The 144,179-nt window shown below is 39.7% G+C and overlaps 1 protein-coding gene and 1 long non-coding RNA gene across 2 annotated transcripts in view; both read left to right on the top strand.

Moving 5' to 3' along the window:
* LOC120536220 overlaps positions 1-12,663 on the top strand; it is a 13,898-nt gene extending 1,235 nt beyond the window's left edge. Inside the window, exons 2-3 of the long non-coding RNA XR_005635067.1 lie at positions 12,309-12,436; positions 12,604-12,663. This is a non-coding gene — a long non-coding RNA (uncharacterized LOC120536220). The remainder of the gene's footprint in view (positions 1-12,308; positions 12,437-12,603) is intronic.
* Positions 12,664-69,927: 57,264 nt separating this feature from the next.
* Positions 69,928-137,362, top strand: LOC120537075 (CD9 antigen-like). The gene is made up of 8 exons (XM_039765712.1): positions 69,928-70,193; positions 78,321-78,423; positions 79,912-80,009; positions 91,334-91,408; positions 121,842-121,943; positions 128,487-128,579; positions 133,386-133,469; positions 136,667-137,362. Exons 1-8 carry the CDS (start codon positions 70,128-70,130, stop codon positions 136,772-136,774), a joined length of 729 nt encoding a protein of 242 aa, XP_039621646.1. The 5' UTR covers positions 69,928-70,127; the 3' UTR covers positions 136,775-137,362.
* Positions 137,363-144,179: the final 6,817 nt, after the last annotated feature.

Raw genomic sequence — 144,179 nt, 5'->3', positions numbered from 1 at the left:
GGTTGTAAATCCAAGAACCACCTGGTGACACGAGGATTAGACTCCCGATCCAGGGCCATCCACTGTAAAGTGTCATGATCTGTCACGAGAGTGAATTCCCATACCAACAGGTAGTATCGGAGATGTGTCACAGCCCACAGCCAAGGTCTCCCGTTCCACCGCTGCATATTTGGTCTCCCTATCCATCAGTTTCCGGCTGAGGTATAAAACAGGGTGTTCAGCACCATCGATGCATTGGCTCAACACAGCACCGAGTCTTGTGTCCGATGCATCGGTCTGGAGGATAAAAGGACAACAAAAGTTAGGAGATTTCAAAACAAGTGCTGAACAAAGGGCCAACTTTATGTCACGAAATGCAGCCTCAGTACAATCATCCCATACCACTTTAATAGGAGCCTTTTTCTTTGTTAGGTAAATAAGAGGGGCAGCTCCCTCGGAAAAACAAGGAACAAAACAATGATAATAATTCTCCAAACCTAAGAAAGCTTGTACCTGGCTCTTAGGAATCGGACGGGGCCATTTAATGGTGGCATCAATTTTAGAACACTGTGGCTGAACCGATCCACCACCCACCAGATAGCCTAAATATTTGGCCTCATTTAAGCCAAAGAAACATTTCTTCGGGTTAGTATGAAGCCCTGCTTTAGCCAGTGTGAGAAGAACGGCCTGCACGTGCAGTACGTGTTCCTCTCATGTGCCAGAATAAACGACAATGTCATCCAGGTAGGCGGCACTATAGGAATTGTGGGGCCGTAGCAGTGTGTCCACCAGACGTTGAAAAGTTACTGGAACCCTGTGCAGTCCAAATGGAAGGACCCTGTACTGCCAGTGTCCACTAGGGGTACTAAAAGTGGTCTTTCCTTTAGCAGAATCCATTAAGAGAATTTACCAGTACCTTTTGTCATGTCAATAGTAGTTAGAAATTTAGCATTACCCAATCGCTTGAGGAGGTCATCCACTCAAGGCATGGGATACGCGTCAAATTTAGAAACCTGATTGAGTCAACGGAAGTCATTACAGAACCTCCATGACCCATCTGAGTAGCAGGCAGTGTAGGCACTGTCAGTTTTGTTGCAGTTATCACTAGCAGCATAAATGTCTAAGTACTTCTCTAGGAGATAGTAAAACTGTAGTTATTTTACAAAATAATCTGTACTGCATTGACTTAAAATTGTAACCGCCATACTTGTAATCACAAATTGAGGCAGTGTAGTCGTGCTTTCAAGTGTTAGTGCTGTCCTTTAACTTTGCGGTGCTGGATGACAATTGCACTGAGTGGAGACATTGATGTGGGCCAGGTAGAAACCTGGATATTGATGGCATGATGACCGTGGGCATGGCTTGATCCCAGCAACAGGCACTTGTCCCCGGTGCATGCACAGTGTTTCCTCCTCAAAATCCAGGATCCCTCTTTATACTGCTAAAAAAATCAGCCCCTAAGATACACCGGCTCAACACACAGGCCAATTTGAACTTGTGGTATAAGTAGATCTGCCTGATAATAATCCAGAGGCCACCTGAAAACCAGTCCTCAGAAAAACAGAGGTAGTGATAGTTGGGGACTCAGTCATTAGGGGGATTGAAGCAAAGGTTTGCTCCAGCTATAGTCTCTCATGGTGTGTTGCCTTCTGGGTGCACAGGTGGGTGACCTCCTTGGAAGGGTGGATAGGCACTTGGCCAAAGCTGGGGTAGATCCAGTTGTCATTGTCCATGTTGAAAAAAAATAACATAAATAAGGGGTAGTCTGTCAGTTCTGCAATCCAAATTAAAAAAAGGGTAGAATTAGTTGCCAGGAGAATTAGGTACCAGGCTGAGGAGCAGAACTGACAAGGTAGTTTTCTCTGAAGTTCTGCCTAGGCCACGTGCTAGTCAAAGTAACCTGAGACCAGATGGCTTAACGTGTGGCTAAAATCTCTGTGCAGGATAGAAGGGTATAGGTTTGTGGGGCACAGGGACTCCGTTTGGAACAGATGGGACCTGTTCTACCGTGATGGGTTACATCTGAACTGGAGGGGCACCCATGTGTTGGAGACATGTATGAGTTGGCTAATTGAGGATTGTTTAAACTAGGAAATAGGGGCCAGGGAGTTTAAGACAGGTTAAGTTTAGAATTGTACATGGTGGAACAAACCCTAGTGTGACAATAAAAATGCATAGTAAAGTAAATTCTAACCCAATGTTTAAATCTAAATGTAAAAGGAGTCATACATTAAAAATAGCTTGTCTTAATGCTAGAAGTATCAAAAATAAAACAAGTGAGTTGTATGTAAAGGAGCATAATTATATTTTAGCAATAACAGAAACCTGGCTAAATAGCAATGATGAAGATGAGTAAAACATGGAGGGATACACACTTTTTAGGAAGGATAGCCTTAACAGAAAAGGAGGTGAGGTTGCTGTTTAAGTCAGACAGAATTTAAATGCAAGTCCTCTTCAGTTGTGGCTTCACCTGTAAAGCATTAGGGAAAGAGGCCTTACATTAGGAGTTTGTTATAGTCCGTCCAATGCAGACACAGTAATTTCAACACAAATAATTTTAGTAATACTGTATTAAATTTATTACATTTAAATTAAAATATTAAATTTATTAAATTATTGTGAATTTCCCCGTGGGATTAATAAAGTATCTATCTATCTATCTATCTATCTATCTATCTATCTATCTATCTATCTATCTATCTATCTATCTAAAAAGGCAAGTTTACTCGGGGATATTATAACTCTCCAAATATTAACTGGGATAATCTTGCAAAAAGCAGAGCACAATAACAGGAGTTTTAAGAAGTAATCAGTGGCTGTTCTTTAACACAGTATGTTAAAACATGAATGTGGGGTGAAGTTTGTGTAGATTTAGTACTTTGAAAAAATCAGGATAGAATTGAGGGTGTAGAGGTGATTGAACCACTAGGTTCAAGTGACCGTAATATAACACAGTTCTCAGTGTTTTATAAGAGTGTGGATGCAAAAACTAAAACTAATTTAACTTTGGTAGGACAAATTTTGAGCAAATGCTTCAATGTCTAAGGAGGATAAACTGGGATAAGCTTTTAAGTATGAAGAAAAAGGAGGAACAGTGCAACAACTTTTACATGTAATGCAGGACAGGTACATACCTAAATTGGGAATTTACAGACAATTAAAAAAAAAAACTCCCCATTGGGTTAATAAAGAGTTAAAAAAGAAGCTGAAAAGGAAAAAATGATGTGCAAGGTGTATAAAACTAATAACTCCAATGTGAATTGTAGGGCATAAAAGAACATGGAGGCAAACATTAAGAAGGATATTAGGGAGGCTAATAGACAGTTGGAGAGGAATACAGCAGAAAAGGTGAAAAACGACACAAAGAGAATCTTTCAGTATTTTACTAGTAAAAGATCAGTCAAGGAGGAGGTGAACTACATTCAGGAATTGTAATGGGGAATTAAAAATTTCAAACAATGAAATAGTGGATGCTCTAAATAAGTATTTTTCTGAACTCTTCAGAAGTGGAAAGTTGATAACCTCCCAACCGTAAATGGGATTACTAAGGAGGTACTGAGTGGTTTGGAAATTGTACAGGAATAAATACTGCTCATCTTAAATAGACTGAAATCAAACAAATCACCAGGATAAGTTGATATTTACCCCTGAGTTCTTAAGAAGGCTTGTGAATATATATATAAACCCATGACACATATTTTTAGGAAGTCACTGCACGCTAGGGAAATTCTGAAGGTGTGGAAAAGGGCAAATATCATCCCTTTATATAAAAAGGGTGACCAGGCAGATCCAAGCAACTATAGGCCAGTAAGCTTAATGTGCATCACAGATAAAATTAATGGAACAAATTATTAAGGATAACATTGAGGCAAATGGCAAGTACTGGAGGTTTTCTGAACAGGTTTCAGAAGGGACTTGGATAGCACAAAGGCTTGAGCAGATTTGTGGCAGATGAAGTTTAATGTCAGTAAATGTACGAGGGGGTACCCAAAAATAACCAGAATTTTGTTGTTGTTAGGTTGGTACTTGTAGTACATGATTGGGCCGCTAGGGTGATCTAGTTACACTCCTCACAAGTCAGTCTGCCAAGTGCCATCAGTCTGGAAGGTTGTGCTTGTGTTCAGTGAATTTTGTAAAAGTAGTTTTGTGCAAGCGTCGTTTTTTTATGATGGCTGATTATCGTGAGCAACACACGGCAGTGAAATTTTGTTTTCTTCTTGATAAACGTTTTGCAGAAACTATTGTTATTGAAACGGTATGACAACCCTGAACCACACACCCTACTCACCAGATTTAGCTACGTGTGATTTCTTTTTGTTCCCTCAGATGAAAAAAGACTTGAAAGGAAGGCGTTTTGCTGACGTCGAAGGGGTAAAACAAGAAACGACCAGAGCATTAATGGGCATTATTTCAGACAAATTTAGAAAATGTTTCGAACAATGAAACATTCGGTTAGATAAGTGTATTTCCGCCAATGGAGAGTACTTTGAATGAGACTAATTGTAGTTTGTACAGAAAATTAAATTGAACACGTTTTAAAAATATTTCCGGTTATTTTTGGGTCCCCCCTCATAAAGTATTAGACAAAAGAAGTAAAAATGTTAGGTTTGAATACACAATGGGAGGTCTGACAATTGACAGTACACCTTATGAGAAGGGCTTCGGAGTTTTAGTGGACTCTACGTTATCAACATCTAAACAGGGTTCAGAAGCCATTAAGAAAGCTAACAGAATGTTAAGTTATATTGCACAATGTATAGAGTGCAAGTCCAAGGAGGTTATGCTCAAGCTTTATAACACACTGGTGAGGCCTCATCTTGAGTACTGTGTGCAGTTTTGGTTTCCAGGCTACAAAAAGGAAAAAGCAGTGCTAGAAAAAGTCCAGAGAAGAGCAAGAAGACTCATTCCAGAGCTACAGGGGATGGATTATGAAGAAAGATTAAAACAAATCTGAGCCTTCTCAGTTTAAGCAAAAGATGATTAAGGGGTGACATGATTGAAGTGTTTAAAGTTATGAAGGGAATCATAACTGCTATTTTAAAATTAGTTTATCAAGAACAAGCGGTAACATTTGGAAGCTTGTTAAGGGTAAATTTGCACAAACATTAGAAAGTTTCTCTTTACACAGTGACCATAGTCACTTGGAATAAACTACCAACTAGCCTGGTAGACAGTAAGATTTTAGGGATTTTCAAAACTAGACTTGATGTTTTAATAGAAGAATTAAGTGGATAGGACTAGTGAGCTTTGTTGGGTTGAATGGCCTATGCTCATCTAGATTGTTCTAATGTAAAAACACAAACACACACACACACACACACACTGAAACTAATGTCAGGAAATGCATCAGGAAACAAAATCTCCCCCAAGATGCCTCATTTTGAAACAGCGGGCTTTAATATAAATGGCAGAAAGGGATAATTTCAGATCAGTGATTATTTAATTCAGTATTAGCATATTAGTTGGGATATAGCGGGTTGGATACTGGATGGATGGATATTAGCATGACTGACACTTATATAAATGGACTTCTGTTCATACAGCATTAACCTTATGTCATTAACACATTAGCCTTATAAAATGATGTAGACAGAAACATTTCACATGACCTAATTCAGGTTTAAAACTACATGGAAAATGAATGCAACTTACTGCATGCAACAGAAATAATTTTGAGATACTAAATATGATAAAATGTATGACAAGATGAAATTCCAATGCATATAGAACCAGTATTTAGAAAATGTATTGTTGAATAATGAGATTTTTTTTATTAATATCAAACATGTAAATTAGGTTCCAAATATTAATATTAATAACATTTTTTCTAACCACAGTGTGGTCAAGCTGAAACAGGAGAAAAGCATTTTAAGATTAGGGGAACTCAAATGTAAATCTTTGCACAAGATAGGTGAAGGAATTCATAAATAACATTGTCTTATGAATCTTTAATAGATAATAAAAAATTATAATAATAATAATTGATTTAATAGTTTAAATACTTGAAATCAACAGTACAGAGTAATGGGGATTGTGGAAGAGAGGTGAAAAAGAGAGTGCAGGCAGGGTGGAGTGGGTAGAGAAGAGTGTCAGGAGTGATTTGTGACAGACAGGTATCAGCAAGAGTGAAAGGGAAGGTCTACAGGATGGTAGTGAGACCAGTTATGTTATATGGGCTAGAGACGGTGGCACTGACCAGAAAGCAGGAGACAGAGCTGGAAGTGTTACAGTTAAAGATGCTAAGATTGAGTTGGGTGTGATGAGGATGGATAGGATTAGAAATGAGGACATTAGAGGGTCGGCTCAAGGGTGACGGTTGGGAGACAAAGTCAGAGAGAGGAGATTGCGTTAGTTTGGACATATGCAGAAAGAGATGCTAAGAATAGAGCTGCCAGGCCTATTCAGGCCTAAGTGGACGTTTATGGATGTGGTGAAAGAGGACATGCAGGTGATGGGTGTGACAGAGGAAGATGTAGAGGACAGGAAGATATGGAATAAGATGATCCACTGTGGCAACCCCTAACTGGAGCAGCCGAAAGAAGAAGATGAATAGATACTGTCGACACACTACAGGAAAATATGGAATTGTTAAAATATGTGGAAGTACTATTTCATTAATTGCAAAGAACCACAACAACTATTGCACCCAGGAATACACAAGGGTTATTAAAGTTTTGGAGTTCCTTCAGAAAACAAGTTTCGGTTTAAATCATAGAGTAAAAGATTTTATGTGATACAAAAAGGGAGACTGTGCTCAGCTGTTCATCAGTCTAATATATAAAACTGAATGTGTGTTTGTGTTTATCCTGTACCAGCAAACCAATCTCAGCCAAATTTTGTAGCCCTTATTTGTTCATGGAAATTCCACCGGTAATGTGTCCTTCCAAAATATTTCCCCTTGGGGAACTTAATTCAGTGAGCATATCTGAGAGTTATTCATGAAGTGCAGCAGGAGACATTTTGAGAACTTAACACAGATATGCAAACTTGATCCATACCCTTGGTTAGTCAGTAAAAATTTGATTTGGTGTCAAAATGTTTCCCAATGGGGAATGCATTTAATGACTGCACCTGCACATTATTTCACCCGAGGAAGCACCCGACACCCTTATTACACATAAACTAAACCTGTCAAGAACACACAAGAAGTTTTATGCTTCTGTCTTATATGAAAGAATGGGAAATTGCCATCTAACCTTATAATGGCCCATTTAATATAAATGAATTAATGCTGATCGTCAGATGAAGTGAAACCACTAAAGTTCTCAGGTTTTCAGACTCTCCTTTTAGTTCATCCGATACAGGCCAGGGTAGTCAGTCTCATGCCCAGAAAGCTACAGAATCCCCATTTAACACTATATGCACTTTCTATTATACACCCAATTTAAATATGCAATTATTTTCCATTTTTAAGGATTCTACATTCAGTAGAATCATTTTGGTCATTTTAAAAGCTAAATCTTTTAATTTTTGAGGTAAACAACATTACAAATGCCGATGACTTTTCATTAATAGTAACAAATAACACTCACTATCTGAATATTAATATTATGTTAGTATGACATTTCCCTAAAGCTCCAGCTAAAATGATTGCATGTTCTCATTTTTCTAATATTTTTACAAATCACTAGCCCTGGATATCCTGTGATCCACACGCACGCACACTATGCTAATTTGAAATTGCCAATTAACCAATCAAATAAATCTTTAGTGATGTGGGAGAATAACCTTGGGAACCAAAGAAAAATCTACACAAGCACAAGGAGAACAAGTAAATTCCACATGGACAATGGCCGAGTGCAGGATTTGAATTGAGCACGCTGCATCAATGAGGCACAAACCACTGTGGTATCATACTGCAAATAAATTAAACCAGACAGTATTTATTAGTAATAAAAAAAACCTAATTGGAACATATTTCCATTGCTTTGAAAGTGAGAAAGGATAATGAATAGTAAAATGCCATGATGTTGTAGCCTTTCTGAAAGTCAAAAACATTACATGTCCTCATATCACAGACTGAACGAATTTCACAATTTATAAATTATTTCATTAAAACATATTGTTGCTTTAACATTTTCATCTTTACTTCTTTCAGCAAAACAATTACCACGTTGTTTTTCCTAATATTTTACTACCAAGTTACAGCGATGAAGTAATGTTATCAATTTCTTATTGTATAAAACTTGTTAGATTTTGTTAATTTTTTTCTTTCTAAACTTTCTTTGCCTATTTAATGAAATTCCATCAAACATCCATGATAACTTGAACAACAATATTGCCAAGTCAAATATCAGAAAGGTGACGGAACAAATCATTTACAACACAAGTCAGATATTAAAGGTAAGCTTTACTTGGCAGCGTCACTAACTTAAAGGTAGGATTTTCCATTCATTTATGAATTTTTAAACCTTAATTTCGCCTATTTCCCAGTCTCTCTCTCAACCCTTTACTACTCGAGCTGGTCTATTTTGTACACCAATCTCGCTTATTTTACCATCGTCCTTTGATTTGAACCGACTGGCAGAATCCGCCATCTGTTCTCAGCTTGATTCAGTTTTTTCCCTCCAGTGTTTTCCCAGTCGGTTAAATGAGTGGATGCACAGTCGCAAGTCCCATATAGTGCATTTGGTTCACCGCACGGGTACTTACGTATGTATGACAACGATGAGATGTTTTTCGTGCAATGACTTTTTCTGCAAAGCACATTTAACAAATGAGGTGAAATGAGTTACGTGTGCAAATCCTGCAGTGAATGAAAGTGAGACCGGTGACGAATGAGCACTCGAGAACTGGATCAGGGTTTTTTTTCCCCAGATAGTCCTAGACTATGTCATCCTATTCATTAAATTACATTAAAAATATGTACAATTTAATATTATTACAATAATTTATAAATAGCCATTTTAACACTGGTGTATAAAGTACACTGCGCAGGTTCTTATGACAGGAGAAATGGTGCGACCAGTTAAAGGTTAACACATCAATTAAACCAGACAGTATTTATTAATAATAATAATAAAAAAATTTTATTGCAACATAATACCATACTTTGAAAGTGAGAAGGAATAATGAATAATAAAATGCCATCATGCACTATCCTTTCTGTAAGTCAAAAACATTGCATGTCCTCGTATCACTGACAGAATTAAAGTCACAATTTATAATTCTTTAATTAAAAATATCGTTGCCTTAACATTTTCAGTTTTACTTCTTTTGGAAAAACGATTACCACATTGTTGTTATTTATATTTTAGCACCAAACAATAGCAAAGATAATCGTATATGATTTCACAATAAGTTAGATACTGTTAACATTTTACTTCCTAAAATTTCTTTGCCTAATTAATAAAATTCTATCAAGCATCCATGATAACTTGCACAGCAACTTTGCCAAGTCAATTACCAGAAAGGTGAAGGAATAAATCCTTTACAACAAATTAGATTTTCAAGCTAAGCTTTACCTGGCAGAGAGTCATTGACTAAAAACAAGTATTTTCCATCCATTTGTTAATTTTTAAACCTTAATTCCGACTCTCTCTCTCTCTTTATTCATATAACGATCACACACTGACACAACCTATTAAGGAGCATCGGGCACAAAAGAGCAACTCCTGAAAACCGAAGAGATAACTTCGAAACCGCATGGCTTTCGTGTACCAACCTTTCAAACATAAAATTAAACGCTATGTTTTAAATGAAAACCAAGATCGTTCCAAATTAACGCTTTTCGATGTTAAATTGATTTTAATTAAGTGCAACTAAATTTATTCATTTAGTTAAAATATAGCAATTGCAAAGACTGCTCCGCTAAGCTAATAAACGCAAACACGTGCAGATTAAACACTTTCAAACACTTGTTAAACTGGGACGAGCTAATCCGCCATCCGCCTCCACCCAAGCCGGGCCACCCCACGGGCCCCGGCCATCCGCCACCACCCAGGCCGGGCCACATCTCGGGCCCCGGCTATCCGCGACCAACACCCAGGCCGGGCCACCCCTCGGGCCCCCATCATCCGCGACCGACACCCAGGCCGGGCCACCCCTCGGGCCCCCATCATCCGCGACCGACACCCAGGCCGGGCCACGGCCCCCGTCCGCCAAGGCCACCATCAAAGCCAGAGACTGAAGATTCTTGTGAGAGTAGTGAACCACATTTCTTCTTGGAAACGCAGTCTCCCTATGGAATCGGTGGTGACTTTGTTAGTGCTGGAGAGATGAATGCACTTTCACGTCCACGACCTTCAGGTAGCTTATTTTAACTACAACTCTAATGTATAAGTTTTAGTCCAATTACACTAAACACAATACTCTTAATGTTTGAGAAAAATCAAAATGTAACAAATTTGTAGGTTAATATTTCTGTTCATTTTTTAAGTGCAGTTCATAAATATAGCAGCTTGTCAGTTGTGCAAGTTTGTGGTGACACACATTTGCCAATAACACATTGTGAAGTTCTATGTTTAACCAATTAAGTGTGAAATGCTTGTTTTTATTGCTGCTTCTGTGTTAGTGCTTAGTTGGACTGAATATTTGACAGGAAAAGTAACCAGTAAGCATTGCAAACAAAGCTAACAATCCAGACTGTCCGTAGGATGCCGGGTTCCTGATGAGATGCACATTCCTTGTGGTCCTGCTCATGTGACTCCTGAAGCTTGCCTCTCACTAGGCTGCTGTGCTGATATCCAGAAGTCGGTTTGCTTTTATCCCTTGGAAGGTATGACAATCAATTTTTTGAATATTTGTCGTAGAGTAACTTTTCTAGAAGACTTATTTGCATAATCTCCAGTTATCGTGTGTTTGGTTTAGATCCCTCAGACAAGCATTGAGCTTTTCCCTCCCATCTTGACCTGGTACTCTTATCTCTGGAATTTAGATTAACAGCCTATCTACATCTGGTGGCTTGTTTTACTTGTATGAATTATTTTTCATTCAACAGCTTGCACAAAAGACAGCAACTTTGTGTTTGTGGTTTATCGCAATTCAACTTGGCCAGAGATCAATCTTCACACCTTGAGAGTTGGTCAGGAGGCATGTCCTCCCTTGGTGCTGACTGAAGACTTTGCCTTCTTCAAGTTTGGGTTGGGAGAATGTGGAACAAGTATGTTTGTAAGTAATGGTGCATTTGCTGGAAGTTACAGTAATGAAAATTCACCTCATTATTGAGAAGTGCAAAGGAATTTTAACTATGTACAGAAACCTGCATAATGAGTTAAGTGGCCCAAAGCCCTCATTATTCTCTTTGCATATTGAGGGCTTTATAACAGTCCTTCCTTGGCAGTGTAGAGCTTTCATACCTGTCTGTTTTGGTTCCCCGGTTTTCTTGGCTCATTCCTCTTTGAGTTAAAGTGAACTGCTAGCAAGCTACAGGTTTCTGTTTGGAACATGGAATATACAATATATTGCTTACACAGTAACCCACTTTGATCCAAGTCTAAAGTCTAGATCCTTTACTGCTGACAAGGTTAGCCATAGCAACTTCTACATTCATGTATATCTAAAACAGATTTATTCATACATCATGCCTACATTTCTTCAGTCTTCATCCTTTATCAACTGCTTGTCTGTGTACCCTGCCTTTTTAGATTTCCCCCCTTGCCACCAAGGTTGTCGTGTGTGTGTATATATAATATAATATATAAAATATGAGGAAGAGTAACCTAAAACTACAGGCTTCATTCTTAATGCCAAAGACTGTATGAACACTGAAGGCATTGGAATTTCATAATTCATGAATATGACCTTTACTTGCTGTGGTATAAAGCTGGTGTTTGAGAACTTTGTTTGTTGTTTTGATGTCCTATATACTAGGTTGTTGTACCGTGTTAGCCATTATGAATGTAGAGAAAAGCCAAGCAAAATGACACCTTTTATTGGCTAAGGTCCTGTCCTATATATAAATTTATGAATTTTTTGCTGTTGTAATACAGGAAATAGGATCTACGAGCCTCTTTATTGCAGAAGTGCTGGGCACTGTTGTAAGGAAACTGCAGACTTATTTCACCAAATGCCTGACTGTAAGTGACAAGTAAGTCTTTGGTTTTCCCACATGCTGATGCTTTGTCCTGCCTATTGCCATCTTGGTCTGTATTTTAATAGAAACCAAATGAATGAGGTACACAATGTAATTCTACTTTTGAAGGGGTTTAATGTATTGGTTCCTTCCTTGGAAGTTAGAATATTGTGAGATCAATTATGTACTGACATTTTGCCTTGGTTAGTAGTGACCTATGAAAGTTTAACTGTGTACTAGTTTTAATAAAGCCTATTCCATCCTGCTATCACTGAAAGTTCATAAACTGAACTCCTTTTGAAATGTCTTTCTAAAGTTTCAAGATGCAATGCAGCTATTCAGAGGGCAGCCTGGTCAGTTTAGGCTACATAGTGAAGACTTTGCCACCACAGTCTGTGGTGTCCCATCCCATAGACCCAGGGGTTCAGCTGAGAGTGGCTAAAGGTAAGACTTGCATCTGGAGGAAGAATGGGGAAGTAGCTTAATCCCCCAACCCTCCTCACTCCCCTGCCCAAGGTATTCTGGAGTTAATGGGTTGAAAAATGAAGTGTTTGAATCCTGTGATATTCCTGCTGGTGCTTGAATTACTAATACTCTCTGGTTCATTTCAGATAAATGTTACACCCAGTACTATCCAGAAACTGGTCTCCCCTTAAGATTATTTCTAGGATGGACTTTTCCTCCTGCCACTAGAGCTAGGCAGAAGATATTTTAATGTTTCCTATTTGTGTAAATAGTAATTTCATAATTTTGCGTCAGTCTTACCGTATTCTCTTGTCTCAACTACTTAAGCGATGCAAAGTTACCGAAGGAGGCCCTTAATGTCCCGTTTTCAGTTTTTTTTCTTTTACTTAAAATTTAGTAGTTAGAAGTCATGAATAAAATCAAACCTGTTGCATTTAGCAGGTTAAACCATTAATATTTAATAACATTTGCTGCATTTGGCACGCAATACTAGGCTTTCTTGGGACACTACATATTTGTAGTGTTTAGATATAAATGCATAAGGATGTGTTTTGCTATGAGCCTCATTACAAATGGATATAGGGCTTAACCATTTAGTCAAATTACTTTCAGGTTGGGTCTAAGATGTGAATACTAATGTATACTTAGTTGATGCTAAGGAAATAGCATTTGTGCATTGTGAATGGTCATATTTGGAATCTGCATGTATGCTTGCATTTCAGTCACTACTTTGATTGTGACTCAGTTGGTAAAATTTGTTTGGATGTCTAGTAGTCCAGGTTACAACTCTCTTGGGTATTTGACTGCTATAGGGCTATTGGAACTCAGTGAGCAAACAAAGATCTAGACCTGAAGCAGATACAGTAGTTCAGGCAATTTGTATGACTGTGTGACCTGCTCCCATTTGATACCTGTGGTTTTTAAAATCCCTTTTCAGTTGTCCCAACACCTTGGACCCTTCACCTTCACATCTACAGAAGTCTCCACACAATCATTGCCGGAGATTTGAGGTGAAAACCTTTCAATTTGTGGACCGTAGAACAAAAGCATATTTGGATGAAGAGGCGAGTCTTTAGGGATTGGAGCTATGCATCTGCTTACTCCTTGTTACAGATTTAACTCAAGTGGTGCATATTTTAAACATGGCTTCATTTCCCTTTTCAGATTTACATCCTCTGTTCTACAGAGATCTGCTCCCCTATTGAGACTAGATGTGATGGTGCTTGCTTTGATCATGCAGGTAGATTCCCACTGAAAAGTAATTTGCAACTTTTAAAATTTCAGCCAGATTTTTGGAATGTGATACAAAGTATGGTGGAAAGTTCATTTGAACATTAAGGATTACAATTGAAAGGTCAGTCAAAATACTAAGCTGTTTAAATGTTGGGGCTGGTGAACATGCAAAGACCACCTAACCAGAAGCAGGATTTGATGCTGGGATACTGGATCTGACCAGATTCAGTACTGCAACAGCTTCTCATACGCAGTCGTACACGTGTTTCACTTCATTCTTGGCATTTAGTTCCGCTACTACCAAGCCTAATCCAGTTACCTTTTGTTGATTTCTACAATTTAGAGTTAAGACTACTGCATAATTGAGGTTCTTTTTCTCAGGGTTACATATGTTCAGACTAGAGGAGGAGCAACACCATTCTACTGTGCATATAAAAGGGGTGAGTACTATAGTTGCATTAACAGATTAGACTAACAGTTTACAAAAATAGACTAGCGGGGAAAAATTTTAGTCATGTACATTGATGAAAAAATGGCTTTATGATTGAACTGTGCACTTGGCAGGTGTCAAGGTTCCTGCTTATGAAGTCTGTTTTGCTGTACTATTGACAAATTATTATAGAAGCTACTTGCTTGTTATGTTCCCAGTTCTTTGTAGGATCATGGACTATGCTTGAACTGTTCTCAAGCACATCTAAAGCATGCAAGTCTGGTAAAGTGTTGAATTTGACAAATGCGTTTTCTTTTTCCTCCAGATTTGATCATCTGTGGTGATGCAAGTTACTGGTTCATGTTCGAGATCTTGATGTATTGATTTGAAACTCTATCTCAATAAACATTTTTTGGTCTTGAACAGCATGGCTTATTGGGTAGAATTACTGGCTAAGTTCCAGTATCAATAGTCAATTTTTTTTTTCCATGAACCTGATCTATCCTCCCAAATCTGTTATATATATATATTATATATATATATATATATATATATATATATATATATATATATATATATATATATATATATATATATATATTATTCCTTGTGAGACTGAGCCCCTTCCAGGTTTTTTACTTGATTTTAATGTTTACTTGAGTTTGACAAATTGTTTAAGCGGGGTGCAGGCAGTCCTGCTTTGAAGCTACAGTGGAGGCAAGCTTAGGTTTACTATCATGCAGTACTAGGTACATAGTTGCCTTTCAAGTGTCCTTAAATCAAGCCCCCTCTCCCTTATCAGACCTCCATCCCCCCCATAAGACCTCCATCCAGATGTTTTGGTGACCTGAGAAGACCAGCATGAGACAGACCTTCACCTTTATTTTCAGGTTAGCTTGCCATGTGATGGTTGGTTTTGTTTGGCTGGTCTTTAAGGAAAAGAACCAAGGGGTCTGAGTCATGTCAGTTAAAACTAAGGCAAAACAAATTTTAATCCGCAGCAAAAATGGCTCACTAACAGTAATAGACAGGGTACAAAAGTAGATACTAAAGCTGACGGGGGGTTTACTTTTTTAAAAAGATTAGGTTTAAGTTCATTGTTCTCAAATATCAAACTATAATTGAAAAATTTGAAAAGGCAAATTGTGTGGAAATGTGGGTTTACAGTCAGTTAAGTAATTTATTAAAACTTTTAGGAATTGGTTTTTTAAAACATTTGTATTTCACATTGATTTTTAGCATGTTTTCCACATTTGGGTTTTCATCTCTCTCCACTAATTAAGAGATGGTTAGAATGTCTGTAGTGCAGGGCTGGAGTTGGACACCCCTGCTCTAGGGGATTTTTAATGCTCTCCAGCAGGCATAAATTGCTTATTTTAGATATTTCCATGCAACCCCCTAACCTGGTGACTATCAATTAAATTGATTTCAGCCTTGTTGCCATGGATAGCCAAGTACCCTGGAAAGAAGAGGGATTGTTTCAATGCAGCGTAATGAGCCTTAAGGGCAATATGTGTGAATGCAGGTGCTTCAATCTTAACTTGACCAGATTATTCTGTGGAGCAGCAATGCACAACTAAAAAGTGAGCACTATAACATAGCCCACTCATTTTTATTTCCAATTCTGCTTATGTGTGTATCTTCTTAAATACATAACAATGACACAGTGAAAATCTTTGGTCAGGGCTGCCACATGAAGCAAAGACCATTGACTTAAAATCTACCCCAGTCGCAATGTAGGTGCATGACCTATAATCTGCTGCAGCAGCATTGGGCAGCCTCCTGGTGGTGGACTTAATCTGTCAGTTTGCCTTGAAGATAAAGGTGTAGGTTGTAGACATTACATTTCAATGGAAAGATTTGTTCTCTGTGATTTAGTGTGATCCAAGAGTAAACTTGATTACAATATACTATGTCCTAATTCCTATTGTGGTTAGGCAGCTCTTATCTGGAGAGCAATTTCATTTAACTTTAATAGAGCTACTGTGATGGTGGTATTCCTGTCAAAGCTCTGCCAGTGGCACTCCCCTTGAGTTAAGAAAACAGGAAGACCAATTCTGGCAGTATGCAGAGTAAGGAACAGGACAAGAAGCTGTTTTCTACAAAGCAAGTCCCCCAGCAATCTGAGTCATGCTTCCAACTTTTTGGTTCCACCAAAGGCAATTGGGGTAAGTCATGTTGGGTAAGTGAAGTAACCAAGCATCTCTTAGCTTGTTCTGTGCTAGGCTAAAGATGAAACTTGGTATAGTGTTGTGGTTTGAAAGATGATGAACTTCCTGTTCAATGAGAAGCAAACTTGGAGAAAACTTTCAGCATATCTACTGTTGCTGTACTCTTTAGCATGGTATTTTTATTACTATTAAGTTACAAAATGGCAAAATAAGATATGCTGTCCACTGACAATGTCAGTATAGTTGACCAATTGCTGGGTTCAAGCAGATCAGGTAGTAAACACTGAATAAGGGATCCATCCAAGTTTAATGTTTAACGAGATCATCAAACCAGCACTTGGTCTCCTTTGAACATCTCTATTAACAAGGTGTTTAACAGTCCAAAAGGCATGACCATGAAATACCACCAAGCTGCAGTCAGTGGCAGATGTAAAAATATGGTGGTCTTCCATGCCTTTGTAGCTAAAGCAACTTGCAGGTAAGCCAGTGAACCAGCTGAAAATGCTAATGCCATTCAAGGGTTTGGATTTGTACCAATGGTCAGCTGCATGTCGTTGATAAACAAAGCTCTCAGCATTGTGTAAATTGGCAAGCATTTTTATTAACTAGGATTGCTCCATGGAATCAATAAGGCTTCAATCATATTTACTACCATTTTCCTGCTGTGGACACTGCCAGTTTTGATAATGTCCAAGTGCTACTCTGGGAGATGGCAAAACTACAGTGGTGTGAAAAACTATTTGCCCCCTTCCTGATTTCTTATTCTTTCGCATGTTTGTCACACAAAATGTTTCTGATCATCAAACACATTTAACCATTAGTCAAATATAACACAAGTAAACACAAAATGCAGTTTTTAAATGATGGTTTTATTATTTAGGGAGAAAAAATCCAAACCTACATGGCCCTGTGTGAAAAAGTAATTGCCCCCTGAACCTAATAACTGGTTGGGCCACCCTTAGCAGCAATAACTGCAATCAAGCGTTTGCGATAACTTGCAATGAGTCTTTTACAGCGCTCTGGAGGAATTTTGGCCCACTCATCTTTGCAGAATTGTTGTAATTCAGCTTTATTTGAGGGTTTTCTAGCATGAACCGCCTTTTTAAGGTCATGTCATAGCACCTCAATTGGATTCAGGTCAGGGCTTTGACTAGGCCACTCCAAAGTCTTCATTTTGTTTTTCTTCAGCCATTCAGAGGTGGATTTGCTGGTGTGTTTTGGGTCATTGTCCTGTTGCAGCACCCAAGATCACTTCAGCTTGAGTTGACGAACAGATGGCCGGACATTCTCCTTCAGGATTTTTGGTAGACAGTAGAATTCATGGTTCCATCTATCACAGCAAGCCTTCCAGGTCCTGAAGCAGCAAAACAACCCCAGACCATCACACTACCACCACCATATTTTACTGTTGGTATGATGTTCTTTTCTGAACTGCTGTGTTCCTTTTACGCCAGATGTAACGGGACATTTGCCTTCCAAAAAGTTCAACTTTTGTCTCATCAGTCCACAAGGTATTTTCCCAAAAGTCTTGGCAATCATTGAGATGTTTCTTAGCAAAACTGAAACGAGCCCTAATGTTCTTTTTGCTTAACAGTGGTTTGCGTCTTGGAAATCTGCCATGCAGGCCGTTTTTGCCCAGTCTCTTTCTTATGGTGGAGTCGTAAACACTGACCTTAATTGAGGCAAGTGAGGCCTGCAGTTCTTTAGACGTTGTCCTGGGGTCTTTTGTGACCTCTCAGATGAGTCGTCTCTGCGCTCTTGGGGTAATTTTGGTTGGCCGGCCACTCCTGGGAAGGTTCACCACTGTTCCATGTTTCTGCCATTTGTGGATAATGGCACTCACTGTGGTTCGCTGGAGTCCCAAAGCTTTAGAAATGGCTTTATAACCTTTACCAGACTGATAGAGCTCAATTACTTCTGTTCTCATTTGTTCCTGAATTTCTTTGGATCTTGGCATGATGTCTAGCTTTTGAGGTGCTTTTGGTCTACTTCTCTGTGTCAGGCAGCTCCTGTTTAAGTGATTTCTTGATTGAAACAGGTGTGGCAGTAATCAGGCCTGGGGTGGCTACGGAAATTGAACTCAGGTGTGATACACCACAATTAGGTTATTTTTTAACAAGGGGGAAATTACTTTTTCACACAGGGCCATGTAGGTTTGGATTTTTTTTCTCCCTAAATAATAAAAACCATCTTTTAAAAACTGCATTTTGTGTTTACTTGTGTTATATTTGACTAATGGTTAAATGTGTTTGATGATCAGAAACATTTTGTGTGACAAACATGCAAAAGAATAAGAAATCAGGAAGGGGGCAAACAGTTTTTCACACCACTGTATAGTTATTTTACAAAATCTGTACTGCATTGCCTCAAAGTCATAACAGACATACTTGTAATCACAAATAGAGGCAGTGTAGTCAGGCATTTGGGTGTTAGTGCTGTCCTTTAACTTTGCTGTGCTGGATGACAACTGCACTGAGTGGAGCCTTTGATGTGGGCCAGGTGGGAACCTGGACAGTGATGGCATGAATGCTGTTGGCATGGCATAATCCCAGCAACAGGCACTTGTCCCCCGTGCATGCATAGTGTTCCTTCAAAAAACAGTACCATTCTTTGTACTGCTAAGAAATCTGCCCCTACGATAGATGGGTTCAACACACAGGCCAGTTAGAACTTGTGGTATAAATAGATGTGCCTGGTAGTAACCCAGAAGCCACCTCAAAAATAGTTCCCAGAAAAGCACAGGTAGTGATAGTTAGGGGGATTGAAGTACAGGTTTGCTCCAGAGAAAGAGAGTCTTGTTGTGTTGCCTTCTGGGTGCACAGGTGTGAGACCTGAAAGGGTGGATTTGCTCTTGGGCAGAGTAGGGCTAGATACAGTTGTCATTGTCCGTGTTGGAAGAAATGAAAATAAGGACAGTCTGTCAGTTCTGCAATCCAAATTAAAAAGAGAGTTAGGTGCCAGGCTGAGAAGTAGAAGTGACTAGGTAGTCTTCTCTGAAGTTTTGCCTGTGACATACGCCAGTCTAGGTAAGACTGAAGAGATCAGAAGGCTTAATGCTTGGCTGAAATCTTGGTGCAGGGAAGAAGGATATAGGTTTGTGGGGCAATGGTACTCCTTGTAGAACATATGGGACCTGTTCTGCCGTGATGGATTACATCTGAACCAGAGGGGCAACAGTGTGTTGGGGTCACAAAACAGTAGGTTAGTCGAGGATTGCTTAAACTAGGAAATGTGCAGGCAGGGAGTTTGTTCCTCCATGTACAGTTCTAAACCTGGCCTATCAAACAATAGTGTAAAAATAAAAATGCATCTTCTGGCTGCTCCCATTAGGGGTTGCCACAGCAGATCATCTTTTTCCATGTCTTCCTGTCTTCTGCATCTTGCTCTGTCACACCCATCACCCAAATGTCCTCTCTCACCACATCCATAAATCTTCTCTTAAGCATTCCTGTTTTCCTTTTGCCAGGCAGCTTCATCTCTAACATCATTTTCACAATATACCCAGCATCTCTCCTCTGCACATGTCCAAACCAACGCAATCTTGCCTCTCCGACTTTGTCTCCCAACCTTCCAACCTGAGCTCACCCTCTAATGTACTCATTTCTAATCTTCTCCATCCTCGTCACACCCAATGCAAATATTAGCATCTTTAACTCTGCCACCTCCAGCTCTGTCTCCTGCTTTCTGGTCAGTGCCACCGTCTCCAGCCCAAATAAAAAAGCTGGTCTCCCTACCATCCTGCATGATCTTCCCTTTCACTCTTGCTGATAACCGTCTGTCACAAATTACTCCTGACACTCTTCTCCTCCCATTCAGCCCTGCCCGCACTCTTTTTCACCTCTTCTCCACAATCCCCATTACTCTGTACTGTTGATCCCAAGTATTTAAACTCCTCCACCTTCGCCAAATATACTCCTTGCATCCTCACCATTCCACTGACCTCCCTCTCATTCACACACATGTATTCTGTCTTGTTCCTACTGACTTCATTCTTCTCCTCTCTAGAGCATATCTCCACCTCACCAGGGTCTCTTCAACCTGCTCCCTATTCTCGATACAGATCACAATGTCATCCGCAAACGTCATAGTCCAAGGGACTCCTGTCTAATCTCATCTTTCAATCTGTCCATCACTATGGCAAATAAAGCTCAGAGCCGATCCCTGATTTAATCCCACCTCCACCTTGAATGCATCCATCACTCCTACTGAAGACCTCACCACTGTCACACTTCCCTCGTGCTTATCCTGTGCAACTCTTACGTACTTCTCTGCCACTCCCGAATTCTTTATACAATACCACGGCTCCTCTCAATGCACCCTGTCATACAGTATGCTTTCTCCAGGTCCACAAAGACACAATGCAACTCTTCGTGGCCTTCTCTGTACTTCTCCATCAACATCCTCAGAGCAAACATTGCATCTGTTGTGCTCTTTATTGGCATGAAACCATACTGCTGCTCTGTAAAATGTATTTAAGATTTCAGTCCTTGGAGCTCATCTCCTAATTAATATGTACACGTAGAGTATGGCAAAACAACACTGCTTCATTGCTAAATACAACTCTGAAGACACTAAATTTGTGTTTTAGTTTTCAAGGGTAAACTATTGTTTATGTGCATAACCTCTAAAATGTGAAGAATGTAGTAAAAATACTTATGTCATATATTAGAATGGTACGTTAGTGTATGTAATGCAGTGTCTAAGTTATGATTAATTCACTACAGGTAACTTTTGTAATTGTGGATTTGTACTCAGGCTTAGCAATAACAAAGTCTGATCACTCATGTCAGATACTTTGGAAACCGCACAGCAAAGCCTCTTTTACAACAGTTCTGAAATATTGGCATAAATATCATATGGCCTGCAGAGGGTACTCCTGCCGCCCAAACCCGACACAGACAGACGCAGGACACAAGCGCCGCACACAAAATGCTCTTACTTTTTTCTATTTTGTTCTTGTGAGAAACGCCTTCTCCCATTTCCCACCTTTACAGCACAGTAAAGCACAATTTTCCTTCTTTCTCTCACTTCATTTCCACTGCTCCTAGTAAGCTTCATCCTTTTCCATATGACTAAGGTGCCTGGAGCAATGGCTGCTGGCTCCTTTTAAATGGCACCCAGGAGTGCTCCAGGCGCTTGATGACCACCGTCCAGCAGCACTTCCAGGTGTGGTGGAAGGGCTGCAACCAAGGGCATAGCAATTGTCTAGGTGCCCACTGGTGGTAGCCTTGGGCCCCAGCAAGGGTGTGCTTCCATGCTCCAAAACCGTGACCCCACTGTAAGTTATGGATCTGCCCTCTAGTGTTCCTGTTGAGATAATGTCCTCGATAAGCTCTCTCCCCTGGTCCTTCCAGTACAGATGCAGCCTGGCCAGACAAGGGCCCCAGCTGTATGCCACAATCGTAAAAAATTACTCACCCGTTAAATGTTATTGTTCAGTCAGTTTTTTTAAGAAATACTGTAATTGTGTAAATATAAATCTTATAATAGAAAATGTAAATCTAACTGAGTGATTATCTGACAAACTTTTTTTAAAAGGCATTTCTTACAAAAACAGCTTTTAAGGGTATGTTTAAATGTAAGTATCCTAAATTATTTTGGAATTCACTAATTCAACAGTAGATATAATGATGTCTGAATTATTATTTTTAGTATTAAGCAGTATTTTTCATTTGCTGGAGAAAAAAATCAGAATATATTTAAAATGTGCACATGGTCAGATAAATCAGATAGTCCATGATGATCTCATTCATAATAAACCTGATGCTGAAATGTGTTTTGCTTGGTCCAACCTTTTTTGGTAAAAGCAGCATAACTAAGGCATGCTGAAGTTCAGAAAACTGTGATGGCAGGCCAGAGCTGCTGTTACCTGACCAGAGCTGTGGGAGTAAATCTTTTCTACACATACTTTCCATTTTTAATGTCCCTTTTAATTCCACACTTTCTTCACTCAGTTCCCATATTCCATTATCCAGCTTATGCCCTGAAGTGAACAATGGCCACTCACCAGCTTCTTTGCCTTCTATCTGATTGTTTTTTTTTCTAAAATAAAATTTCAGTCCAGCACTGGTTACCTTTCCTAATAGTGGTGAAATAGCTATTGGTGTAGCGTGTTTTTTAAATACTGGATGAACCTTAGAATTACATGGAGAACTTGGTGCACTGAAGAATGATGGGAAGAAACGCCCTTGTTGTTTACCCTTCCTTTCATTCCTCTCCTTTTTCTCACATTCTGACAATGCCCGTCCTCTCCACGCTCCCTCTTCACATTCGGGAGCCTCTCAAACCCAACACCATCAATAGTTATGACCGAATGAGCTGACAGATGGGGACAAATCACACATGAAGCAATGGGATGGTGCAAAAAGTGTTCTGTGCTTTTCTTAAAAAAAAAAAAAAAAAAACAGTGTCCACAATGCAGTGTTTTATAAATGTTGATTAATAAATAAACCTTAAAAATAAGTGAATAGTGAGGGATAGAAACACAATAAATAAATCCATTTAAAAGCAGAGGTTAAAAATGCAGTCACTGGTTCCTTCATATCTCAGCCCACCTCCTTCTTCGTCTCTCCAGCTCACCCATCACTCACAGCGCAACCAGACCATCCAAGACTGGGATTCCACCCATCATGATTCACGCACCCGCAATCGTACATTGGATCCCTGGGGAGGTCATCTGCCATGCTAGCCCCACTACACACAATTATTAAGTGGGCGACCCACCCCCTAGAGTGCCACCACCAACGCTCCTTCGCTGGGCCCCTGTTTGTCCTGCCTTTCCCCCCTAGGTGGCCAGATTGTCCTAGACGGCTCTTGAGCCATTCTTTCTCTCTCTTTTTTTTTCTTCTCCTCCTCACATTCATGCTTTTCATTTTATGCATGGGGACATGGCACAGGTGTGGCGATTAGCAGTTATTAGAATCAATTACGGACACAGACAATTCCTCACCTGTGCACTTAAGTGAAGGAGATTGATCACATCCTCATGAGCAGATATTGGAGGCTCTTGCAAAACTGCAGGCTCTACAGAAGTGCCCAGTTTGTGAATTCTGACCACAGACTTGATGTTACTACTCTTAGGAAACAGCTTAGGTCCAGTAGGTTACCAACTACTAGGAAAATGAGTCTGGACTTGGCCAGACTTCAAGACCAAGCTGTTTCTTATGAGTTTGCATGCAGTTTGTGTGAGGAACTTGCAGATTTGGGTACGACTGCTGATCCTAATGTGATGTGGGAGACCTTCTGTGACAAGACCCTGAAGGTTGCTGAGGGTTGAGTTGGTGTTACCAGTGTTCCCAGAAGAAGGTGTTTCATCTCGCAGGGTACCCTGGATATCATCGAGAGGAGTCGCAGCACACGGCTCAATGGCAACTTTGGTCTGTACCGGGAACTGAGAAGGACGTCTGCGGGGGTTCTGAGGGCAGATAAAGAGGCGTTTGTTAGAGGAATCTGTGAGCAAGTGACACACCATCTGTGGTCTAGCGACCCACGTCCTGCTTACAGAGGAATTGAAGCATTACGCACATCCAAATCTGTTCCTCAGAGAGTCGCAGTCAGGGTGGCTGATGGAATGGTCCTTACGGATGACACTAGAGTTGTGACCCACTGGGCTGGCTACTTTGAGCAGTTGTTCAAAGCTGATCCTCCAGCTAGGACGTTGGATATCTCTGGGTCCACGGTTCTTGAGGCTGATACTCCAATTACCTGTGAACCACCCAATCTCACTGAGATTGCACAGGTGGTGAACCAGCTATTGGGGGGGTTTAAGGCTTCAAGGATCTGTGGTATCTTCTCCAGGCTGGTGCTAAAACTGCCTCCTGGAATGGCAAGCAATCTTTGCCTCCATTTGGGAGACTGGCAATATTCCAACTGACTGGAAAACGGGACTCGCCGTTCCTATCTGGAAAGGGGAGGATGATTGCACCAACTACAGAGGGATAACACTGCTCTCAGTGCCGGGTCAGGTCCTTGCTAAGGTCATCCAAAATAGGATTCGTGATCACTTGCTCACCTACCAGCGACCAGAACAGTTTGGTTTTACGCCTAAGAAGTCTACCATCAACCACATCCTGGCACTGAGGGTTCTCATTGAGCGCAAACGCAAATATCGGCATAGTTTATTTGCAGCTTTTGTCAATTTTCATAAAGCATTCGACTCAGTTGATCGAGTTTCCCTGTGGGACATCCTGAGGGCTTGCGGGATCCCCTCGAGGTTGCTGGATATCATGGCCGGCCTTTACACTGGTACTATGAGTGCTGTGCAAAGTGGAGGCAGAACCTCTGCATTTTTCCCAGTTGATTCTAGGGTTCATCAGGGGTGTGTTCTTGCTCCTACTCTGTTCAATGCTTGTATGACTGAATGTTGGGCAAGGTCGTGGGGTCCAGCGGCTGTGGTGAAGAAAGACTCATGGATCTTGACTTTGTTGACAATGCTGTGATCTTTGCGGAATCATTGGAGGCTCTGATCGTGGCACTCGAGAGACTGAGCAAGAATTCTGAGTGTCTGGGCTTGCGAGTGTCCTGGATAAAAACCAAGATCCAGGCCTTTAATGACCTCTTGGACACAGCGACCAGCAGCGTGTCAATTTCCGGAGAGAGTGTTGACCTTGTCGAGAAGTTTATTTACCTAGGCAGTGACATTCATGTCTCTGGTGACTCTTCCTATGAAGTCACAAATGAAGCCTAGAAAGAATGAGGAATGATTTAAGCACACTTATGTTGGGTAGAATATGGATGTTAAGCATTGGACCCCTGCAGATGTTGTTTTTTTTTTTCTCCAGCTTAACTAGAGTTTTGTTGTTGTTGCTGTTGTTATTTTTTCTGTCCCCTGGCCATCTGACTTTATCAATGGACTCATGATCAACGACTTACATTATTATATTATATACAAGGATGCTTCTCTTTTATTAATTATATATTTATGCTGGATAGAAAAAGGGCCATGTAGAATCTTTAGAAAATAAAATATTTATTATCACAGTACACATGGCAAAAAACAGTTACCAGCAAGGGTAATTCAAAATGAATAAGTCCCAATTTATAAATCAATGGTAAAGTAAAAAAAACAGAGGAAAATGGTCAAAAATCCAATTGACTGAAATATCACAAGTACAACGAAAACGCAAGTAACATTTACTAACTCCCTAGCACATATGAAGTTAACCACCAGGAACGGTGGAAGACATTCTGAATATACTGTATAGAGCAGAAGGCAGATCCTGATTGTGATTGACAGGTATCCCTGCCTCTTGGGGGACCACCCACAAAACACAGGCTGAGATATGACATTGACTGGCCAAACGAACAGCACCATTAACCACTAGGATAGATGGCCAACTGAAGAATGGGTTGTGTCCTGGACAGGAAAAAAGAGACATGATCAGATGTTGAAATTGAAATAGAAAGTCAGACAAACTTCAAAGAAGAAGCAAAGCTCAATTATTAGAAAAAGCTGTACTTTGATGTTGACTACTGGCACACTTAAATGCATACCTACTCTCATCATGGTTGTCTGTTCCACTCTGTCAATCTCCTAGTGTGAAGTATTAATACCACAAAGCACTCTTTCATTAAAGACCAAATGACGAGTCGCGTGGCTTTTGGGGGATTGGGAGGGATTTGCAGATAGATGGATGGAAGTATTGATCGCCATGAAATACTGTACTTTCATATGAATGACAAGAGAAGAGGGGTTGACCCATGGAGCTTCAAGAGCCATGGGTGCATTATCAAATAGTGAAAGGCATTATTACAGCTGCACAGCCGGTTCAAACTGCTGCGCGTAACATGAAGTGAGTGGTGCCACAACAGCTGTACGGCAGTTGAAAATGGAATATAACACTGCTTAATAATAATAATTCTTTGCATTTATATAGTACTGTTCTCACTACTCAAAGCTCTCAGCAATTTCAGGTTAAGGGCCTTGCTCAAGGGCCCAACAGAGCAGAGTCTCTGTTGGCATTTACGGGTTTCGAACTGGCAACCTTCCGATTGCCAGTTCAGATCCCAGCCTCAGAACTACCACGTGGAAACATGGATGATTAAAAGTTTCAGTTTTAAAAAATACACTTTATTGAAAGTTGTGTTTTGAAATGACCATCAACAAAAGCCAAGTAACTAGGGAAAGTAGGAACTGATGTAAGGCAGTAATGTGCTTCTCATGGACCATTGTGTCTAGCATGTCCAAGAGTATAGGAGCCTCAGTGACCTAATAATATTTTTATATTATTATTTGATGTCTTTATCTAAGTCATCTTACAAAATATGAGATGCAATTTGTTACATTTCCTTAGTTTTTCCAAATGGAGCACAAGCACTTGGACTCATGGTCACTAGCAGGATTTCAACCCATAACCTTTGAAGTCCTAGCACCAAAGCCTTAACAACTACATCATGCTGCCTGGCAATAATATTAGCCCTTGATTAAAAAAAAAAAAAACTACAGAAAAGCACCTAGGTAATTACACTTAATTAGCCAACAGCACTATAATGCGTAGAATTGTCTTTCGAAATTTCCCTTGCAAAGATGGTAACACAGCTGTGTATATACAGTACAGGTCAAAAGTTTGGACACACCTCCTCATTGCATGTGTTTTCTTTATTTTCATGACCATTTACAGCACTCCATCACTCTCCTTCTTGGTCAAATAGCCCTTACACAGTCTGGATGTGTGTTTGGGTTCATTGTCCTGTTTAAAAATAAATGATCGTCCAATTAACCTGACTTCTGCACAACACAACTGCTGGTCCCAACCCCATTGATAAAGCAAGAAATTCCACTAAATAACCCTGATAAGGCACACCTGTGAAGTGAAAACCATTTCAGGTGACTACCTGTTGAAGCTCATTGAGAGAATGCCAAGAGTGTGCAAAGCAGTAATCAGAGCAAAGGGTGGCTATTTTGAAGAAACTAGAATATGAAACATGTTTTCAGTTATTTCACCTTTTTTTGTTAAGAACATAACTCCACATGTATCATTCATAGTTTTGATGCCTTCAGTGAGAATCTACCAATGTAAATGGTCATGAAAATAAAGAAAAAACATTGAATGAGGAGGTGTGTCCAAACATTTGGCCTGTACTGTATATCGCCACATATGTGCACATGGGAGGCAGCTAATTCCATACCTGACCAGGGAATAGCAGAGCACACTAATCTTTCCTCTCCACACCAAACACAGGAAATTCCACCTGGGCTCAATGACATCATTTCCCAGACCCCATCTTTTCCCATCTTTCACATCATATAGAGTGGTTAACTGCATTTCTTATCAAGGGACTAAACATAAGGAAATGCTTTTCTAAGCTGCAGAGGCTTCAGTTGAATGCCAAGTTCAATTGTCGCTCTCCAATGGATCAACTGAATATTTAAATATACAGTATCTTTATAAAGACTAGGGGGCTCTGCCTCCTGCCCGCTTCACTCGACAACCCCTATGCGCTAGCCACTTCGCAGATCTGCCACTTGCGTATGGGGAAGCGGATGTACAATTTAAACAGATTGTTATTTTCATGAGAATTGTTACATATGCATAATAGAACTGTTTTATATTACAGTATGTAATTAACCATAGTAAAAAATAGTTAAACGTAATAAATTGACAGAAAATTAGTTATGTTATATGTTTTCATTCTGTTTGGCTTTGAAATTACCACACAAATACTTTTGAAACTTACACTTTTACTGCAAAACTTCAGTAAGAACAATTTTTTTAATTAACTTTTCGTCAGTATTGCTTAGAATTTTGATTCCGTGTTTGGACTTACATTATGACAACGCAATGTATAACTGCCGTGAGTAAATATCATTTATTTGTCTCTAATAAATAAACCAACTTTTTCTAATATTTGTCCCTGTGATTTGTTAATTGTCATAGCAAAAGCTATTGTAATGGGAAAATGTAAAAGTTTTAATATGATTGTCATATCAAGATCTCCTTTGGTGTCTAATGTTATCACCTGAAGATGTACTACATTACCTTTCTTTAAACATGTTAAAATTTTACATGTCATTGCTGTGTAACTGATCGACAATTTTTGCATTAATTCATTTAAATTTCATCGTTTCTCGGTGCTAAGATTGCCTGTGTACGCATTTCTTCTGTTGATAATCCTTCTGGATGAAATTCTTCAATAAGATTTGGACAAAATATGCCTTCTTTTATTGGGAACTTAAAGTGAGGAAAACGTAAAAAAAATTATAAGAGCTGAGAGCGCAGGAACTGTGTCTGACAAAAGCATTCACACGAATGAGAGGTGAGTGGACTGTGAGCATGGACGAAAATGGTTGAAAGGAGGACGAGACTTGAAATAATCTCTAGGCAATAGTCTCATCTCAAGATTTTCTTTTATAATAGAGAAATATAGATACTGATCCTTTTCCATAGTGATTTGAGATAAATAATGTATAAGAAATCCATGAAGACCATGATCCTCAGATTTGTAGGTATTTTTTGGTGTAGTTCTTAAATTTTTGCAAGATTCTTGGGCATATTTTTTTACAGAGGTTTGGTACCTATGTGGGGCTTTCATTAATGAAAAATTCATATTTAAAGTCATTTTTGAAATTCTGTACTGTTTAAAGTTATGGAAATTATATTGTGCAATTCCAATGTCTTCTTGTTTTGATATAGGATGTTGCCATTTTTCGAGTCCAGTTGTTAGGACGCTGCCTTCTCGTTGCTGATGACATTATTGTCACAGTATGTTAAAAGAATGTTGGTGATAAACTCTCCCTGTCCACGATTGCAGATAAAAGGACTCTGGTCTAAAATTCTTTTTGAAAGTCTTTTTCATTTTTTCATTCCACATTCTGACCTAAACGTTTGTTTAATGTTTTGCCATTGATGCTAATTATTTTGACTATTTTTCACTTTAGCTCTGTCGCTGTACATATCTTCTTTTGGTACTTCTCCTTTAATTCTGCTCACAATCCATCTCTTAAATAACAGGTATTAATTGTTATACCTTCTGTATCACATACTGCTGCAAACACTCCAGTGCATGCCAGAGATTACTGTCTGATGCGAACAAGAGTACATCATACACAAACAGCAAGGATGGAACTCTTAAATTCACTAAACTAGATGCCTGCCAAGCCTCTTTTTCTGCTAGATATCCTGTTCATGAACATTGTGAAAAAAAAAATGATATGCAATGGCACACAGATACTCTTACAGAATCTTCCACAAAGTACAATATAAGTCATAAGCTTTTCTGAGCCAATAAAGCACATGTCTACAAAATTACCAAACTCCCTCAAATAACTGAAAATGTAAAGATTCACTGTTCTGTAGACAGGACATAATCTGCATTTTTGCCACTGGGATCTGAGATTCAGTTGTTGGGTCTAGTCTCAGTTCTAGAAGTCAGGTATAGACTTTCCTGCTATGATTTATGCACCAAAGAATGCATGCAGTATGAATGCTGTGTACTATTGTAATACATACTGTAACTACGCTGAAATACTTCACACTGTATGAAAAGTCATCCCTGTACATATTCCATGCATTGGTTTTTACTGTAACTCCATCGGAATTTCTTGCGAAAGAAACACCTGATAGGCCTGTTTCATCGTCAACCTGTTCTTTCAAAGAATATAGTCAATTGTGGAAATGCTAACAGCATCAATCCTGTGTATGATTTTTTGATCCTCGATAACCCTCTGTTGTATCTTCCACAAGTGAATCATGTTTTTGGCTATAATCATATTGATCATTACCCTCTCTTGATCTTCAGAAAAGAGGTTCACCAGGTGGTTGTTGCTCAGTTCTGGAAAACAAAATACTGTAAATACTAACTGTAAAGCTATACATTTTACAATAGGGACAGTAACTATGTGAAATGCTGCAGTAATTCAATGCATTTAAGACAGCCTACAGTCCAACAGTGCAAACAACTATAATACATAAAGAGGTTGTATGTAACAGTTGTCACATGCGTGCGAATAGGGGGGCGTTGTGTGGACCAAGTAAAGGTAATTCCACTCCAGGCCAGGGGAGGGCGGGGTGCAATAAACCTTCTCCTGCTATCTCTACAGACCAGCCGCAGGAAAACCTATCTGAATCAAGATCGTCATTTCCGGTTCCGGCGCCCAGAAGAATGTCACTTCCGGTTCTGGCACCCAGAAGAACGTCACTTCTGGTCCCGGTGCCCAGAAGAATGTCACTTCCAGTTCCGGCACCCAGGCTGATGCCAGAGAAACATCACTTCCGGTCACCCTACATCACTTCCGGTTAACATACATCATTTCCTGTGTGACCACTTAAAACCGCCATCTTTTCCAACCTTAATCAGTTCTGTCTTGGACTCTGTACGATCAACAACTCTGTTGAATGAAAAAGAAAACCTTTGCAGCTAGGAATATTATATGGGTGGCTGCCCCAAACCTTTTTACATGTGTCGAGTCTGTTCCTTTTTACACAGTGTACCATACTAGAAAGATACAGTAGAGAGCAGTTTGTAAATGACCTACCGATTTTCCTGTCTCTGTTCATATTAATAACTAAACTAAAACTAATATTATTCATATTAGTAACTTCGTCTGTCTCCAATCTTGGAATCAAAATGGATACGTTCCTGAAAATGGATGCTCAAGTCAACAGCACAGTAAAATCCTGCTTTTTCCATCTAAGGCGAATCGCCAAACTCAAGCCTATTCTTTCTAACCACCTCCTGGAATCAGTAATTCATGCATTCATTACGTCCCGGCTTGACTACTCTAATTCCTGCCTTTTTGGTATCAGTAAAGCCACGCTTTCTAGACTCCAACTGGCTCAAAATGCGGCTGCAAGGCTTCTAACTGGAAGTAGCAGAATCCAACACATTTCACCGATTTTGAAAACCCTACACTGGCTGCCGGTTAGATTCAGAATCGATTTTAAGATTCTCCTCCTAACCTATAAGGCATTAAACGGTCTAGCCCCCGCCTATTCGAGTGTCTTGCTCCATTGTCACAATCCCCCTCGTGTTCTTAGATCCGCAGATCAGCTGCTCCTAACCGTTCCCAAGGCACGTTTTAAAGCTCGTGGTGAAAGGGCTTTCTCCGTCTGTGCACCCAGGCTCTGGAACTCCCTGCCCTTAGTGGTTAGGCAAGCCGCTTCAGTCGCCACATTCAAATCTCGCCTAAAAACGCACTTCTTCACATTGGCTTTTAATTCTTAACCTGTTTCATTTTCCACTTGCCTTTTGCTATTTTCTCTATTTTATTTGGTCCCTTGACCTGTTTTTAGTATCTCTGTTTTAATTCTCTCTTAATGTTTATTTTTAATATTTTGCTTTTAGTCCTGCTTGTTGTAACTGTACAGCGCTTTGGTCAGTTGTAATGCTGTGTTTTTAAGCGCTCAACAAATAAATATGGTATGGTATGGTATGGTATATTATAGAAGCTACTGTGAAAAGGCTCAGGTTTGGTTGCACTCTTTGGCCAGCTTCTGCTATTGTTATCCCATGCACAAGGACATGGTCAACAAGAGTCTATCTATCTATCTATCTATCTATCTATCTATCTATCTATCTATCTATCTATCTATCTATCTATCTATCTATCTATCTATCCTAAAGCTGTGACTGGTATGTGAACAATTTTGACTCGTAGTGTTTGAACCTGGGGGATTGTGTGCTAAATGTGTTCCAGTTGTGCTTCTTGAGTTAATGATATTGAGGCCAGTGCTTTCTAAATGAACACACAGTGAAGCCAACGATACATGAAGGGATTTCTGTGTAGAGTTTTGCACAAAAATTGAAAATAATATGAATCATGTGTCAAAATTGGGGAATAGTGTTTATAGGTTCGAGAAATGAGTTTGTATTTTGGTAGATGGTGGTATGGTTTGGGATTTTTAGTTTAATACGTTTATAATAGCATGTAAGTAGTCAAGAAAAACTGTATCGAATCATTGCGAAGTTGCAAATTAAATGGTGCAGCAGAAGTTCAGGGGGTGTGTATCAACAAAGCACAGAGTCGGTCATTAAAAAAAACTGGTCTGAACTTGGAGTAATTTCTTTCACATGGACAACTTTAGGTTGGATGATTATATGTTGGAAATGAAAAACATATTAATATCTTTGTACCTGAAGGGAAAAAACAAGAATATATAAAGAAATGTTTGAGTACTAACAATAGTTATATACTAAATGTAACAAGTTAAAGGGAAATACTTAATTTGTATTTTGTTTTTATCTTTCCATCTTTCCTCTTTCTGACCTAGGTAATGACAATGCTAAAAGTAATTTTTACAGTATCAATCCTGATGTTTTGTGGATTTCTTTTTGTCTTTGCTTAGGGTTCAAAGTGAAGTAAAGTACATTTTTTGTCATTCTTTGTCCATGTCCATGATGTAGCATCATGTTCCTCAGCTCACTTTGCATGACAGGCTTGTTGCTCATAATCTGTGTAGTACTTTTTGTAGACCCTGAGATTCTAAATTGCCAAATTAAATTTGGTCATTAGTACAGAGTCAAAACTTGGAGGAGCTGATTGTAGAGATTGTGATCTTCCCAAGATGTTCAGTGGTATTCCATCCCTAACAAATTATAGAAGAGTAGGTTTTGGCCCCAAAGATACAAGGTACTTTCAGTTTTCAGAGTGAATTGGTATGCTTCCTGGTTTCCAAAAAGATTGAAGAGATACATGCACTTAGCTTTTAAGGACAGGCACATATCTTCTGCTGGTTGGATGAGAGTTGGTTCCAGGTATATTTCAGTGTCAACTTAAATAAGTGTCATTCAGCAATGCATGTAGGGAAGGGCAGATGACTTTTGCATCTCTGGCAAGTCTTAATAAAGAAAGTATTGTGTGCCAAAATGGGAAAATACTAACCTGTCCCGTAGTAGCGTTGCCACTTGAATGCTTTTTCATTGATGCAGCAACTTCTGTCACACAAGCAGTATAGCTTCTGGACATGTCTACTTCAACTAGCTTGCATTCACAGTTCAGGTGAAGTCAACATTTCTGTTGTACTGTCTACTGTTTCTGTGTCACCGAATAATTCCCAGATGGTTTTTGAGGCTTTCCAAATGTCATTATCTGTGGCCTCACCTATTCCGTTACTGTTTTTTTTTTTGTCAGCTGCAGCTATACTTTCTTCATTCAAGCTATATTACCTTCTGCTATCAATGCATTTCTTTTAAATGTCACAACTTCCTTTACTGTTGGTGTCCACCAACACTTCCTAGGGTAGCCACCATGTCAAGCATTGCTTGCCAATATTTACCGAAATATAGTAGAGAGCATCCTAACCAGTTGTATAGCTGTGTGTTTTTGCAACTGCACAGTTGCTGATGAGAAAGTCCAGCTGTATAAGATATCAATGGCATCACACTTCCGGCTGCGATGGACAACACAAAATGTTGCTTGCAGAGTTGGGTCCTTATCACCTGTGATCCTACACACCCCTGCTACAAACTGTGTTCACTTCTCTTACAGAAGCACTACAAGTGTCTTTAGGTACAATCCTCTACACTAAGAAATAGCTTAATTCCCAGGACTGTGACATTATTAAATACTCAACAATGGCCCCATGCGCTGAACCTTTGAACTGTCTATTTACTGACCCCTAGTGATTACACATTTTATGCTTTAGCTGTTTTTATATTTTTATGTTACTTTTTTTATTGGTACCTTCTTTTAGCACAAATTACTTTTCCTTGTACACATGCTCACAGTGCATGTACAATAACGTTGAAGCGAATAGAAATTCATTGAAGCATTAATAATCTTCTGGTCATAACACAGTCATCTAGCATAGTTACTTACTTGAGAAGAGCTTTCTACATGCAGGTAGGCTGCAGTATTGGCAGATGCTGCTTAAAACAACAAGCTAGATCTTAAATATAGTAATTTTCACTGAAAAAGTGAAAAAGCACACATTCGTAAATACTCAAATTAGTTTCATCCAGTATCTTTTGTCTCAAATACTATCCCCCCCTTCCCCCATTCTTTAGCTTCTAAAATAGCATTCAGCACGGCAAAGATTAAAGTCAATTTGTACAGGTTCATAGGAATGTGTTAGTGTTACCAATTCTTTATTCTATTTGGAATCACTGCCATACCACTAGGGAAAGATATATTATCTTTATATATATTGGGCTAGTAATGGCTGCAGTCTCTAATGAACCTCTCCCCAGGGTGCATGTACCCCTTGCTGGATACAACTGGGACACCTATTTTGATAGCAAAACAGAAACATACATAGGCAACAGAAGTATCATAGGCTCCTATGCTCCGGCCTAAAGCCATTCTGTGTTGCGAAGGTCTAGATCAGCACTTCCCAATTCATTTTACCCTCGCACCCCCTGTGACGAACGAGGCCGATTTCGCACCCCCTTGGTTTGAGAAGAAATATGAAAAAATATGAGGTTAACGCAGAAAAACAGATCACAAATTGAAGCTTTATGAATAATGGATACTTTATTCTCCATCAATAATTGTTTTGGTAAAGCCATACTCAGTTTAATCCTCCTTCCATTTTCTAATTTTTTCGCGACTAGCCATGATTAAATGAACTGTAAAAAAGTAAGAGTGAAGTGACAGTGACTTATTGAGGCAGGCAGGTGAGAGCACAATAGCACGCGGGCTTGATGTAGTGCGCGTCAAGTTGATCTAAAATGCGCGATCAGATTCAAAAAAATATATCTTTTCAAGTTGTATTTGGATATAAGTAGGTTCTATTTAGTCAACAGAAACATCTTTGGTAGGAATGTAAGTTAAATTTAGTCATCATTGCATACAGTGGTGTGAAAAACTACTTGCCCCCTTCCTGATTTCTTATTCTTTTGCATGTTTGTCACACAAAATGTTTCTGATCATCAAACACATTTAACCATTAGTCAAATATAACACAAGTAAACACAAAATGCAGTGTTTAAATGATGGTTTTTATTATTTAGGAAGAAAAAAAAATCCAAACCTACATGGCCCTGTGTGAAAAAGTAATTGCCCCTGAACCTAATAACTGGTTGGGCCACCCTTAGCAGCAATAACTGCAATCAAGCGTTTGCGATAACTTGCAATGAGTCTTTTACAGCGCTCTGGAGGAATTTTGGCCCACTCATCTTTGCAGAATTGTTGTAATTCAGCTTTATTTGAGGGTTTTCTAGCATGAACCGCCTTTTTAAGGTCATGCCATAGCATCTCAATTGGATTCAGGTCAGGACTTTGACTAGGCCACTCCAAAGTCTTCATTTTGTTTTTCTTCAGCCATTCAGAGGTGGATTTGCTGGTGTGTTTTGGGTCATTGTTCTGTTGCAGCACCCAAGGTCGCTTCAGCTTGAGTTGACGAACAGATGGCCGGACATTCTCCTTCAGGATTTTTTGGTAGACAGTAGAATTCATGGTTCCATCTATCACAGCAAGCCTTCCAGGTCCTGAAGCAGCAAAACAACCCCAGACTATCACACTACCACCACCATATTTTACTGTTGGTATGATGTTCTTTTTCTGAAATACGGTGTTCCTTTTACGCCAGATGTAATGGGACATTTGCCTTCCAAAAAGTTCAACTTTTGTCTCATCAGTCCACAAGGTATCTTCCCAAAAGTCTTGGCAATCATTGAGATGTTTCTTAGCAAAATTGAGAGGAGCCCTAATGTTCTTTTTGCTTAACAGTGGTTTGCGTCTTGGAAATCTGCCATGCAGGCTGTTTTTGCCCAGTCTCTTTCTTATGGTGGAGTCGTGAACACTGACCTTAATTGAGGCAAGTGAGGCCTGCAGTTCTTTAGACGTTGTCCTGGGTTCTTTTGTGACCTCTCGGATGAGTCGTCTCTGCGCTCTTGGGGTAATTTTGGTCGGCCGGCCACTCCTGGGAAGGTTCACCACTGTTCCATGTTTTTGCCATTTGTGAATAATGGCTCTCACTGTGGTTCACTGGAGTCCCAAAGCTTTAGAAATTGCTTTATAACCTTTACCAGACTGATAGATCTCAATTACTTCTGTTCTCATTTGTTCCTGAATTTCTTTGGATCTTGGCATGATGTCTAGCTTTTGATGTGCTTTTGGTCTACTTCTCTGTGTCAGGCAGCTCCTATTTAAGTGATTTCTTGATTGAAACAGGTGTGGCAGTAATCAGGCCTAGGAGTGGCTACGGAAATTGAACTCAGGTGTAATACTTTTTCACACAGGGCCATGTAGGTTTGGATTTTTTTTCTCCCTAAATAATAAAAACCATCATTTAAAAACTGCATTTTGTGTTTACTTGTGTTATATTTGACTAATGGTTAAATGTGTTTGATGATCAGAAACATTTTGTGTAACAAACATGCAAAAGAATAAGAAATCAGGAAGGGGGCAAATAGTTTTTCACACCACTGTAAATGTTTCTTCACCATAGAAATTTAAAGACTAAATTCGATTTACATTCCTACCAAAGATATTTCTGTAGACTAAATAAAACTTACTTATATTTAAAATTTAAATAGAACTTGAACAGATACGATTGTTCATAATACCCACGCAGCACTAAGTGCGCGTAAGGGTCGGTTTATACTTCACGCTGAGAATGCGTACATGGCCGCATCATGGCTGCCATGCGTTCCCAGTGTTCATTTCACGCGTCCTCTGAGCAGCTCCTCAGAAATTAATGCGACGCGTGCTCGAGTTGCAGTACCAGCAAAAAGTCGGGGGGGCACAGTGTGCTAAAAGTCGGAACGTGACGTCAGAGTCTCTGTTTACTATCTACATGTGACAGAAAGCCTCTATGCAGATCCTACCGGATCGATGTGCGTGCTTCGCTGTTTGATGAATGGCAAAATGCCGACATACAGATGCATTCGTGGTGCTTTTACATTCAAGTGTCGCATATTCCCGATCGTAATGACACGATGCATTTTAAAAGTCTCACATACCGTATTCTGTGCCGTCTTTTTTTTTTTTTTGCAACTTCACAACAGCAACATAATGTATAGCGCTGTATTTGAGCCACTGAGAAAAAATGAAAGGACACGGTGAAAAAGTCGGGGGGCACAGTGTGCTAAAAGTCAGAACGTGACGTCAGAGTCTCTGTTTACTATCTACATGTGACAGAAAGCCTCTATACAGATCTTACGGGATCGATGTGCATGCTTCGCTGTTTGCAACTTCACAACAGCAACATAATGTATAGCGCTGTATTTGAGCCACTGAGAAAAAAAATTATGGACACGGTGAAAATGTGTATTTTGTGATTAAAGTGGAAATTTCGGCTTTAATCTTGAAATGTCCACTTTAACCTCGTAGTTTACTTTATCATTAAAGCAGACCATCTGTAAACATCATCCCAGTTTTTAATCTCTACGAGCTTCTTGGACCTGACAGCAGCGACAAGCAGCAATAGATCACCACACAGAACAAATTAAATGTATGATATTCCAACTCTCTGCAAATTTAGAATTTTTAGATTTATACTGGATATCACTTTCATGATTAAATGCATTAAAGTGTGTATGTTACATTTTACATATAATTTCATTTAAATAATGAATACTGTTAATAATTACACACATGAGGGTGACACGGTGGCGGAACGGTAGCACTGCTGTCTCGCAGGGAGTTATGTTGCTGGTATTTCCTGCTTGTATTCCACACTGTGCTCCAGTTTCCTTCCAAAGATATGTAGTTTTGGGGATTTGGTGCCGCTAAAATAACGCTAGTGTATGTGTGTGCTTGTATTCACCTTGCGATGAGCTGAGGCCTCGTCCAGGGATTGTTTCTCACTCGTGCCCAATGCTTGCTGGAATGGACACATCCCTGGATTGATGGATTTAATCAATAAATATCCTTTGTCAGAAATATTGCTGTAAGGTGTCATCGGAATTTAATAGGTGTTCTAGGCAATTCACAACACAGAGAAGCCGAACATGTTCTCACCGTGATAATATCTGGCACTGCCACCTGGTGGATTCCTCCAGATTTATGTAAAGTACGCGCGCAAGTATAAACACTACAACGCTTGCGTAGCAGGAGTGTCTGCTGCAGCTTGTGTCACGTCGCGTGAAGTATAACTCCGGCCTAAGAGCGGAAGTCATCCGTTTTAACAAGCAGCGTAATGCACTGATACGAAATAGCCTGCCCTTTTAATTATATAGGAATGGATAGATAAATTAAGATTTTGTACAAATAATGTTTTTCATTTTTCTTCCTTGGTGGATTCTCGCACCCCCAGCAACAGCACCCCCAATTGGGAAGCGCTGGTCTAGATCATCTTGATTAACCCTTAAGATCACGTTTTTTGCACAGCATTTGAGATTTATGGAAAACCAGAGAAAGGATAATGTTTTGTATAAGCATTTTGACCGGAATAATCATTTTCCTGTTATGTCTGGTTTGGAACATGACATGGAATAAAACACTCAAAAAAAGTGAAATGTTGGACGGACAAATTAGGTACATGCCTGTATTTTCAGGAGGGTTTAAATGAAAGATAAAAGTTGGTTGTCCTATTATTTTTCCAGGGTTACCAAAAATGAATGAAATGTAGGTTCTGTATAGGGGGTCTGTGTGCCAGTGCTAGCCATAAGGCTATTGTCCACTGCCCTAAACCTGGTCTATATTTTTATTTACATTGCATTGCAAATGACCTTCACCATTCAGCTTACAAGGGGGTGACCTTACAAGGATGATCTACATAGCCACTTCAGACTGAACCTCCTCGTTTGTTAGAGATGTCCTGATCTCACTGGTCTGGCCAAGATTGCTTCATTTTTGTTAAAAAACATGAACACTGCTCTTTGCTTGGCCCCTCATTTCTTAAAAATGACAGTTTAAATTATATTATTCTTTCCATACATTTTCCAGTTCACATAATTCAGAGTTGCAGGATGCCAGAATTGTGGGTAATCCACAATCATCCACATTCACTGATACAGTTATAATCTAAATACCCGGAGCAAAATCCAGGCACAAGGAGACTGAAAACCCCAGGATTCAAAGTCAGGACTCTTGAGCAGTTTGGCAGATTCTTTAACATCATGTTTCCTTATTACATCATTTAGAGAGGAAACAACTGGTAAGAAAATAATTGTTAGTTACTTTTCCTATACTGCCATCTAGTGGATCACATCTATTAACTCTCTAGGCCACAGGTGTCGAACTCCTGGCCTAGAGTGCCGCAGTGGCTGTAGGATTTCATTCTAACCATCTTCTTAATTAGTGACCAGATTTTTCTGCTAATTTACTTCTTTTGCTTTAGTCTTAATTAACTTGATTCAGACCCCTTAGTTTTCTATTTTTTCTTAATTAGCAGCCAAACAATAATGAAACACGAAACAAGCTGCCACATGAGCAGCTCACCTGTGCCCATCACACAATATCTGGAAATAAAGAAAGGTGAAGGTCTCGGTAAGGTTGAACTCTCAGATCATCAAAGGATTTTGACGGTGTTCTTACAAAAAACAGAAAATCAACAGTTTGGGAAATGTCTGCTGTTGCAGAATGAGAGCAACAACTAGCCGTGGAATTAAGTAATGGGTTTAATTAACAGCAAGAATCGGCTTCTCATTAAGAGACTGGTTGGAGTGAAATTGGTTGCAGTTTGAAGCCCCAATTTAGCTGGTCATCTATTGGCTCATTTCACATCTCTTTTCTTTTTGGCTGCCATTTAATGAAGAAAGGAATCAATTCAGAGGACTGAATCCTTAAAAACAGGGCTATTAAAATGAAGGGAAAAGAAATTAATTATCAAGTAAAACTGGTCACTGATTAGGAAAAGGGTGAGAATGAAAACCAGCAGACACTGTGACCCACCAGGCCTGGAGTTCGACACCCCTGCTCTAGGCATACAATTCAGTGCTCACCAAAATCTGATGACTTTCCTTTATAGGATAAGGGATGTAAGTTCATCAAGGTGCACATTTCAGTATACATAATTTACCTGTCTGCTCTATGGTTTAAAATTACAAATCAAACAATTCAGATGTGATTAAAGTGCACATGGCAGACTTTAGTGTAAGGGTATTTGCATACATTTTATTCTCAGAATGTAGCAATTACAACACTTTTTATACATGGGCACCATAACATTTGGGACAATTGGCATCAAAGGTGTTTGAGATCACTCAATGTATGCAAATAACCTTAAATTAAAGTCTGTAATGTATACTTCAATCACTTCTGAATTATTTGATTATATGTCATTGTTCCAGACATTATGCAGGGCACTTTATAATTTCAAAATTTAGAGTTTCCAATAAATAATAAAGGGTCCATGAAACCCTTGTGAACGAAAAGAGAGAGAGTACATGCAAACTCTACATGGAAGTGACAGCATCCTTATATCAGACTGTTGTCTATGTATTAGGATGCACCGTACTAGAAATAAAGGTACCAAGCTGTCTTAAAAAAGTTATGTACCTTATTATGACCGACTCTAAATTTACTACTTTGAAAACCATGCTTGTTTTCATTAATTTGGTGCAGATGATTTACATTATTGACCTATTGAGGTGCCTACTGTGATTACCTTTCCAGAGTTTGTGGATGGGGTGTGACTAATAAAAGAAGCTTGTTTGGGTTTCAGGGTAGACAGCGAGAGAAGGGTTTGGGTTTAACAGAGCAGTGTATCTAGAATTAGGGTTGGATGGTCTGGCTTTCGGGTTTGTGCTTGTTAAAAGAAATGCCATTGTATTAAGCTTACCATCATCCAGTTGGTAATTGTGGAGTGCGTCTAGCTGTGTGGATTCTGTTTAGTTAAGAGGCTTAATTAGTGTTGTCCTCCAACCTTACTTTTGTTTTGTGTGTAACTGACTCCAAATTTTGCGAAGTTTTTCTGTTTGAAAATAAATGGAGTCTGTTCTTTTTTAGATGGTTTAGTTTTTTTCCTTGTCTCCTTCTCTCTAATTTGTGTGTAGCTTACTTCCATTTCCTCTAGGCCTTGAGTAGTTTTTAAAAAATACAAAAAATGTATGCAGCTAATTTTGTCTTAAAACTGTATTAAACAAATGAGGCTTTCCCTTCTAGCATTTAGCTGTATGAGTTATTGTACCACAATTAACTATTAGTCAGTTATTGGCTTCTGTCTGTAGAGCCTTCCATTACTACAGAGGGAACAAATATTAAATTAGCTCAGTATTCTTTTTTTTAATATTTGTTGTGTGTTATTTTGGTTACCTTTTATTGCACATACTAACTTAATAGAAATACTCCAACTGCATGTTACTACAATTTCATTTCAAACATGCATGCTTCAAAACTTGGTGATTATGTTCTGACATGCCAGATTTTAATTGAACAAACATTCTGTACTGGAGAAGGATTTCCAGCCAAGCATAAAATGTTTTCTTTCCCGAACCTCATATGATTGAAACTTTAACTATTGCTTCCTGCCAAAAAGAAAAAAAAAGCTCAAGACTGCAACAAAGTCATACTCAGTGATTGTGTTACTGTAAAATGCTTTGATTATACTGGCTTCTAGTCTGATTGAGAACCATAGTCCAGTGATTGTGATTCAACTGCTAGACACATGAATACCTGTAATTGATTTTGGGAATGAAACAAGTAGTAGGAGGACCATAAAATGAGAGCAACTTCAGGAAAAAAAAAAACAAAACAGTAAGAATCATTTGCAACAGGCAAAGGTTGTATACCTAAAGCAATCAAAAGCAATCATCAGTTATCAATGCTATGCAAAATTTGATCACTGAAAAGTAAGAACAAAGCCCTAAGTGGTTCTAACAAAACAAATCTGGACTGTAGTTTTTATTTTTAAATGAATCCAAAAGCTTGAATTTGAAATACTGCACACAACAGTATAAAGAGATGATGTGATAAAATCACACATACTTAGTAATGTAACAGCAATAGACACCATTACCAAAAAAACAAGGAAAGATAATGGTGATGACCATTAAGAAAAGATGTTGTCCTATGATTAAGCAAAATAATAAAAATTTAATTTAGTTATGATAAAATGCACAGTGTATAATCACAAAATCACATTAACAAAAAATCAGCTCAGAAAAACAGAATTTATAATACTCATGACTGGTCTTACCAGGAGGTATCATTACTCACACTGCAACACATTGCAGCATTGCATTGATTACATCTTATTACTTTGCATCTGTCTCGTTCTTGTAGATTCATTCTGCATAACATCCAGAGGGTGAGACCATATCTGACGAATTATGGAGCACAGCTTCTGACCCAGGCATTGGTCTTGTCTCGCCTTGACTACTACAACTCTCTACTGGCAGGAGTATCAACATGTGCTACCAAACTGCTGCAGAAGATTCAGAATGCAGCAGCACATGTTGTATTCAATCAGCTGAGACAGGCACATGGTACTCTTTTTATTGGGTTGCTACACTGGCTCCCTATAGTAGCACACATCAAGGTCATATCCTTGGTGTCTGCCTACAGAGAAGTCAGTTTAAAGGCAGTCATGAGGTTTTATGCTCCTAGCCAGCTTGATTGATTCTGCCAGGAAATGGCATCTGGTGACAAAGCTAGGTGGCAATACAGCTGTAGAGTGATTGCAGTAAACTACAGTGTACTATTATTTTCTTGTACAGTTTCTTACTATAATATTTACAATTTTATGTATTTATTTATTTTAGATTGAATAGTTCTTAGCGTTCTGGAGGTAGAACAGTTAACTGGGAAACAATGTAAGGGTTCATTAATACGGGGGAATACAAACAGTGCTAGTGGAGAGCTTTTACAGAAGGAATAAGAGGAGCACAAAGTTAGAAGAACAGAGAGAGTAAAGTAAAGTTAACCTCATAGAAGGACAAACAGCAGGCAGTTGACAGGGAAAATAGTACAGGAGCTTAAGGGGGAAGAAGGTGTAAAATACCTGTACCATTTTCTTTGGTTACATTTTTTAGTTCTACCATTTCAGTTAAATCAATTAATTTTAATTAAAAAAAAAGAAAAAGTTAAGGCAGTTTTAGTAATCCTGAAACAAATTTTAACAATGAGTCCAGTGCAATGCAAGTCCTCATGGATGTTAAACTTTATAGATGATGGCTTGGAGGAGCCAGTCATCTATGAGGGCAACATCTGCAGGAGATGCCAGCTGATCCAGCACCTTGAGCTCAGTCACTGAACTGGAGGAGTGGTTGGATGACCTGTGTTGTAGAGGAGAATTGGCGGACGTGGCCTTGGTGTCCTTTAAAGCAGGGGTCTGACAGCCGGGCTCAGTGAAGGGCTACAGCAAAAAGGCTGCCCCCTTCACTGAGGACACTCTTCAGAACGCTAGGCGGGCAGGGCTTTGCAGCGGCGCAGAGAGAGGAGAGAGACCGAGGTGAGAGAGTATTACAACAAAGTATTTTTATGTTTCTGACAGTTTCCCCATATGACACGAGTCTATACAAACCTTGTTACTACAAAGTACATTCACCAGCAGATACTTTCATTACAACGAAGTTGCGTTGAAATACTTGAATGAATCATCCACAGAGCAGTTAGTTATGTGGTCGCAGCTCAGTTGTGCACATTTGCACAACAATCCCAAAACAGAAACATTGTAAATTTGTTTTTCTTTCTTGAAACTTTCCTCGTACTTTTTTTTTCTTCTTTTTTTGTTTTCTGTGGTTTTCACTGATGCCTTTTGCTTATTGCTTGTCAACATTTGAAAAACATCCATTGGAATTTAACTCATTGTCGCACTCCTATAGAAATGGCAGACACGAAAAAACGATAAAAGTGTTAATGTGTGTAATGTGCAATCTGTTGAAATGACAAATGCAATGCATATGTCTTTGTTATATGCAAAAAAGAAGAAAAATCTTAGGTTGCCAACGTATGCGAACTGTAGCATTTGAAGATACCGAAAAAGCCTTTTTTATGTGGTTCAGTGATGCTCGTTCAAGAAACATTCCTATTAAAACAGCACTCATTCAAGATTATTTGAGGTTTTTGAACTCTTTTGGGATTTCTGTCAACGGGACAACACACTGTGAGCCTGCTGTTGCCTTGCCCCGGTAACGGACAAACAATCTTACACAGATGCGGCAATTGCGCTTCGGGACGCGCTGCAGCATGTCGTTCCCGTTGGGTGGGGGGATCCCAAAAGAGTTCAGAAACCTCACAATATGAAGAAGAAGAAAAGGATGATTTGACTTCTGATTGAAAACTGTGCTGCCCACAGCATGCTTCCGTATTTAGATAATGTTCGTGTTGAATTCCTCCCACCCAATTGCACAGCAGTGCTTCAGCCATTGGATTTGGGTATCATTCTCACCCTGAAAGTGTATTATCACAAGGAAATGCTGAGAAAAATTCTCGTCAGCATAACATGTAGACAGGAGAAGATTAAAATAACGCAAAAGAAGCTATTGAAGCTGCTTCCATTTCCAACATCCTGTCTTTGTGAGGCAGTTTTTTCTGCAGTGACAGGAACCAAAACAGACTGAACATAAGCAACACACTTTGCGTGTCACTGACTTCCATCGTCCCCAGACAGGATCGTCTGGTTGCAGGAAAACAAGCTCAGGGCTCTCACTGATTCTGCATTATGATAAGCTGTATAATTTCTATTACTAAATTATAACTTAATAATAATAGAAATGTAATGAAAATTATGTATAAAATTGCCCTACAAACCCGCCCATAATCATCCCACAACCCCCAGCCCTGCAACCCCCTCCCACCAGTCCATGAAAAAATTTGCTTCTAGTAAACCGGTCCTTGGTGTCAAAAAGGTTGGGGACCACTGCTTTAGAGATATAGTGTTCACCCTTAAGGTGGTGTGGGAGGAGATTCCGGACCAGACAGGTAGAGATAGGTGGGTCATGGTCACAAAGCATAAGGTAAAGGGTGCACCCTCTCCGAGGGCATCTCTGAAGATTCTGAGGTGGTAGGCAGGAATGAGGAGCCCCAATGGGCCACCTCAAAACCAGAACCCAGAAAGAGAGAGTTAGTGATATTTGGGGACACAATCATTAGAGGGATTGAAGCACATATTTGCTCCAGAGACAAAGAGTCTCATATGGGGTGCACAGGTGGGGGGCTTCCATGGAAGGGTGAATAGGCTCTTGGCCAGAGTGGGGTTGGAACCATTTGTCATTATATATGTTGGAACTAATGACATACATCCATACTGACCCCTACTTCCGTACTGACCCCTACACTCTCTTCTGTTTCTTTTTCCGGTTTCTCTGTGGTGGCGGCCTGTGCCACCACCAACCTACTCAAAGCACCATGATGCCCCAGCATTGATGGACTAAAAGCCAGAAGTCCATGTGATCATCATCAAGTCCTTCCGTGAAAACCATAAATACAAAGAGGACTGTTTCATTTATGTTAGGTAGATTGCCCAGAGGGGACTGGGTGGTCTCATGGTCTGGAATCCCTGCAGATTTTATTTTTTTTCTCTGGCCGTCTGGAGTTTATTTTTTGTTTTTTCTGTCCCCTCTGGCCATTGGACCTTACTCTTATTCTATATTAATTAATGTTGACTTATTTTATTTTCTTACTGTGTCTCTTATTTTTCTATTCTTCATTATGTAAAGCACTTTGAGCTACATTTTTTTGTATGAAAATGTGCTATATAAATAAATGTTGTTGTTGTTGTTGGCAGTCTGTCAGTTCTGTGATACAAATTCAAAGAGTTAGCTGCCAGGCTGAGGAGCAGAACTGATAAGGTAGTCTGACGTTCTGAGGAGATTAGAAAACTTAACATATGGCATAAATCTTGGAGTAGGGTAGAAGAGTATTGGTTTATGCCTCACTGGGACTCCTTTTGGAAAAAATGAGACCTGTTCCGCTGTGATGGGTTATTTCTGAACCGGAAGGGCAACAATGTATTAGGGAGGCGAATGAGTAGGCAAGTCGAGGATTGTTTAAACTAAGGGAGTTTAGGTTAGGACAGGTTTAGAATTATACACGGAGGAACAAACAAAGTTGTAGAAATAAAAATGCATTGTAATGTAAATTCTACCCCACCTTTTAAATACAGAAGAAGTAACACAGTACAATAGCTTGCCTTAATACTAGAAGTAAAATATGGCAAGTGAGTTGGAGCTGTATGTAGCAGAGCATAATTATGATGTTATAGCAATAATGGAAACCTGGCTAAAAAACAAAGATGGAGATGAGTGTAACATAGAGGGAAACACATTTTTAGGAAGGATAAGCAGTACAGAAAGAAAGGTATAGTTGATGTTTACGTCAAACAGAATTTAAATGCAAGTCCTCTTCAGTTGGATGATGAGCCCTATCTTAGTGAAGACCTGTGACTTCGCTGGGAAAGAGGCCTTATTTTAGGAGTGTGTTATAGACCACTCAATGCAGACAGTAATTTTAACACACATCTTTTTAGTAATATTAAAAAGGCAAGTTTATAGGGGAATATCATAGTAATGGGGGACTGTAATTATCCGAATATTAACTGGGATTACCTCCCAAATGAAGGAGCACAAGAAGTAATCAGTGACTGTTTTTTAACACAGTATGTTAAAGCACCAACGTGGGGTGAAGCTTGTCTGGATTTAGTATTTTGTAATAATCAGGATAGAATTGAGCATGTAGAGGTGAATGAACCAGTAGGGTCAAGTTACCATAATATAATACAGTTTTCAGTGTTTTGCAAGAGTGTGGATGCAAAGAATAAAACTTTTAACTTTGTTTGGGCAAATTTTGAACAGACAAGTCTAAAGAGGATAAACTGGGATAGGCGTTTAAGTGTGGAGACAGTCAAGGAGCAGTGGAACAGGTTTAAAAATGTTTTACATGTAATGCAGGACAGGTACATACCTAAATTTGGAATTAATAAGAAATTAAAAAAAGCTCGACAGTGAGTTAATAAAGAGTTAAAAAAGAAGCTTCAAAGGAAAGAACAGCTGTGTAAGGCGTCTAAGACTAATAACTCCAATGTGAATCATAGGGCGTATGAGAACATGTGCACAGTCATTAAGAAGGATATTAGGGAGGCTAAAAGACTAAAGGCTAAAAAAGGAATATAGCAGAACTTGGCAAGTACAGGAGTTTATCTGAACAGTCAGCATGGGTTCAGAAGAGGGAGGTCATATTTTACTAACATGCTAGAATTCCATGAGGAAGCAACAAAAGGATATGATTAAAGTGGAGCTTATTATATTATTTACAGTATCTTGAGTTTCAGAAATCATTTGATAAGGTGCCACATGAGAGGTTGGGAATCAAACCAAAAGAAGTTGGAATTCAGGGGTCAGTGCTTGGGCAGCTGCTATTTTTAATATATATAACTGAATTAGATAGAAATATAAGTAACAACCCCTCCTCGAGCCGCCACCTTATCGTGGTGGAGGGGTTTGCATGTCCCAATGATCCTAGGAGCTCTGTTGTCGGGGACTTTATGCCACTGGTAGGGTCACCCAAGGCAAACTGGTCCTAGGTGAGGGACGTGACAAAGAGTGGTTCAGAATACCTCCTATGATGCTTACAAACATTGGATGGCATTTTCCCTCGCCTGGACAGGGGTCACCGGGGCCCCCATCTGGAGCCAGGCCTGGAGGTCGGGCTCGATGGCTAGCGCCTGGTGGCCGGGCCTGCACCCATGGGGCTCGGCTGGGCACAGTCCAAAGAGGCAACATGGGTCCCCCTTCCCATGGGCTCACCACCTGTAGGAGGGGCCAAGGAGGTTGGGTGGAGTGTGAGTCGAGTGGTGGCTAAAGGCGGGGACCTTGGCGGTCCAATCCTTGGCTACAGAAGCTGGCTCTTGGGGCTTGGAATGTCACCTCTCTGAAGGGGAAGGAGCCTGAGCTAGTGCACAAGGTTGAGAGGTTCCGGTTAGATATAGTCGGGCTCACCTTGACGCACAGCGTGGACCCCTCCTTGATAGGGGCTGGACTCTCTACCACTCTGGAGTTGCTCCCAGTGAGAGGTGCCAAGCGGGTGTGGGTATACTTATTGTTCCCTGGCTTAGAGCCTGTTTATTGGGGTTCACCCCGGTAGACGAGAGGGTAGCCTCCCTCCCCCTTTGGCTGGGGGGATGGGTCCTAACTGTTGTCCGCGTGTATGTGCCGAACAGCAGTCTGGAGTATGCACTCTTTTTGGAGTCCCTGGAGGGGGAAACGTATTGTGAGGGTCTGCTGGGAACATCTGACAGAGTCCCCTGTCAGAAGCAGCTTCAACTTTCGCCTCTGGCAGAACTTCAACCACGTCCTGAGGGAGGTGAGGCACATTGAGTCTGAATTGGCCATGTTCCGTGGCTCTATTGTTGAGGCAGCTGACCGGAGCTGTGGCCATAAGGTGGTCGGTGCCTGTCGTGGTGGCAATCCCCGAACCCATTGGTGGACACCGGCGGTGAGATATGCCATCAAACTGAAGAAAGAGTCCTATGGGACCCTTTTGTCCTGTGGGACTCCAGAGGCAGCTACTGTATCAGGTACTGGCAGGCCAAGTGGAATGCAGCTTTGGTGGTTGCTGAGGCAAAACTCGGGCGTGGGAGGAGAATGACTTCCAGATGACTTCGAGGAGATTCTGATCCAGCATCTGAGGAGGGGGAAGCAGTGCAGTGTCAACACTGTATATGGTGGGGATGGTGTGCTGTTGACCTTAACTCGGGACATTGTGGGTCGGTGGGGGGAGTACTTCGAAGACCTCCTCAATCCCACTTGTCAGGGTCCTGGAGGGTGCATGGGAGTTTGCCCAACCAGTCTACATGTGTTTTGTGGACTTGGAAAAGGCGTTCAACCATGTCCCTTGGGGAATCCTGTGGGGGGTGCTCCGGGATTATGGGGTACCAGACCCCCTGATAAGGGCTGTTTGGTCCCTGTACAACCGGTGTCAGAGCTTGGTCCGCATTGCTGGCAGTAAGTCGAACCCGTTTATGGTGAGAGTTGGACTTCGCCAGGGCTGCCTTTTGTCACCGATTCTGTTCATAACTTTTATGGACAGAATTTCTAGGTGCAGCCAGAGCATTGAGGGGGTCTGGTTTGGTGGGCTCAGAATTGGGTCACTGCTTTTTGCAGATGATGTTGTCCTGTTTGCTTCATCAGGCCATGATCTTCAGCTCTCTCGATTGGTTCACAGCCGAGTGTGAAGTGGCAGGGATGGGAAAAGGTAAAAGGGTGGAGTGCCCTCTCAGGATTGGGAGCGAGATCCTGCCCCAAGTGGAGGAGTTCAAGTATCTCTGGGTCTTGTTCACGGGTGAGGGAAGAACAGAACGGGAGATCGACAGGCAGATTTGTGCGGCGGCCGCAATGATACAGGCTCTGTATCGGTCTGTCGCGGTGAAAAAGGAGCTGAGCCGAAAGGCAAAGCTCTCAATTTACTAGTTGATCAACGTTCCTACCCACACCCAAGGTCATGAGCTATGGGTAGGGACCGAAAGAACGAGATCACGAATACAAGCGGCTGAAATGAGTTTTCCCTTAAAGACAGGGTGAGAAGCTCGGTCATCCGGGAGGAGCTCAGAGTAGAGCCACTGCTCCTCCACATTGAGAGGAGTCAGATGAGGTGGCATGGGCATCTGATCAGGATGCATCCTGGATGCCTCCCTTGTGAGCTGTTCCGGGCACATCTAACCGGGAGGAGGCCCCGGGGAAAACCCAGGACACGCTGAAGAGACTATGTCTCTCAGCTGGCCTGGGAACACCTCGGGATTTCCCCCGGAAGAGCGAGAAGAAGTGGACGGGGAGAGGGAAGTCTGGGCATCTCTGCTCAAGCTGCTGCCCCCGCAACCCGATCTTGGATAAGCGGAAGAGAATGGATGGACGGATGGAATATACAGTGGTGTGAAAAACTATTTGCCCCCTTCCTGATTTCTTATTCTTTTGCATGTTTGTCACACAAAATGTTTCTGATCATCAAACTCATTTAACCATTAGTCAAATATAACACAAGTAAACACAAAATCCATCCATCCATTTTCTAACCCGCTGAATCCGAATACAGGGTCATGGGGGCTGCTGGAGCCAATCCCAGCAAACACAGGGCACAAGGCAGGAACCAATCCTGGGCAGGGTGCCAACCCACCGCAGGTAAACACAAAATGCAGTTTTTAAATGATGGTTTTTATTATTTAGGGAGAAAAAAAAAATCCAAACCTACATGGCCCTGTGTGAAAAAGTAATTGCCCCCTAAACCTAATAACTGGTTGGGCCACCCTTAGCAGCAATAACTGCAATCAAGCGTTTGCGATAACTTGCAATGAGTCTTTTACAGCGCTCTGGAGGAATTTTGGCCCACTCATCTTTGCGGAATTGTTGTAATTCAGCTTTATTTGAGGGTTTTCTAGCATGAACCGCCTTTTTAAGGTCATGCCATAGCATCTCAATTGGATTCAGGTCAGGACTTTGACTAGGCCACTCCAAAGTCTTCATTTTGTTTTTCTTTAGCCATTCAGAGGTGGTTTTGCTGGTGTGTTTTGGGTCATTGTCCTGTTGCAGCACCCAAGATCGCTTCAGCTTGAGTTGACGAACAGATGGCCGGACATTCTCCTTCAGGATTTTTTGGTAGACAGTAGAATTCATGGTTCCATCTATCACAGCAAGCCTTCCAGGTTCTGAAGCAGCAAAACAACCCCAGACCATCACACTACCACCACCATATTTTTCTGTTGGTATGATGTACTTTTTCTGAAATGCTGTGGTCCTTTTACGCCAGATGTAACGGGACATTTGCCTTCCAAAAAGTTCAACTTTTGTCTCATCAGTCCACAAGGTATTTTCCCAAAAGTCTTGGCAATCATTGAGATGTTTCTTAGCAAAATTGAGACGAGCCCTAATGTGTTTTTGCTTAACAGTGGTTTGCATCTTGGAAATCTGCCATGCAGGCCGTTTTTGCCCAGTCTCTTTCTTATGGTGGAGTCGTGAACACTGACCTTAATTGAGGCAAGTGAGGCCTGCAGTTCTTTAGACATTGTCCTGGGGTCTTTTGTGACCTCTCGGATGAGTCGTCTCTGCGCTCCTGGGGTAATTTTGGTCGGCCGGCCACTCCTGGGAAGGTTCACCACTGTTCCATGTTTTTGCCATTTGTGGATAATGGCTCTCACTGTGGTTCGCTGGAGTCCTAAAGCTTTAGAAATGGCTTTATAATCTTTACCAGACTGATAGATCTCAATTACTTCTGTTCTCATTTGTTCCTGAATTTCTTTGGATCTTGGCATGATGTCTAGCTTTTGAGGTACTTTTGGTCTACTTCTCTGTGTCAGGCAGCTCCTATTTAAGTGATTTCTTGATTGAAACAGGTGTGGCAGTAATCAGGCCTGGGGGTGGCTACGGAAATTGAACTCAGGTGTGATACACCACAGTTAGGTTATTTTTAACAAGAGGGCAATTACTTGTTCACACAGGGCCATGTAGGTTTGGATTTTTTCTCCCTAAATAATAAAAAACATCATTTAAAAACTGCATTTTGTGTTTACTTGTGTTATATTTGACTAATGGTTAAATGTGTTTGATGATCAGAAACATTTTGTGTGACAAACATGCAAAAGAATAAGAAACCAGGAAGGGGGAAAATAGTTTTTCACACCACTGTAAGTAACAAGCTGGTTAAGTTCGCAGATGATACCAAGATAGATGGATTGGCAAATAATCTGTAATCTGTTAAATCATTACAGAGAGACTTGAACAGCATACAGGCTTGAGCAGATTTGTGGCAGATGAAGTTTAACATCAGTAAATGCAAGGTATTATACATAGGAATTAAAAAAGTTTATGTTTGAATACACAATGGGAGGTCTGAAAATTGAGATTACACTTTATGAGAAGATTTAGGAGTCATAATGGACTACGCTATCAATTTCTTGACAGTGTTCAGAAGCCATTCAAAAAAGGCAAACAGAATGTTAAGTTATATAGCACAATGTGTGGAGTACAAGTTCAAGGAGGTTCTGCTCAATCTTTATAACACACTAGTGAGGCCTCATCTGGAGTACTGTATGCAGTTTTTGTCTCCAGGCTACAAAAAGGACATAGCAGCGCAAGAAAAGGTCCAGAGAAGAGCGACCTGGCTGATTCCAGGGCTACAGTGAATGAGTTATGAGGAAAGATTAAAAGAGCTGAGCCTTTTCAGTTTAAGCAAAAAAAGATAAAGAGGTAACATGATTGAATTTGTAAAATTATTAAAGGAATTAGTAGAGTGGATTCAGACTGTTACTTTAAAAAGTGTTTAACAAGAACACATGGACACAGTTGGGTACTTTTTAAGGGGAAATTGTGCACAAACAATAGGATGTTTTCATCACACAGAGAGCCATAGGCTCATGGAATAAGTTACCAAGTAGTGTGGTGAACTGCAGGATTTCAGGAACCTTCAAAACACGACTTGATGTTATTTTGGAGGAGTTAAGTGGCTAGGACTGGCGACCGTTGTTGGGCTGAATGGCCTGTTCTCTTCTACATCTTTCTAATGTTCTACAAACGCAATCTCAAATGCCGTCATGCAGCAACTCACAATTTTTAAAAAACCTGCAGGGCTTAATAAAACAAGAATTGGATAAACACACAGTTTTAGTTGCTAAATTCATATAAAAGAAACACTAGAGTTTGGACTAGTAAGAACCACAAAGTCAAATGTATAAAATAGGTTTCTCTTTTAAGAACACTACTTCATGTGGCAAATTAATATATACCATGATTGTGAAAAAATAACTTCAATTCCAAAGAGAAAATGGCAAGGATTCTAACCCAGTCTACTGTAACTGTAAAGCAGCAAGTGCCAACCACTGCATGTCTGTGCCAATGTCAATAGTGAGGCAGTGTAATACAAATTAGGGTAAGTTAAACTAAAACTAAATTGTCAATACAGAATAGGGAAACAAAGCAGCTGTTTACACAGATTCTTAAGAACACACATTTCTGAGGGCCACAAAGGTAAGATTAAAATTTTGTTAAACTAAGCCAATCACACATGGACATTTTACACTTTATTACAGTGCAATATATTATACGGCATGTAATCTGAGCAAAAATATAAGATAAAGTTTTTTCTGTCTTTAGCAGTATTGATAAATTTGGTTTGGTTTCACTACACCTGCATTAGCACTAACTTTGTGTTTGATTCTACCTACACTAGGGAGATACAGTATGGCTTAGCATGGGGACTAGCCCATGTAAATACTAGCAAAGGCATGGTGTTTTGGCTTAAACAATAGCAACAATTAAATGACGAGAACAATATAAAAAACTAGAAAAACATGAAAGGATCTCCACAAATATGAAATCTATGACACATTAAAGCACAAGTACACCTATATATGGTAATATATTTCTATTGTGGAAATAAATAACGAGAGACAGAACTTCTCAGTCTTCTCTTGGTCAGAATGCACATCCATCCCGTGTGTCACTTACACCTTATTGTCTTCAATGAGACATTCTTGTAAATAAACACCATTTATCCCATTTAAATCTGCCATCCAGTGGCCACTGTATACCTTGTTCGTCTCCCTTTTCCATGACTTTATTCCATTTTTTTCATATACTTATTAACATGAATACCACAACGTATTGATATAAAACATCTGAACTACCTAAACTGGGATATGGTGATGCTGAGCATCCAGCCACTTTGCCCATTTGACTAAGCTTGGATTTTTTTAGCAATAACCATTGCCCAGGCAATCATTCACTTTTAAATATATATTTACTTACTTACTACTGGATTCGAGGACTGGCAGTCAACAGCTCCACGCAAGGCTTTTAGCAGCAATACGAAGGGAAAAAGGGATATATTAGCAAAAATGCTTTCGTAGATCTTACCTTTATACATTTGTGTTCTTAACTTCTTTTCCACTTTCAGCCCAAGACTAGGGACCTCATTTACAATCGCATGTGTAGAATTCACATTAAAACAAAATAGGGACAAAAACAGAAATGTGCATTCACATAAAAAAAACAGATCCATAAATCTGTGCATAAGCAAAGTTCCACGCACTTCCCCTTTATAATCCCATTTAATGTGAATTTTAATGCACATGCACACTCCTACAGCTCTACTCTGACTTCTACCAGAATTTCATATATTTGAATATGCAAATCAATATAAATATCCCACATTGTCCACAGTGTTTTGTTAAAAGACAATGATAAAGGCATATATAAAAAAGAAGAATTTTACAGAATGCGAAGTGGAGGTCCTACTCAGTAAAGTGGAGGCAAGGAAAAACATACAATTTGGTGGCAAGTTTATTTTGTCATTAAAGTAAACTTCATCTTAAAATCTATGCTTAATTCACTAGTTTCTCAAATCTATCATAATTAAAGTATCATGTTAAATGCTGTGTATTCTATGTATTCCCCAACCCATTAGTTAATCGCTATATGTTTCTTAAAAGGCCTTTTTCTTACACCGACAGCAGCGCACAGGCAGTGATTGCCACACAGGATATATTAGATTCATGATATTACGGCTCTCTGAACCTTATAGAACATTAAGATGTATACTTGATATCCTTTTCATGATGAAATGCATTTAAGCATATATTAAAACATATGGGGGCAAGGTGGTGTAATGATAGCGATGAGCTAGCGCCCCATCCAGGGATTGTTACCACCGCCTTCAAGATGCTGGATGGAATGCGAGCAACCCTGGTAGGAATAATTTATTGCAGCAGCACTGTCTTTGTCAAATATACAAACCCCCAATTCCTGTCCTTCCATTTTCTTTCTCCATGTAACCAATCACCACACAATAAGCTTTTGTAATTAATGTAAAACTAGGTCTAAGTTTAGAACACTGATTCTTCAAAACTTTTAAGAAACATTGAGAAATCTTCGTTATTCGTGTTTAATTATTCCATCTATCAATCAATCCAGATTTGCTCCAGTCCCAGCAAATGTAGAGTGCAAAGCAGGAACAATTCCTGGATAGGGCACCAGCTCATTGCTATCGCTGTGCCACCATGCCCCGATATTATTAACAGTATAAATTATTATTATTTTTTTTTTGTTTGTTCTTTATTTTACCTTATACAATTTCTTGTATTAGGAATTTGTTAGTTTTCACATACCCCTTGGGGTCAGAGCACAGGGTCAGCCATTTTACTGCGCCCCTGGGGCAATTGCAGGTTAAGGGCCTTGCTCAAGGGCCCAGCAGAGTAGGACCTCTTTTGGCAGTGACAGGAATTCGAACTGGCAACCTTCAGGATAACAGCGCAGATCCTTAGCCTCGGAGACACCACTCCGGCCCATAACATGAATTTAACAATTTATCTGTGAAATGTAATATACATACTTTGATGCATTTAATTATAAATATGGTATCAAGTACACGTCTTAGTATTCTAACAGCACACAGCTCCAAGAGGATAACTCTTAGAAATCTATATTGGCTTTGAAGCCAGTAATAATATCTGTAAATATGCGCTCACTTCAATTGAATTGAATTCCTTTATTGTCTTTGTATAGTACAATATGATTCAGCATATGTGGCTCAGGTTGTGCAAGTTTACAGTGAGGTGATTGTAATTATAAGTACAAACAGCTCTACTGGGAGCATTTGATAGATTGATTAAGTGCATTTATAGCTCTTGGGGTAAAACTGTTTCTGAGCCTTGAGGTCAATGCAGGAAAGACTCTGAAGTGTTTGCTAGATGGGAGAAGTTCAAATAGACTGTAACATGGATGACTGGAATCTGAGCAGTTGCAGGTGGCTCTCCTGAGGCAGCATGTGCTATAAATGTCCTCCAGGGATGGGAGCTGTATCCCAATAATTCTCTGTGCTCTTGACACAATCGCCGTTGAGGTTTACGATCAGCTGCTGTGCAGCTGTGATACTACATACAGATACAATCGGTTAAAATACTCTCAGTGGTGCACTGACAAAAACAATACTAAAGAAGATATGGTATTTAGAATAGTCTGGCCATTCCATGGTCCATTATATTGTTACAGAATGATTACAATCAAGTGCCTTAAATTTGTAAATGATATGCAATTAATTTTGTTGTATTTGGTAAAGCGTGTGTCATGGATGTGAATCTGAAAAAGAAAGGGAAACCAAAAAGAAACAGTAGCACTGCTTTGCTGCTAGGTACCTCCTGTTTGCAAAACCGAGCAGGTAAAGTGTGTATGCATGGTGTGAGGCTGCCGTGAAAATGTGTGCGGCTTTACACAAAGTTTAGTTTTTTTTTTATATAGTTTTATTGATTTTATTGAAATCACACAACATTCCATACAAATAGATCAATTTTACAAGAACAGAATTGAAAACAAATTAACCCCACCCCAGAGAAAAATAGCATGGACAGCAGAATAAAACTTAAACCTAGTAAAAATAAGTAAATAAATTAATTAATTAATAAGTGAATATAGATAAATGGAGAAGAAAAAGAAACGGGGAGAGAATCTGCTTCCTCGGTGCTTTAAAAGCTTATTCTAGATCCTGCCAGGTTTTGAAAAATTTCTGTACAGATCCTCTAAGTGAGTATTTGATTTTTCCAATTTCAAATAACATATAACATCAGTTACCCACTGACTTAAAAGGGGAGAATTAGGATTCTTCCATTTTAGCAAGATAAGTCTGCGTGCCAATAGTGTAGTAAAGGCAATCACAATTTGTTTGTCCTTTTCCAATTTAAGCCCATCTGGGAGTACACCAAACACAGCTGTTAATGGGTTAGGAAGGATTGTGACACCAATACTGTCTGAAAGGCATTTAAAAACTTTGGTCCAGAATGATGTTAATTTGGTGCAGGCCCAAAACACGTGACCCAATGAGGCTGGAACTTGATTGCAGTGTTCGCAGGTTGGATCTTGCCCTGGAAACATTTTGGACAATTTTAAATGAGACAGTTGTGTTCGATATATAATTTTGAGTTAAATAATTGTATGCTTTGCGCATATGGAGCTCGAGTGAATTCTCTGCATTGCTACCTTCCATTCCTTTTCTGAGATGTTGAGTGAGCAATCCTTTTCCCATTGTCCTCTAGGATCTTTGAAAGGGAGGGACTGTAAAATAGGTTTATAAATTAAAGAAATGCTGTCTGAGTCCTTGAAAAAGAGCAATATTTTTTCCAGTATAGAGGGAGGTGGGAGGTGAGGAAAAGTGGGCAGGTTCTGTTTAACAAAGTTTCTTATTTGAAGATAGTGAAAGAAATGTGTTGCTGGAAAGTTACATTTAGAATGTAATTGTTCGTAGGATGCAAAGACGTTGTCTATGTATAGATCTCTAAGTGATTTAATCCCAAATGTTTTCCAGACATTAAAAACTGCATATGTTTGTGAGGGTTGAAAAAGGTGGTTCTCATGCAGAGGTGCCACCGATTAAAGATTCTCTATCTTAAAATGCTTCCTACATTGGTTCCATATTCTGAGTGAGCGAAACACAATTGGGTTGTTAGTATATTGTTGATAACTTGCATTTATTGGGGCACAAAGCAAGGAATATAAAGAAGTACTGTAGGATTTTATTTCTATTGCAGAATTCGAGGGTTGGACTCCTTATGCAGGGCCATCCACTGTAAAGGTGCATGGTCTATGACAAGTGTAAACTCCCAATCCAAGAGGTGGTACCTCAATTGTGTAATCGCCCACTTAATCGCAAAAACCTCTCTTTCCACTGCCGCATACCTGGGGCCTCTTGTATAAACAGTGCGTACGCACAGAAATGTTGCGTAAGAACGTTTCCACGTTCAAATTGCGATGTATAAAACCTAAATTTGGCGTAAAGCCACGCACATTTCCACAGTACCTCATACCCTGTCATACGCCAGTTCTTCGCTTAGTTTTGCAGACTGGCGGCACCCAGCATCAAAGCAGTGCTACTGTTCCTGTGTGGTTACCCTTTCTTTCTTAAATGCACATTCCTGACACGGCTTTATAAATACACTGAAACTAACTGCATATTGTTTATTAGTGTAATGCATCTGATTGTGTGACTTGCCTCCTGTAACAATATAATGGTCCAGGGAGTAGTCATAGTATTCCAAATACCATAACTGCTTTAGCGTTGTTACTCTCACTGCACCTTCTTTTTCTGCTTTCAGCTGCTCCTGTTAGGGGTTGCCACAGTAGATCATCTTTTTCCATATTACTCTCACTGCACCACTTGGAGTATTTATATCACTGTATCTGAGTGGTGAATCAAAGCAGCAGCTGATTGGGAAGAGAATTATCGGGATACAGCATCAAGCACACGCTGCCTCAGCCACGGCAAAACGCTTCAGAGTCTTTCCTGTACGGACCTCGCGGTTCAGAAATAGTTTCATCCCAAGAACTTTAAACACAGTCAATCAGTCCATCAAGTGCTCCTTGTAGAACTGTTTGTACTTATAAGTACAATCACCTCACTGTAAACTTGCACTTCAGTTATAATATTGCACAACCTGCGCCACTTTATAAATCGTGTATTTACATATGATGACGATATAATTTTTAAGATGAAATGCAACAAAATATGTTGATTATATTATACAGATAAAACTAACTTCATTTAAATAATCTGTATTGTTAATAAACATGTGTGGACATGGTGCCGCAGCGTTAGCTAGTTCAGAGATTGATTGCTGTATGCTGGAAGAATAGATGGATAGAATAATTAAACATGTACTACAAAGATATTTCAATGTTCCTTAAAAGTTTTGAAGAATCTTCGTTGCAAGCTTACAGATGGCTTAACGTCTATTACAGAGCTGATTGTGTGGCGATTGGGTATTTGGTGAAAGAAAAGTAAGGACAGGAAGTGGGGGTTAGTACGTTTGAAAAAGACAGTACCGCCACCGTGTTCCCATGTTTAATAACATGCTTTCATTCCTATCATCATGAAAAAGATATCACGTATATATCTCAGTATTTTAATTACTCAGACAGCTGTAATATCAAGAATGTAATGGATTCTGTGTCCTGTCGGAGGAAGAGAACGCCGGATTCACACACAGAGCACAAAGAAGATCAAATACAAAACAAAGCATTTAACGTGTTACTTTAGTTACGATGGGATTTGAGAAACTAGTAAATTAATCGATTTTAAGATGAAGTTTATGATGTTCTACTTTAATGACAAAATAAACTATGTGATTAAAGTTGACATTTAATGCTTTTTTCCCCACTGTGTGCCTATTTTTTTTTCTCTGTACCCTAATAAGCTTTCATACGACACTCAGACGTTGGGCTATGACTCGCCTTTTCACGGCGACTTGGATATGTGACAACTTCTTTTTAATTTCGGGTACTGTGCGACTTTGTGGACTTGAGCTTTCGAGTTTCTCTGACATTCTGTCACTCGATCAACTTCCTTTTGTTGATTATACCACTGTTTATGCCAACAAATAGTAAGTTTTTCCTTGCCTCCACTTGGTATTCGCTGAAATTCTTATATTTTCCCCCGTGCTTTTCCCATTGTCTTTTCACAGAAGGCTGAGCTTAAGGGCTATTTATATTGATTTGCATATTCATAGAGGCATAATTCTGGGAGGAGTTGGGGCGGGACAGAAGGCGCGTGCACGAGCGTTACTTTTCAAGCTGACCGGGATTTATGTAGCGGAGGAACGTGGAAGTTGGAGTACGCACAGATTCCTGCATCTAGATTTTTCTGTGTGTAAGCACATTTCGGCTTTTGTGCTTATGTCATGTTATAGTGTGTGATTTCTACAAGTACGCACGATGTTATGCATGATGCCTCTAGTCTCCCGATTAAGCAGTTTCCAGCTCAGGAACATGACGGGGTGTTCAGCACCATTGACTCTTTGGCTCAGCATTGCTCCTAGGCCTGTGTCCAAAGCGTCCATCTGGAGGATAAAAGGAAGCGAAAAGTCAGGTGCTTTCAAAACAGGTGCCAACATCAGGGCTCTTTTTAAGTCACTGAATACAGCTTCCATCGTATCGGTCCATAACACAATGTTGGGAGCCCTCTTTTTTGTTAAATCAGTCAAGGGCACAGCTCTCTCCGAAAAGCGTGGTACAAACTTGCTACTGATGTTGTCAGTGTCCACGAAGGGTGCTAAACGCAGTTTTAACCTTTGCGGAGTCTGTTAAAGGAACCTGCCAGGACCCCTTGGTCATGTCAAGTCTGGTCAGATATTCAGTCTGTCCAAGACTCTCAAGGAGGTCATCCACTTGTGAGGCCTGACTAAGCCGACGGAAGTCATTGCAAATCCTCCAACTCCTGTCGGGCTTAGAAACCAAGACTATTGGACTGGACCAGGGCCTATAACTTTCCTCCATGACTCCTAGTTTCAGCATGCACTTGATTTCCAGTTCCACTTCAGCCTTCTTTGCCTCGTGAAGACGATAGGGGTCGCTCTCGGACTATAACCCCGGGTTCAGTCACAATATCGTGGGCAATCAGGGAGGTCCTTCTGGGGTTTGTGTCTACCACATCTGTTACTGACAAGATAACTGCTTCAAGCTCTCGCCTCTGTCAGGTATTCAAATTAGATATTGGTACATTAAGGAGGGGCTGTCAGCACAATCAGTGCTGCAGCACTCCTCTCTTTGACTGGCTCTCTTCCAAGAGCAATCTTAGCCACAGTAAGAAGAGATATTCCAGGAATTCCATGCCTACGCATACAAGGCTTGCCATCGTCACAGTAACCTTAATAGAAGTAGGTCTTACAACTGACCAATTCATCCCTCCATAACCCCAGAACGGAGCGGTATCCATCAGATTACTGAAAAACTCGAGCCTGCAGTACCTTCTGTGCATACAAAATTCATACAATCACACTCACATTAGCTGTGCAGCTTTTACACTTTTTATTTGTCTGTGTGCCTATCCCTTCATCCTACCTTGTTCTTTTTAGAGAGGCTTTCTCCGTTGGTGGGACAGATGCTCTTTGAATCTTTCACTAACAATTTTAGTGAAATATTGCTTACCTTTCTAGGTGGCCACCATCTGTGTTCGTTTCGCAGAGCACCATCCCACTTTCGGATTCTGCAGCTGCCTTTTCCCTCCTCATGTCTGGGATCACCAAATAATGTTGGAGTGTAAAATACCCCGAAGATTATTACCTTGAAAGAAGGCTCTAGGATTCAAAGGATAGGCAAATAGAGTAATTAGGTTAATTGCAATAAACAATCACGCAGACTCAACTTAATTAGGCCAAACTGAACTGAGCCCCAAACAAGCCAAAAATCACAGTTTATATAATAATTTCTTATCATCTTGACCTCATTTGAAACAGTTCATTTGCTGTTTATCTTGACTCCCTACTCCAGCTGGCTTCTCACGGGCCCTTTCTTGGCTACCAATATTGTTCTCAGCTTATCTCTTATTTTCATTCTTTGTCAGTCAGTCAGTTATTTTCCAACCCACTATATCCTAACACAGGGTCACAGGGGTCTGCTGGAGCCAATCCCAGCCAACACAGGGTGCAAGGCAGGAACAAACCGTAAGCAGGGTGCCAGTCAACCGCAAGGCACACACACCAAGCACACACTAGGGACAATTTAGAATCACCAATGCACCAAACCTGCATGTCTTTGGACTGTGGGAGGAAACCGGAGCACCTGGAGGAAATCCACGCAAAATAGGGAGAACATGCAAACTCCACGCAGGGAGGACCCAGGAAGCAAACCCAGGTCTCCTAACTGCAAGGCAGCAGCACTACCACTCCACCACCGTGCCATTCTTTGCTTCCCTTTATTTCCTAACTGGCCTTGAAACAACAGGTGTTCCCCCTTCTCTGACTTCGGACATTTTCTGTTAGTCATTCTTCCTTTTCTCAGTCTTTCTGAATATCAGTGGCTTCTCTCTGAGCTTAACTAAAAAAGAAATATGGCAAATGCCTTTATTTAACTATTTAATTTGACATACCTAATTCACACTAAGTTTAGACATTTGTACTAAGTTTACATTTATCCATTAATTTTCTATTCTATACAGCCAAAACTTGGTTTATCTTGCCTTCTTTCCTTTTTAGCATGGAAATAACGTGTTAAAGATGCTAAGATTTGCATTGGGTGTGATGAGGATGGATAGGATTAGAAATGAGTACATTAGAGGGTCAGCTCAAGTTGGACAGTTGGGAGACAAAGTCAGAGAGGTGAGATTGCATTGGTTTGGACATGTGCAGAGGAGAGATGCTGGGTATATTGGGAGAAGGATGCTAAGGATAGAGCTGCCAGGCAAGAGGAAAAGAGGAAGGCCTAAGCAAAGGTTTATGGATGTGGTGAGAGAGGACATGAAAGGCGATGGGTGTAACAGAATAATTTTTCTGTGCAGAGGACAGAAAGATATGGAAAAAGATGATCCGCCGTGGCGATCCCTAACGGGAGCAGCTGAAAGAAGAAGAAGAATAACTTGTTCTCTTTTGGAGATATGTGTGAACACAACTTTATAGTGTCAATTATTTCAATCAATCAATCAACCATCTGGAAAGAAAATATAATATGTGTCATAATTTTTGGACCATTAATCGTAATTATTTAAAGAAATCAATTTAAAGACTTGTTCTAGGAGTTGTACCCTCAGACTACAGTCATGCAGGAAAAAATACTCTCAAAATTTAACTCTCCATCCAACCCACTAGTGCAAATTAAAGACCAATTGGCCAATCACTGGAGTGACTTTCAGGCATATTTGTAGTTTGAGTAGCAATTTGCTTGCTTGAAATGGACTAATTCAGGGGTTCCCAAGTTCAGTCCTCGATTGCCACTGTGCCAGCTATAGAATTTCATGCCAACCAGTTTCACGGAAGAGCTTCGACCGGACGTGAAGTGCGTAACTACAGCCATGAGAAAGAAAGAACAAAAAAAGAGACAGTCAACTGTAACTTCAAAAATAAAATGCAAGTCTGAAACAAAACTTTAGAGCTGTTGAACCTGTATCAGTTGTAAGTGTATGCGTTTTGAAAGCTGCGTGCAACGTGTCAATCCAAAGTTTATACTTGTCTATTTTTCAAACTCATTTGATCGCATCATATAAGTAGGCATTCTTTACATTTGATATCCACCTTCGCTGTAAAACGGCACTTGCTATCTGAACAGGTGCCCCCGAATTCCTCACTTGCACACCCAAACTGCACAACTTTTGTGTACCGCTTGATGTATTTTGTTAACTCCCTCAATGTTAATTGTCTCCTTGCCCAAAAACAATTTCTCAATCCGCAGAGTCAGAAAAGCGTGCACCGTCATGACCACCCTGGCTGTGTATTCCTGAGATATCCAGCCCCTAACTTCCTCGTGTAAAAATGATAAAACGAAACCTAAAAATGTGCGTCAGAGTCAGATTGAGAAAATCTCGGCGAAAAGAGGCAGACGGAGCATTTGAAGGCGAGTTCGTCCGGGACAGCATTCCGTAACTTCTTACTGTTGCTTTGTACGGGATTCACATTATCACTGTGAGTGTGAAGTTTCAGGACAGTCTGCAAGGAGCATGGCGCTGGATTCCTGTGGGCAGTTTTGCAAATGCGTCTGTATTATTCTAAGTCTCATTTATGGGGTGAGCACCAGAATGATCGACCATTCCGCATTTTATTTTTACGTGTTTCTATGGAAAGCGCCCGGAAAATAAACTTGTATGCTCTAGTGACAGAAAAAAAATACAGCACGATTTAAAACCTTATGTTTTATTTATTTTATCACTGTAAAGTAAAAGTGTTTGTTTGCTTCATTCGTTTAATCCTTGTAACAGAAGTACTGAAAAAAGTGCTCGAAAAAGTCAGTTACGAGAGCAGGAGATGGCCAGTTCGATGTCGCAATTTTACAGGCTGCAAGTGAACCGATGAAGGGTTTCGACTTTCTAAGAAATTAACGAAGGTGGACGAAGAATGGAATAGTTTTATAACTGTAATTCCAGAAAAATAATTAGTTACATAAATATGTGGGCAGGGAAGGATGAGGATGTGTATATCAAATAGATTAAACATGTAATTTGTTTTTAGTCCGAACGAGCACCTGGATTGCGCTAAAGTAGTTGTCTGTCCTGCAGCTTCTTAGATGGTGCTGTTTTAAATCTATAGAAATACTTACATATTCTCGAATAATTAAACTCAATGCCGCCCAACTAACAACGCAATGGTGCCACACAGACACCAGCAGCTGTTAAGAGTAATGCCTCTGTGTTGCGGCACTTGGATATACAAGCACCTCTCCCACGTTTTGTATCTGAAGCTTGAGTAGACCCCTCCCCATGAAATATCCGACATAACCAGCCTGCTTTTCTAAGGGTTAGCCGTCAATCCCGCCAGCCGCAAACTGTAAAGCACCGCACGCATGTGGGCGAGGTGAGCTCTCTAGTTATTACAGAAAATACAATATGGTTATTTTTGAAATACAACATCTTAACCTGTTGCACTGACTGATTGTATTCAGGAAATCAGTCATTGGATGACGGATAATTTTTTACAACTCAATCCTGATAAAACAGAAATCTTATTAGTTGGCACCAAATCTGTCCTCTCTACCCTTTGTGGGCTTAAAATTGACATTGATAGGATCCTGGTTAAACCCTCAGCATCAGTTCCATAATTTGGGTGTCATCTTTGATTCTTACTTTTCAATCACACATCAGCTCAATAGTACAGACAGCCTTTTTTCATCTTCGCAACATTGTTCATCTGCATTCTTTCCTTAGTGTGAAAGATACTGAGTCACTCATTCATGCTTTCTTCGCTACCCGTCTGGACTATTGCAATGCTTTGTTTTATGACCTCCCGACTAAATATATCAACAGATTACAATATGTTCAGAATTCTGCTGCTCGTTTACTTACACACACTAAAAAATCTGCTCACATCACTCCTGTCCTCTATGAGTTACATTGGTTACTGGCTTCTTCGAGAATCAAATATAAAATTATCCTTCTCACTTTTAAGGCCCTTCTTGGTTTAGCCCCTCATTATCTGTCTGAGCTGCTGCTTCCTTACACTCCTGCCCGTGCATTATGTTCATTGGACGCCAAGTTACTCACTTTACCTACTGTAAATACAGGTTAATAACTATGGGTGGCAGAGCTTTCAGAGTGATAGCCCCTAAAACTTGGAATTCTCTCCCTCAGCCTTCACATTGAAAAGTCTATTATTAATTTCAAACATCTGTTAAAAACCCATCTCCTCAATGAGTATTATTCTTCATGTATGTAATTTCTACTGTCTTCTATTGAATTGTAAAGTGTCCTTGAGTGTATGAAAGGCACTACATAAATAAAACTTATTATTATTATTATTATTATTATTATAGCCCAAAATCACACAAGAAGTGCTGCAATGGGCTTTAACAGGCCCTGCCTCAAGGAAAAACTCCCCCCCCACCACGAAAAAAAATCCCTAGTAGAGAAAAAATTTAAGAAACTTTGGGAAAGGCAGTTCAAAGAGAGACCCCTTTCCAGGTAGGTTGGGGTGTGCAGTGGGTGTCAAAGAGAAGGGAGTCAATACAATACAATACACAGAACAAGTAATCCTCAATACAATATAACAGTAAAATAAAAATATTACAAGTACATATCGGAATTTAACAGTAGATGATATCACATAATATGATATGACCACATTGTCGAGATATGGTTCCGCGTTTGCGGAATGGGAATGCAGAGTATGGTCTATCATCAGTTAAAAGGGGCCTCTCTTGAAGTGATGTTATCAGTACAGCACAGCGTAGAAAATCGCACTGGCCATCACATAATTATAGAATATATAAAGGATGTCATCACCCACATTAAAGGAACACAGTTTCCAAGGAAAAAGATTTTGATCTGCCCTTTCTAATATAGTCCCTTTGTTATATGAGACCATTCCAACCTGTCACTGATGCAGACACCTAAGTACTTGTTGGGAGTGGACCACCTGTACATCCACTCCCTGAATAGTGAGACAGATGCTGTTTGGTGCAGTGAAAGTCAGTAACCAGTTCCTTGGCTTTACTGATTTTTACATGCAAACAATTCTATTTGCACCAAGAAACAAAGTTCTGTACCTGACTCCTGTACTCTGTCTCATCCGCTTTATCAATATACCCGATAAGTGCAGATTCATCAGAGCATTGCTGCAAATGACATGACTTTGGGCCTCATGTATAAACAGTGTGCAGGCACAAAAATGTTGCATACGCCTGTTTCCACATTCACTTCGATATGTATAAAAACTAAACTTGGCGTAAAGCCACGCACAGTGTTACCCTATACGTATGCAAGTTTCCACTCAGTTTTGCAAAATGGCGGCACCCAGCGTCAAAGCAGTGCTACTGTTCTGTGTAGCTTCTCATTCTTTTTTAGTTTCACATCTCTGATGCGGCATTATCAAATACACTGAAATTAACCGATTATCGTTTATAAATATAAGGCATCTGATTGTAATCAACCTGTGACAATATAATGGTCCATGGGATGGACAAGCTATTCCAAATACCGTAGCTGCTTTATTATTTTTTCTCTAAGTGCACCACTCAGAGTATTTTAACCCACTGTATCTGAGTGTGGAATTGCAGTTGTACAACAGCTGATCGGAAGGCTCTACTGCAGGCTGTTTCCAAAGTTTAGAAGATTATTAGGATACAGCATTTACCCCAGAGAACATTTATAACACACATTGCCTCAGCCATGTGCAGAGTCTATTTGAACTTCTCTCATTCGGCAAATGCTTCAGAGCCTTTCCTGCACAAAGCTCAAGGTTCAGAAACAGTTTCATCCCAAGAGCTGTAAATGCACTCAGTCAGGCCATCAAGTGCTCCCGGTAGAACTGTTTGTATTTAGAATTATAATTACCTCGACGAGGTTTGGTCTCGTCCGTTGTGAGAGATGGACGTCTGAAGTGGAACACCGCTAGCAGCGGTGTTATTTTTCATATGATCTGCTTATTATCCTGAGATATCCTGTATTTATTCAACCTGAGGAGCCCTGCTACAGTATATGTAAGCATATATAAACATGGCCAACAAAAAGGGGGATCCGAAAGAACCGACAACTAAAGCTGCAACCAAGCAAAGATCAGCAAGCCCTAGTTCAAGATACAGCCTTTCAAAGACGGACCTGGATCAGATGGGCAAAAGTACAGACTCCTCGGGACCATGGTCTACTACAACATCGCCGGCTGATAGCGAAAAGGGGAGTGAATGTACGATCGTGAGTGCAAGTCTTGATAGCTCGCTGATTGGAGAAGATCACCTGAAACTGGAAAAGGCCATGCAGTTCGCGGTTTCAATTACTCCACGCGAGCCAGGAACACCGGGGACACCGGCTACAATAGAGCCTGCTGCTTCACCTACGGTGCAAGAAAGCACAATTGAACTGTCTGAACTGAAGGTGATGTTCAAAGATCTCATTCAAGATATAAAGAAAAGCGAGAAGGCAAATGAGAAGGCAATGGTAAAGGCAAGTGAGAAACTGCGACAGGAGCTGCAACAGGCAAATGAAAGGCTGCAACAGGGGCTGCAACAGGAGCTGCGACAGATGCTGGGTAAAATTGAAGAGCACATTCAGGAAAACTCGATTAAACTGAGCACGCTTGCTGATCAACTGGAGGATGTCAAGGAGACATTCACGACTTGGATTGAATTAGCCGAAAATTTAGCTGCCACTGCCGAAGAAAAGGCAGTAAATGTCAGCTACGAATGCAAAAAACTCGGAGACAGACTGGCTGCTTTGGAAGATGGAAGCAGAAAGAATAATGTCAGAATTGAAAGTCTGCCTGAGAATCAAGAAAGTCCAAACCCTGTGAAATTTGCAGCTGAACTTTTTTCTAAAATAATTGGGGAGGACATTAAAGCAGATTCTGAGATAACAGTGGCTTATTGCATACGCGGATCAAATACCGTTAGACCTAGATCTTTTATTATTCACTTTGAAAGATTATCATTTAAGCTAAAGGTGATGGCACTCCTCAGACACAAGCAAGAGATTATATATGAAAATAACCACATTCGTATCTTCCCTGACTTCTCTCCAGCAACAGCTACTAAACGTGCAGCCTTCTACAACATTAAACAGCGGTTACGGCAAGCCAACGTCAAATACAGCCTCTTGTATCCGGCCAAACTAAAAGTGGAATTGCATGGTCAATTCTATGTCTTCGCTAGCAAGGAAGAAGCAGAAAAGGAATTAAGAAAGCTGATCTGGACTATTCTGATACATAATAATGAGTCATAGCCGTTAATGATATGGCAAGGATTAATAATCTACTGTCTGATCTATTTGTTTAAAATACGGGTTTTTATCATCATAAATTCTCATTCTCACTCATTATTAATTGGGTGCTATCTGTTTATGTTTTATTGTGCTTAATTACTTTTTCTTTTTTTTTTTTATTATCTAATTATTTTCTCTCTACCCTAAACGAGACTGTTCAACATCATACCCTTGGTTTATTGTTATTGCTGTTATTGCATTAAGACTTATTATGCTTATTCTGGACCACTTTCTAACACCATTCCCTGGGTTTATTATCCGGGTGTATTATCTTAATACACTAAGATTGCTGAAGATTATATATATTCTAAGTGCACAGTTATTTAGACTATATTGGTAATAGATATGTCTATTTTTTAAACCTAAAACTCCGCTGCGTGGGGGCTTGTTTTGCTTTGGACGTGCTCTGTCTCTGGGTATGTCAGAGGACTGGGACTGTATGAAGTGGGTTCTAGCCTCACGTGGGGAGGCAAAAAGGGAGGGTGGGGGGTTAAGGGGGGAGAGAAAGAGAGCAGGCTTGATCTATACCTAATCTATCCTTTTAATCTTTATATTTATAACTACCAACGTAATAATAGGCTGCATGGCAATAACTCTTGGGGAAATAGGAAATTAAGGCCGAAGCTGTCTCACTTCCAGTTAAGACTATAAAATGACATCAAAAACTCAGAATCAATGTCTCCATTATGGGACCCTGAGGCCCACCTTAACTTCAGCAGTTCATCTCAACCACTTCCTGCCTTTCTTATAGAAACTATCATTTCCAAGTCTCTGCCTTTTTTTTTTTTTTTTAGCAAAATAAGTTTGCTAACTTTAATTAAAATGTAGCACGTGTGTGTGAAATTAATTATTTTTCTTGTTCTTGCTTTTCAAGATTTTGCTATTTTATTGTTTTGGTGATTAAAGTATTTTCTTAGTATTTAGCTTAAACGTGAATTTATACTGAAGTAGCTGCTTTACTTTTGTACTCTGTGTCATTTGCACTGTGACTGTACTGTGTCTCTATACATATGGGTTCAAGGATTGGTGCTGTGCACCCATTAAACTAACCGCTCTACTAGTGTAAGACTTGTAATTGTTGCTACAGTGACTGTGAATGATCACGCATACACTACTGAATTAAAAAAAGAGTCCAGAAGTGGGTGCACATTTCATTTTCTCTCACTGTTTCAGAAGAGTTGTGAATAAAAGCGCTATAGTGTTGTTGTATATTGGGCTCTGTGTAATTTTTGCTGTTCTCAAGTCCGGTTGCCTCGGGCCACTCAGGCACACTCACACTGTTCTAACGGAAGAGCTTCGACCGGACGTGAAGTGCGTCACTACAGCCAAGAGAAAGAAAAAAAAAAAAGAGACAGTCAGCCGTAACTTCAAAAATAAAATGCAAGTCTGAAACAAAACTTTAGAGCTGTTGAACCTGTATCAGTTGTAAGTGTATGCGTTTTGAAAGCTGCGTGCAACGTGTCAATCCAATATTTGTACTTGTCTATACTCATTTGATCGCATTATATAACTAGGCATTCTTTACATTTAACATTGCTGTAAAACGGCACTTGCTATCTGAACAGGTGCCCCCGAATTCCTCAATTGCACACCTTATTTAAACTACACAACTTTTGTGTACCGCTTGATGTATTTTGTCAACCCCCTCAAGGTTAATTGTCTCTTTGCCCAAAAACAATTTCTCAATCCGCAGCGTCAGAAAAGCGTGCACTGTCATGACCACCCTGGCAGCCCTCAACGTCCTCGTGTAAAAATGATAAAACGAAACCTAAAAATGTGCGTCAGAGTCAGATTGAGAAAATCTCGGCGAAAAGGGGCAGACGGAGCATTTGAAGGCGAGTTCGTCCGGGACAGCATTCCGTAACTTCTTACTGTTGTTTTGTACGGGATTCACATTATCACTGTGAGTGTGAAGTTTCAGGACAGTCTGCAAAGAGCATGGCGCTGGATTCCTGTGGGCAGTTTTGCAAATGCGTCTGTATTATTCTAAGTCTCATTTATGGGGTGAGTACCAGAATGATCGACCATTCCACATTTTATTTTTACGTGTTTCTATGGAAAGCGCCCGGAAAATAAACTTGTATGCTCTAGTGACAGAAAAAAAATACAGCACGATTTAAAACCATATGTTTTATTTATTTTATCACTTTAAAGTAAAAGTGTTTGTTTGTTTCATTCGTTTAATCCTTGCAACAGAAGTACTGAAAAAAGTGCTCGAAAAACTCAGTTACGAGAGCAGGAGATGGCCAGTTCGATGTCGCAATTTTACAGGCTGCAAGTGAACTGATGAAGGGTTTCGACTTTCTAAGAAATTAACGAAGGTGGACGAAGAAAGGAATAGTTTTATAACTGTAATTTCAGAAAAATAATTAGTTACATAAATATGTGGGCCGGGAAGGATGAGGATGTGTATATCAAATAGATTAAACATGTATTTTGTTTTAGTCCGAACGAGGACCTGGATTGCGCTAAAGTAGTTGTCTGTCCTGCAACTTCTTAGATGGTGCTGTTTTAAATCTATAGAAATGCTTACATATTCTCGAATAATTAAACTCAATGCCGCCCAACTAATAACGCAATGGTGCCACACAGACACCAGCAGCTGTTAAGAGTAATGCCTCTGTGTTGCGGCACTTGGATATACAAGCACCTCTCCCACGTTTTGTATCTGAAGCTGGAGTAGACCCCTCCCCATGAAATATCCGACATAACCAGCCTGCTTTTCTAAGGGTTAGCCGTCAATCCCGCCAGCCGCAAACTGTAAAGCACCGCACGCATGTGGGCGAGGTGAGCTCTCTAGTTATTACAGAAAAGACAATATGGTTATTTTTGAAATACAACATCTTCACCTGTTGCACTGACTATTTGTATTCAGGAAATCAGTCATTGGGTGACGGATACTTTTTTACAACTCAATCCTGATAAAACAGAAATCTTATTAGTTGGCACCAAATCTGTCCTCTCTACCCTTCGTGCGCTAAAAATTGACATTGATAGGATTCTGGTTAAACCCTCAACATCAGTTCCATAATTTGGGTGTCATCTTTGATTCTTACTTTTCAATCACACATCAGCTCAATAGTACAGATAGCCTTTTTTCATCTTCGCAACATTGTTCATCTGCATTCTTTCCGCAGTATGAAAGATACTGAGTCACTCATTCATGCTTTCATCACTACCCGTCTGGACTATTGCAATGCTTTGTTTTATGACCTCCCGACTAAATATATCAACAGATTACAATATGTTCAGAATTCTGCTGCTCGTTTACTTACACACACTAAAAAATCTGCTCACATCACTCCTGTCCTCTATGAGTTACATTGGTTACTGGTTTCTTCAAGAATCAAATATAAAATTATCCTTCTCACTTTTAAAGCCCTTCTTGGTTTAGCCCTTTATTATCTGTCTGAGCTGCTGCTTCCTTACATTCCTGCCCGTGCATTATGCTCATTGGACGCCAAGTTACTCACTTTACCTACTGTAAATACAGGTTAATAACTATGGGTGGCAGAGCTTTCAGAGTGATAGCCCCTAAAACTTGGAATTCTCTCCCTCTCAGCCTTCACATTGAAAAGTCTATTATTAATTTCAAACATCAGTTAAAAACACATCTCCTCAATAAGTATTATTCTTCATGTATGTAATTTCTACTGTCTTCTATTGAATTGTAAAGTGTCCTTGAGTGTATGAAAGGCACTACATAAATAAAACTTATTATTATTATTATTATAGCCCAAAATCACACAAGAAGTACTGCAATGGGCTTTAACAGGCCCTGCCTCTTGACAGTCCCCCCAGCCTTGACTCAAGAAGACAAGGAAACCCCCAAAAAAAAAAATCCCTAGTAGGGAAAAATTTAAGAACCCTTGGGAAAGGCAGTTCAAAGAGAGACCCCTTTCCAGGTAGGTTGGGGTGTGCAGTGGGTGTCAAAGAGACGGGAGTCAATACAATACAATGCAATACACAGAACAAGTAATCCTCAATACAATATAACAGTAAAATAAAAATATTTCAAGTACAGAGCGGAACAGTAACAGTAGATGATATCACATAATATAATATGACCACATTGTCGAGATATGGTTCCGCATTTGCAGAATGGGAATGCAGAGTATGATGGTCTATCATCAGTTAAAAGGGGCCTCTCTTGAAGTGATGTTATCAGAACAGCACAGCACAGCGTAGAAAATCGCACTGGCCATCACATAATTATAGAATATATAAAGGATGTCATCACCCACATTAAAGGAACACAGTTTCCTAAGGAAAAGATTTTGATCTGCCCTTTCTTATATAGTTCCTTTGTCTTATGAGACCATTCCAACCTGTCACTGATGTAGACTCCTAAGTACTTGTTGGGAGTGGACCACCTGTACATCCACTCCCTGAATAGTGAGACAGATGCTATTTAGTGCAGTGAAAGTCAGTAACCAGTTCCTTGGGTTTACTGATTTTTAGATGCAAACAATTCTATTTGTACCAAGAAACAAAGTTCTGTACCTGACTCCTGTACTCTGTCTCATCCGCTTTATCAATATACCCCATAAGTGCAGATTCATCAGAGCATTGCTGCAAATGACATGACTTGGGGCCTCATGTATAAACAGTGTGCAAGCACAAAAATGTTGCATACGCCTGTTTCCACATTCACTTTGATATGTATAAAAACTACACTTGTCATAAAGCCACGCACAGCAGTGTTACCCTGTGCGTATGCAAGTTTCCACTTAGTTTTGCAAAATGGCGGCACCCAGCGTCAAAGCAGTGCTACTGTTCCTGTGTAGCTTCTCATTCTTTTTTAGTTTCACATCTCTGATGCGGCTTTATCAATCACACTGAAATTAACCGAATATCGTTTATAAATATAAGGCATCTGATTGCAATCAGCCTGTGACAATATAATAGTCCATTGGATGGACAAGCTACTCCAGATACCGTAGCTGCTTTATTGTTGTTACACTCAGTGCACCACTTAGAGTATTTTAACCCACTGTATCTGAGTGTGGAATCGCAGCTGTACAACAGCTGATCGGAAAGCTCTACTGCAGGCTGTTTCCAAAGTTTAGAGGATTATTAGGATACAGCATTTAACCCAGAGAACATTTATAGCACACATTGCCTAAGCCCATGCGTACAGTCTATTTGAACTTCTCTCATTCGGGAAATGCTTCAGAGCTTTTCCTGTACAAAGCTCGAGGTTCAGAGACAGTTTCATCTCAAGAGCTGTAAATGCACTCCATCAGTCCATCAAGTGTTCCCGGTAGAACTGTTTGTACTTAGAATTATAATTACCTCAATGTAAACCTGCACTACATTTGTAATATTGCACAGCCTGAGCCACTTTATGACCCATTTGCACTATGTACACTATATGTACATGTATATTATACTTATGCTTTCATATTGTATATTTTTCATTGTATTATTATTATTATTGTAGTTGTTATTTTAAGTTAATGGAGGATTAGCATATTGAATCTAAATGTACCATACAATAACAATAAAGTAATTCAATTCAATTCATTAGAAGAGAGTGCATGTTTACAGATGATGACAACTGGCTTCTAAGTCGATTTAGATTTCCAAGAGCTATCATCTTGGAGCTCTTGATATCTTTTTTAAGATGAGATGCATTAAAGTATGTATATTACATTATACAGATACATTTTTAACCTCATTTAAATAATGTATACTGTTAATAATTACTTGTGTGGACATGGTGATACAGTGGTAGTGATGAGCTGGTGCCCCGTTCAGGGGTTTGTCCTGCCTTGCGCTGTATGCTTGCTGGGACTGTCGCGATCCTGGATGGAGAGATGGATGGAATAATTAATGTATTTCAAAAAGGTGTCGGGATCAGTTTTTTTAGGTCTTTTTCTGCTTTCTCCGTAGAAGTAAGAATGTAGAGCTTGCCTTGAATGTCCATTTTAAGTTTGGAAGGATACAACAGGCTGTATCTGATCTCTGCTTTCCGTAAGAACTGTTTAATGTTGTAAAATGTGGCATATTTAGAAGCTGTTGAGGATGAGAAATTAGGGAAAAAAACGAATGTGGCTATTTTCAAATATAATCTCTTCTTTCTGTAATTTTGTAAAATGCACGATAATCATCCTTGGTTTACAGATATTTGATCCCTGTATGTGGTAAGCTGCTGCTATCTCGGTGTCTAATTTGAAGTCCTCTCCAATTATTTTAGAGAGCAGTTCAGCTACAAATTTTACTGGGTTTGGACTTTCACGATTCTCAGGGAGACCTTCGATTCTAATATTATTCTTTCTCCATCCATCTTCCAGTTCAGCATGTGTGTCTCCGAGTACTTTGCGTTTGGAATCTGTAGCTGTTGCTTTTCTGTTAGCGGTAGTTGCCAGTTGTTCAGCTTTTTCAATTTGAGCCTTGAGCGTTTGCTTAACATCTTCCAACTGAGCGCCAAGTGCTCTCGGTTTATTCTCAAACTTAGACGCATTTTCCTGTGTTTTTTCCTCAATTTCTTTCTAGCATACCTTTAAAGGTTGCCTCAAAGTGATTATTTAAACCAGGGGTCTTAAACTCAAATTGGCTTAGAGCCACTACTGGTATTGTCATGCCATACAGGGGCTACATGAAATTAACAAAACTTTGCATTAGCTGCACACATGCAATACCTGAATACATTTGAACTTATATTCTATTTCTGCCCAAAAACCTGGAAGCATTTTAGCTCACACAGCCTTGCCACATTTGCCCTAATGGAGTTTATGGTGGAATCTCTGAGTAAAGCTTCAAGATTAGCATCAGTAAACCTACACCTGTACTTGCATTTATTAAAGTTCATAGATGAGAAATGTTTCTCACATAGATATGTGCTTAAAAAAAGACATATTACCTGACTGAACACTTTGGACAGCTCTGGAAAGGATGGAGGTAATTCTCTCAGAAACTGTTCAGTCAAGTCTGCTTTTCCCTGTACTTCTCTGAACTTAGATTTTAGCTCACTATTGCACTGCAAGTCAATAAGTTCCAGCTTTTTCCTCTTCTAATTTTTTTTGAAGCAATTCTACCAGTCCATTATGTTTGCCTATCATGGACAGGGCTCCATCTTTAGTGATGCCTACCAGTTTGTTCCATGGCAAACCAGAATGCTCAATCGTGTCACACAGAAGCTGGTATATATCATTGGCTGTGGTGCAGCCATATATTGGACATGAACTTAACAACTCTTTAGTCACATCAAAATGGGAATTAGCACCCCTTAATGAAACTCACTAGTTGAGCACTATCGGTTTTGTCTGTGTTTTCGTCATGTGCCATGGAGTATGCAGGAAAAACTTTATCTTTCTCACTTAACTGATCATTGATGTCATTTGATAACTCGCCTATTCGTTCTGCCACGGTGTTTGCTGAGAAGGAGATATTTTTGAACAAGCCCGTCTTTTCTGGACACAATATTTCAGCGACTTTTAACATACAGTCCTTAAGAAGCTGCCCTTCAGTGAATAGCTTTCCTGCCTTAGCAATTAACTCACTTACCACATAACTTGCTTCCATCGCACCATCAGCATCCTTCTTTGCTTTGCAAAAAAGACTTTGCTGTATTTTCAGGCCTTTGTGTAGCTGCATAGCTAGATTTTCTCTCTCTTGTCCCTGATACTTATCATACTGTTCTCCGTATTTAGTCCAGTAATGACGTTTGAGATTATATTCCTTCAAAACAGCGACTTTTTCTTTGCATATACAGGTGGCATTTCTACTAAATTCCAAAACAAATACTGTAATGTCCATCTTTCTTGAAATTGTCTGTGTTCAGCATCCACCTTCCTTTTTGGTTTGGAAAGAAACATCTTTTTTATTTACAACCAAGCAGATGAATTAAAAAAAACTTGCTTTCCTTTTATTAAAAACTGCACATTTGCACCAAATGACAGAAATGAAAGATTTACATTAATTTGAAATAATTTTTTAATTTAAAATTATTATTTTTAAAACTTGTTCGGACTTAAACAAGTAAAAGAAGAAAGTAACTGCTGAAGGTTGTTGCACAATGAATTCTGAGGTGTATAGAAACATCTGATCTGCTCAAGTTTTAGTAAGTACTTCCAAACTCATTGGATGATGCTTCATCTTACAACAAGGTAATGATCCCAAACATACTGCTAAGGCAAAAGAGGAGTTTTTCAAAGCTAAGAGATGGAAAATTCTTGAATAGCCAAACCAGTCACCTGACTTAAATCCAACTGAGCATGCCTTCCATGTGCTGAATAGAAAAATTAAGGGGACAAGCCCGCAAAACAAGCAGGAGTTGAAGATGACTGCATTAGATGATTGGCAGAGCATCACCAGAGAAGATGATCAGCACATGGTGATGTCTATGAATAATAGACTTCATGCAGTCTTTGCATGCAATTGATGTGCAACAAAGTGCTAAATATGACTGCTTTAATATACCTGATATTGCTGTGTCCAAAACATTATGGAGCCATGAAATGGGGGGATCATGTACAAAAAAGTGTTGACTCTTTCACATGTTGTGACCAAAATGTATGCAACTACACTTACATTAAAGTCTGCAATGTGCACTTTAATCATGTCTGAATTGCTTGATTTGTAATTTTCAACCCTGGAGCAGAAGGATGAGTCAAGGAAAACTGTGTATTTATCTCAAACATTATGGAGGACACTATATGTTGATCTCTGTACACAGGAGAAATTCCTAAGGACTGGAAGCTACCGAATATTATATAAAAAGGGTGGTTAGGTTGATTGAAACAACTATAGGGCAGTACCCTTAACATATGTTACAGGTAAATTAACAGAGGCAATTATTAAGAAAAGGATCACATGCCAACAAAAGGGATATTAGCAAATGATCAGCATGGTTTCAGATGGGGAAGATTGTGTTTCACTAATATGCTGGAAACATCAAGGAACAGAGGGTTATGGTGTGTGGAACGTTTTCAGAATTAGAATTAGAATCACAATTAGAATCAGTGTCAAAAGTGATGTCTTTCAGAGATCTCCCCTGGTTCTGCTGCTCTTTTTAAGGCATATAAATGGTTAGGGTAGGAATCTGAACAAGTTGGTCAAGTTTGCAGGTGATGCTAGACTTGGACGAAGTATTGATAAGGAGAATCTGCAGAATCGTTACAGAGGAACCAGGATAATATACAGACTTGTTCTTATTTGTGGCAGATGAAATGTAATGTATGTAAAAGTAAGGTAGTACATGTGAAACTAGGAACTAGAAGTTATCTTTTAAAAGAAGGACTTGGGAATCACAGTGGACTTGTCTCTTTCTACACACAGTTAGTGTACAGAAGTAATCACAAATGCTAATAGGATGTTAGGTTAATTATCACAACATGTGAAGTATACTGTAAGTCTAGGGAGTTTATGCTTAAGTAATATAATGCATTAGTGAGGCCTCACTGGGTGTGTACCATGTTCAGTTATGGTCTCCATATTACAGAAAAGACACAATAGCACTAGATAGAGTCAAGAGAAAAGTGACTAGAATGATTCTAGGAGTGACAGGTATTAGTTATGAGGAGAGACTGGAGAAGTTGAACCTTTTCATTATAAACTAACAGAAATTTAAATGCAGTTACTTTAAAATAAATATTTCAACAAGAACATAGGGGCATATTTGGAATTTTATTAAAAGTAACTGTTCCATAAATGTTAGATTTTCTTCACACAAATAACAATAAGCACATGAAATAAGTTAACAAACAGTGTGGTACAAAGTACCTTCAAATCTCAATGTGATAATTGTTTATTTTTATTTATTTATTTATTTTAAATTGTTAGACATATAGAAACTGAGAAGCTAAGTTAGGTGAGTGGATTACTAAGTAGTATGGTAGAGAGTGGGACCTTCAGGTCTCGACTCAATACTTTTTTGGAGAATCTGAGGGAATATGATTGGCAAACTTGGGCTGAATGTCCCATTCTCATCAAAATTGCTCTGACTCTTAATGTGCTAATACCTTGCTAATTGCTCAATAACTATAATACACTACAGTGCCTTGTGTAAACTTTATACTTCTAAGTATAAGAAGTAGATTAGTATTTTGTAATGTAAATCCAAATAACAAATTTGTAAATATTTTAAAAATTGACATCTGTAATGAGTCATCTTTCATTGTTTTGTAGGTAGCTGGCCTTGTCCTGAGCGGCCTGGGTATATGGCTGAGGCTGAGTTCAATGACACGTGGACTGTTTGATGTCAATCTAGACACTAAGCAATTTGTAATTGGTAAGTCCTGTAGGCTCAAAGGTTAGCCTGTGGCACAAAGAGGAACCTTAAGTCTTGCTCGCTTTCTCTCATATCCTTTTTCTAGGAATAGGGTATTCTTATGTATGTGTGGTTTTATATTAGAACATGTGGGTGTTTGAAAGAAAATTACAGTTAAATTTGCAGCACTTGCTTAGCTATATTCTCATTTCCAAAAACTTGTCTTAGTAGATAAAGTCCATTAATTAGATCTGTTTGACTAACATTGCCAAAGTTATGGGTCTGCTAATAGAGTAGAGTGTCAACCAAAACAAAAGCATCTTAATGGAATACTCCACACACAAAAAAAAAATTTTTTTGAACTGTTACCCAAGAGAAAAGGCAAAAGAAAAAAAATAGCCTCATGTTTTTCTGGAGAATGGAGATAGCAAAGTTCCTGACATAGAGGGATTTATTGGGGACCAATGCTGAACAAACAGCAAAAAAATATCCAAACTTTCATGAAAAAAAATTCAATTTACATGTGTTACATAACCCATATATCTGATATCCATAGGCTCAACACATTCCAAACACAGGTATTTTTGCTGAAATATTGTTAATTAAATCACTTCAGGAAAATCCTCTCACGAATGGCTGGGAAGCATGTAGAAACAACATTTAGCTTTTGAATTGAAGACCCACCTCTCATTGATCCATTGATTGGTCCGTAAACCACAATGCCATATTTCTGGGTGTTTTGATGTGGAGTCTCAATCATGACGAAAAGGATATGAGGCCTCAAAAGTCTCAAAAAGTAAGCTAGGACCCTCCCAGCCTGACCAAATATGGTTTTACCCTGGGCATCCAGCCCCCAATCACCACCTGCAGGCTTCTGCTTATACTGGGCAAAATTGGGAACTGGTTTTGAAACTTCAAAATGCAATGAAAGTCCAAAAATGCGTTAAAAGGGATAGAAAACCACAACACTGTAGCTCACAGTACCAATCCAGACAGAATTCTTTATAAGCTGAGGAATTATTAACAAAAAATATGACTAAAGGGCAAAAAAGATGTTCCTAAAAGGTAAAACAAAGGCAAACAAGTTAAAAAATGCAGTCCAGTAAGTCAAAACCAACAACAGAACAAAGATTCCAGTAAGGCAAAAATAACAAATGAAAAGCAATGTTGACAAAACTTATTAATAACCAATGAACTACTGCTAGTTCCTTCTCTCCAACCTCAAAATATAGGGACAGTGTGGACCCAGCAGCAGTGACGTCATGGTGGCTTGCCAATTCACAAGCAATAGCTCTATCTACATTTAAGGATATACAGTAGAACACAATTAATTAATGATTAACAAATACAGCATAAGTGACAATAACATAAATAACTATTCAAAAATACCAAAAGCATTGATACAACAGAAAGTTAATGCAGTACATTACAGTATTTGGTCATGTTGTTGGTGTTATAATTAAAAAATGGCCAATGCTTCTATTAAACTTGTTTTTCTTCATTTACCAGTTGTCATCCTGCTGATTGCATTTGGACTGATGCTGTTGTGCTTCGCAATTTCCTCATTATGTGGTGCATGCACTGAATCTGTTGAAAGCATCAATGTTGTAAGTTTTTCTTTTTGCTTTAATTTCTTTGTGGTCACTTTTTAAAGTGCTGCACACCTTATTTCCTTTTCATTAACACATTTATGAACAGAAACATTTCAGTTATGTTGGGATGGTTTTATGCATTTATTAAAGGAAATAATAATTTTTATTTTTGGCATTTACTACAGTATATGAAAGAAATCTTGTTGCGCTGTCCCAGTTAATCAGCATAGAAACAATGGAGATTCTTCAGAAAATTTGTCAGAAATAAACCACTTCTTTAAGGTTCTGTATATAGTCCTCTTCGTCAATGTTATTTCATTATGGCAATTTTTATTCTAGCTCTGCAAATATATATTGTTTCTTAGTGGGCCCAAATGAAAATTCTCACTTCTGTATTGTAGTATTGTTTCTTCGATGTGGACATGAAATTTAATTATGCCGATGTGCTGTGCTCTTTTAAACAAAAATCGTTTTGTTTTAGCTATGATTTGAATAGCAGTTTATTAAAACCCGTCCTTCCAGTGTGCATGGTTAATGTTTAGAATCTACTAATGTAGAAAATGCCTTATGGAATGTGATTCATTTAGTGGCATCATTAATTTCTCATCTAATGTTGTGACCAATTACCAAGTTATAAAAATCCATCACCAGAGAATGTTGGTAAGAGAGTATCACTTGGGTTTGGTTACCATGATACTTGTGGCTGAACCCAAGGACGTTCTAACTATGCTAGAGAGAAGGCAGATTGGTTTTTATTTTTAGATAAACCGGAATATGAAACATAATCAAGAGCTGAGCCTCATTTAAATACCAAAATATACACTGTCGAAATACTGATCAGATAAAGGGGATTAGCAGAGAAGGACTGGAACAGAAAATCTCATTATATGCAGATGATATGGTACTGTATATTTTGGACCCAGAAAATTCTGTGCCTGCAGTCTTAGCAGCACTCACAGAATTTCAAAAGATCTCTGGTTTCAGAATTAATCTGAATAAAAGTGTACTCTTTCCAGTGAACTCTCAAGCATATAATACTAGATTAGATACCCTACCTTTTATCATTGCAGAACAGTTTAAATACCTCGGGGTAAACATCACAAGTAAACATAAAGCTCTATATCAACAAAATTTCGCCGTCTGCATGGAAAAAATTAAACAAGACTTGCATAGATGGTCAACCCTTCATCTCACACTAGCTGGAAGAATTAACACTGTTAAGATGAATATTCTTCCTAAGCTCCTTTTTTTATTTCAAAACATACCAATATACATTAATAAATCATTCTTTAAGCAATTAGATTCAACAATAACCTCATTTATTTGGAATTCTAAACATCCACGCATCAAAAGAGCGACCCTACAAAGACAAAAGGCAGAAGGCGGCATGGCTCTACCTAACTTCCAGTTTTATTACTGGGCAGCAAACATACAGGCAATAAGAACCTGGACACAAATAGAAGAACATACACAGGCTTGGACCACAATAGAAGTAAAATCCTGCAGTACTTCTTTGTATTCCTTGCTCTGTGCTTCAATAAACACACGTTATCAGCAATATACAAATAACCCAATTGTGCTCCACTCACTTAAAATCTGGAACCAATGTAGAAAGCATTTTAAGACAGAGAAGCTTCTATCTGTGGCACCTCTGCAAGAGAACCACCTCTTTCAGCCTTCACAAACATATGCAGTTTTTAATATCTGGAAAAAATTTGGAATTAACTTACTTAGAGATCTTTATATAGACAACGTCTTTGCTTCCTATGAACAATTACATTCCAAATTTAACATTCCAGCTACAAATTTCTTTCACTATCTTCAAATCAGGAACTTTGTTAAACAGAACCTTCCAGATTTTCCTCATCTTCCACCCTCATCAATGCTGGAAAAATATTGCTCATTCTCAAGGACTTAGACTCCATCTCTACAATATATAAAATCATTTTACAATCCCTCCCTTTCAAAGATCCAAGAGGACACTGGGAAAAAGATCTCTCAATTAATATATCAGAAAAGTAGTGGAAAGTAGCAATGCAGAGAATTCACTCGAGCTCCATATGCGCAAAGCATACAATTATACAACTCAAAATTATATATCGAGCACATCTGTCTCGACTAAAACTCTCCAAAATGTTTCCAGGGCATGATCCAACCTGTGAACATTGCAGCCAAGTCCCAGCCTCACTGGGTCACATGTTCTGGGCCTGCACCAAATTAACATTATTCTGGACAAAAATTTTTAATTACCTCTCAGACAGCCTTGGACTCACAATCCCTCCTAACCCATTAACAGCTGTGTTTGGGGTTCTTCCAGAGGGCTTAAAGTGGAGAAGGACAAACAAATTGTGATTGCATTCACTACACTCTTGGCACGCAGACTTATTCTGATAAACTGGAAGAACCCAAACTCTCCTCTTTTAAGTCAGTGGGAAACCGATGTGTTATATTATTTGAAATTGGAAAAAATCAAATACTCAGTTAGAGGATCTGTACAGACTTTTTTCAAAACATGGCAGGATCTAATCAGTAATATTTTAAAATAAGTTCATGAAGCATAGAGAATTTACTAGCAAAATACCCGCGCTTCGCAGCGGTGAAATACTGTCTGAATATTTTTATTAATAAAAAAGTAAACATTTTAGACTGAACGAAAATATGTCAAAAATTAATTGTTAAGGATCTCTCTGTATACCACGTTGTCAGTTCGGCCCTCTGGTTGTAATATGACTAAGCTGTGTGCTGAGCTCACTCTTGAGCATGCAACATACAGTTGGCCATGTGAAAAGCAATCCCGCCTCAAATAAATGCCAACCTTTTGTAGTGTTTGTCCCTGAGACTTATTAATTGTCATTGTGAAGCAGAGCCTTACTGGAAATTGAACGCGTTTGAATTAAAATGGGAGATTAGATGGTATAACGGGGATGCGAGAAATAAAAACTGTGTCACTGAGGCACTGCCAGTAAATATAGTTGCTTCAATTAGGTTGTTTTATAGAGATGTGACCTGAAGTCTTGTGCGTTACAAAGTTTCGGTGGTTGTAAGTTTCTGCTTCCTTGGCGAAAGAAGACACCGCAGTGACACACAGAAGAGAACCCGTGGATTAAATAAAACCTACACAATAACTGTAACAATCGTAACAAATGAACAATAAAATAGAAGAGAACCCATGAATTAAATAAAAAGGTTGCTTCGTTGGTGAAGCAAGGAAAAAGCACTTTCTTATATGTCGTTCGTTTTTAAAACAGTGCAGAAGCTGTGAGAAGCTGCTTCCTTGGCAAGCTCGTAAAGAAGACACCGCAGTGAACACAGAAGAGAACCCGTGGATTAAATAAAACCTACACAATAACTATAAAAATCGTAATAAATGAACAATGAAACAGCGGAGAACCCGTGGATTAAATAAAAGGCTGCCGTTGGCAAGCAAGGAAAAAGGACTTTCTTATATATCGTTCGTTTATAAAACAGTGCAGAAGCTCTGAAAAAGCTGCTTCCTTCGCAAAGTAAGGAAACGACTGAAGAGACGGCGGTGACGCGTAAGTGTTCGCAAGGCAGCTGAAGCGCTGCATTATGGGATCTGTAGTTTATTGTGTTACCAGTGCTTCATATCCCGGGCCATTAATAACAATAATACAGTATATAAAATGATCTCGGGCGGATATAATTACGCCGGGCCAGATGTTGCTCTGGGCCTTGAGTTTGACACATATGGAGTAAATAGAACTTGAAAAGATGTATTTTTTCATACATCGAGCCTGCGTGCTATTGTGGTTTTGCTTGCATGCCTCAATAAGTCATCCTCCCCTCGCTCTTACTTTTTTACCGTTCATCTAATGAATACACTGAGTATGGCTTTACCAAAACAATCATTGATGGTGAATAAAGTATCCATTATTCGAGTATGTAGATTGGGATATATATATATATATACATATATATATATATACCCGCGTATCGCAGCGGAGAAGTAGTGTGTTTAAAAAGCTAGAAAAGAAAAGGGAACATTTTAAAAATAACGTAACATGACTGTCAATATACAGTATTTGTTTTGTGAGTGTTACTGAGTGTTGCTGTCATCAAGGATTTGATTATCATTATTTCTTTCAATCAGGTTCGTATTTGTAGGATGTGTTGTGTTCAAGTTACATTCCGTGTTTGTCAATCGTTGTAAAGATGACAGGTTTCTTTCATTGATTCGTTTCTTACTGCATCAATAAACAGCTCGTCTTCTTCTTTATCTGAGACCTGACACACTGCATGCACGGGTTTTTTTTACACTGTCTTCCTTTAGCGGGACATTGACTTTTTCCACCGTGTGCTTTGTTTCCGCAGTAGCTGGATTTATGAATATGCTTATCAGACGCTTCATATTTTTGCTGCCTTTTCAATTGTGTAATTCGGTTTTGTTCAGCTCTTTGGAACTGTTGCTTTTATCTGTGCACTGCGTCAGTTCACGTGAGCCACTCGGTGTACATGCATCGAAGGTTCCCAGCTGTGCTGGTGCCATCTCGTGCTATGTCCATGGCTGTATTTAATGTTACCTTAGTCCTGGCACTTAAAACTTTCTCTCGCAGTTTCGCTGAGTTTGTACCAAACACCACCCTGACCATCTCATCTTCCTCTCCATAAGCACAGTCCTTCACCCGTGAATATTTACCCGTGGCAGTTTGCTATTGGATTGCCGCTGATGGACGGCCTTATATGGGCAGGCACTAAATTACAAACGCCAGCGGCAGCCTGTCTATGAACTTAATTTAAAGTGTAGGTTTACATCGTGCTTTGGTTCCGAAGTAGCAGAACTCATGAATATGGTTGTATATGTCACTTGCTCGCTTCTTATTGTTTCGCTGCCTTCTCAATTATATAATGCATGTTTTCTTCAGCGCTTTTTGGGCCTCTTCCTGGTTTTCTACGTACTGCGTGATTACGTGGAAGGCATGATGATGTCACACGAAACTCCGCCCCCATGGGTTTCAAGCTCATCTCCATTACAGTAAATGGAGAAAAACAGCTTCCAGTTATGACCATTACGCGTAGAATTTCGATATAAAACCTGCCCAACTTTTGTAAGGAAGCTGTAAGGAATGAACCTGCCAAATTTCAGCCTTCCACCCACACGGGAAGTTGGAGAATTAGTGATGAGTCAGTGAGTGAGTGAGTGAGTCAGTGAGTGAGTGAGTGAGTGAGTGAGGGCTTTGCCTTTTATTAGTATAGATTAATTTAGGTATGTTTAAAAGCTGTAAAATTTTTATGCCATTTGGCTTGCTCTCTCTCTCAAGGGTTGGGGATCGATCTGTTCTTAACTCTATTTTTCTTTTTGTAAAAACTTGATTGCTTTGTATGGAGTGCAATAAAATAAATAAATAAATACCAAAATATCTGTCCTATCTTTTGTTATAATTTTTGTCGTAGTACCTATTGCAAAAGTTCAGGATAACTTGAATTCACCATGAAGCACATACCAAACAAACCGTAGACAGTTTTCAGTCCAATCATGGATAACCCTGAAATCCTTGAGACTGACCATCTATAACACAGGTGTGCAATCATGGACGTCTTAAGTTTTTTGGTCAGGACAGTTTATTTGACACATGAGCCTTAAAATGAAGGATGGGATTGATAAGGGATGTAATTTCAGCTGAGTAAAGCAGGTGCTTGTAAAACTGTGTGGTGGTTTCATGCATTTCTTGATAACCATTGACTTTAGCCACATGCCACTATTTGATTTCACTAATCTTACTCTTGTTGAATTTCTCAGTTCAATAGTCACAATCTATCAGCTACCAGGCTGTAAAGATGTTGGTCCTGTAAGTGCTTCTGAATTGTGCTGTAACCTACTATGAGTGGTGGCGGCATGGTGGCACAGTGGGTAGTGCTACTGCCTCCAGGAGACCTGGGTTCACTTTCCGGGTTCTCCCTGCATGGAGTTTGCATGTTCTCCCCATGTCTGCGTGGGTTTCCTCCGGGTACTCCGGTTTCCTCCCACAGTCCAAAGACATGCAGATTAGGTGCATTGGCGATTCTAAATTGTCCCTAGTGGGTGTGCGTGCCCTGTGGTGGGCTGGCACCCTGCCCGGGGTTTGTTTCCTGCCTTGCTCCCTGTGTTAGCTGGGATTGGCTCCAGCAGACCCCCGTGACCCTGTAGTTAGGATATAGCGGGTTGGATAATGGATGGATGGATGGATCTACTATGAGTTATGTTAGGAAACCTCAGTACAAGCAAGGTCCCAATATTGCTGGGCAATACAGCAAGTTGAGTGGGAGGTGGTGAAGAAGTGAAATAGGGGCTTAACTATTCAAGAAAATTCAAAACCTGCAGCAGGAGGAAGACATGAAGTACGTGAGATAATGGTTATGCTCTGCCTGATTGACGTCCTTCAATTTTTGGATATTTGCTATAAAAATACCTCTGCCTTGTAGCTTATAAAGGCCAATTATAAAAATGCCACAAGTTACTTTATAGTTGCTAACCAATCATAATGTTTAATCATTATATTATATTCTTTAAGACTATGTCATATCTTTTTCATCCTTTGTAAGTTTCTAAGTGCTTTTGTTCTGCTGAACTGAGAGCTTCCATTCTGGAGAAGTAAAGAACTGATTGATCTGAGTTAATCTCCTGTGTCATTCTTCACTTGCACAATTTCAATGGGATCCTAAAGTATTCTACTGCCAAGTTCGAAAATTGTGGATGATATTTATGGATGCTGTTTTGTCAAATCTTAACATTAGTATCATAATATGAAAAATATTATTTCCTACAAGATGTGTTACTAAGAAAATGGGACTTCTTTGCAAAACCATCTGTTAATTGGATGCATCAGAAGTACAATATAACTAAGTGCTAGAACTGTCAGAAAGAATATCCCTATTCAAATATAATTTGAGTCTATTTGAAACATTTGTTATTTTTAAGGCAAACTCTGACATTCAATTGCAGTAATTTTAGCATTGTGTTACTCCAGACATGCTACGCTGCAATACTTTAGTATTTTGTAAGTGTCTTGCGCATCACTTCCATTATGAACATTTTTTATAATTTTTAATTGTTAGTTTGTATCATTATTGTGTTTATCATTCATTGCAGCAAACAAAAGCTGATTTCCATGTGTTATATTTTTGCTGCATCTGTAAAGTCTCGATCTGCAACACTCGATTGATATTCCACTCTAAACATTTATCACACTTCTTCCCTAACATTGCCTTGTTGGCTCGGAGCAAACAAGATTGAAAGGGTGAGCCTAGACTGAAGGACAAGATACAGAATGAGGGGGACTCTTTAGAATTTCCCTTTTGCTTCAAGAAAAATAATCGGAAATTCATTGGACGTCAAAGGCGTTCTTTTGAGTGCCAGGGGACAAGACATCATTGGAGGCACCGTCCTTTTCAGCTGTCCGACAGCTCCTGCTTCGTGATATTTAAGCCACAGCTACTACGATCCCGGAGCTGTGAGAAGTATCTAGAGTTCACTGCAACCACTCATTATGATTTTCTTTCTTCCAACAGGGAAGTCATCTGGACTTTATATCTTTTGGCCTCCTCTGGATCAGACTTATACACTTGTGGGTCTGGCTGCTGCACCCTATATGGCTTAGCTGAAGGAGGGGCTGTGTAAATTCTTTACCAGTTGGACTGAAATTCCAACTGGGACAGAGAGTGAAATATTACCCAGCCAGGATGCCATAGTGGATGGAGTGCATAAGTGGAGGTGCAACCCGGACGGATTAACTTGAGGTTCCTGTCCCAGTTGGGACAATCATATAATGGATAGACAGGGGAAGACTGGCTATCAGGGACAGTTTATCCCCCAGGACAAAAGGTGGCAGTGTTATGCTGGCATAGCCCTGGTTCGGACTCCCGCAGGGTTTCATGGGACATATAGTTTAGAAAGGCAACCCTGTCGAGATTACTCGGTACTGCCAGAGGGCACTGCTGAAAGAAGGTTGCCCTACTTTGGGGAGCTCCCGCATGACCCAGAAGTGCTTCTGTCAGGCTATTTCATGACTTCAGAAGTACTCCCAGGTCCAATGTGAAAGGAGCCATCTTCTGGCATTAAAAACAACTGTTCACAGAGTGTTTCCCAGTTTATGTGCTACTGATGTGGATAGGATGCATGCTGTGATTTTTGATACATCTCTGTGATAAGCAAGACTGTACTAGATAGAATGGTAGTGCCAGAGAACTGGCTGAATCGTGACTATCAAGTGAAAATTCTATTAACAGACACTCAAAATGAACCCAGCAGGTGCAGGCTTAAAAAGAAAAACATCCAAATAATAAAAAGACTTTAAGGCCAACACCCTGAAAACCCCACCTTACTAATCCACACCTTTTACACCCATCCCCCCGACACACCATTTGCTATATATTCCCTTTGATTCCTGTATGTCTAATTATTTTCCTCTGATGATGAAACCTGATTTTAAGATACATCATTAATTATCCCCCTCTGTGGATTTCTAGCTATATATGTATATACTGAGTATATGTAGATAGTATAAGGAGAATGGGAGGCCTCAGCAACTATGAAAGCATATTGGCTGGTGGACCAGAGAAATAACTTTGCTTCCAGCCAGCAGGAAATAATGGACAGACTAGCGATAGCCGGGAATTGGGTGTTATTCCATCCCCCGAATGTTAGGTGGCAGTGGTCCTCATGTAGGAACCCATTCGGAACACCCACAAAGATGCCTGGGAATTGGAGTGTGGAAGTGCAGCTCTAAAGATAGAGGACACTGTTGGGGAAGGATTTCCCTACTTTTCTTATGGCCCAGAAGTGTTTTGGATATGATATGGTACTGGAAACACTCCTGGGTCTGGCATAAAAGGAACACAAATGGATGAGTCAGAAATGGGAGGCAACTGGCAACACTCAGCATTGCTTCAGGTTTCTTCCTGCCCGTCCCAAGCCCAGATAAATGGGAAGGGTTATGTCAGGAAGGGCATTGGGTGTAAAATTTTGCCTAATCAATATGCTGACAATAATACAGATTTCCATACCAGATCGGTTGAGGCCCGGGTTAACAACGGCCACCACCAGTACTGTTAGCCAACAGGGTGCTGGCGAAAATTGTGCTGCTTTTGGCCAAAGCAGGAGAAGAAGAGGGGGGAGACATGTCCAAAGGCAGGAAGAAGGTAAAGAGAGTGGAACTGATGGTAGGAACTTTGAATTTAGGCAATATGGCTGGTAAGAAGAGAGAGTTAGCTGATGTGATAGAGAGAAGGAAGGTTGATATATTGTGCGTGCAAGAGACTAAATGGAAGAGTAGTAAGGCCAGGTAGATTGGGGGTGGATTCAAATTGTTCTATTGTGGTGTGGATGGGATGAGAAATGGGATAGAGGTTATTCTGAAGGAACAGTATGTCAATAATGTTTTGGAGGTGAAAAGAGTGTCAGACAGATTAATGATTATGAAACTGGAAATTGGAGGTGTGATGATGAGTGTTGTTAGTGCATATGCCCTGCAAGTTGGGTGTGCAATGAATGAGAAAGAAGATTTCTGGAGTGAGATTAATGAAGTGATGGACAGTGTACCCAAGGGACAGAGAATAGTGATTGGAGCGGATTTAAATGGACATGTTGGTGAAGGGAACAGAGGAGATGAGGAGGTGATGGGTAGGTCAGATGGTAGTGGATTTTGCAAAAAGATGGACGTAGCTGTGGTGAATAAGTATTTTAAGAAGAGGGAGAAACATAGGGTGACATACAAGAGTGGAGGAAGATGCACACAGGTAGATTATATCCTATGCAGGATGGTCAATCTGAAGGAGATTGAAGACAGCAAAGTGGTGGCAGGGGAAAGTGTAGTTAGGCAGCATAGGATGGTGGTCTGTAGGATGATGCTGGAGATCAAGAAGTGGAGGAGAGTGAGGGCAGAGCCAAGGATCAAATGGTGGAAGTCAAAAAAGGAAGACTGCAAGGTTGAGTTCAGGGAGGAGGTAAGACAGGCACTGGGTGACAGTGAAGTGTTACCAGACAGCTGGGAAACTACAGCAGATGTAGTATGGCTGACAGCAAGAAGGGTGCTTGGCGTGACATCTGGACAGAGGAAGGAAGAAAAGGAAACCTGGTGGTGGAATGGGGAAGTGCAGCAGAGTATTCCAAGGAAGAGGTTGGCGAAGAAGTAGTGGGATAGTCAGGAGGGGGAAAAGGACCTGTACCGATTGGCTAGACAAAAGGACCAAGTTAGGAAAGATGTGCAGCAGGTTAGGGTGATAAAGGATAAAGATGGAAATGTACTCACAAGTGAGGAGGGTGTGTTGAGCAGTTGGAAAGAGTACTTTGAGAGGCTGATGAATGAAGAGAATGAGAGAGAGAGAAGGTTGGACGATGTGGAGATTGTGAATCAGGAAGTGCAACGGATTAGCAAGGAGGAATTAAGGACAACTATGAAGAGGATGAAGAATGGATATGCCGTTGGTCCAGATGACATACCTGTGAAAGCATGGAGGTGTTTAGGAGAGATTGCAGTGGAGTTTTTAACCAGATTATTTAATGGAATCTTGGAAAGTTAGAGGATGCCTGAGGAGTGAAGAAGAAGTGTACTGGTGCAGATTTTTAAGAATAAGTTGGATGTCCAGAGCTGTAGTAACTATAGGGGGATAAAATTGATGAGCCACATCATGAAGTTATGGAAAAGAGTGGTGGAACCTAGGTTAAGAGGGTAGGTGATGATTAGTGAGCAACAGTATGGTTTCATGCTCCCTTAAACTGAGTATTCTGCTAGAATGTTTTTTTTTTATCTTCCATGTATTTTCTTTACATTTGGTTGTTTGGTTGGTCAGCGTTGCAGTGACCTGCAGATTTTTCTGTCAGTCTTTTGCTCAAGGCAGGAACCACCACTGTTGTTGGAAGAACAGTCCATTATAGGATTGATGTATACACTCACTCACATCCATATGAGCAAACAAAGTATCTTTGCACAGTGAGAACTAGTGGGAGGCTGAAATCCACTTGCGCTTTGGGTGGATTGTACTGGCTCCAAAGAGAGAAGGCAGCCGAGTTACTAATTAGGACACAGCCTGAGTGTTGGGATGTGGAAATATTACTTGATGTTGCACTCTGTTATCCCTGCAGGCAGTGTGGCATAATGGTTAAGCCATCGAACCCTGAAATAATAGATTTAAATCCTGTTACTTCACCTGCCTGTGCTTCAACTGGAAAAACAAAATAAATTTAACCAGTTATATCTTAAATGTTTTAAGTTGCCTTCAATAAAAGTGTCAGCCAAGTAATACATTTCATTTATTTTGCTATTTAATTATCAATAAGGTTGATACAGTTTTAGATTCAGAGATTTGCTGCAATTTCTTATTATACATTGCTTTCTTTTTTACAGGCAGGATTCTTTTTGGGATTACTCTTCGGAGGAGTAATTGCAGGTGGAACTCTTACTTTCATCTTTAAAAATACGGTAGGTACATCAAACCATATCTCACTGGTGAAGTAAGTTGTGTTAAATGTTTTCCTAAGCCAACATAGCTTCATATGTGAATTAGTTCTGGATTGTAACTTATAACAGTCACTTTAAAGCTGTTCATCTAAATTTAATTTATTCTTATATTGCACATTTCTCTGTAGTACTATACAGATTGTCAAATTCATTTCATATATAACAATAATGTGGAAGTAAGAACAAAGGAACACATTTTACAAAATTTAGAAAATGTAATTAATCCACAAAACAAATACAACATACTGTACTGTTTCTACAGTATATAAGGTGTAATAATAGAATAAAATAATGGATAGTGAGCAGCAAAGGCAACAATTATAACTTTGTGAATTGTAACATCAATATGGTAAAGATGTATAGAATTATTTACTAGAAAACAATTTGCTGTATCTAACACACAATGTAATTTGCAAAATGATGTTGAAGATGCATCATGCGTGGAGCAAGAGAAGAACACAGTTAGTCTGTGCGTGTACATTGAGTCCAGGGAGACAATCAGGTGATCATTAGCTGAGTATTTCAGCTTATGTATTCCTCAATGTTGAGGTCCTTTCAGGTGTGGTCCCCGGCGGGGGCTGGAGGGCTTGTGCCTCCTCCAGACTGTGAGGGGGCGTCCGTCCTGGTTATGTAGGGGGCCTCGGGTGAAGGGCACCCATGGCCACCGCCAGGCAGCGCCCCAATGCCTGCATATCCCTGGAGCCCAGCACTTCCGCCACACCAGGAAGTGCTGGGGGGAAGACGACAGGGGACACCCGGATGGCTTCCGGGTGCGCAGCCGGCACTGCCGCCACACTGGGGTGTGGCTATGACTGATTGCCGGGAAGCAGCTGGAGCCCATCCGGGTTCCCATATAAGGGGCCGTCTCCCTCCAGTCATCAGTGGATATCGGGTGGAAGAGGACAGAGCTGGAGAGAGGACGAGAGGCAGCCAGGAGAAAGGCATAGGACTTGTGTGGCCTGGACAGTTGGGGGAACGGTGCAAGAGGCACTGGGGGTGCACGTGAGCACAACTTGTAAATAATTGTTGTAAATAAACAGTGTGTGGTGGAACTATGTTGTCCTTCTGCCTGTGTCCGGGTCCCAGTTCACACAGGCCTACAAGATTTCCAAGAGATATAATTCTCTACTATGACATGCCTCACTAAATAGCAGCTTGCTAATCTATCACTAGGCAGATCTGTAACTCAGAGGTCATAATATATCATTTATCCTCTAGTTATGCCTTTGTGTTTCATGGTACCATCTTCTGTATTTATAATTCCTCTTCAACCAGTATTTTCTTACTCATCCTAACTCTGAAGCATGGTTGCTGCCTTAGGGCCTGAATAACTTGCTATGATAGTGTAGTAATTAGGACAGTATATGTATATTTATTTTTATGGTTTTTTATTGTGCAGATTCTGGTTTAAAGGTTTTCTTTTCATTTCAATTTATTTTGAGATGTCCAATGTTTTATTTCTTGTCTCTCTTTTGGATTAAATACAATAAAAACAATGGTAGTGTTAGTTATCTTTCAAGCAGGTAGGTCCTAGTGTTAGGGTTTGTTTTGGTTTATTTAATTCTTTCTGTTTTTGACTTTGTTTCTTATTTTGCCCTTGTGTTTTGCTTGCCTGATCATTTTGACACTTTCAGTACATACTGTCTTTAAATGGCGTAATAATCTTCTGGTTATTTTACCCCTTTTCACAATAATCCTTGGACGTTAATTCTTATTACACATAGGTGGAACAATGAATTCAAAATTTTATCCAAAAACCTTTGCACTGTGTGCACAATTATTAGGCAAGTGACTATTTTGACCATATCATCATTTTTAATGCGTATATTCCAACTCCAAGCTGTATTAACTTGAATGCTTATTGGATTTAAGCACATCAGGTGATGTGTATTTGTGTAATGAGGGAGAGTGTGGCCTAAGGAGATCAACACCCTATATCAAGGTGTGCAGAATTATTAGGCAGCTAGTTTTCCTCAGGCAAAATGGGCCAAAAAAGAAAAGTAAAAAATTGTAAAAAGTCTCAGAGGGATGCAGCACTTTTGGAATTGCTAAGATATTGGTGTGTGATCACAGAACCATCAAACATTTTGTTGCAAATAGTCAACAGGGTCGCAAGAAACGTGTTGAGAACAAAAGACGCAAATTAGCTGCCAAAGATTTGAGAAGAATCAAACGTGAAGCTACCAGGAACCCATTATCCTCCAGTACTTTCATATTCCAGAGCTGCAACCTACCTGGAGTGCCCAGAAGTACAAGGTGTTCAGTGCTCAAAGACATGGCCAAGGTAAGGAGGGCTGAAACCCAACCACCACTGAACAAGAAACATAAGTTGAAACGTCAAAACTGGGCCAAGAAATATCTGAAGACAGATTTTTTTCAAAGGTTTTATGGACCGATGAGATGAGAGTGACTCTTGATGGACCAGATGGATGGACCTGTGGATCAGTAATGGGCACAGAGCTCCACTCCAACGTGGAGGTGGGGTACTGGTATGAGCTGGTATTTTTAAAGATGAGCTAGTTGGACCTTTTGCATTGAAGATGAACTCAAAATCAACTCCCAAACCTACTGCCAGTTTTTCGAAGACACTTTCTTCAAACAGTGATACAGGAAAAAGACCATGATTTTTATGCAGGCCAATGCTCCATCACTTGCATCGAAGTTCTCCACTGTGTGGCCAGCCAGTAAAGGCCTTAAAGATGAAGGAATAATGACATAGCCCCCCTTCCTCATCTGACCTAAACCCTATCGAGAACTTGTGGGCACTTCTTAAACGCTAGATTTACGGGGGAGAAAAACAATACACCTCTCTGAAGAGTGTCTGGGAGGCTGTAGTCACTGCTCCACAAAAAGCTGATCGTCAACAGATCAAGAAACTGACAGACTCCATGAATGGAAAGGCTTATGACTGTTATTGGAAAGAAGGGTGGCTATATTGGTCATTGATTGATTGATTTATTTTTTGAAATGTCAGAGATGTTTATTTGTAAATTTTGAGGTGTTTGTTTATTATTCTCACTATAACAGATGAAAATAAACAAGTGAGATGGGAAAATTTTCATTTTTCCTTTAGTTGCATAATAAATCTGCACACTAATAGTTGCCTAATAATTGTGCGCACATATGTATTCTCCTGATGATGTTCACACTCACATTTCCGTTGTGAAACATTCAGGTTTCAGGTTTATTAACATTTTGGATTGACTGATAGCACTGTGTTTGTTCCATATTAAAATTAATCCTCAAAAATACAACTTGCCTAATAATTGTGCACACAGTGTACAAGAGAATGTCTGTGGAGCAGTCAGTTAATTTGAAGCTTAAAAGAAACTGAGTAATGCATCAAAACAATGAACTGAATTACATAAGTAAATTAACAACCAAATGACTTGAACAAAAAAAAATGCATATTCTAGAATGGCTATGGTTCCCAGTGGAAATGCTGTGGCACGACCTGAAGAACGCTGTTCACTCAAGGAATCCCACAAATGTCAATGAATTGAAACAGTTTTGTAAGGAAGAATGGTCTAGAATTCTTCCTGTTATTTTATTTTTTTTTAAATTAATTTTATTACAATCAATACATAGCAATCAAGTTTTTACAAAAAAAAAGAATTATGTTAAGAACAGATCGATCCCCACCCCTGAGAGAGAGAGCAAGCCAAACAGTGTAAAATTTAAGGCTTGTAAAAATACCTAAATTAATAAATTCTCTGTGCTTTATAAACTTATTTTAAAATATTACTGATTAGATCCTGCCATGTTTTGAAAAAAGTCTGTACAGATCCTCTAACTGAGTTTGATTTTTTCCAATTTTAAATAATATAACACACTAGCAGAATACCCGCACTTCGCAGCGGAGAAGTAGTGTGTTAAAGAAGTTATGAAAAAGAAAAGCAAACATTTTAATAATAACGTAACATGATTGACAATGTAATTGTTTTGTCATTGTCATGAGTGTTGCTGGCATATATATATATATATATATATATATATATATATATATATATATATATATACACACACACAGACACATATAAAAACATATATATACATATACACACATACATATATACATATACATATATACACATACTGTATATATACACACACACATATATACATACTGTATATACAACATATACATATCTACATATATACTGTATATACACATATATATACAAATCTACATATATATATCTACATATATATATATTAGGTGGGACTCGATTAAAAAATTAATCCAATTAATTAGAGGCTGTGTAAGAATTAATCTTGATTAATCGTATGTAATCGCACACGTAAATTTGCCCCAAATCGCAAATGTTTTTTTTTTAATTTAAAACGGTTTTAGTGGGCTTACAGAATCAAATAATAGACATGGACATGAATATTGTAAACTGAAGCTGTTTTAATTTCTGAAAAAAGCTTTTAAACTGCATTTGAATTCAAAACAGAAACAAAAATATCATCCCTGGTTAAAATTGGGCAGACTTAAAAATAAAGTGGTAGTTTAAGTACTTTAAGTACATTTTCAGAATAGTATTGTCTTTAAATAATAATAACCAAAATTTCAACATAAAGTGCAGTTTTTCTTCTTAAAAAATAAGTCAGAAACATAAAAGGTAATTTGACCAGCTTACTCTTTAAACTCTGAGTAACATTAGCCAAAATTATTTTGTACATTAGGCTAAAACAGTGTGATCATTGAACATTTTGTAATTAGATGTATTTAGAATTACTAACGGTCACGGAAGTCCAATGATCCCCAGTAAGAGCCACAAAGTCCGCTTCTGTAATGCATCTAATTTTGCTTGCTTTTCAGTGTGCACAAAACCATGCTTTTATCAAGGCTTGCTCGGTAGTCGAAATGATCAGTCGTAGGAACGCGCTTTATTCCGACTCTAACATTTTTGTAGCTGTGATGTGTGCATCAGTGTAATGGATGTACCAGGAAATCATGCATTGACAAAAGTTCCCGCTTGCTTGGAATTGAAAGTGTGATTAAATGCGTTATTTTTTAACGCGTTATGGAGTACATGCATCGAAGCTTCTCAGCTGTGCTTGTGCTAAGAAAGGGAAAATTTTAAAAATAACGTAACATGATTCTGCTAACCTAATATTTTTCATACGTCCCAAACCAAGGAGATCGAAGGTAAAATGAATCGGGTAGCGCGTACATAGTCAGTACACCCTCTCGAATCAACCTCAATGTCGGCGTTAGAGGCTTAAGACTCTACAATTGCACCACCGCTTGTCTATGCTAAAGTATGTATTGTAGATCGGGTATATATATACATTTATATATATACCCGTATCGCAGTGGAGAAGTAGAAGTTATGAAAAGAAAAGGGAACATTTTAAAAATAACGTAACATGATTGTCAATATACAGTAATTGTTTTGTGAGTGTTATTGAATGTTGCTGTCATCAAGGATTTGATTATCATTATTTCTTTCAATCAGGCTCGTATTTGTAGGATGTGTTCAAGTTACATTCCGTGTTTGTCAATCGTTGTAAAGATAAGAGGTTTCATTCATCGATTAGTTCCTTACTGCATCAATAAACAGCTCGTCTTCCTTTTATCTGTGATGTGACAAACTGCATGCACGGGTTTTTTTACGCTGTCTTCCTTTAGCAGGACATTCACTTTTTCCACCGTGTGCTTTGTTTCCCAGTAGCTGCACTTATGAATATGATTGTATGTATAAGACGCTTCATATTTTTTTGCTGCCTTCTCAATTGTGTAATTCGGTTTTTGTTCAGCACTCTTTGGAACTGTTGCTTTTGTCTGTGCACTGCGCCAGTTCACGGAGCCGCTTGGTGTTCTTGCATCGAAGGTTCCCAGCTGTACTGGTGCCATCTCATGTAATGTCAGCTAAGACCCGGCACTTAAAAGTTTCTCTCGCAGTTTCAATGAGTTTGTGCCAAACACCACCCTGACCATCTCATCTTCCTCTGCATAAGCACAGTCCTTCACCCGTGAACATTTACCGGCAGTGTTTGTATTGGATTGCCGCTGATGGACGGCCTTATATGGGCAGGCACTAAATTACAAACGCTAGTGGCAGCCTGTCTATGAACTTAATTTAATATAAACTTACGGTTCACGCCGTGCTTTGTTTCCGCAGTACCTGTACTTATGAATTCTGACTTCTCAATTGTGAAATGGCGTTTTGTGCTCATCGCAGTTTGGAGTTCTTCCTTGTTCTCTACGTACTTACTTAGGAGGCATGATGATGTCACACGAAACTCCGCCCCCCACGGCCATCTCCAACTCAAGACTCCATTACATTATATGGGGAAAAATAGCTTCCAGTTATGACCCTTATGCGTAGAATTTCGAAATGAAACCTGCCCAACTTTTGTAAGTAAGCTGTAAGGAATAAGCCTGCCAAATTTCAGCCTTCTACCTACATGGGAAGTTGGAGAATTAGTGATGAGTCAGTGAGTGAGTCAGTGAGTGAGTGAGTGAGGGCTTTGCCTTTTATTAGTATAGATCAGTTTCCCACTGACTTAAAAGAGGAGAGTTTGGGTTCTTCCAGTTTATCAGAATAAGTCTGCGTGCCAACAGTGTAGTGAATGCAATCATAATTTGTTTGTCCTTCTCCACTTAAAGCCCCTCTGGAAGAACCCCAAACACAGCTGTTAATGGGTTAGGAGGGATTGTGAGTCCAAGGCTGTCTGAAAGGTAATTAAAAATGTTTTTCCAGAATAATGTTAATTTGGTGCAGGCCCAGAACATGTGACCCAGTGAGGCTGGGGCTTGATTGCAACGTTCGCAGGTTGGATCATGCCCTGGAAACATTTTGGAGAGTTTTAGTCGAGACAGATGTGCTCGATATATAATTTTGAGTTGTATAATTGTATGCTTTGCGCATATGGAGCTCGAGTGAATTCTCTGCATTGCTACTTTCCACTCCTTTTCTGATATATTAATTGAGAGGTCATTTTCCCAGTGTCCTCTTGGATCTTTGAAAGGAAGGGATTGTAAAATGATTTTATATATTGTAGAGATGGAGTCTAATTCCTCAAAATTAATTCTTCCTGTTATTTAATGCTGATGAACAGCTACAAGAAATATTTGATGGAGATTAATACTGCTTGTCAAAATTATACCAGTTACAAAATACAAAGGTTCTCATATTTTCCCAATCTAGACAGTGAATATTTAATCAGTGTAATCAGCATTAACAATAAGTACAATTGTTTTGTGTTATTAGTATAAGCATAAAATTGTGTTAAGCTTTTTTTCAAATGTAGTTGAAAATCAGACAATTTTTTTATGAATAAATCATGCAGAAATCCAGGTAGTTTCAAAAGATTCACAAACTTTTTCCTTGTAGCTGTAAACTAAACAAGTTTCAGCAAGAAAGTGGAGTATAAACAGACCACATATAGTGGTTGTAATTGAGCAACAATAATGTCCTGTTAACTATAAAGGTTATTTTATGGACACAATATATCATTCTTACTGTAGGCTTTGTACCATGTTTCTTTTATGACAACTCTAAGTTAATATGTTAATGGATATGTAGTTGCATTACAATGTTTCCAAAGTTGTGCAGCTACTCAAAAGGGTCAGGCATTGAACACAAGAAGCTCCACAGTCCAAGTTTAGTTAAATTAAAAAAAAAAAAAAACAGTTTTGACAAAAAATAAAAACTTCTGTATGATGCTTCAGCTTCAGGCTTACGTATCTTAGTTACATTTCTTTACTTTCTTTAATGTATATGTTACTATATAGGTTTCTATATTGCCACAACATTCTTTAGTATGTGCATTATTATACAGTATATGGTCAGAAAATTATTTGCTTCTGTACCTTTCCATTTGAGGCAAATAATCAATCTTTCTGTCTGAGTTTATTCTAGTGTTACAACAGAGTTAGGAATGTAGAATGAACATGTTAGCTTATAGGGCATAAATTCATTTGCTCTTTCAGGATAGATCTATTTTAGTCTGGGGGGCATTACCTGAAATATTACTTCAAACACTTTATCTTGGTTAGATTATCAGTCGTATCAGTTACTACAGAACCTATTGTTAATATGTATGAAACCAATTGTAAAAGGCTGCTCTTAGAATATGTCTTATAACTATATCTGGCCTTGTATGTGTTAAAAGGTAAGCTAGAACATGTCTGCCCTTTTTGGGAAGTTTGATAATATTTATTATGATTCATAGCATATTTATACGTACTGAATCTAATATTTTTACATTAGCTTGATTCGAAAACCAGACATAAGAGTCATAAAAGGTTTGGGGCAGCCACTTGCAAAATGTAAACAGCACTGATGTGCACAAAAGCGAGTCCAAAACAGAACTGAGGGAATAGGGAAAAGATGGGGCTTTTAAAGGGAAGACAGGAAGTGAGATCAAAGGAGTCGGGTTCATGGGGGTCTTCTTCTAAAGGCTCGGACCCGGAAATGACTTCAAAAGGGCCAGATGGAATCTCCCGTGAATGATCTACAGGAAAGGGAGAAAAAGAGTCAGTGCACTCTGCCACATCCAGGTCTGATTCGTAATTGCCCTTACTCAAGCCTTTTAGCTGCCTCCCATGCGCACGTATGTGATTCTCTTTAGCTCTATACCCCATGCTAGTTAATCATTCTACTTTGTAATATTTCATATGTTTATTGTAGAGCAGGCAGTATCAAACACCATCTCTCTTTTGTCCCTAGTGCAGTATCCTTTTGAAATTCCTGTTTTAAAATGTGCTGCTTAGTTCATGAATCGCTGGTATGACCATGCATTTACGTTTGACATAGTTATTCTATCTCTTGAACTGAATAAAGATTAAGGCATCATACAGAAGTAATGATAAAGAAAATCATGGTGTTATAGTGTAAGATGTGCTTTGTGCAACCTGTTCTTATCAAACCAGTTTTAGTAATACTGGATCAATTTTTACGAAGAGTCCTGTGCAATGCCAGCCCTGTTGGATGTTGGGCTTTTTTTGGGGGGCTTTTTAGTCGTCTGTGAAGACTACATCTACAGGAGATGCCAGCTGATTCAGCACCTCAAGCTCAGGGTCACTGAACTGGAGGAAGAATTGGCTGCCCTATGTTGTAGTAGAGAATTGGCAGACCTGACCCAGGTGTCCTTTAGAGAGATAGTGTGCACCCCAAAGGTGGCACAGGAGGAGATTCCAGACCAGACAGGTAAACATAAGTGGGTCACAGTCACAAGGCGTAAGATAAAGGGTGCACACTGTCCGGGGGCATCAACCCTCAGAATTAGAAGTGTCAAACCATTTTCACGTCCTTGCGGAGCTGGATGGTGACTGTGATGATTCTGTGGTGGTAGGTATGAACGAGGAGCCCCAACAAGCCACCTTCAAACCAGTTCCAAGAAAGAGAGAGGTAGTGATAGTTGGGAACTTAATCATTAAAGGGATTGAAACGCAGGTTTTCTCCAGAGACAGAGAGTCTCGTACAGTGTGTTGCGGTGCATAGGTGGGGGACCTCCCTGGAAGGGTGGCCAGGCTTTTGGCCAGAGCGGGGTTGAATCCAGTTGTCATTGTCCATGTTGGAACAAATTACATACATAAGGGTAGTCTGTCAGTTCTCTGATCCAAATTAAAAGAGTTAGGTGCCAGGCTGAGCAGCAGAACTTACAAGATAGACTTCTCTGAACAGCATCAAATCATCCACATATTGTATTAATACACTTCCTCTATTTGGCCAAAATCCTTCTTAATTCTATGCAAGCGCTTGACCGTATACACAAGGAGCCTCTGTATAACCTTGTGGCATAATGGTCCATGTCCAAAGGCAGTTTTGAAAAGTGAAAGCAAACCAAAACTGAGAATCAGGATGTACAGGAATAGAAAAGAAAGCATTTGCTAAATCAATTACTGAGAAGTAGCGAGCTGTCGCAGGAATCGTAAATAGAATAGTGGAAGGATTAGGGACAATCGGTTCCCTAGGAAAGATAGCAGAATTAACTTGTCTGAGGTCTTGGACAAAATGCCAAGAGCCATCAGCATTTTTTACAGGCAGAATAGGAGAGTTTTCAGGCAAATATTTGATAAGGATTATAGCCCCTTCTTTCAACAAGTTCTTTATGTACAGCTGCAATTCCGAGTTCAGCCTCGGGAGAGAGACGATATTGTGCACGGCGCGGAAAGATGATTTGGGGAAAACCACTAGGGGTTCACAATTAGCAATCCTGCTGAAGTTGTTTTTCCCCTGTGACCAGAGAGAGTCAGGAATACAGGAGAGCCATGAAAACGAATCAGTTTGTAGCGAGCAAAGAGATAGTGGAAGGTGACAGAGGGAACTGACGACCGGCAGGTCAATCTGAAGTAAAACCTTAGTCACGAGGTGATCTGGGGTGTCAAAAACACCAGGTGCAACATATAGCCAATCAGTAATATCGATACAGCACTCTACCCACGGACCTAACTCAATCCATTTAATGGAAGGAGCCTTAGACAGAGAGATATGGGGAACTGACCCTCCCAAATAAAAGTTATTCTGAGTACATGTAAGGTGTACATAGCCCCCGCTTTGAGGAGAAAATGAAAACGCAGGGGACATAAAGTGTTTCAGGACATGTTCCAGAGGAAAGGAAAGACTCTAACCAGGGCATGTCAACTTCATTAGGGAAATATTGGGCAGTGCAAAGTACAGTGTCTGGGGTCTGTAGGTGAGGGAAAAGGCATGAGGGGAAGGAATGTAAGGCTTTGAGAAGAAGGGTGTGCGGGGAAATGTCCAAAGTCCAGGCCGCAAAGGAAGGATGGTGTTTCTGAATTGATAGGCAGAGGAGCTGTGGGATGGAGCAGTAGAACCCTTGTTCAGTTAGTGAAATGGAAACAGACAGTTTTGTCATGAGATCTCTTCTGAGAAGATTTACTGGACGCAAATGCTTCAAAAGAAAACTATGAGTCAACAGAGAGCTGTCAAGGTTGAGCTGGACTTGCAAAGGCTTACAAACCAGCAGAGTGTGAGGTTGTCCTGAGGCTGTGAGTACTTGTACAGTATCATTCGAGGCGGGGACCTCCACTTGTGACAAAGTGGAGCGCGTGCCCCCAGTGTCCACTATGAAGGCAGTTTCCTTTCCATTGATAATCAAAGTCAATAAAGGATCAGTTTCAGGATGACGAGTGAGTAAAGGAAACTGCGAGGAACAGCTGGAGGTCCCTACGATTTCCTAGGACCAAGGAGTGTCATTGGGCTCGGGGAGAGGGGGTGGCGGAAATGGACGCCTGTCTGGGCAGTCACGCCTGAAATGTCCAGGTTCACCACAGCCAAAGCAAACATATGAGGAAGGGCCCTGAGGAGTGGAAGGGCCTTTGTATGAGTTGGAAGACTGGAACCCACGTCCCCTTCCATGGCCTCTACCTCGGTTAAAGATTCCTTGTCCTCTTCCCCCTCTGCCCCTTCTGTTATCGGCGCCTCCAGAAAAATACTGTAATTGTGCAGCTAATAACTTGGTCTGAGCATCGGATTCCTTTTGTTTAGATTGTCTCTCAGCATGTTCTGCATGTCTTTTTACTTCGTCAAAAGTGGCACTCTCCCACCCAATGCAGGAGGTGCGGACTTTATTTTGAATATCACTGCAAAGGCCAGAAACAAAAGGTCGGACAGCTGCTCGGTTTTGTTCTTCCGGAGCCTCCAGGCCAGAATTATTATCAATGAGATCTTGAATTCGCTGTGCCCACTCATCAACAGTCTCATCTTTACGTTGCTTTGCAGCTGAGATTAGGGACCAATCTGTCCCTTTCTTATATTTCTTTGCTATTTCAGTCTTTACCAGTTCCCACTGTGCTTGGAAATTGGCGTTCTCGTCTGCAGTTCTTTGCAGGCTTTGGTCCCATTGCCCTGGATTGCCATCCGCACGCTGACCATGACTAACAGTAGCCTAGGTGGTTCCCAATTTTCTCCTCAGGACCTGGGTCCACTCAGCGGCATTGGGCTTGTACATATCATCGAGCTGTTGGAGCTGTTCCACAAACTTTAAACCACCGACTCCTTTGGGGTCAGGTAATTCGGCCACTACATCTTTTAATTCCTGGATGTCCCAGTTACGGTCTATCATTACAGTAGTGGGATTATTGGGTCCTGCTGCTGCATCAGGATCATGTCAGGGATTTGGAACTTGCATCAAGGGGCAGGAATACTCTGGTGGTGTAATGAAGTTGCATCTCAATTGGGGGCTGTTGTGTGATCGCAATGTTTGGCTTCTAGTAGGAGGCATGATGATGTCACACGAAACTCCGCCCCCCACGGCCATCTCCAACTCAAGACTCCATTACATTATATGGGGAAAAATAGCTTCCAGTTATGACCCTTATGCGTAGAATTTCGAAATGAAACCTGCCCAACTTTTGTAAGTAAGCTGTAAGGAATAAGCCTGCCAAATTTCAGCCTTCTACCTACATGGGAAGTTGGAGAATTAGTGATGAGTCAGTGAGTGAGTCAGTGAGTGAGTGAGTGAGGGCTTTGCCTTTTATTAGTATAGATCAGTTTCCCACTGACTTAAAAGAGGAGAGTTTGGGTTCTTCCAGTTTATCAGAATAAGTCTGCGTGCCAACAGTGTAGTGAATGCAATCATAATTTGTTTGTCCTTCTCCACTTAAAGCCCCTCTGGAAGAACCCCAAACACAGCTGTTAATGGGTTAGGAGGGATTGTGAGTCCAAGGCTGTCTGAAAGGTAATTAAAAATGTTTTTCCAGAATAATGTTAATTTGGTGCAGGCCCAGAACATGTGACCCAGTGAGGCTGGGGCTTGATTGCAACGTTCGCAGGTTGGATCATGCCCTGGAAACATTTTGGAGAGTTTTAGTCGAGACAGATGTGCTCGATATATAATTTTGAGTTGTATAATTGTATGCTTTGAGCATATGGAGCTCGAGTGAATTCTCTGCATTGCTACTTTCCACTCCTTTCTGATATATTAATTGAGAGGTCATTTTCCCAGTGTCCTCTTGGATCTTTGAAAGGAAGGGATTGTAAAATGATTTTATATATTGTAGAGATGGAGTCTAATTCCTCAAAATTAATTCTTCCTGTTATTTAATGCTGATGAACAGCTACAAGAAATATTTGATGGAGATTAATACTGCTTGTCAAAATTATACCAGTTACAAAATACAAAGGTTCTCATATTTTCCCAATCTAGACAGTGAATATTTAATCAGTGTAATCAGCATTAACAATAAGTACAATTGTTTTTGTGTTATTAGTATAAGCATAAAATTGTGTTAAGCTTTTTTTCAAATGTAGTTGAAAATCAGACAATTTTTTTATGAATAAATCATGCAGAAATCCAGGTAGTTTCAAAAGATTCACAAACTTTTTCCTTGTAGCTGTAAACTAAACAAGTTTCAGCAAGAAAGTGGAGTATAAACAGACCACATATAGTGGTTGTAATTGAGCAACAATAATGTCCTGTTAACTATAAAGGTTATTTTATGGACACAATATATCATTCTTACTGTAGGCTTTGTACCATGTTTCTTTTATGACAACTCTAAGTTAATATGTTAATGGATATGTAGTTGCATTACAATGTTTCCAAAGTTGTGCAGCTACTCAAAAGGGTCAGGCATTGAACACAAGAAGCTCCACAGTCCAAGTTTAGTTAAATTAAAAAAAAAACAGTTTTGACAAAAAAATAAAAAACTTCTGTATGATGCTTCAGCTTCAGGCTTACGTATCTTAGTTACATTTCTTTACGCCTTTCTTTAATGTATATGTTACTATATAGGTTTCTATATTGCCACAACATTCTTTAGTATGTGCATTATTATACAGTATATGGTCAGAAAATTATTTGCTTCTGTACCTTTCCATTTGAGGCAAATAATCAATCTTTCTGTCTGAGTTTATTCTAGTGTTACAACAGAGTTAGGAATGTAGAATGAACATGTTAGCTTATAGGGCATAAATTCATTTGCTCTTTCAGGATAGATCTATTTTAGTCTGGGGGGCATTACCTGAAATATTACTTCAAACACTTTATCTTGGTTAGATTATCAGTCGTATCAGTTACTACAGAACCTATTGTTAATATGTATGAAACCAATTGTAAAAGGCTGCTCTTAGAATATGTCTTATAACTATATCTGGCCTTGTATGTGTTAAAAGGTAAGCTAGAACATGTCTGCCCTTTTTGGGAAGTTTGATAATATTTATTATGATTCATAGCATATTTATACGTACTGAATCTAATATTTTTACATTAGCTTGATTCGCAAAAACCAGACATAAGAGTCATAAAAAGGTTTGGGGCAGCCACTTGCAAAAATGTAAACAGCACTGATGTGCACAAAAGCGAGTCCAAAACAGAACTGAGGGAATAGGGAAAAGATGGGGGCTTTTAAAGGGGAAGACAGGAAGTGAGATCAAAGGAGTCGGGTTCATGGGGGTCTTCTTCTAAAGGCTCGGACCCGGAAATGACTTCAAAAGGGCCAGATGGAATCTCCCGTGAATGATCTACAGGAAAGGGAGAAAAAGAGTCAGTGCACTCTGCCACATCCAGGTCTGATTCGTAATTGCCCTTACTCAAGCCTTTTAGCTGCCTCCCATGCGCACGTATGTGATTCTCTTTAGCTCTATACCCCATGCTAGTTAATCATTCTACTTTGTAATATTTCATATGTTTATTGTAGAGCAGGCAGTATCAAACACCATCTCTCTTTTGTCCCTAGTGCAGTATCCTTTTGAAATTCCTGTTTTAAAATGTGCTGCTTAGTTCATGAATCGCTGGTATGACCATGCATTTACGTTTGACATAGTTATTCTATCTCTTGAACTGAATAAAGATTAAGGCATCATACAGAAGTAATGATAAAGAAAATCATGGTGTTATAGTGTAAGATGTGCTTTGTGCAACCTGTTCTTATCAAACCAGTTTTAGTAATACTGGATCAATTTTTACGAAGAGTCCTGTGCAATGCCAGCCCTGTTGGATGTTGGGCTTTTTTTGGGGGGCTTTTTAGTCGTCTGTGAAGACTACATCTACAGGAGATGCCAGCTGATTCAGCACCTCAAGCTCAGGGTCACTGAACTGGAGGAAGAATTGGCTGCCCTATGTTGTAGTAGAGAATTGGCAGACCTGACCCAGGTGTCCTTTAGAGAGATAGTGTGCACCCCAAAGGTGGCACAGGAGGAGATTCCAGACCAGACAGGTAAACATAAGTGGGTCACAGTCACAAGGCGTAAGATAAAGGGTGCACACTGTCCGGGGGCATCAACCCTCAGAATTAGAAGTGTCAAACCATTTTCACGTCCTTGCGGAGCTGGATGGTGACTGTGATGATTCTGTGGTGGTAGGTATGAACGAGGAGCCCCAACAAGCCACCTTCAAACCAGTTCCAAGAAAGAGAGAGGTAGTGATAGTTGGGAACTTAATCATTAAAGGGATTGAAACGCAGGTTTTCTCCAGAGACAGAGAGTCTCGTACAGTGTGTTGCGGTGCATAGGTGGGGGACCTCCCTGGAAGGGTGGCCAGGCTTTTGGCCAGAGCGGGGTTGAATCCAGTTGTCATTGTCCATGTTGGAACAAATTACATACATAAGGGTAGTCTGTCAGTTCTCTGATCCAAATTAAAAGAGTTAGGTGCCAGGCTGAGCAGCAGAACTTACAAGATAGACTTCTCTGAACAGCATCAAATCATCCACATATTGTATTAATACACTTCCTCTATTTGGCCAAAATCCTTCTTAATTCTATGCAAGCGCTTGACCGTATACACAAGGAGCCTCTGTATAACCTTGTGGCATAATGGTCCATGTCCAAAGGCAGTTTTGAAAAGTGAAAGCAAACCAAAACTGAGAATCAGGATGTACAGGAATAGAAAAGAAAGCATTTGCTAAATCAATTACTGAGAAGTAGCGAGCTGTCGCAGGAATCGTAAATAGAATAGTGGAAGGATTAGGGACAATCGGTTCCCTAGGAAAGATAGCAGAATTAACTTGTCTGAGGTCTTGGACAAAATGCCAAGAGCCATCAGCATTTTACAGGCAGAATAGGAGAGTTTTCAGGCAAATATTTGATAAGGATTATAGCCCCTTCTTTCAACAAGTTCTTTATGTACAGCTGCAATTCCGAGTTCAGCCTCGGGAGAGAGACGATATTGTGCACGGCGAGGGCGGAAAGATGATTTGGGGAAAACCACTAGGGGTTCACAATTAGCAATCCTGCTGAAGTTGTTTTTCCCCTGTGACCAGAGAGAGTCAGGAATACAGGAGAGCCATGAAAACGAATCAGTTTGTAGCGAGCAAAGAGATAGTGGAAGGTGACAGAGGGAACTGACGACCGGCAGGTCAATCTGAAGTAAAACCTTAGTCACGAGGTGATCTGGGGTGTCAAAAACACCAGGTGCAACATATAGCCAATCAGTAATATCGATACAGCACTCTACCCACGGACCTAACTCAATCCATTTAATGGAAGGAGCCTTAGACAGAGAGATATGGGGAACTGACCCTCCCAAATAAAAGTTATTCTGAGTACATGTAAGGTGTACATAGCCCGCCGCTTTTGAGGAGAAAATGAAAACGCAGGGGACATAAAGTGTTTCAGGACATGTTCCAGAGGAAAGGAAAGACTCTAACCAGGGCATGTCAACTTCATTAGGGAAATATTGGGCAGTGCAAAGTACAGTGTCTGGGGTCTGTAGGTGAGGGAAAAGGCATGAGGGGAAGGAATGTAAGGCTTTGAGAAGAAGGGTGTGCGGGGAAATGTCCAAAGTCCAGGCCGCAAAGGAAGGATGGTGTTTCTGAATTGATAGGCAGAGGAGCTGTGGGATGGAGCAGTAGAACCCTTGTTCAGTTAGTGAAATGGAAACAGACAGTTTTGTCATGAGATCTCTTCTGAGAAGATTTACTGGACGCAAATGCTTCAAAAGAAAACTATGAGTCAACAGAGAGCTGTCAAGGTTGAGCTGGACTTGCAAAGGCTTACAAACCAGCAGAGTGTGAGGTTGTCCTGAGGCTGTGAGTACTTGTACAGTATCATTCGAGGCGGGGACCTCCACTTGTGACAAAGTGGGAGCGTGCCCCAGTGTCCACTATGAAGGCAGTTTCCTTTCCATTGATAATCAAAGTCAATAAAGGATCAGTTTCAGGATGACGAGTGAGTAAAGGAAACTGCGAGGAACAGCTGGAGGTCCCTACGATTTCCTAGGACCAAGGAGTGTCATTGGGCTCGGGGAGAGGGGGTGGCGGAAATGGACGCCTGTCTGGGCAGTCACGCCTGAAATGTCCAGGTTCACCACAGCCAAAGCAAACATATGAGGAAGGGCCCTGAGGAGTGGAAGGGCCTTTGTATGAGTTGGAAGACTGGAACCCACGTCCCCTTCCATGGCCTCTACCTCGGTTAAAGATTCCTTGTCCTCTTCCCCCTCTGCCCCTTCTGTTATCGGCGCCTCCAGAAAAATACTGTAATTGTGCAGCTAATAACTTGGTCTGAGCATCGGATTCCTTTTGTTTAGATTGTCTCTCAGCATGTTCTGCATGTCTTTTTACTTCGTCAAAAGTGGCACTCTCCCACCCAATGCAGGAGGTGCGGACTTTATTTTGAATATCACTGCAAAGGCCAGAAACAAAAGGTCGGACAGCTGCTCGGTTTTGTTCTTCCGGAGCCTCCAGGCCAGAATTATTATCAATGAGATCTTGAATTCGCTGTGCCCACTCATCAACAGTCTCATCTTTACGTTGCTTTGCAGCTGAGATTAGGGACCAATCTGTCCCTTTCTTATATTTCTTTGCTATTTCAGTCTTTACCAGTTCCCACTGTGCTTGGAAATTGGCGTTCTCGTCTGCAGTTCTTTGCAGGCTTTGGTCCCATTGCCCTGGATTGCCATCCGCACGCTGACCATGACTAACAGTAGCCTAGGTGGTTCCCAATTTTCTCCTCAGGACCTGGGTCCACTCAGCGGCATTGGGCTTGTACATATCATCGAGCTGTTGGAGCTGTTCCACAAACTTTAAACCACCGACTCCTTTGGGGTCAGGTAATTCGGCCACTACATCTTTTAATTCCTGGATGTCCCAGTTACGGTCTATCATTACAGTAGTGGGATTATTGGGTCCTGCTGCTGCATCAGGATCATGTCAGGGATTTGGAACTTGCATCAAGGGGCAGGAATACTCTGGTGGTGTAATGAAGTTGCATCTCAATTGGGGGCTGTTGTGTGATCGCAATGTTTGGCTTCTAGTATGGCCAGAAATCGAGGAGTGGAGTGAAGCATGTGTCTGGGGTGAATCATCAGCTACTGGAGGTGCCGATGGGGCGTTTGGAAGGGAAGGAGAAGGTGGGGGTTGATAAGGAGGTGGGGAGTGAATAATTGGGTAAAGGGGATCCTTCTTATCTGATTTCTTTCACCTATTTTATGGGTCCGGCTCTGTCTTAGTCTTTTGCAAGGCTAATAACATCTCTTCTTTTTCTTTACGTGTTTTAATTTCAGCGGAAAGTGTTTCATTTCTCTTCTAGGCTCCTTCTAAGGTACGGTCTTTAATAACTATTTCCCATCTATTAAACATATCAATCCGGTAAGGTCCCCTATTGCAAAAACCCTGTGTGTTAGGGCACAATATCTTTCTAATTTCCTGAATTTCTAAAATGTCTCCAGTGCCATCCACTGGCCATCTTCCCCCACTTTTTTTATTCCACTTCTTACATGCCTTCTTAAAATCTAATCCAGTTTTCTACTTTCTACTAATTTACAAGGTGAACCCCCTTTCGACTTTTCCCCATTCCTCCTAACAGAGACTTGTTTTGTTCTAGGGCAACCCCCTTCACCAGTTTACTATTCGACTTTCCCATTATGAGTTACAGCCGACTGTGTCCGAGCAGATCAGCCCTCTTTGGGTCCACCCTCTGGCTCACACCTCTCCCGGATCAGTACTCTGGTGACTCCGTGACTTTAGCAGGCTGACAGTCTGTTTGGCCCAAGTCCGGGATATTTGACAGGTCAATGCCAATCCCTTCGCAATGTAGCCTCCTAGCTGATAACCGCTGATGGTGCGAGACGTAGCCAAGGGCAGCCCTTTTATTCTCTTGTGCTTTCCCTTGGGAATCCAAGATTCCACTTGCACTTTTTACTGAGGGACCCGAGTATTGCTCAGCCACAGCAAACTGTCCTCGACATATATTCCCTCCCACAACTGGCCTCGGGGATCCCCCAATCTACTCACCAAGTTCCAGTTCTGCCAGGGCATCTCCCAGTGTTCTCTCCGAACCCATCAATTCGTATCGGAGGAGGACAGTCTCTCACACAGGACTTCGTCCGATGCAGGCCAGTCCTAAAGTTTGCCGGAGCTAGTCCTTCTGACCCGGCTGGAGTCGGAACTTTTACCGGTCCTCTGGACGATCCCGCTCAAGGGACTGACCGTCCATCTCCACCCCACATTCGGGCGCCAGAAAACCGTGGACGCGGATTCAAAGAGAGAAGACAGCAGAAGATAGACACAGTTTGTTGAATCAATACACATCTTTATTCTTTGTGTTCTTGGTGAGTAGACAAGATTCCACAGCCTGTCAGCTCAAATACTCAGGGCCAGCCGAATCACTCGTTCCTCTTACAGACTTTTATAAGTCAGCTATCACGTACACATCCTGCCAACATCCTGAGTAGCAGACATACAGCTTAGATAAGAAATCACTTCTGTCTTAAAATTTAAGCAAGCATTTTTGATTATTAATGAGCCATAAGACTCTTCCTTAAAGTGTGCATTTTAAAAGATTACATCTTCACATATAAAGTTTGCCCAAAATACAGTTATTTGTCATCTTTGTGGTTAGGCCTACTTCCCTTTACCTTTTGAGACATGCTATTCTTGTTTTCTGCGTGCTGGCTTATTTTGCATATTCAAGGGTGCAACTGAATGTTACACCCAAGAATTTAGGGAACAGAATAAGAGACAGAAATTATACTGTCTTTTAAACTACATCTTTGTTCATAATAATTTTTTTTTTCCACATCTTTTAAATAATTACAGAAGGACTTGGACGGCATACAGGCTTGGGCATATTTGTGGCAGATGAAGTTTAATGTCAGTAAATATAAGGTATTATACATAGGAAGTAAATATGTTAGGTTTAATACACAGCGGGAACTCTGAAAATCGAGATTACACCTTATGAGAAGGATTTAGGAGCTGCAGTGGACTCTTTGTTATTAACTTCCCGACAGTGTTCAGAAGCAATTAAGATGGCAAACAGAATGTTAGGTTATACAGCACAATGTGTGGAGTAGAAGTCCAAGAATGTTCTGCTCAAACTTTATAACGCACTGAGGAGGCCTCATCTGAAGTACTGTGTGCAGTTTTGGTCTCCAGGTTACAAAAAGGACATAGCAGCACTAGGAAATGTCCAGAGAAGAGCGACTAGGCTGATTCCAGGGCTACAGGGTGTGAATTTTGAAGAAAGATTAAAAGAATTGAGCCTTCTCAGTTTATGTACAAGTTGATTAATAGGTGACATGATTGAAGTGTTTAAAATTATGAAGGGAATTAGTGCAGTGGATCAAGACTGTTATTCTAAAATGACTTCATCAAGAACACGGGGACACAGTTGGAAACTTATTAAGGGTAAATTTCGCACAAACATTAGGAAATTTTTCTTTACACAAAGAACGATAGACACTTGGAATAAGCTACAAGTATCGCCATAGACAGTAATACTTTAGGAACTTTCAAAATTAGACTTGATTTTTTTAAAAGAATTAAGTTGATAGGACTGGTGAGCTTTGTTGGGCTTAATATCCTGATCTAGTCTAGATTGTTCAATGTTCTAATTTAAAAAAAAAAGTAAGTATCTTGTAGATTATAATTCATACACATGCACAGATACAGTATCTGGTGATGAGTAAGTAAATTTACTTTATTTGTCCCCAAGGGAAAATAAGCACTTTATATAAGCAGAAGAAAAATATAAATATTTTAACAAACAACAATTACCTAAACATATACAAGATCTTCTGGTTTGGATAATAAGAACGTTGTTGCCATCTAATCACATGCTTGTAGGTGAGATGGATCAGATTGTGATCAGACTGCTCACTTGTCCAACAGGTTTACATTCAAAGGAATTTAACATTTATATAAAACAGGTCCAGCTTGTTCTGTCCACAAATGGAACATGATGCATATGTTCTTCATTGATCCTTTTAAAGTGCCCCAGGTTGGTCGCACCACTATTTCTAGGTTGGAAAGATTCATCATTAGACTGTTGGTAACTGAATTAATCATTTTTGTTGCTTAGTCACCATTTGTGGTGGGAAGAATATAAATATAATTCAGGATGACTTAGCTTGTCTTCCTATGCTGTGATTTATAATGAGATGTGCAAATGCATTCATCTTATTTGAAAATAATCCCACATTCTTCATTACTGGCGGGACAGTTCTAAAGACCTTTTCACCTTACCTTTATTCTCGATTTTCTTTTTCAGATAAGCTGCTCCTCCGATAAGGTGATTAGGCACTGGTGATTGCAGTGCTACCAGCTTAATTCAGGAAATTTTTAAATATCATACCACTTTACATTCCTAAGAGTCTCTTATATTTTCAGATATTGCAGACTTAAGGTAGCCTTCAGTTCCTTTTCACTCTCCATCGAACCTTACCATGAATCATTGTTTAAAAAAAAAAAAAACGTTTAGCAAAGTAAGAAGTAGAACACAGAGCTTCTGTAAAAAGCTGCCTGGCACCTGCATAATGCCCAGAAATATGTTCAGTGTACATAAAGCATTCTCTTCTATTACATCACATGTAGAGGGTGGTACTGGGTCAATGTCACAATGGGTATTGCATGTTTTGGAGTTCATCCCTATCTTGCTGGACACCCTGGCCCTTAACTGGAATCTTGTAGACACATTGGGGTTTCAATATTGATTAACATTATTGTATTGATGGAGTCTGAGAATATGGTTTTACATGGCTGTAACTGTTCTGGTTATAATATGTTTAATGTTGGTGGCACGTGTGCTCATCAGTGTATGGATTCCTCTTGCATACAGAATATGTTTAAAGCCTTCGGGGAAAAAAAGTCCCTAACTAATAACTTGGACAGCCACAGCTGCACTAGGTTGCTCCAGTTCAAACATTTTGTGTATTTGAATGATAATAACAATAATGTATTGAGAAGTGCACATCACAGGCATTTCTCTTTGTTTTGCTTGGAATATATTATTAGATCACAGCCCAACATTCCATTATTGATGTAAATTTGCATCTTTTTGTCTGGCACTGCCACTTTACTCTGGTGCTTATTTTTGCTCCAGTGATCATTCCTCCCTGGTTAGGTGGCCTTACCTGTTGTTCTAGTCTTACTTCATTCTATTGCAAAGCTTCTTCTGAGTTGCTGTGCCAGCTGTACCACACAGCTTGTCGCTGGACTTTGTGTTTAATGCCCTGTTATCAAAATCTTTTCTGAAAGGCTGTCAACTGCATGACCTTACCATTCATAAAATGCTGCATTGCTTGGAGTACCCCTTATATCTGTCACTATTCTCCAAGTTTTTAGCTTTTCATTTTTAACCACACCTGTTAATTCTCTTTACCATTCCAGTATTTACAGATGGTAGGTAAAGTGAAACATTTGTTTAATTCTGTTGTTAAGCTGTTTGTCTTGTGGACTTTGCCTGTAAAATGTAATTTGGTTTGAATCCATTTTTAGAAGATTCCCCCACAGTTATATCATTTGCTGATGTATGAAATAACCTCTTTTGTGGTTTTATATCTGTACGAATGTGCTACTACATCAGTATGAGAATTTGTAAACTATTGCAGTGCTCAGACCATTTCTCCTTTGTGAGTTGGCCTATGGATAATAGGTTTTCTAACATTAACATTTTGGCAATAAATGCACCTATGACAAAAGTTAGCTGTCACTCTTCCAGTATGGAAGAACTATCAGTCTCACCTTAACCTATTTAATCTCCCCAGGCAACTCAAGTTAATCAATACACCTTTGACTTTAAAATCTGTGTAATTGATGGTGATATCTCTAACTCTTATACATGCTTGGTTTATATTAGAACTTGTCTAAATTGTTTTATCATCTTCAATCTTTAAGTCTTCCTGCCTTACATCAATGTGGTTGCATCTGCAGCAGATGCCATTTGTGAATGTAGTTATACATATGGTGGCAAATTGCTTAACAGGAAGGCTGAATTACCCATTGTTGGCTCCAAATAATTATTTCTGTCATGTTTTCATCTTAACTACTGCTAATTATGCCATCAGATGAAAAACTAAGTTAATTTTTTCTTAAGTTAGTTCTTGGTGCTTTACTGTCTATGTATTCACTGTTGGTACTGTATACAGGTCACATTTAGCATCACACTACTAGAGTGCCTTCTAGAGTGCACCCAATATTCATTTTTACAGGACTAGTCTACTGCTGTACATGTTTTGATGTTGTAATATCAGTGTGGTACATCATCCGATTTGTTTTTCCTCTCTAATAGTGGAGTCTCCTTGATTTTTAGATACAAAGATATCTGTACCATTGGTATAGTCATATGGCTGTTCATAAGACATCTTTGAGAGCGGTTCAGGGCCTTTTACAATTCCATTATTTGCCTCTGTAATGAATGGATCGTGCTGTGTTATAATTGCACTGGACAAACAGAGATTTTGCTTCCTGAACGCTTACTGAGTGCATCCTTTGGTCAAGATGAATGTTTTAAATATTAATAATTGTTTACGTGTGCCTTGTGATGTTTGCTCTTTTTGAGCTGCCTTTAAGTGTGGTTTTCCCAATCTAAATTAGAAGTGTCTGCTGCAACCACATGCCTTTTTTACTCACCCTGTTTCCTACTGCCTATATAAGCCTTAGGTAGCATAGTCGTTAAGTTTGTGTATGTAAAACTTAGCATTATGTATTGTCACTTATAGTTTCAAACCAGTTACTGATAAATTTTGTAATTTGCATCCTGCCATTCACTTGACAAACAGATGTGTATGCGACCATAATGTTTCACTTCTTTTGTTTCACATGCCTTTAAGTTATGTACTGGAAGTTATTTGTTTTTTACTTTGTAGTTTCTCACCTGCTGTTTATTAATAAACTGGAGATTTGTACACCCCATGTTAAGCCAGCCTCCAGCTTTCTACATTGACAAAGGGAGGCATTTAGCTGCCTAAGTACCTTGAGCACTTTGAGTAGTGAGAAAAGCACTATATAAATGCAAAGAATTATTCTTAATTATTATTAATAGAGTGATTAGAACAATTGCAATCACTTATTATCGTAATTTCATACAGTACAACCACTAAAGCAGAACATCTGTGGTAATACTAGGAATGCAGCTCAGATACACCAAGTACTGTTGTTTTACAAGTGAGAAAGCTGTGCTAGTCTCATTACATTAAGAAGAACTGAATGCTTTTTAAGCATTTGGTTCTAGGGAAGAAGATTATAATAATCCATTTGATGACTGAATAAAGATATTTTTCCCTCCTATTCATAAAACTTTAACTAATAAAAAATTAGTGAAAGTGATGAATAAGGAAAGTGAGGGATTTCGATTTTGGAGACAGATGCTTCCACATATAAATGCCAAGATTGAAGAAAGCATTTTTGTTGGTCCACAAATCAGACACATCTTTAATGACAAGTTCTTTTAAGATCTGCTATTGGGGCCAGAGGAGAGAGCATGAATGGCATTCAAAAATGTTCTTAAGTATTTTCTTGGCAGCCACAGAGTGTCAAACTACATCTAGCTGGTTAACAATCTGCTTCGGGCATAAACAAAACCATGAAGTCAAACATGTCGCTAAAAATTAATTTTCTACATCCACATTTTTCTGCTAATTCTGGTGTAGTCAGTGATGAACATAGTGAATAGTTTCACAAGGACATTGAAACAATAGAAAAGTGGTTTCAGAGCAAGTGGAATCCATCGATACTGGCAAACTATTGTTAGATAATTAAATGAGAAGCAACAAATGCTGAGTACAAATGAAAATCAGCAGCAAAAAATTTTTAACACAATAGATCTAATGCATCATTAAACCATTAATGCCATCTAATGCATAATTAAGCCATTATCCATCTCCATCCATCATCTTCCGCTTATCCAAGATCGGGTCGTGGGGGCAGAAGCTTGAACAGAGATGCCCAGACTTCCCTCTCCCCGGCCACTTCTTCTAGCCCTTCCGGGGGAATCCCAGGCCAGCCGGGAGACAGTCCCTCCAGCGTGTCCTGGATCTTCCCCGGGGCCTCCTCCCAGTTAGACGTGCTCAGAACACCTCACCAGGGAGTCGTCCAGGAGGCATCCTGATCAGATGTCAGAGCCACCACATCTGAGTCCTCTCAATGCGGAGGAGCAGCAGCTCTACTCTGATCCCTTCCCAGATGACCGAGCTTCTCATCCTGTCTTTAAGGGAAAGCCCAGACACCCTGCGGAGGAAACTCATTTCAGCCGCATGTATTCCTGCTCTCATTCTTTCGGTCACTACCCATAGCTCATGATCATAGGTGAGGATAGGAACATAGATCGACTGGTAAATTGAGAGCGTTGCCTTATGGCAAGACCCAAGATACTTGAAATCCTCCACTTGGGGCAGGATCTCGCTTCCAACCCTGAGAGGGCACTCCACCGATTTCCGGCTGAGGACCATGGTCTTGGATTTGGAGGTGTTGATTCCCATCCCAGCCGGTTCACACTCGGCTGCAAACCGATCCAGAGAGAGCTAAAGATCATGGCCTGATGACGCAAACAGGACAACATCATTTGCAAAAAGCAGTGACCCAATCCTGAGTCCACCAAACCAGACCCCCTCAACGCCCTGGCTGTGCCTAGAAATTCTGTCCATAAAAGTTATGAACAGAATCAGTGACAAAGGGCAGCCCTGACGATGTCTAACTTTCACTGGAAGCGGGTTCGACTTACTGTCGGCAGTGCGGATCAACCTCTGATACCGGTTTTACAGGGACCAAACAGCCCTTATCAGCGGATCCGGTACCCCATACTCTCTGAGTACCCCCCACAGGATTCCCCGATGGACACGGTCGAATGTCTTTTCCAAGTCCACAAACCACATGTAGACTGGTTGGGCAAACTCCCATGCACCATCCAGGACCCTGCTAAGGGTGTAGAGCTGGTCCACTCTTCCGCAACCAGGACGAAAACCACACTGATCCTCCTGAATCCGAGGTTCGACTATCTGACGGTCCCTCCTCTCCAGGACCCCAAAATAGACTTTTCCAGGGAAGCTGAGGACTGTGATCCCTCTGTAGTTGGAACACACCCTCCGGTCCCCCTTCTTAAAGAGGGGGACTACCACCCCGGTCTGCCAATCCAGAGGCATTGTCCCTGATGTCCATGCGATGTTGCAGAGGCGTATCAACCAAGACAGTCCTACAACATCCAGAGTCTTGAGGAACTCCAGGCGTATCTCATCCACCTCCGGGGCCCTGCTACCAAGGAGTTTTTTGACCACCTCGGTGACCTCAGTCCCAGAGATGAGGGAGGCCACTTCCGAATCCCCAGGCTCTGCTTCCTCATTGGAAGGCATGTTAGTGGGATTGAGGAGGTCTTCAAGTAGTCCTCCCACTGACCCACAATGTCCCGAGTCGAAGTCAGCAGCGCACCATCCCCACCATATACAGTGTTGACACTGCACTGCTTCTCCCTCCTGAGACGCCGGATGGTGGACCAGAATCTCCTCAAAGCCATCCGAAAGTCGTTTTCCATGTCCACCTCATACTCCTCCCACACCCGAGTTTTTGCCTCAGCAACCACCGAAGCCGTATTCCACTTGGCTTGCTGGTACCTATTAGCTGCCTCCAGAGTCCCACAAAACAAAAGGGTCCTGTAGGACTCCTTCTTCAGCTTGACCGCATCCCTCACCGCCAGTGTCCACCAACGGGTTCGGGGATTGCCGCCATGACAGGCACCGACCACCTTATGGCCACAGCTCTGGTCAGCCACCTCAACAATAGAGGTACAGAACATGGCCCATTCTGACTCAATGTCCCTCACCTCCCTCTGGACGTGGTCGAAGTTCTGCCGGAGGTGGGAGTTGAAGCTACTTCTGACAGGGGACTCTGTCAGACATTCCCAGCAGACCCACACAACACGTTTGGGCCTACCAGGCCTGACTGGCATCCTCCCCCACCATCAAAGCCTACTCACCACCAGGTGGTGATCAATTGACAGCTCCACCCCTCTCTTCACCTGACTGTCCAAAACATGTGGCCGCAAGTCCGACGACACGACCGCAAAGTCGATCATCGAACTGAGGCCTATGCTTGAACATGGTGTTCATTATGGACAATCCGTGACGAGCACAGAAGTCCAATAACAAATCACTGCTCGGGTTCAGATCGGGGGGGCCGTTCCTCCCAATCATGCCCTTCCAGGTCTCACTGTCATTGCCCACATGAGCATTGACGTCTCCCAGCAGAACGAGGGACTCCCCAGAAGGTATGCCCTCTAGCACCCCCTCCAGGGACTCCAAAAAGGGTGGGTACTCCAAACTGCTGTTTGGCGCATACACACAAACAACAGTTAGGACCCTTCCCCCCACCCAAAGGTGGAGGGAGGCTACCCTCTCGTTCACTGGAGCAAACCCCAATGAACAGGCTCCAAGTCGGGGGGCAATAAGTATGGCGCCTCTCACCATAGCAACTCCACAGTGGTAAAGTCCAGCCCCTCTCAAGGAGATTGGTTCCAGAGTCCAAGCTGTGCGTCAAAGTGAGCCCGACTATATCTAGCCTGAACCTCTCGACCTCTCGCACTAGCTCAGACTCCTTCCCCTTCAGTGAGGTGACATTCCACGTCCCCTTCTTCGGGCTGTGCCTGGCCTGGCCAGGCCTGGCTCTAGAGGGGGGCTCCATTGACCTGTGTCCAGACGAGGGAAAATGCCGTCCAAATTTTTTTTAATGGTCCATTAAGCTATTAAACATCCTAAATTTAATAAAAGTTAATTTCTTGTTTCTCAAAAATTCTCATGTGTTACAGTCGATTTGAAATTATACTTGTGTTTAGCTTGAAGCTATTTATCATTATTGTCAAAAATTTGTCAACTTTTGAAAAATGTGTTGTCCAGAGACTTGTTTGCCAACAAGGTGTTCCAAGCTGAATTTACACTATACAATTTTCCTCCCATCATAGTCTTGGTGGTTGGGAGTTTGTGTGAACCGTTGTAACTACAAAGCCCGCAAATCATCGTGTGACAAGTGTTCCCCTGCTGATACCATTTGCGTGAGGCATGGTGTTAACCTTTTTCCCGACTAGCATGCTCTCTGCTAAAATGTCCGATGAGGTGGAGACGTTCCCTATGTTGCCATGGCAAAGGAAGTATTCTTTTTTATGTGGCCAGCAGTGTTAATACTGGTGTGGAGAAGAGGGCTGCCATAGATATTTCTACTGTTACTGAACCATTGCCTGTCCATTGCATTGGATGTCGTGATTTAGAGTTTCCTTTGAGTTTTCTAGTAAGTGGTCATGCTAATGTGGAATATTGAATAATATATGTGTGCCTGACATTCAGTAAATCTAAAAGTTGGTTCAAATCTTTTAAGGAGTATTACTTCTTCCAACTACTCACTTTAGTAGTTTTGGACCCCACAACATTTTGCTTTGACATTCAACATGCTCTTGGTGACTAACCTTTTCTTATCCAGTTTTCTTGAAGCAAAAAAATTTGATTCTAAATCGCTTTGTGTGCCTGAATTGTTTCACTATCTTATAGTAGAACTCGAAAAACTGGGTAATACTATGTCTTTAACAAGTCCTTTCTGTTGTATCAAAAAGCATGTAGTAATTACAGAGTTTTACGGGCAAGTGTCTCTAAAAGAAGCAGTTTGAAATGCATTTAAAATATTGTTCTCTTTGAGGAATTTGAGCTACGTTGTTATATGAAAATGTACTATGTCAGTGTTCCTTTTTTAAAGAACTATTGGCATCTGCTAGTATATAATAATAGTATTCATGTAAATGGAATGTTGTCTTTGCTGCACCATATGTAATCTTTAGTGCATTTTGGCTTGAACTTGTGTATTTTGTAAAAAGTAAGAACAAGGGAAATAAGAAAGGTTTAGAGCTCCAGCCTATTTATTAAGATGTTTTGCAAAAGACGAATGAAATTAAAAGATGTATCTCCTTCTCTGTGGTGGTCATCATTAATGGCTCCCAGGATTGATTTGCTGATGGCTTTCACCCTGGTTGAGCAGAAGTGGTGGAGTGTGAGGAGCAAATGACATTAAATTTCTTCCAAGCACTGTTCTTCTGTTTTATGGAGTGAAACAGATTGGTTAAACAAGCATTCCACCCTGTTATTACTGTGTAACGCTCTCAAATAACTCTTTGTCAAGAGACTCGTCATTCCTGCATGTGCAACAATGTGTCATGTAAGTGTCATATTGGATTGTCCGGCATCCCATCCTGGAGGAAAGGTAGTCCCATGCCAGGAAGGGATGATGGAGTGGAAGAACAGCAATGGACTGGTGTCCTGGCCACTTTGGAATTTGGTCCCTTGCCAAGAAGGGAGGTCAGAATACTGGAAGGATTAGGGGAGTTAGCATGTTCAAAATGTATGCTCCCTCTGATACGCTATAGGGCAACATCCTTGTGTTGCTGCTCCCATTTTCAAGGCCATGAGACAGGCTGGGAGTTATACTCCCGTGGGACAGCCCTGGTAGGTGTCCTGGAAGCCGCCGAGGGGAGCTGCAGGGATGGATCATCTCTACTTTATGACACTTCTGCTTGACCTAGATGTGTCTCCTCCGGACTTTGTCCAAACACCACAAGTACTTCCAGGGTCTGGCTTAAAAAGGGGGATCGGAGTTGCATGGCAGAGGACAACACTTCATGGAGGAAAAGGAAGTTTGTAGGAAACAAAGAAAGAGGAAGGATTCACTGTTCCTTTGTATAGAGTACTTTGTAAAGGTGCTTGAACAAAATAAAATCATTATATTTGAACACCTGTGTAGGAGTGCCAGGAGAAAGAAAACCACCCTGGTGGCACATTTATAGAAAAAAATGTCTCTGTGAAAAGAGAGAGAGAGAGAGATAATCCACTGGCAGAAAGAAAGGTGCCATAACATGTCATTTGAAAACGCAGGTAGTGCAAGAGAGTGGTGAATACTGTTAAGCATAATGAGCTTGCTTTTTTTTGTATTTTTATATAAAGATGTAATAATTGTATATTTTTATGCCTTGATGTTTGTAACATCCTAGAGTGTAGTATGAAAATGCTCGTTTGTAAGATTACAGCAAACAATGGATGAATTTGAACAATTGAAATTAGAGCTTGATTAACAGGATAATGGCTTTATTTTACCATGTGGTAAAAAATTCTGTGGCATAAACTTTCACCCAACATTTCATTAGCTTATACCCTAGACCTGATTACAAAAATAGTGTGCTTCATAATGCCATGTTATAATAGTACAATTACAAACTTTTTTTTTCCTTATTGACAGGTTGCTGAAAATCTTAGTGAATTTTACTCAGTGGTTTATTTAAAATATTTGAACACCAGAGACCCCAGTCTGGCTATCACTCTCAGCTTATTCCACAATCTGGTAGGTTATATGGATTTGGTATGTTTTCATTTTCAAGCTATAAAAACTTTACATTTAATAATTTTTACATAATAATAATGTATGTAGATGTTGTGACACCCTTCCTCCATTGATACTGTTTGATTCAATAAAGATTATTTCTCAGTATAAGATATTATTTCTGTTTACACACTGTTCAATCCAAAACAATGGTCACCATATTATTTGCTGCTGATTCAAAAAAGTTACTTTAATAGTGTAAAAGGTTTTACCTCTGCCCTGAGCAAGCCTGATGAGTCTGCATGTGAACCTTTGGCCATTTAAATGGAAAACTCAATTTTAATGCCCTTTTCTTGCAGATTTCATAACTAATATATGGAAAGTTTGGACACAATCACTTCCATGAAGAAGTAATAAAAAAAACATAGCTTTAGTGCCACAGTGCAACAGATGGTGTACGGTAAAAACTAATAACAAGACTGTGTGCCAGTCCATTGCAGGGTGCATCATGTATACCCCAATACTTAAAAAATAACTAAATATTTAAATAAATATTTTCGGGTGCTCGATAAAAACATGATTACCTGCAGAAACTCCCACAAAAAGCAAAAGGAGGGGTTCCCATCTGCTGAAGCTATGAGGCATTAGCCCCATGCGATGCCCACTGTACTGCTCAAAAATCAAAATATGTACAGCTTGAAGGAAGATTATAATGAAAATCATAAGCATTTATATTAGCTTCTAACTGGATCAAATGCTATTGGTAAAAGCTAATCCAGACATGCTTTAATAAAAAATTAAGATTAAACATTATTATGCCCTCTCTCCTATTTCTTCAGTACATTTTTTCTTAACATTTACTACAGCTTACATAGTCAGTCTGCTAATAATTGCCTTTCCAGCTTTACACAAATGAGTTTCCAGATTTTGTTTTCCTCGGTTGGAATATCAGATTTCTGGCCAGCTTCTGGGGGAACAAGCAGGGACTGATCAGTACCTCCACCTGGACACTAGATGGCAGCCCCCCTGGGTTTCAGTGGTGTCTCGGATTCCCGCAGGGTTCCATGGGAGATGGAGTTCTCTACAGCCCTGTTAGGATCTGGGGGTGTCACCAGGGGGCGCTGCAGTAGTTCCTCAACCGGAAGTGCAACCGGAAATAGGGCATCAACCACCTGGGGCACTTCTGGGTGGGCAATAAAAGAAACCCACCCAGAAGTCACTCCGGAAGCCAGAATTGGGAGGAAGAAGACAAAGCTTGCCGGATGGAGAGTGGAGAAGAAAAGAGAGTAATAAGAAAAAGAATTATTAGTATTGTGCTTTTGTGCTTGTGGGACTGCGTTGTGCCTGTGGGGAACGGGAAAGGCATTGCCCACAGGCAAAGAAAAAGAAATAAAAACATTTATTTGTTTTTATAAGTGTGCCTGCTGCATCTGTCTATGTCGGGTTAAGCACTGATATAGCGGCATTGTCACAATGGTTAGTCAAAAATTCCACAGCACTCCATATTCTCTACACTGTACAAGGTATGTGAGCAATGTTACTATTGTAGACTTTTCACAGACTTTAAATAATATTTGAAAATCACCTCAAAGGTGTTAAAAGGGAGTATTCTTGGAACATTATGATTTATGCAAATGAACTTTACCTAAAAAAATAATTAAATTCATAATGATTTCTCTTACATAATACAATTGTATATCAGATCCTTACACTTCAAATACACCATAAATTCCTTAAAAAGAAACTTTGCAAGCAAGTCTAAAATAATTTTGAAAACATACAGTGAACAAAGCCATGCACCACAGATTTCCCCTCAGTAGCAGAAAAAGAATACAAAAAACCATGCTTATATTTCAACTTAGAAAATGCTATTTTTTTTGGAAAAAATGCATGAACAATTTTAAATGATAGCTCTTTGACCTAATTTGTAATACAATATCTATCAGAAATTGTCCAAACTAATTTGCAATTTATTTCAGAAAAGTGAGCTATGAGTGGTCTGATTCCTTTTGCTACTACATACCTTTGTAAATCAGGGTTTTCAGTACTTGTTTCTATCAAAACGAAAAGTCAAAAAAGATTAGATGTCAAAGGTAATATGCATGTCACCTTGTCGAAGACCATTCATAGTTTCATATTCTTATTCAAGGAAAACACGAACAACCATCTCACTGAAATAAAGTAGATTGGGTTGCGTGGTGGCTCTGAGGCTAAGGATCTGTGCTGGTATCCCGAAGGTTGCCGGTTTGAATCCTCGTCACTGCCAAAAGAGATATTACTCTGCTGGGCCCTTGAGCAAAGCCCTTAACCTTCAATTGCTCCAGGGGCGCTGTAACCCCAAGGGGTATGCGAAAACTAACAAATTCCTAATACGAGAAATTGTATAAGGTGAAATAAAGATAACGAGAGAGCAGATGTAGTAATAGTAACAGTGGTAGAAAACATAGCAATGGTAGATCTGTTTTAATTTTCACAAGAGGATTGTATTTCATAATTATAATGAGTGGCTATTACCTTTTACATAAAAAGAAGTGTTTTTGTAGATGGTTTACTTTAAAATTTAATAATACTTTGTATATATCATATATGTATGAGACAATCAAATCTCGATAAATAAAGTACATTATATTCATTGCATGAAAAGTTGAGTTTATGTGAATATTTCTGGGGAAGGGGGTCCATAGTTTTCATCAGATTCTTAAAGGGATCAGTGACTCAAAAATTGTTAAGAATTACTGTCCAAGTACCATTCATGTTTTTTTGCCAGAAATATAAGTGAAACTGAATTGCCAGTTCAGTAAGAAGTTAAACTACAAGAAGCCAAGTCATTTGTAACTTGGAAAAAGCAAACACTTAGAAAAACAGTTATACAGTCTTATACATTTTTAGCACTATTTGTTGATGGGATGCTTAATTCCATTATATATTAAGCCATGGAATGAAAGCCCATTTTAAATTTATGAGCTAATATAAGTTTGCAGCTTTCTTTGGCGGGTGGGAAGATGTTCATCATAAACAACCTGGAAGCAAACAACAAATCTTCCATTTACCTCAGAAGGTAATTTTCCTATATTTGCCATGTGGGAAACTGTACATGCCCCCTTTGATCTATCAGTAGTTGAAGACCCACCTAATATGTAGTTTGCACACTGTCATACTATTCTGGTGCAAGTAGCTGCGTCAGAGTCCATGGAAGAAGACTGCTGCAGACGCACCGTGACATAGATTACTGTGCTCAGTAATTCATACAAAAAAAAAAACGGAACCTTCTGCAGCGTTATAAGCATTCACTCTATGGCCTTCGGTCACTTCATTTATTTTACATGTTGTAAAATGCACTAGGCAGGCATATGCTCACTCTATGCAGAATAATGCCAAGGTGAATGTAAGCAAACTGTACTGACACAAAGGGCCATTACAGGTTTACCAGCTGGGGTGGCTCACCCAATTGCCCACTTACAGGAACTTTAAAGGCTCTCCCTTTCTCATCTCTTTTTTCTGTGTTATATAACCATGACTTTTCTTCCTTTGGTTGATAAACCTTCTTCCCCAACTCACCTCTCCTATCATGAAACCCTCTGCCATAAGTGAGGTTTACACAAGAGAAGCTCTACCTTCACTTGAGAGACACCAGTATTATCTTTAGTAGCACCAGGTTTCCATGCACTCATGAACACTATGTAACCCATGAACATCAATGGTCAATGAAACAGTGTCCTTGTAGCCTGCCTGAAGAGGTCTCCACAGACTTTGAGATAGGAGCAGCATGCTACCATGTAACTGGCTTTAGCATGATGACCAGTACCCTCTCCAACTTCAGTTGTAACAGGACAAGGTTCAAACTCACCAGTCCCAAGAAAATTTGAAGCGGTCTAGACCAGGTGGTATTGTGTCCCCAAGTAACCCATCATGACCTGATGCACTTTCTGTTTAGAGGCCTCTGTTGACAGTGCATAATATGCTTCCTTCTTAGTTCCCAGTGTCTGTTTCTTGAAATGGTTTCTGCCTGTTGTTTACCTTCTGCACCCTGTACATTTACTGTACATGCCTTACAACTCATCGGCATTACCTTTCTTCCTGCTTTGGGATGAAGATTAATTTTCCTACGGCCTTGTCCCTTATAGTTGGTGCCTGTACCTTACCTTTGCCTCCCATTCATTCCTAACTAAAACAAGCCAATCACATCTTTCCTGAGTTGCTAAGATGAGCTTTTTTAATAGTAATTTCAGCATGGGATTCCTCTGCACATATCATTCAATTCTTTTATTTTACATTTTTTCTGTGCTTCCACTTTTGAAATAAATACTACAAAATTTAGATTTTTTTTGTACACATTCATTTCATTTTTTTAAGTTCCCTGAATTAAGGATGTTTCTGAATGTTTGGACAATAATTGTGTCATTGGCATGGTTTCCTGTGGATCTATAAACTATTGAAAGGGAGAATGCAATTGGAGTAAATGAACAATTCGATAGATAGATATACTCTATTAATCCCCAAGGGGAAATTCACATACTCCAGCAGCAGCATACTGATAAAAACAATATTAATTAAATAGTGATAAAAATGCAGTGCAAGTTAAAAAATGCAAGGTGGAGAGAGCGAGGCAGGTATAACAGACAATAATCTTGTGTAGTGTTAACGTTTACCTCTCCGGGTGGAATTGAAGAGTCACATAGTGTGGGGGAGGAACAATCTCCTCAGTCTGTCAGTGGAGCAGGACAGTGACAGCAGTCTGTCGCTGAAGCTGCTCCTCTGTCTGGAGATGATATTGTTCAGTGGATGCAGTGGATTCTCCATGATTGACAGGAGCCTGCTCGGTGCCCGTCGCTCTGCCACAGATGTCAAACTGTCCAGCTCCATGCCTACAATAGAGCCTGCCTTCCTTACCAGTTTGTCCAGGCGTGAGGTGTCCCTCTTCTTTATACTGCCTCCCCAGCCCACCACCACGTAGTAGAGGGTGCTCGCCACAACCGTCTGATAGAACATCTGCAGCATCTTATTGCAGATGTTGAAGGATGCCAGCCTTCTAAGGAAGTATAATCGGCTCTGACCTTTCTTACACAGAGCATCAGTATTGGCAGTCCAGTCCAATTTATCATCCAGCTGCACTCCCAGGTATTTATAGATCTGTACTCTCTGCACACAGTCTCCTCTGATGATCACGGGGTCCACGAGGGGCCTGGGCCTCCTAAAATCCACCACCAGCTCTTTGGTTTTGCTGGTGTTCAGTTGTAGGTGGTTTGAGTTGCACCATTTAACAAAGTCTTTGATTAGGTTCCCATACTCCTCCTCCTCCTGCCCACTCCTGATACAGCCCATGATAGCAGTGTCGTCAGCAAACATTTGCACGTGGCAGGACTCCGAGTTGTATTGGGAGTCCGATGTATATAGGCTGAACATAACTGGAGAAAGCACAGTCCCCTGCAGCGCTCCTTTGCTGCTGACCACAATGTCAAACCTGCAGTTCTCAAGACGCACATACTGAGATCTGTCTGTAAGATAGTCCACGATCCATGCCACCAGGTATGAATCTACTCCCTTCTTTGTCAGCTTGTTCCTAAGGAGCAGAGGCTGGATGCTGTTGAAGGCGATAGAGAACTCCAGAAACATAATTCTTACTCCACCACTGCCTCTGTCCAAGTAGGAGAGGGATCGGTGTAGCATGTAGATGATGGGATCTGATTTCAATCATTCCAAGTGTGGATGGTTGAATTAATGACAGGTCAAAAATCACAACAGAGTTGACATCTCAGCTTTTCCTGTTTACTTATAACTGTAAATGAAACATCACTTGATGGTGTGAATACAAACAAAAAAATGTTGCCCTCTGGCATTCTAACAGATAAATGGCTGCCTATCAAGGATTCTTTATAGGTTGTAAGGCTTGAAGGAACTCTGTCTCTTTTGCTGTCTAGTCAGCCAGTGACTCCTCCTTCTGGGTGGCTGGGCTTTTATGGTCCTGGGACCAGAAGAAGTGGAGTCAATTGCCCTCACTGGGCAGTTTCTCAGCACTGTGAAGGCAAAGGAAGATGATGAAGTCATACAGACACTCAGCTTGTGGTTGTATTACATACCTGGGAGGAACCTGGATGGTGACCCTCTCACTCACATGCATGACACAAGCTTGTCACAAATCAACACACAGTAGCTGTAAATATAAAAATAAATGAGAAGGTATTTTTTATGACTATGTATTCCATGTTTAACTTATTATGGTTGGAATGTAAGATTTATTCATAATTTACTTTTTCAATAATGTGAAATTTATAGCTTACTGTATTTTTATTCATAATGTATTTCATATAAAAACAAAAATGCTGAGTTGAACAAATCAAATACAAACCAAGTGAAACCTGCAGATGACACTCAGATAGCTGCCACCCTAGACTAACATACAAAACCAGATCTAGTAAATGCTATCAGTGAGGGCTCCATGTCCCCTATTGATCCCACTTGCTCAAACATGCCTTACAATCTTAGAGTGGAAACAAAATGTTTCCATTCTGCAGAAACACACATATAAATTACAATGTAACTTCCATGACTTTTTTCAATTTACAGTTTGATTGCTGTGGAATTGGCGGGGGTGTTTTGGAACCTTTTGTCCGTGAAACGTGTCCAGAAAAAGGACTGTGGGGCAGCATTAACACAATGGTAAGTACTGTATGTCATTTTTAGATGCATTTGCAAATGAAACAACTCGGCTCCCAGTGAACTGATTTTATTAAAATTTGAACAGTTATTTCTTAAGGAAAGTTATCAGGACAGTTACATTTTCATTGAGATATCTCAACTACGGCACGCTATGCAATTTTTAAAGTTTCATCATCTTCCATTGAAAACCACTGACAAATTTCTGAATTTGTCTTCTTAAAACAGAGAAATATTCTGTGTTACTTCAGCTACAGCTGAAGTGCAATGGCTGAGATTTACAGAGCAAGCAAAATAATGATAATTTTACAACAAAAGTTTGTTGCTGACATATTGCTGGTTAACCAAACCTTAGCCCTGAAATTTGTTTTATTTATTTATTTATTTATTTATATCCTAGCAGTAAAATATCAAGGAAGAGGAAATAGGCTTAAATATATTAAGAGGCAATGCTAAAAATAAATAAATAAATATATTCCAATACTGTAATATTTATTTTTCTGAGCTTATTACCTGTAAAAGAAGCAATAATTTTACAAAAACTACAAGTGATATACAGGGCAGGCATAAAAATTATAAAAAATTTTTATACAATTCTCTCAATAATAATAACTGCAAGAAGTCAATAATTACAGTATAATTACAGTATAAATATATCCATCAGCTGCAATATTAAAAACACCTGCCTAATATTGTGGAGATCCCCTTCATGCCATCAAAATATGAGTGGACTCCACAAGACTTCTAAAGGTTTCCTATGGTATCTGACACCAGGACATTAGCAGCAATTCCTTTTAAGTCCTGTAAGTTGTGAAATGGGACCTCAATGGATCTGACTTGTTTTTCTAGCACATCCCTCAGACGCTTAATTGGAATTAAATCTGGTGAATTTGGAGTCCAAGTTAGTCCCTTGTTCCTTAAACCATTACTAACATTTTTTACAGTGTAGCAGGGTGCATTATGAATGAATGCCAGGACCCAAGGTTCCTGAGCAGAACATTGGCCAGAGCATCATACTGCCTCCACCAGCTTGTCTTCTTCCCATAGTGCATCTTGCTGCCATCTCATCCCCAGGTAAACAAAACACACACATGCAGCCGTCCACATATCGTAAAAGAAACAAGATTCATCAGACCAGACAATGCCACCTTCTTCTATTATTCCATGGTCAAGTTCTGCTGCTCACATGCCCATTGCAGGTGCTTTCAGCGGTGGACAAGGATTAACATGAACACTGTGACTGGTCTGTCACTACATAGGAAGCTACAATGTACTGTGTGTTCTGAAATCTTTCTCTCATGGCCAGCATTCAATTTTTCGGCAATTTTGTACTATAGTAGAGATTGGACTAGATGGGCTAGCCTATGCTCGCCACGTGCATAAATGAGCCATGTGCACTCATGACTCTCTCACAGTTATCCTTTCTTGTACCAGTTTTTGGTAGGTACTAACCACTGAATATCTGGAACGCCTCACAAATTCTGTTGCCTTTGGAGATGCTCTGACCCAGTCATCTAGCTATCACAATCTGGCCCTTGTCAAAGTTGCTCAGATCCTTACCCTTGCCATTTTCTCCTGCTTCCAACATATCACCTTCAAGAACTAACTGTTTACTTGTTGCCTAATATATCCCATCCCTTGCCAGGTTCCACTGTAATGAGATAATCAGTGTTGACCACTTCACCTGTCAATGATTTTAATTTTGTGTCTGATTGGTGTATAGTATGAGTAAAAGACATGCCACATGCAATTGGTAATAACTAATTTTTACCTTAGATTTATTTGTTGACTCTAATTGGACTTCTCTAGCATTGGTAGATAGTGCATCACAGTGTTTTAGTGCTGTTTAACTAAAGACTCTTTTCCTTTTGATTAATTATTGTCATTTTAAAGAGGTCTGTATCTTGAGATTACAATATATACTCTGGATTATGGTTACTAATAAGTATTGCAAGCAATGGGAGGCTAGGCAATTTGAGACTTTATATTTGATAAAGAATATTTTTAAATTAGCACTAAAGTAATTTAGAAGTTAGTGAAGTGTGACTTAAGAACCGTAGTTACATGTTTGCTGAAGTCACTTCATCTCGAGTTCTGTAAAATTACACAGTGGCGTAGGTAAGGAGACCTGGGTTTGCTTCCCGGGCCCTCCCTGCATGGAGTTTGCATGTTCTCTCCGTGTCTGCGTGGGTTTCCTCTGGGTGGTTAGGTGGATTGGCGATTCTAAATTGTCCCTAGTGTGTGCTAGGTGTGTGTGTGTGACCCTGTGTTAGGATATAGCGGGTTGGACAATGACTGACTGACTGACTTTGCCAAACTCCACAAAATGCATTGAAGTCAATAAGGAAGGATGAGCTGAACTAGTTTTGATAATGGCGCAAAGGTATTTCTGAAATTTCAAAGGTCATAAGTGTCCCTGGGGGATAGAGAAAAGTCTTCAAAGGTGCATGACTGATTATTGTGGCCAAATATGCAATCTCAGATGTAAGGCAGCAGTGCTACCAATGTATTGACATACCTCAAACAACAAAAGACTCAAATGAATGCACAAATGGCCACTAGCAATAAATAAATAAAGTTGAGATCATTGCACTCACAGAGTGGGGCACACATTGGGCTTGCCACAAGGTGTCAGCTTGATATTGCCTTGTTCCATTGTCATTCCTCTGGGAACAGGGGGAATGTCTTTTTTGTTTCCCATGAATCTGTACACATGCTTGGAATTTTTTCTTCCATCAAGAAGAAAGAAGTGCTTTGGAAATAGTAATAAGTCTTTAGTTTGTAATGTTTTTTCACAGCGTGTCCTGTGTTTTCTGATGAAAGGAAGGAGACGAGATGACTCCCTTATGGCTTGTTTTGTGATTGTTGCATGTATAATTAACCATTCAGTGCTAAGCTGCCATTGCACAGGGATTAGTGATGTATATAGGGTAGCACTACTCCTAATACTGCAAGTTTTTTGCTTTTATTTTTTTTTCTAACGCATGTGTGATGAATGTCTGCCAGTATTTCTCAACCTTTAAGACTGTGGGACCCATTTGTACCTTTTTAAGTTCACTGATGACCCACATTAAGAAACCAAAAAGCCCTGGCGGTTGAAACAACGGCAAGTGGTAGAAATGAGTACGGTTAGAAATGGAGAAAAATATTGCATATCACTGTCAAGCGCGTTGGTGGACAGGGTTGGGGGAGAGGCTTTGATTTCAGTGTATCTCAGAAGCTGAATCTGCATTTTTTTTCTCATGTGTTTGCAATCCAGCATTTTCCATGTTGGCAATGATCTTGCAGTAGGTATTTATGAAATTTCTGTGCATGGCTGCTACAGCATTGTAATGTCATGGCATCACAAAAGTCCACTGTGCTTGAAACAAATAAATAAAATGGTATTTTAAGATCTTTAAGATTTAAAATGTGCCTTAATTTTACAGAATTTCTAAGTAGGAGAAAGCAAATTTTAGAACAGGACTATGACAACTGAAGGTTAAAGCGTATCATAGATAACCTTTCGATTTCAGATGGAGTCAGTCAAATTAAAATTCAGTCTTTTTGAGGTAAAGAGTGTATTATTATGTATTATGTTCACAGACTTGCCACCTATTGAAAGAACTTCTTTTTCATTCTTAACCAAAGGATAATTATTATTAATCCACTGTTTTACAGAAATTCATTAATGATATAAGTGAAGAAGCAGTATTTAGTTTAAGCAGTAAATAAATTGCCAAGAATCACCAAAGAACTTAATAATTACATCAACGATTATTGTATAAAAGATAACATAGAGAACCAGCTGTTCGGTACAAACTTGTCAAACAACAGTCACCATGTGTTTAGACTGAAAACAAATTCCATTTTATGAAAATGCTGAAGTTTTGTAAGTAAACAACAAAATCTTTAAATTTCTATATAACAGTGTATGTCATTATTATGTACATTACATGTAGCATTGTAAAAGCTGTGCTCAAGACATGACCCATGTGGCCAGGGTGGTCTCCAAGTAAGCCATGAAGATGAAATGCCTTTGAAACTCCCTGTCACTGAAGCAAAAATTGTGGTCACACCCTCTAATAACTGAGTCCTGTACTAACACTACTTTCATTTTTAAGGGGAACTTGGCTTGGACATGCCCTTAATCACTGCCTTCTACCTTAGAGTCACATCTACCTGCATAAGGTTGTGTAGATGGATGGAAATCTGTAACTCTGGATTACATGGCCCCAGATATTATTAACTTGCATTTATGGTTGATTGTGACCCACCAGATGCTGGCCTTCTAGAAGCAAGCTTCTAAGAAGTCTAAAATGCAGCAACACTGGAATTGTATTGACTTCAATTTTCATTGTTTTGTTTGGATGAAGCGCATACACTGGGGGCAATAAGTATTTGATACCCTGCTGAATTTGTAAGTTTGCTCACTTACAAAGAAATAAACAGTCTCTAATTTTTTATGGTAGTTTCATTTTAATGGAGAGAGACAGAATATCAACAAAAAAATCCAGAAAAAAAAAAACACATTACATAAAGTTATAAATTGATGTGCATGTCATTGAGAGAAATAAGTATTTGTTCCCCTACAACCCAGCCAGAATTCTGGCACCCTTTCTTTAAGGTTTCCCATTTTCCCAAAATATTAGAAATATTTTGCCCTAACTCTATCTGTGTCATGTCTACATGTAACTGTGAGAGTAAGCAGACGTGAGGGGCTGTTAGCACTTTAGACAAACAAAAAAAAAAAACACACTCAGGTTATGATAACAGAAGTTCTGCTACAGTTGATTAACATTCACCAAATACTTTTGTTTTTTTTCACAGCCTTGTCCCTCTATCATTCTGAACACAGTTAACCCTTATATAGGAACCATACTTATCATCTTCCTGGTAATGGGTGGATTCATGGTAAGAAAATTTTAAAATCTTGCTTCCAGCAACATGGACTGTACTTAGTGAAAGAGGTCATCTTTATGAAAGGTTTGACAGTGTTAGATGTATTTTTTATTAAACAGCCTTAAAGAAAACTTGCATGTTTTTATAGCAGCACTGATGTACAAATTATATTTATGAATGTAACATTCAATGTTGTAGAAAACAGTAAATCAAAATACTTTCTGTCATATGAATTGTTTAAAGTATTGTTGAAGATTATGAGAACTTTACATTAGTAAATATGTGGAAAACATTTTAAACAACTATAGCCAAAGCTTAGTGTAATGAGGGCAGTAGCATAGAATTTCAATCTCGTTGTAAGATTAAGGTAACATTGACATTTTTTCCTAATAACACAACAGACCAAGACTTGAAAAGATTTATAAAGTAGGAAATCAACTATTTTCTGAAATTTCAGTATGCTAAGAGTTTTTGGATATTCTTTGGATTTTTGCTAGCACAGAATAATAAATCTAGTTAAACAGCAGCTCTTCAGGGACTTGTCACAGAATGTTTACACATAATGTAATTAGAAATATTCATTAAGTTAGTAAGACATTATATGATATAAAACTAGACTTGTAGGCAACCCTTAAACCAGACACAGAAAAAATGCCCAAAAAGTTAACTGTTTATAAACCTTGACAGGCTAACCTGAGCACTAACGACATCCCTGTAATTATATTTATTATGCCCACATAAAGTGGCCACTGTTGTACCACTGAAAATAGTCTCATCTGAGCACCTATGAACATTAATAACAATGGCACTTTCCTTGTGTAAAGTGGTTGCAGTGTTAGTGTTGGTGCTGTGCAGTGAAAAGACCAGGGTTTGCTTCCTGGGTCCTCCCTGTGTAGAATTTTCATGTTCTCCATGTGTCTGTTTGGGTTTCCTCCAGCTGCTTCAGTTTCCTCCCATTGTTCAGAGACAAACAGGTTAGGTGAATTGGCAACGCTAGATTGGCCCTAGTGTGTGTTAATGTATCTGTGTGTGTGTTTGCTGTGTGATGGACTGGTGCCTCGTTTAGTGTTTATTCCTGCCTTGCCTACTATTCTCCCTGGGAAAGGCTGTTGCTTTCTCATCCCCTCAGCTTAGGCTTCTCCCAGAAGTTACTCATGTGATGTTGGACTTGCCTGCCTTTGAAACACTTCGGATTAAGATCCGGAACATTTCAATAAGATAAAGAATGGCACCCTTCACTATGGGTATTGTATATACAGGGAAAATATGTGGTTTGAAAGTTCCTCTAAAATCAAAGTTGAAACTAAGAACTCTGTGCAATTGTGTTCTGAGCTATGAATAAAATAACCTATGTAATAAATTATACTGTGATAGCAGATACCCAGGCTAAAGCAAAGTAAAATAAAGAATACTAGAGCGCTTTACCCCTTGCTCACTTCGCTTGCCAACCCACAGGCCTGTGCCACACGCTAGCCTCTTTGAGGTTCTGCCGCTCACGTATGGGGAATGCAGATGTACAATTTAAACAGATCAGCAAGTAATTAAACATATTAAAAAAAATAGTAAAACGTAATAATTTGAAAGTAAATTATGTTTTACGTTGTTTTCCATTGCATTATATGATTTTGTTCTGTTTGGCTTTGAAATTAACTCGCAATTTTTTTTAAAACTAACACTTTTACTGTACAACTTCAGTAAAAACTGTTTTTAAAATTAATTTCTCATTAATATCACATAGAATTTTGATTCTGTGTTTGGACTTACATTGTGACAACGCAGCGTACAACTGCCTGTGAGAGTAATTCGTTTCTTTCTCTCTAATAAATAAGTTTTAGTAAATAAGTTTTTCGAATGTTTGGCTCTGTGATTTGTTAATTGTCTTTGCAAAAGCTATTCTAACGGTAAACGGTTAACGTTTTAATACGAATGGCATATCAAGATCTTCTTTGTTGTCTAGCGTTATCCAGGGAAGATGTACTACATTGCTTTTTTTGGATATATCCTTCTTTCAACAGTAATTTGGGCGGTGAAAGACCGGACGGAATTAATGGTTGTAGTTATTCTTCGGGATATTGTAAGCTGATGTTTTCATCTTCTGCATGATCACCACCAACTGGTTAAATGCATATCAATAATATATACTGAAACAATTTGCCATGTAAATGATTGACAATTTTCTCGTTAATTCGTTTGACATCATAGTTTCTCGGTGCTAGGATTGCCCATATACTCATTTCTTCTGATGCTATCCCTTCGGGATGAAATTCATCAATAAGATTTGGACATAATACATCTTCTTTAATTGGGAACTTAAAATGATGAAAACGTAAACATTTACTGTATAAGAGCTGAGAGAGGAGGAACTGTGTTTGTCAAAAGCATTCACACGAATGAGAGGTGAGAGGACTGTGCGTGTGTTTGAATGAGAGGAAGGCGTGACTTGAAAAAATCTCATGGCCAAAGTCTTGTGAAAAAATCTCTTGAAAAGAGTCTCATCACAGGATTTTTTTATATAATAGAGATATTTCTCTCATTTTTTTGACCAAGCCACCTTAAGTGAGTGGCTAGTGCCTGTGCTGCACTATCTTTGGGTGTCTTATTGGCTTGCCATGACTGGCAACGTTCCCTTTATAAGTATTTTGAAAGTGAAACTGTTCCTGTTTTTCTAGCTCATTTGTTTTTCTTAGCCTGTGCACTACTTTATTTTTTCTAAGCTTTGTCCTTTCCAAGAAGATGGTCTAGGACTACTCCCCCCACCATACCTGCCTGTATTCATTTTGATTGACCTTACTTTTGTGCATATAAAAAAATGTACCTTTATAAGGAGGGTAATGTACATATACAGTACAATATATACTATCTGCTGCATAATGTTCTTGTGTCATTAGCCTCCCTTTGATATGGTAAGCCTTTTAACCATCCCAAGTGATATCTAACCCTTAGTCCCCTTTGAAGGTCTGGAAAAGTGGTTCTGTGAAAAGGAGAGAAGGAGTAACAGGCTGAATAGCCTACTTTCACCTTTAAGATGTGGATTTTGTAAGAGGTATAGAAATCTAGAAATCTAAATTCAGGAACTCACATTCACAAAATCTCAAATAAAGATGACAAAAAAAGCTTAATGCAGTCCAGAAGCAGGAAGAATCTAGAACTTGTCCTCATTGATTCATACCTTGGGTTCCACTGATTAACCTTTTTCTTTGCTCCTGCAGGTGATGACAGGTATCTTCAATGGCATACTACACACGGAAATTAAAAAAGACAAGAATCAAGCATCCCAAGAGGCCTTGCCACTGCATATGCACATGTACACATTTTAAAGACTGCCATTTCATACTTCTTTTTTGTCATCAACCTACATTTGATTATATTGCAGTCTCTCTTCTCTTCTGTTTGAAATTGTTATGGCTGCAGGAGAAGAAGTTGTAGTGGTGTACCATTATTGACACACGAGGACAGGTTTTTTGCGCTGTACAGGCAGCAGTCCTTGATTTGTTCTGCTTAGCTAGATGCCAATATCCAAGCATAGTTTTATTATAAAAGGGATACTTGCAGCTTTCTTTTAGACCATTTATATTTCATTTAGGCTGCTTCCTTCTCTTTAGTGATACATTTTAGCACATCAGACTTTGTGAGATTATATAAATATTACATAGGACATCTTTAACAAGGTAAATCAACAAACATTCAACATCTACAGCATCAAAACATTCTAATAAAGGAGCACATTGACTCCATCTGAAAACTGATCTTTCTGTCCATTAGAGTGCATTGTTGTGGGCAGCTGTCACTGAGAGTTATTCAGAGGTTTGTAGTCCTTGTTTTTTTGGCATATATTTATAAATTATAAAGACAACATTTGTTTATGTGGTTGTAAAACAATTTATTAAAGGTTTTCTTAAAGTGTGGAAATTTTTTACATTTATTGATTTATTTGTAAATCCATCATACTATGTACTACAAACAGGATTAGAGCCCCACTACTTTAAGATCACCACAGATGTTTCAACAAACATAATTTTCTTCTATTAGTAAAAAACTTGGACTGGAGAAAAAGTGTGTGAAAGTGAGAAACAAGGAAGGCAAAGAATTTCTGTATTTGAGATAAATGTGTCCACAAATAACTGATGCCAAGTGTAAAGAAGTCACTTTTAATGGACCACAAATCAGATACATCGAAAAATAACAAGCAATTTCAAGATCTTCTAGTGGGGCCTGAGGAAATGTTATGGAAGGCATTTATGGATGTTGTTGAGGATATTCTTGCAAACTCCAGAGCACCAAACTTCATCCAGCTGATCGACAACCTGCTTCAAGCATGCAAAACCTTTTTTGCATTCACACCTAAACATCTTTCCTGCTAATATTGGTGCAATCAGTGGTGAACACAGTGGAAGATTTACCAGGACATTGCAATGATGGAAAAGCAGTATCAGGATAACTGGTATCCATGGAAAAACAATCAGAAGCAGAGTACAAGTGAAAATCAGCAGCAAAACATTTTGACTTTAGTTGAATTACGGCAATGTGTCAGCATCATTAAGAGATTAAACACACTAAATTCTATAATTCTATGCACTGTCACATGTATGCACATGGGAAACACCTTAAGTGCTTGTGTGAATGTCATTCTCCGTTATAACATGAGGTAGCACTGTCTAACAATCTCTCTTTTCCTCCCACTGCAGAAAGGAAGATTGACACCATTCCATCTATGATGTCCTTTCTGAGGTCTGAACACCTGGAGGCTCATGTATAAACAGTGCGTACGCACAAAAATGTTGTGTACGAACGTTTCCACGCTCAAATCGCAATGTATAAAACCTAAACTTGGTGTAATCTACGCACATTTACACGGTACCTCATACCCTGGCGTATGCAAGTTCTCCGCTCGGTTTTACAGACTGGCGGCACCCAGCGCCAAAGCATTGCTACTGTTCCTGTGTGGTTACCCTTTCTTTTTCAGATCCACATTTCTCACATGGCTTTATACAGTAAATACACTGAAATTAACCACATATTGTTTATTAGTTTAATGCATCTGATTGTAATTAACCAGTAACAATATAATGGTCCAGGAATGGTCAAACTATTCTAAATACAATAGCTGCTTTAGCATTATTACTCTCACTGCACCTTCTTCTTCTGCTGTCAGCTGCATCTGTTAGGGGTTGCCACAGCAGATCATCTTTTTCCATATTACTCTCACTACACCACTCAGAGTATTTATATCACTGTATCTGAGTGGGGAATCAAAGATCTACAGAAGCTGAGAAAGAGAATTATCGGTATACAACATCAAGCACACGCTGCCTCAGCCATGCTGTCTATTGAACCCCTTTCACACGGCAAATGTTTCAAAGCCTTTCTTGTACGGCCCTCGCGGTTCAGAAACAGTTTCATCCCAAGAACTATAAACGCACTGAATCAGTCCATCAAGTGCTCCTTGTAGAACTGTTTGTAATTATACAGTAAGTACAATTACCTCACTGTAAACTTGCACTACAGTTATAATATTACACAACCTCAGCCACTTTATAAAGCGTGTATTTACATATGATGACAAAATCATTTTTAATATGAAATGCAGCAAAATATGTTTATTATATTATACAGATACAACTTTAACTTCATTTATAGAATCTATATCTATACTAATAAAAGGCAAAGCCCTAAATGACTGACTGACTGATCACTAATTTGCCAACTTCCCATGTAGGTCGAAGGCTGAAATTTGGCAGGCTCATTGCTTTAAACTTACTTACAAAAGTTAGGCAGATTTCATTTTGAAATTCTACGCGTAACGGTCATAACTGGAACCTATTTTCATCCATATATACAGCTATAGCCTACAGCTCAGTCGCCGTGTGAGGCTGAGTTGTACCTGCCCATATAAGTCCGTCCATCAGCAGCTATCCAATAGACACGCTGCTGCGAAAAATTCGCGGGTGAAGGACTGTGCTAACAATTAAGAAGGCAGCAAAACATTATGAACCAAGTGTCGCATACAAGCATATTCATAAGTGCAGCTACTGCAGAAACAAAGCACAGTGTAAACCTTAAGTTTAAATTAAGTTCATAGACAGGCTGCCGCTGGCGTTTGACATGCCTAAAACGAATACGATATTCGTGAGATACAAGTTTAATGAGAAGACGCAGGGTATAAACGAGACTTTTGATGACTTTGTAGCAGAGTTAAAATTGCTGTAACGGAGTTAAAATTGCTGGTGAAGGATTGTGCTTATGCAAATGAATAGGAAAGCAGTGTGTAAAGCATAGACACGCTGCCACTGGCGTTTGTCATGTCTAAAACGAATACAATATTCGCGAGATAGATCGCACTGGATAGCACAAGCACAGCTGAGAAGCTTTGATGCGTGTACTCCGAGTGGCTCACGTGAACTGACTTTGTTCTGGCTTTAACTACTGTGAAATAAACAGACATAAACTGGAAGCGTGAGTCTGTGCCTTTTAATAATCTCAAGAGAGAAACATGTTGGCAGCGTAGGTGATGGAACTGCGCCGAAAGTCACACCAGTTTGCTGTTAAAAGTTCAGGACGCGGAGACGCTCACACGAAAGGAAAATGGAGGGTCTGAGACTGCCGCTAACATTAAGCCTTGTTGCTAAAGACCTGGCGAAGTAATGGAGAACATGGAAGGAGGAGTTCAGATTATTCACAGAACTTGCAATGCCGGAGGCAGAGGAAAACACTAAGGTCAGATTATTCCTTTTAACTTATTGGAGAGAGCGGCAGAGAATTGTGTCAGGTGCTGACCGGTGATGTAGGATCTCATGAGTTAACCATGAGCTTGATGATATGTAAATTTGATGAACATTACAACCCGAAAATAAAAGAAACTGTAGAGAGGTACAGATTTTTTTCAAGAAATCGGGCAAGGGAAGAAAATATAGACGACTACGTCACAGACCTGAGAGTGTTAGCAGGCACATGCAATTTCGGGGAGATTAAAAGTTCCCTTATACGTGATCGAATTGTGTGCAGAACCAGTGATGCAAGTTTAGAGAGGTGCATACAAATATGCAGAGCCACAGAACTGTCGAAGGAGAACAGCAGAACAGTCACAAGGGGTTCCCTATTCTATACTTCTCCCGGTGCATCTCTTTAAACCCTCCATGCGGGAACATTATCATAAGGCTTAACAATCCTATTGTTACACCCTCTACGTGCACCCAACCGTCCTTATTACAGAGTCTTCCTTGCTTTACCGGTGGCTGCTTCTTTCCATTCACCTTCCCAGCTCTTTATTTAAACAGTTTTCCTTCTCACTTTTCCGCTCCTTCGCTGTCTTCTCCCTTTTCGTTCAAAATACACGCCTCCTTGCCTTTAGCGATTTGGGTAGTGAACACTTCGATGGCAACACTCATGACAATGACAAAACAATTACAATGACGTTACGTTATTATTAAAATGTTTCCTTTTCTTTTTCATAACTTCTTTAACACACTATTTCTCCACTGCGAAGCACGGGTATTTTGCTAGTTGTTAATAATTAAACATGCCAGAACATGGTGCCGCAGCGCTCGCTAGGAGCTTGCGCTTCGTTCACGGATTGTTCCTGCCTTGCGCTGTATTCTTGCTGGGGTTAGCGTGACACTGGAAGGATAAATGGATCGAATAATTAAACACGTACTATGAAGATATTTCAATGTTCCTTAAAAGTTCTGAAGAATTGGCATTCTAAGCTTACAGATGGCTTAACGTCTATTACAGAGCTGATTGTGTGGCGATTGAGTATTTGGAAAAAGAAAAGTAAGCACAGGAATTAGGGGTTAGTACGTTTGAAAAACACAGTACTGCTACAATAAAGTATTTAATCGAAGGTCGCACATGGCACAGCAAGCATCTTACGTAAGACAGGAACAATAACTGTGCCACCGTGTTCCCATGTTTAATAACATGATTTAACTCCTGTCATCATGAAAATTATGTCATGTATACATCTCAGTATTTTAATTATTCAGAGAGCTGTAATATTACGATTGTAATGGATTCTGTGTCCTGTCGGAGGAAGAGAAAGCCCAGAAGCACGTAGTGATTCACACACATAGAGTACATAGAAGATCAAATACAAAACAAGGTATTTAATGTGCTACTTTAGTTACGATGGGATTTGATAAACTAGTAAATTAAACGATTTTAAGATGAAGTTTATGATGTTCTACTTTAATGACAAACTACGTGATTAAAGTGGAAATTTCGAGATTAAAGTTGACATTTCGTGCTTTTTTCCCCACTGTGTGCCTATTTTTTTTCTCTGTACCCTAATAAGCTTTAATATGAAACACAGACGGCGGGCTACGACTCGCCTTTTCATGGCGACTTTGATATCATGACAACTTCTTTTTTATTTTGGGCACTGTGTGACTTTGTGAGCTTGAGGTTTCAAGTTTCTCCGACACTCTGTCACTCAATCAACTTCCTTTTGTTGATTATACCACTGTTTAAACCAACAAATAGTACTTTTTCCCTTGCCTCCACTTGGTATTCGCTGAAATTCTTCTATTTTCCCCCGTGCTTTTCCCATTGTCTTTTCACAGAAGGTTGAGTTTAAGGGCTATTTATATTAATTTGCATATTCAAAGAAGTGTAATTCTGGGAGGAGTTGGGGGTGGGATAGCAGGCACGTGCACGTGCGTTACTTTTCATGCTGACCGGGATTTATGTAGAGGAAGAACGTGGAAGTTTGCGTACGCACAGATTTATGCATCTGGCTTTTTCTGTTCGTATGCACATTCCCGCTTTTGTGCTTACGCCATGTTATAGTGTGAGTACGCATGGCGTTATACATGAGGCCCCTGGACCAGACTCTTCCTCCCAGAATTCTTTGTAAGCAGACTCATTTTGCATTTTACCACACGTTTATTTTTCAATTATTTAATTACATGGGGTTGGCCGCAAGGTTCCCCAAAGCTCTTTAATTATCCTATCTTTATTTTACAACACTTTAGTTTTACATTTCTCTGAACTCCTAACTCATGGGCTCAGAGGTCATGTTGGAAAAGTTCTGTAGCTGAAATAGCAGGCAGATACATATGACCTCATTAATATTCATGAGGGAGTTTTCCCCAAGAGTGTCAAATTTGGTATTAGATAAAATTCAGGGGTGTATGCAAAATAGACATTGACATGAAGTCTTGGAAAATTAGCATAAGCTTGTTAGAAGAGTGTCATGAAGTTTATTAGAATACATATGTTTAACCTTAGATAGAGTGACCAGTGTGTGTCTGCTTGTAAGAATATATGAAATGGAGGCTTGGGACTTTAAAATTTAATTAACAATCAACCACATCATGGGGACATATCAGTTGTCCAGGTTTTTTGACAGATGCTGGCTGTGTTATGCAAGATATTATGCATGACACTATACAGTAAATTCAAAGGATTTTAAAAGAAGCATTTGGAGAGAGAGTGAGTGAGATAGATAGAGAGAGAGAGAGAGAGAGAGAGAGAGAGAGAATGAACTTCCAAAGAAAAGACAACTTGGTCATACTTTTCCATCTGAAGACCACCTCCCTGATATCAAGGATCACACCTGGTTTAAGAAAATAAAGACTGCAACAACCACAGCTACAGCTATCTGATACTAAGATGCTTGCTGTGTGACCCCAATTTGATTGGTTCAGGTTGTATGTTTCACACCTTACATTTACATCTGGTTTCCCCTTCAAATAAACATAAGTAATGACTAAGTATTACTTTGTTGAAGTTGTCATATTGTTTACTGACATTTAGCAATGATTGATTATCCATCCATCCATCCATTATCCAACCCGTTATATCCTAACAAAGGGTCACGGGGGTCTGCTGGAGCCAATCCCAGCCAGCACAGGGCGCAAGAGCTTGTCCACCAATATAAAAAGAACCTCAGAGGTTAAAGTGCCTTTTGTGGACACTTTCACACAGTTTAGTCTGATCCCCTCTGATTTTGCTTCGAACACAGCCGTTTGAGAATTTTGGATGACTGTAAATCTGACTCTGGCTGATAAATAAGCAATTTCAATATATTGCCCCATTAAAGTCCTAATGTAGCACAGTCCCAAAAAATTAACTTAATCAGAGCTACCCTTCACAATTAGGGACCAAACTCTGATAAACTTTATACCATTTTAATCTGGAGAGGTGTTTAACATATAATGTTGCATGTTTTACACAGTTTGGTGAAGACCGAATGTTATGAATGATGAACTCCATTCCTTTCCATTAATGGAGAAGTCTGTTACCAAGTGTTGCCTAAGATTGTCTAGCAGTGAGCACCATAATAATTGATAAAGTCTGGAAGTACTACCAATATACTCTATTATTAGAAAAAATATTTTCAGTTGTAGACTTTGATGGAGGATTACAAAAGTCAGGCATATTCCTTTTAACAATGTTCCAGACTTGTAAATATAAAAATGAGCGGGTTTCAGGAATTCCATATTTACATTACAGTTGATCAAAATGTGCATATCTGTAGGTTAAGAATTACGTTTAGTAAACAAATTTATGCATAATCAAGAAAAAGCTGGAATACAAAAGTGATCCTGTAATGAACTGGAGAGCAAATTCACTGCTTTGACATGTTTCCTACAAAGTTTCCATGTTTTGAGCAAATGAAATCAATCTGATTGCTAGTAAATAAATAACATTGATGTTATCAATTGATAATTAATATAATTATATTGAATATTCCTTGACAAAGCAAATCATATAAGGAGGAAA

Source organism: Polypterus senegalus, chromosome 10 (assembly GCF_016835505.1).
Source record: "Polypterus senegalus isolate Bchr_013 chromosome 10, ASM1683550v1, whole genome shotgun sequence".
Taxonomy (NCBI): Eukaryota; Metazoa; Chordata; class Cladistia; order Polypteriformes; family Polypteridae; genus Polypterus; species Polypterus senegalus.
Note: the sequence above shows the minus strand (reverse complement) of the source record. Positions and strands in the feature narration are given on the sequence as shown.

Bases quoted from the DNA above. Each gene is read 5' to 3' on its own strand.
- LOC120537075 (XM_039765712.1), top strand. From the start codon at position 70,128: ATGGCGCTGGATTCCTGTGGGCAGTTTTGCAAATGCGTCTGTATTATT. The intron at 70,194-78,320 runs GTGAGTACCAGA...ATTGTTTTGTAG, and splicing joins TTCTAAGTCTCATTTATGGG to GTAGCTGGCCTTGTCCTGAG. The intron at 80,010-91,333 runs GTAAGTTTTTCT...TCTTTTTTACAG, and splicing joins CTGTTGAAAGCATCAATGTT to GCAGGATTCTTTTTGGGATT.